This window comes from Nelumbo lutea, chromosome 1 (genome assembly GCF_056320005.1).
Source record: "Nelumbo lutea isolate HS-2025 chromosome 1, American lotus-T2T, whole genome shotgun sequence".
NCBI classification, from domain to species: Eukaryota; Viridiplantae; Streptophyta; class Magnoliopsida; order Proteales; family Nelumbonaceae; genus Nelumbo; species Nelumbo lutea.
Window position 1 is genome coordinate 132,459,668 of NC_142684.1, and position 144,179 is coordinate 132,603,846.

At 39.6% G+C, this 144,179-nt stretch overlaps 2 protein-coding genes, 1 long non-coding RNA gene, 1 other non-coding gene and 2 pseudogenes across 7 annotated transcripts; 3 read left to right on the forward strand and 3 right to left on the reverse strand.

Annotated features, from left to right (window-relative positions):
* The first annotated feature begins 12,539 nt into the window (after positions 1-12,539).
* LOC148877646 (glutaredoxin-C9 pseudogene) lies at positions 12,540-12,968 on the forward strand (annotated as a pseudogene).
* Positions 12,969-16,254: 3,286 nt separating this feature from the next.
* Positions 16,255-68,493, reverse strand: LOC148877647 (uncharacterized). 2 transcript variants are annotated; one of them, XM_088942265.1, is made up of 2 exons: positions 39,918-68,493; positions 16,255-17,513 (listed from the first exon to the last, which is right to left on the reverse strand). In XM_088942265.1, exon 1 carries the CDS (start codon positions 67,005-67,007, stop codon positions 65,901-65,903), a length of 1,107 nt encoding a protein of 368 aa, XP_088798391.1. In that variant the 5' UTR covers positions 67,008-68,493; the 3' UTR covers positions 16,255-17,513; positions 39,918-65,900. The 2 variants fall into 2 exon arrangements, with proteins under 2 accessions (XP_088798391.1, XP_088798390.1); XM_088942264.1 differs by having other exon boundaries at positions 16,255-18,000.
* LOC148877648 (33 kDa ribonucleoprotein, chloroplastic-like) lies at positions 27,001-39,922 on the reverse strand. 3 transcript variants are annotated; one of them, XM_088942268.1, is made up of 5 exons: positions 37,511-39,922; positions 30,133-30,235; positions 29,535-29,680; positions 27,834-28,015; positions 27,001-27,755 (listed from the first exon to the last, which is right to left on the reverse strand). In XM_088942268.1, the coding sequence occupies exons 1-4, from the start codon at positions 37,550-37,552 to the stop codon at positions 27,950-27,952; spliced, it is 357 nt and encodes a 118-aa protein (XP_088798394.1). In that variant the 5' UTR covers positions 37,553-39,922; the 3' UTR covers positions 27,001-27,755; positions 27,834-27,949. The 3 variants fall into 3 exon arrangements, with proteins under 3 accessions (XP_088798394.1, XP_088798392.1, XP_088798393.1); XM_088942266.1 differs by adding an exon at positions 28,648-28,920 and having other exon boundaries at positions 27,001-28,015; XM_088942267.1 differs by adding an exon at positions 28,648-28,920 and having other exon boundaries at positions 27,001-28,015; positions 31,794-39,922.
* On the forward strand, positions 32,687-32,793 carry LOC148877649 (small nucleolar RNA R71). The gene has a single exon (XR_016106254.1). It is a non-coding gene; the product is annotated as a small nucleolar RNA R71 (small nucleolar RNA).
* Positions 68,494-75,450: 6,957 nt separating the features above from the next.
* Positions 75,451-77,907, reverse strand: LOC148877650 (uncharacterized). Its single transcript, XR_016098341.1, has 3 exons — positions 77,327-77,907; positions 77,060-77,195; positions 75,451-76,966 (listed from the first exon to the last, which is right to left on the reverse strand). It is a non-coding gene; the product is annotated as an uncharacterized LOC148877650 (long non-coding RNA).
* Positions 77,908-127,714: 49,807 nt separating this feature from the next.
* Positions 127,715-143,305, forward strand: LOC148877651 (uncharacterized; annotated as a pseudogene).
* Positions 143,306-144,179: the final 874 nt, after the last annotated feature.

Genomic DNA, 144,179 nt, shown 5'->3' on the forward strand with positions numbered 1-144,179 from the left:
AATGTATCGTGATAATCCAATCCTTCAACTTGAGTGTGACCTTTGCTACAAGGCGCACTTTGTAGCAATCTATGGAACCATCTAGCTTTAACTTCAATTTATAAACCCATTTACAGCCTATGGCTTGTTTTCTAGAAGGGAGATCCGTTAGGGTCCAGGTGTTGTTATGATCCAATGCTACAAGCTTGTCAACCATGGCTTCCTGCCAATGAGGGCATTTGGCAACTTGAGAATATGTTGTAGCTTCGAAGGGATGATGAGATGTAGAGGTGAGTAAGGCATGGTGAGCTATGAGGGACGTAGGAAGGTCAGACACAATGTCCTGTAAGTGTGATGGGAGATGGCGTGTGCGGGTGGGGCGAGAATTAATAGGTCCCATTAGTATTTGTGTCATGACTCATAATGGGATTGTTGTTGTTTGTAACAAGTTCAACAATGCTCTCATGCACATGATGTCCATCACTATGTGAAGAAAAATAACATCCATCATCAGGTTGAGGCATAGGAATTACAACAGTCTCAATCGAATCAATAGCTGGATCAGTTGCAAATGGAAAATCAGATTCATAGAAAACTATGTCCCATGACGTAAATATCTGTTTAGTGTCGAGGTTGAACACCCTGTATCCTTTTTTACCATGTGGATAGCCAACGAACACACATCAGGGAACAAACAACAAGTTTGTCATGAGGAACCAACCTTATTTGGGCATAACATAAGCAACCAAACACCATGAGGTGGCTATGGTTAGGAGGTCAAAGATGAAGATTCTCGTATGGAGACTTTCCTCCCAACAAGGGTGTCGATGTGATGTTAATGAGATAGGTTGCTATAAGGAGGCACTCGCCCCAAAAGGAAACCGGCAGGCATGCCTGAAAGCGAAGAGCACGGGCAACTTCTAATAAGGTTTGATGTTTGCATTCGGCAACACCATTTTGTTGTGGCATGTCAATGTAAGACTACTGTTGGATAATGCCTTTATACTGAAAAAATCTTGCAAGGGGCTGAACATGAATTCTAGGCCATTGTCAGATCGAACCTACTGAATTGAGTATTTAAATTGTATTTCCACCATTGCACAAAAAAAGGTGAGGTAATGGAAAACTTCAAATTCATGCCTCATGAGAAATGTCCAAGTACATCTAGTGTAATCATCTACTACAGTGAGAAAAAAATGGGCATTAGTGTGAGATAGGGTTTTATAACCGCCCCATATATCACAATGTATCAAGTGAAATGGACAAGTAGTGTAGATATGACTGATTGGAAATAGACTTCTTGTCTGCTTGGCGTAGTGGCAAGCATTGCAACATGCATCAAAAGGTGAAAGAGGAAGTTCAAGCAACAAAGATAGATGACACTTGGAAGCGTGACCAAGGCGACTATGCCACAATTCATAGGATGATCCTGAGTTGGTAAGATGAACTAAAGTGGGAGGAGAAAAACAAATGTAGTAAAGACCGTTTCGGAGTTCACCCATTCCAATCGTGATCTTTGTGACTGGGTCCTATCTGGTGCAATGAGTAGAGAAGAAGGAAACAATATAGCATGACTATTAAGTCAATTTATTGATTGAAATTAAATTGCAAGTAAAAGTTGAAACGTGCAATACATCACATAGAGAAAGACTAGAAGTGAAGGAAATTGTGCCGTGGTGTGTAATGGAGGTAGTAGCACTAGTGGGTAAATGTACAAATTTTAGAGTAGGCAAAAGAAAATAATACGAGAATAGAGACAAGTCAGAGACAATGTAGTCGGATGCACCACTATCAAGTATCCATTATACAAAGGAGATAGGGATGGTTTGACCAAAAAGATTGGCTGAGATATCGATTGAATCTTTATTGAGGAGAGAAATCAACTGGTTGTACTGTTGTAGAGATAATCCAATAATAGGGGATTCTTGACAAGAAGTTGAAGGAACAGTGGTCACTGTGTATGAAGTCACCTTATCTAATTTGACACGATTTGGTGGAGGATGAGCATTCTTGTTAGTTCTGGTAAATCGACAGTTCCAACTAGGAGGATATCCATTAAGCTTGTAGCATTTATCCCTTGTGTGACCATGATGTTTACAGTGGTCACAGTAAGGTCTATTTCACCTAGGAGTATGAGTTAGCGGTTTGGAAGCAACATGGAAAGCTACAACATCAAGAATTGATGATCTTCTTAAAGAAATAGTTAGTTGGTGCCGCTCCTCCTAGATAACTAAGTCATAGATTCAATTGAGAGGTGATATGGGATTGGATCCAAGAATCTATGAATGAAGCATGTTGAAGGAATCTCTTAGTCCCATGAGGAATTGGTGGATCTTCCTCCTTTCCCGGCCAAGTAGGAAGAATTTTACAGCACCACAGTTAAGACTACAGAAACATTCAAGTAAGTCGGTGAGTGTTGCTAACTCGTCCTAGAGAAATTTCAGCCGTGTAAAGCATGCGGCTACAGAGGGATCTCCTTCCTAGAGTAAGGCAAGATCTCGTTCAAGTTAATAGATGTGTGGAACATCACTCTGACCAAATTTTTCCTCCAACTCAAGCTAGATTTCTACTGTAGATTCAATGAAAGCTATGTCAAGGTGGATTTCCTTTGCCACTGAATTTAGGCTCCAAGAAATGACCATTGAGTTGCATTTGTCCCAAATCTCCTCTTCCGGTAAAGATGGCAATGGTCGTGGCAATGAACCATCGATGAACTTGTATTTGTTCTTAGCTTGAAGTCCAGTCTTCATTGCTCGTTGCCAGGTGTGAATTATCACCGGTGAGTAGATTAGAGACAAGGACTAATCCTAGATTATCAGATGGATGGAGATAGAATGGCAAGCTTGTTGGATCCGTTCTAGCTTCGGTGGACAGATTTTGACAAAAGACGCTTGATTCTTGCTCCGACGCCATTGATGAATTCTAATACAGAGAAAAAAATAATAGTAGAGGGGACAAAAGGGAGACGAAAGTGTAGATCATAGTAGATATGGCTCTAATACCATGTAAACTGGTATCTTGAATGAACAATCACGTGCCAAAAATATTTTATTTTTGGATATATATAGATACAAAGTCTAACTGAATTGGACAAGTGGGAGGCCACATGGCCTATTTAAAGAGTTGTTGTAACCGCCTATGTTTCTTTCTTGGCTAATAGAGACATTAGGAAAAGTCCCTTCATCCATTCAAATCCATGTGAAAGAGAGAATAGGAGATTGATGAGATGCAAAAACTACAAAGACAAAGAGCTCAAAATGGACGAAAAATAATTTTGTGCTTTCGTATTAAGCTACGATGATGCATAATGGATGAATAAGGAGAGAGGGAGAGAGCAAAGGTAGATCTGGACTAAGGGGAAGTAGCAGAGACACAGATCTAAGTGGGTCTAGCCGAGTAGAAGTAGTTGACGTAGATATAGACGGAGGGGAAGTTGCAGTTTTGGTTTTGAAGAAATGTAGGATTGGACGGAGGTCCAAGGTACACTAGAGGTAGAGCGAATGAAGGGGAAGAAGAAGGGGGAGAGAGAGAGGGGCTGGAGGTAGAGGGGAGTCATAGTGAAGGGGAAGGAGAGAGAGAGAGAGAGAGAGAGAGAGAGAGAAGAAGGGCAATCTGAGGGGATATCTTCACAAACTTCTGGCCCTCAAATTCTTGTTGGAAATATAGGCTTGTAGAAGTTGAAATATGGGGCTTACAAAACAATAATCTAGGTTGTTGTTCCTCTTTATCTTCAATCTAAAGAGTAGTGGCAACGATTTCTCTCTCTCTCTCTCTCTCTCCCCCCTCCGGCTTCCTTCCTCTTCTGCGAAATTCTCATCACCTCGCACCCCATTCTCTCCCTTCTCCCTTTTTTGTCCTTCAAAATTGTGGTTCGACTTCCAACTTCCAATCAAAATCGCTGCTACTACTTTCACAGGTTGCAGACTTGTAGAAATGGACTTAGAAGTCAGAATTGCTGGGCAAGTAGGGTAAGCCAGAAAGGGTATTTTAGATATAATTTAAAATTAAATCAAACACGTGAAGTCACGTGCAAACGGTTTGTGATGAAAACTTACGGGAATAGAACCTTAGCAGTAGGGATATAGTTAGTAAGGGTACTTTAAGACAATATTGAAGTAGTAGGGATATAGTTAGTCAATTTCCTAAACCTTAGCAGTAGTTTAAGAATTTGCCCATATTTTTATTTAGAGATTTTTATAGGGGGTCAGTTTTAAAGGTAACTAATGTTTAAAAATCTAGATTTCTGGAAAAGCCTTAAAAAGTCATTTCCATTATACCCACTTGAGATGAGACCTTTGTTTGTTTATTTTCTTATATTTAAAAAAAATTAACCTGATCATCTATCAAGAACTGTTGGATTTTCAAGCTCTTTATGTGGTTATATTGTTTAATGTTTTCTTTTATTTGATGAAGAATGTCTTCTATTAAGAAGGATGAGGATACAACCAAAAGATAAAAGGGATGAATCGGATTTAGTAGGCACAACATAGAAAGCACACTTAGTGAGCACTTGATAAATATTCTGCAACTGCCAAAAATTGTATTTAATCTTTTTCAAGGGTAGGATGGGGGTATTTTAAAGGACAGGTGTCAAAAAATTTTTGAAGTGCTCATTGAACGTGCTCACAATGCTATGCCTACATGATCCAGACTGAACAAAAAGGTTCTATCAAATTATAGCATCAATAACAAGGTCCAAATGATCGATACACACAAACATGCATGTTGGGTGTTTTAATACCACAAAGCATTATTTTTTTTTTACTTTTAGATTTTCATAGGAAGTTGGTTTTAAAGGTAGTTAAAGTTTCGAAACCCAAGTTTCTGGAAAGGGAAAATCTATGATATAGAAAATATATGATATGGAAAGAGTTTTGACCAATCAAAACCCACCCATGAATTTTGATAAATAACACCCGATTCATTACCAAGTCTATGATTCCAGTTGATTGGTAAGATGTTTTTCAGATATCATATCTTTTCCATATCATAGTCGAACCCGGATGGAAAAGAGTTTTAATAAAGGAGTTTTGATCAGCCCATGATAAGATGCGATATGATACACAGTGTAAGGTGTACTATATAAAAAATTTGAATCTTGATCAATGTGTAAACCCTAGGTATATTAACTTCCTTAGGGTTGTCAACGGTTGACTTGAAAATAGTGGAATTCAGCAAGATCCTTTGTAGACATAGACTTGATACAGTGAGCCACATAAATTTGTGTGTATTTTCTTTCTCACATTTGATTTCTTTTTTATTTTCTTTTATCCTTTGTTTACTTTACAAGTTACAACACAATGAACAGTTGTGAGAATCAACACAGTTGTATCTTTTCAAGTGGAATATGAAAAAGAGTATAATTAACACTTTCACCCTTCCTAATTTTGATTTGTTGTACATTTTCCTTCTTAAACATTTTATTTGTGAATAGCCAAGGTCTTATTTGATATATAAAAGGTTCTATAGAGCAAGTGTTGGGCATTCAAGAAACATTATGTTAAAAAAAAAATTAATATGACATGAATGCAAATTCTAAAGATGGATGAGTGGAAAAACTAAAAAGGATAGGAGTAGGAATGGAATTATCCATAGTAACTTAATTAGGAGTGGAGATGTCAACAGGTTGGGTTTGGTATAAACTTGTCTATTGAACCTGATCCAAAGTAATACTAACCCAAACCCGACTAAATGAAAAGGGGCTACTGAATCTGCCCCGCTGATCCAACCCATTGACATCCCTATCTAGGAGTAGCTCCAAATAGGTGATAAAATGAGAAACAAATAGTAGAGTAAAATGGTTTGGGCACATGCATAGAATACCGCCAACTATGTTGGTTTAGAAGAAGTGATTTGTTACACATTGAAGGGGATAGAAGAGCTCAGGGTAAACCGAAAAGGGTATGGGTAAAAGTAGTAAAAAATGATATAAAGACTAACAATTTAACAATGGATATGACTTTAAATACACAATTGGAAAAACAAGATGATGAAACCTCATATAATTGGGATAATGCATGGATAATGATGATGATGAAGATTTTCATTGTGGATGTTAGATGCTTCAAGCCAATTCAATTTCATTTCACAGCTAGTTTCACTCAATGTTCTACAAAACTGGATTAACCAATGAACCAAAACTATGAATGGTTTGGTTCAGTCCAGTTGGGCCACAATCTTTTTTTTTTTTAATGAAGGTTCGGCGACAATCTGTACCTACAGAAAGCTGGTTTCTATGGTTTATTAATGTGGTTTCTTATCAAACCAGTTTCCTAGCTAGCTTGGTTCATCAATAAACACGTTTCTTGATCAGTCGATCTAAAGAAGAATTGGGGTTTGGTTGATCAAACGAGGGGATACTGAAAATTACAAGGTGGATCAATGGGTGCTAGATTTCCTCATTTGATTCAAGTTGATGTCCTTGTCCTTGAATATGTCATCAATGATGTCAGGATCTGTTTAAGAACAAGGAATAAAAGACCAGCAATACGACCCCCAAGTATACCAGCTTTGAAAGCACATTAGAAAATAGTTATCAAATGTGGAGGTGATGATACTGGGTATTGATTTTCAAGCCAAAACCCAGTTGACTGCTGGAACCCTCTTTCTAGTAGGATGATACACATCTAAGATGAAAGTCTCTCTGCACTATCAATTAGATATGGCTTCAGGATGAGTTTGCGGCTTTGATCTCGGCTAAGGGGTTTCAACGTGATAAGGACCAACCAAAGCTGTCTGCTTCAATGGACTCTTCAAATGAAATACAACAGTTTTGAACAAAAAAAATTGAGAAGAAGATAAGGGTATGGTGCTCTGGATGGTCCACTTTCTGCTATTGCATTCGGGTTCTTTCTAAAGCTATTTAAATGGAAACAAGGAAATGACAAATAAAGGAAGATATGGCGTGGCTATTTGGCTCTGTTTGTAAAAAGAAATGAAAGGAAGAGAGAGAGAGAGAGAGAGGAAAGAAAAGAAAGGAGAAACTCTCACTCTTTGTAGCATCTTGGTCAGAAAGATAATTAGGTAGAAGCTACCCATATATGTTTATTTCAATTTGGGGTGGACCATTGTCCTCTAAATGGTATTAATTAAGTATTGGGCACCCTTGTCTCTGATAAGTCAGTGGTCTTTTCATGACTCAGCATTCACACCCATTACTAATTACTATTTTCTGGCAACTGTTTTTTATTCATTAAGTTGGTGAGTGATGGGTCCATCTAGTTTTGAAATTTTGAATCACTACCAAATTGTGGGGCAATAGATAGCTAACACACGACCCTACACAACTTGCATTTTGCCGCAATAATTGTTAGACAGTTTTGTATGCCCTTAGCTTCAATCTGATTTGATGTACTTTTGTTATTTAGTGGAAATAAATAAAGTGTATGTTTGATTCATATTGTTTGGTTTAATTCTGTGTAAAACCCTAAAACTGGACATTTATAGAGACTCATGTTAGTTTTAAATGTTCACAGCCGTTGGATAAGTCTGGGGAGATTTATCCTGCCAAGGCTGATACTGGTGTGCCACCAAGTGTTGGGATGACCTGTCTCAGCCATCAGGGTAAGACCCGAGGCACATGCAGTATGGGATTACTTGAATTCTTGAACCGGACCAGATTTCCAGTATTGCCCTAGACCTTGGAGATAGATGGGCAAAACTGGAAAGTTACACCTGACCCCTAGACTCGATTATGACATTTCACTAGGTGTTGGATCAGGCTGCCTTTGATATGCCAATCAGTGAGATCCTTAGCGGGGATCAAAACCTGGGTATGTTGGGGCAGTTTGAGAATTCATCTGAGTGGGTGATCATAGTGACAGAATCAGCCACTTTGTCGGACAAAGGGTAATGATCGGGAATGCACTCTCTCTGATGGAAACCAAACTGCCGGTAGTTGATTTCAATCGTTGGAATTTTGTTTTGCAAAATTAATATATTTATATATATATATATATGTACGGTTTCGAAATGTTTGCAAATGGTTTTAATTCCCGGGATCCATGTGAGAGGAGAGTGCGGCACTGTTCCTTGCAGCCGAGGGAGAGGTCCTCTCTTGTCGAGCAGTGCTTGATCATTAAGGGCTAAGAGGTTAAGTGTAAGACCATTGAGGATAATACCTGATGGGCTAATCTTGCACCTGCCCACAGTCCCTGGGTTTTTATAAGATGGCTTGGCCCAGGGACCACTTAATGTAAGTGTTGGGCCCATAGGGTCCATATGATGGACTCAAGGGGTTCATTGAGTTTTTCAGTGAATTCGGCTAGGCCTTGTTTTAGAGGCTGGGCCGAACCCATGTGGCTGGTGTGTAGATCAATGCTTGGGTCCCATGCCATACAAAGAAGCCCAACTGGGCAGCAGATTGGAAAGTAATTAGACACTGAACACTTAATGGGCCAAAAGCCCATTTCGAGGTGGGCTGATATGATCACCCATCCTTGGGGCGAATTTGAGATTAAAGTTAGTAAAAGGATTGGGCCTTTAGCCTTATCCACTCTTAGAGACCAAATTCAAATTAGATTTGAATCTGGTAACCTCCTGATAAGATCAGGAGTAAGCTAATTCTATCTGCAGAAAGGATTATGATTATCCCCTATCCAAATACTGATTTGGATTGGGATAACTCCTAAAAAGGAGGTTTCTTAATCAAGAAGAAAGGAGGAGATTTCGAACAACCTTGAAGAGGTATAGGATATCTCCTGCGAATTCAGATCAGATCTCATTCATACTCTCCAGAAAAACAGAAAAAGCAGTTCAGCCTTTTTCGTTTTGGAGATCTCCTCCTGCCGCCGCCATCTGCCATTGCAAGATTAGATCTTTGCAGAAAAGAAAGTCAAGAAATCTGTTCTTGACATCAATCTTGCAAGAAAGACTGAAAAAGATTCAGTGTTTAGTACTTCCAGAGGATTCTTGTGAAGGATCCAGTGTGTAGGACGCACCCTGCTGGTTCTGTTCCATTCACAGCTGTGTCATCTTCAGCAGGAACGGATCTTGGAGCATTCTTTGGGCATGAACACCAACTTTAGTAGATACTGCTTCTCCGGATCAGGTATATTCCTCCCATTTATCTTTTGGTACAGATCTGGTTTGATTATGGTTCAAGTAGGATCCTTGAATATTGTATTCTAAATTTAGAGAATATGATTCCCAATTGGGAGAAGGTAGGAAGTTTTTGAAATTCGCCCACCCATTCCGCAACCTTTATGGCGTCCATTAGATGGATCCTACCATTCTTTCAATAATAAGCAATACAAAATTGTGGAAACCCAAAGCAAGAAAGTATTTGTATGTGTGAGTTATTTTGCTCGTAAAATATCAAAAGAGGATGGTAGGTGGTGTGGAGGAGAAGAACGTCATGCTTGAAACATTATTCAAATCTGATTAGACCATTCATTAATTCCATTCTGTGAGCTATATCTTCAATGGTTCATTATTGTCTAAACCTGCTTAAATTCTTTGATTTTTAATAATTTTTTATACAAGTTATACTTTTTTTTTGGTAAATCACCCTCAAGTGATCACATTATATGCATCTTATTCAGATGAATATATGGCTGCGTTACAATGCAAACGAAGATGTGTACATTGCATATTTATCCTCTTTTTAGTTCATGAATATAAATATGGTTTAGATTTTAAATTGTTTTTGCATTCATCTTGTTTATTTGAAATCAGTGCTAAGTGTGGGCCCCATCATTAAATCAATGCCTTAACTTTGATTGAAAAATTGATTATAAAAAAGAATACAAAATTGTATCCAAAAAATAGATATAGTAATACTCTTTTTTCAGAGTACAAAAAATAAAAAAAATACATTTTTTATCTAATAATCATTACTTTTTTATATGTCAAACAAATGCTTGCAAGAACCGCAGTATATAAATACCTAATTCGGCGTTTGTATTGCAAACAAGCGGAGCCTACGGGAATAGACATAGGGATTTGGAATAAGGCCCAAAATATAGCAAAGATTCAACCTATTAGTATTTATCATATGATACATACAAGTTTTTAAACCCATCGAAATATTGTTAATATTATGTTCAAACATAAAACCCCTCTTAACAAGTGTTTGGAAGGGTATAGCTCATTAGGCTCAGCTTGGAAAGAATATAAATACAAATATGTATAGTATAAAATCTTGTATTTTGTGTATGTATTTATATTGTGCATTAGACCTGTTGATGGGCCGGTTCGGGCCAAGTTTGGGTTTTGTATATGTATCAATAGAATACACTCAGGCGCGAGCCTGAGCCCGGCCCAACCATCGGGCCTAAGTCTTGAGCTTGAGCCCGACCCTCATTAAAAGCCCAAAGTTCGGGCCCAAGCCCGAGCCCGGCCAGAAATTTGAAAATAGATTTTTTCTTCTTTTTTATTCAATAAAAAGTGTTTTATTTATATTAAAAACCTTCAAATCTCAAAAATAATAAACATCTCACTATTACTTGGAAAAAAGAGAAGAACAAAGAAAAAATATTGATATATATATTTTTTATTAGCGGGCCTAAAATTATGACCAAGCCTGACTTAATAATGGGCCAGGCTAGGCCAACCCGTCGGGCTACCTAACCCATGAATAGGTCTACTGTGCATATTTGTATTTATACACCTTCCAAACCGAGCCTAAGAAACATGTGAAATGCAATTTTTGCATTTTGTACAAATTGATATTTTGAACCATGGTTTGGAAGGGCAAGCCAGGTCTATATTGGCTTAGCTTTATCAATTTAATAGGAGACTTGAGGAGCTTAGGAGGCAGAAGCTGTGAATCTACCTGGCTTTGGCTTTGTCTTTAGCTTTAGAAAACCATGGTGTTATTATCACCTAGGACTTCATCAAATCTGCAGCCTATACCTATGGTTCTCTTCTATACCTAGCATTGCCAATTGGTTGGGTTAGACAAGAACACTATCCATACCAACCCATAATACACTTAGGCCTCGTTCATTTATTGGTAAATAGGGGGAGAGGTGGTGTGTGGGGGGGGGGGGGGGGAATTGGTCAATGGGTATCTTTTTTCCACTGACCAATTTAACCAGGTGCTTTTTACATAATGAACGGGCCCTACAATAAAACCAGTTTTATTTACACAGGTGAAACTTATCAATCTCCTAAGTAGATAAATAACTTTCCCACTTGGGGAAAATTTTATAAAATATGATAGGACAACTTCATTTATAGGTAAAAATGTAATTTTATTACTTATCTTAAAAATCTGAGAATTAAAAGAACATGGATAAATAAATTTACCCAATTAAATATCACCCAAAAAAATTTATATGGATAAATGCACTTAACCGAATAAATAAACAAATAAATTGTATATTATAATCATATCCTCGTAAATAAGTAAAATATAAAATATAAATAAGGAGATATTCCTAATATAATGCTAAAATGTAATGTATAGATCGCATTCTTGGGTAATAGATATATGCATGTCTAGCCCCAAGTGGCCAATAAGTAGATGTGTTTCCCATTTATGAATCAGACCTTGTATACGGTTCCAAAACTGACCCAACTATTATTAGAAGCTATCAGGTCTATTCTAATAACATCCAACCATAATTTACAGCCCTGCGTTTTGGGCTGTAATTTGATAATAAAGCTATTTAATAAGTATATCATGAGAAATAGGCTTGGGCCCTAAACGGATGTAAATGATCACACCAATTCTGCCCAATTATAACGGTGACAAGTTATGCAGACTCCAGACCTGACCCTGTATATTTGGATCGGGTCAGTTCAGTTTTGTCAGGTCTGCCTGACTCTATCGATAGCCCTACCCCTACTACATATACATTGGCTTGAAACCACTTTTGATAGTGTTGGATTAAAACCGTGAAATCACGGCCTTTGAAGTATTGATGTGACCCCACTTGTAGTAGATGAAGTACGTCAAGGTGGGGCCATAACAATACATTGAAGGCTGGGATTCACGGTTTAACCCAAGGCTAAGACCACGTCACCAGACTTTCACATGGTGTTGTCATAATACCATACACCATGATGTCATTTTGTCATGAAACCAGTGGCTTTGTTTGTTGAATTTAATTAATCCACTATCACAAGGTCTGAAGTCTAAACCTACGTCTAATTAATAATTGTTTTTTAATTACTAGATTATGTTAATTTTTTAAATCCAAATAATTCGAAAGAAAAATAAGGAAGTCCACGTCAGTGGACGTACATACTGGATAGGCCATCCATGCGAGTTCAAACCGTCTACGGTTCTAATGGCAACACAAGGGCCTATTGCGATGGACCACGTCATCTCCGTACACGTGGGCCCCACGCGCCATGGTGACATGGCGGATCTTGATTGAGAAAGAGATGACGTGAGTACACGTCATCCACAGCAATGACGCGTTGTGGTGCGTAACTGGCGTTGACGCAGGACTCCTCCGTTCCTCCCTCCCCGTATTTAACCACTCTTCCGTGCCCCAACCCTAAGGGCAGGGGACAACCCAGCCCATTCTCTCTCTCTCTCTCTGAATTCTTCTTCAGTTGTTCTTCTCTCAAAATTCTCATATCCATATCTACCCCATCAACTTTGAGTCATGCAACAGGCAATCCCATACAGGAATTGGCTGCGGGTGACGGCGGCGGCCGATGGTCCAATCGGACGGACGCCTCCGGCGGTTCATGCCGAAACTTCCTCGGTGTCAGGGAAGAGTGTCAAGGGAATGGTGTCGGAAAACGCTGTGATAGTGTTTGGGAAAAGAGGGTGTTGTATGAGCCATGTGATGAAGAGATTGTTGTTGGGTTTGGGAGTGAACCCAGTTGTGTGTGAGGTTGATGAAGCAGATGAGGTGCGTGTGATTGATGAATTGTCCACAGTTGGTGGTGGGAAAGACCACGGCAGACCCCAGTTCCCGGCGGTGTTCATTGGAGGGAAGTTGTTTGGAGGGTTGGATCGGCTCATGGGTGCTCATATTTCTGGTGATTTGATACCTGTGTTGAAGCAAGCTGGGGCCTTGTGGCTTTGATTAACTCATTCTTTTCTCCTCTTCAAGCAATTTTATTGTGGGAGAGGATTGCAGACAGCAGACTCCTTTTCTTTTTCTTTTCCTTGATAGAATCGGGTCTTTTGTTCTTGCTGCTTTCTGCTTTCTTTTAGAGTAAGAAATGGGATGCTACATACTGAAACAGAAACACACAAATAACTTGAGGGCTTTTAGATTTGTAAGCTTTTCTTGTGTAGCTTAATGGGCTTGATTTGTTTGGATTTGAAGAAATGGAGAACTATGAATGTTACCTCTCCATCTTTCTCACTTGCAAAAAAAATAAAAAAAGGAAAAATAGAAGCTTCCTTCCGCTGTGCTTTTCGTTGCTTATTCTTTTCTCAAATTTTAAATAAAGGTTTTGTTTCTCACCATCTTTCTCTTTCATGTTTGCTCCTCACATTTAGGTATATGTTCAACTCCATGCTGAATTTGAAATATAGAATTCAATGCATGGCCAGTCATTAATTTATTATTATTTTCATTTTTTTTGTTTTATATTACATATTAAATAAAAAACTAAACTCTCAAAAGTAAATATTCAAAAAAGAAAGGGAGGAAGGAGAGGGCAATGGATTTATTTAAGTGGACAGTATTCTATTGAATCGCAGTCCAGAGTCTAGACTAATAAATTGAGGGTACCCATTTGGTAGCTCCTGAAGTCTGAACCAGAGAACCCACCATGCTTTAGGATGCCAGCTTTTAAAACATTGACATTGTTACTGATCTGAGGTGTTCAGTTTTGTAACCTGTTCAGCTTTAGCAGTATATGGCTACAGGAATGAAGTAATGGAAAAAAGAACAATTCCTACCCTGACAATGATGAAAATTAATTGAATTGAAAGAGCCCCATAAAAGATTTCTAATTTTAAAAGGAATTAAAAGTTGTTCTTCACCTTATTAGATGAATAGATCCCCTCTGATACAACTAAGATTTCTATTTTAAGGGGTTTGATTCAAAGAGGGCTCCTCACAAGTGGTTGTCACAATAATCAAATATTCAGAAGCGTCACCTGAATCAGGTGTCCCCTCATGAACGCCTGAATCAGGTGTCCCCTCAGGTGTCCCCTCATGAACAGCTAGAACGCGCCAGTGGGGTTTATACATTATACTTTTCACCCCAATTAACAATTAAAAATTTGAAACTTCAAAACAGCTCTAGAAAAAAAAAAAAAAGCAAAGGTAAAATTCAGTGGAAAATGACCTATTAAGGCTATAACCAGTTATCAACGATAAGGTGAGTATCAATGATCAGAACCGTCCAACTAAGCCATTTGATCAGTGGTCTCACTGTTTGAACAGTCAAGATGGTCTAACTAATAAGACATGATATATAATTTCTCATCAGAGGAAACCATCCATGGTCAATCATGTTAAATTTGAGATTTTGATAATGCAACTTGCTGAGTTCGATCCCTCTGGGTTTTGGACCGGACCATCCTTAATTTCCTCCTAACTTGTGTAATCTATGTGCACACCCAATTAAATTTTTATTTGAGCCAATGAGCGTTGTTTGATTACTGATAAAATTAGGTGTCCGAGGTCGACCACAACTGTCATTACATGTAAGGGATGACAGAAGAATAGGAGAGAAAAACCAAAAAGAAATCCCCTCACCTGTGTCAACTACCCAAGATTTCTCCAAACCCTATCATAAGAATCCTCTCTCTGATTTCAGATTAAAAAAAGATAAAGAAAGTGCCATCCGTAACACAAAAATCTTCAACTGCTGTTGAATATTCGCACCTTGATTAAAAGGATGCCAACTGGACCAATTGATATACAATTTTGTTTCAAGCTTGATACTTGGAAAAGAAGGAGAGCAGAATTCTATAACCCGGTCAGGGATGCATGGAGTCGATCTGCAGTTGTGCATCTGATTCTGGTGGCGGGACTCAGCGGTTACTTGTGTTAGAACTCGGAGCAAATCGTCATACAACACACAAACAGAGGTGTGGAGGAGAGATGAGACTGAGAAACTGTGATAAACTAATCGTAGACTTGTATAAACTCATCTAAATTAATGGGCATGTGCTATGTGCAATTTTATATTATTGGATGGTCCTGAGTACTCCAGAGTCTGGATAACTTGTGTAGCCAAGTTTTCTATAGGACCTGGAAAATATCGTTCTTTTTCCCTCAATAAAAATGTGGATTATTGCCAAACAATGAGATGAGCAGCCAAATCTACAAGACAAAGTCCCTGTGTATTGTCCTTTTCACTATGAGATCTAAATAAGCTGCCTTGGGCCTTGGCATCCTCCAACTGGGTCGGTCACTCCTTACGTAGCATAGGAGGGAAGGTAAGAGAAAGCTCTGTTTGTGTCGGTCACTCCTTCGATAGTTGAGCTGACCCACATTAGATTAGAATACATGGTTCTGATAAGGGTCATGTCATGACTCATGAGGATTCTGGGTTCAATTTGTTTCCAAGGAAAGAAATCTGGGTAATGATGCAACTGCAGCCTGCAAGGTCAAGGCAAGGCACACCCTGCTGCGGCCCCAATGTAGTCATAACTTACAACCCTGAAACGGCACTGAGAAGCCAACCCCCTCGGGACTCAAATTCATTGCTTATGTTGGTATTTGGTGAAAACTGAAAACTAAAAACCTTCTTGTCAATGGTCATCCGCCACATCATCACCACTCAAGACTCAACATTACATCCTCTAACCAGTAACTGTATCTAGCTATAGATATTCTCCTACAGAGAGGAGCGGGATTATTGCCACATTTCATGTCATCATATATATAATATTCAACTATTGCCTGAAGCATCATGCTTTGATTGGTTGGGCAGGAATGATTGAAGGGTCAACCGAGGTTATTAATTCTGACATCCGATCGAGTCCTTTATCGACTATGATATGAAAAAGAAATGATATTCGAAAAACAACTGACCAATAAATGGGAATCATAAATGTGGTAGGTAATAAGGTGTTATTTATCAAAATTCATGGGTGGGCTTTGATTAGGTCAAAACTCCTTCCATACCATATCTTTTTCGCATCATAGGTTTTCCCAAAAAATAAAAAATAAAAGCATGTTATTGAGTTGTATTTTGTTTTAAGAAGCAAAAATAATTTGGCATGGTTTTTGAAACCATCGAAATGTTGATTTTCAAAACAAAAAGAAAACAAATGTTAGAATACAGTTAACGTATGATTTATTAAAGATGATAAGATATATTATATGATTTAAAACAAAAACATGTTCTCCAAACCAGGAATTCAAGAACACAGTTTTTGTTTCAGTTGAAACAAAAAACACATTTACAACCAAGAACATGTCTTCCATGTTTTTGTTTTAAGAAATAAATTGTTTTCAAACAATTGTTTTAACTTGTTTTTGGAGTTCTCAACAAGAAAAAACAATTCACATTGATGAACACTCCCTAATAAACCAGAGGTGATACTTGAAAAGGGGGGGAAGAAATATTACAAAGAACCTTTTTAGTGAACATCTCGTCCCAACTTATACCAGTATCATCCCAGAGTGAAACTCAATAATCACCAATTCCTGCTCTCTTCCGTGCATAGTGGAAAAGGATGTATGCGACTCGATCGGGAGATTTTCTACCCAGGATCTTAAAGCATTCTCTAGGTTGAAGATGCACAAACTGAAACATTGAGGGTGAGGGTGGGAGGAAACTTGACTATAGATTAACCATAATAAGGAGAATCCAAAAAAGGAGGTGCAGGATCAAACCCTGGAACTGCAGGCTCTCTGTGGTATGGTCGGTGGGCCTGGGCCTCACATGCACTCTGCTCTGTTCCTATACCTGAGTCCCCACTAATATGTTGTATGTAAGACCAAAAAAACAAAAGAAAAAATAATTGTAATAAGGTCAATCAAGTTCAGAAAATTCAAGTTGTATCCAGGCATCCAGCCATGAATCAAAACTGTCCAGTAGAGTAGTATTGGGAGAAGAAGCTAAGGATGAAGAGCAAATGCAAGATCTGTGGAGCTGCCTTTTCCAGTTGATGCTGTATAGCATTGTTTTGGTTCTTTAGGTTGGATTCTATAACGAGTAGGTGGTCATCAATTGCATCATCAAGGTTGAAGGCATAAGATACATTTTCAAGCATCTGGGTTTTGTTATTGGACAACTGGGAAACTGTTGGTGCCAATCTTAGTCAAGCCAGATGAAGAACTTTGTTTCACCAAATGAGTCAAGAAGCATATTAAGCTCCGATTTGGCCACTGCAGCCTCAAAGAGTGATTGCTTATTTTCCTTTCAAGTCTACAAATAACTTTTGTTATATTTGTCCTGTGGACCCCATAAACACACTTGGATTACTGTCCACTGGCACTGGATTTACTAGCATGGTCCCCTTGTGGAACAATGCTGGAACTGAATTATCACTGTCAACTGTTGCAGATGGTGTAGTATTAGTCCTCCTGACATCCAAAGTATTTCCTCTATTTGCATGTCTATCGAATTCCATTTTGTTTCATTTTCAGGTGTTGTTTCATCTTTCAACTAGATCAAATTCCTGGCTCTTGCTTTGTCTTAAATCCTTTACAATGCTGCAAATCCAAACATAGTATTAGCACTATCTAGTGAAATTTATTATATTTACATAGTTTGTTTTGTATCAAGGAATCCCCACCCAATATAGACAACCACAGAGGGTGGCCATGGAAGTTGGTCTTTGCAATGCCCTACCACCATCAGGCTATAAATGATAACTAGAACAGCTGAAGGCACACCAAGAACCCCCAAGGAAAATACCATCTAGCGCTTGCAAAAGGCAGAATGCAAGAGATTCCATCAATTATGATACCTGGGTACCCTCACATGCTCACTGTACTAGTGTCAGACATGATATGTATTCAATATTAGAACAGATATAGCACCAACACTTCAACATTATATGGTGGTATATAGTGTCAGACATGATATGTATTCAATATTAGAACAGATATAGCACCAACACTTCAACATTATATGGTGGTATATTTTAACAACGAGCTCTGATAGCTTCACCACCACCATAAATTGGGAATTTACTGCCTATAAATAACATGAAACGTAGGAAGGGTGAGATGGTTAATCACAGAAACAAATTAAAATAATAAAGAAAACAGAATACATGAATAAATAAGAAAAACTATGGGAAAACCTCTTCTGTGGCTCTATCCTACAATCCCAAACCGTTTCTTGTTCTCTTTTTCCCCCTTCCTAGAGTTAATCTTCCTTCTCTTTCTATCTTGAACTTTTTCTTCTGAAAATAGAAACCGGGGGCAACTAGGGAAAAAATTCTCTTTTGATAATTCCCCTTCTCTTCCTCTTCATCTACCCTAATTTACAAATCAACAATCAAACCCTAACTTTGATCCATCACTCATAGCAATAGAACCCACAGACATTTTGTTCACAAGAAGTGCAGAACCTTCAACCTACCACCCCATTCTCATCCTTAACTAACTTTGAAGCAAATCTTCTAGAATCTGACAATATTGTGGTGAATGCAGGTCCCCCATTCCCATTTCATGATGCCACTAATGGAGACAAATCATTGGGTATGGCCTACATAAATCTTACACTTGAATAAAAGAAGCAGAAAAATATGTGTTTTTTTATGTAATTTAGAAAGAAGAAGAAAACAAGTCAACCTAGGTGTGAAGAGAAAAAGAAGAGAGAAGAGAAGAAAGAAGAGTAAAAGGTGCAGTTAGATTATTCTGGACGCCCCACTAAATCTTATACATGTTCATTACTTCATAATAAGTAGAGTTACTCTAATACCCGTACTTAAAAACAAAAGAAAAATAAACATGGCCCAACCGACCCAATTATCAAAACTATAACATAAAGAAATAAACAATAAAATAAAGTGTGGGGCTGGAACCACACACACACACACTAATAGTCTATTAGCTATCTCTACACTCCCCCTTAAGTTGGGAGTAGATATTTGTCATTCCCAACTTGCATAAATCTGTTTTCAACTTGATTTTTGTGACTGCTTTAGTAAAGAAATCAACAAGCTGCATATCTGAGGCAATATAGGGAAGATACACTTCTTGAGATGCAACTCGCTCTCGGATAAAACGTCTGTACACCTTGATATATTTAGTTCTGTCATGTTGTATTGGGGGTTATGGGCAACACGGTTTTCAAAATCGGACCGGAAATACCAGGAACCGGTCAGGTGATCGGTTCCATTTTTCCCCAAAACCAGATTTTTGCAAAAAAAAAATGTTGATTTGGTAAGCAAACCGCTGACCTGGGCGGTGGAACCATTCGAACCATTCAACGGTTTTGACTTTTTTTTTATTTTTTTGTCAGAACAATTCGAACAATTGGACTGTTCAACCCGGGAACCAGACCCCTGACCAATTTGTTGTCTAGGTCGGTTTTAAAAACCTTGGTGGGTAATATTAATTGCAACTTGATTATCGCAATATAGCATCATAGGTTTCTCATAATCAATTTCCAGCTCATTAAGCAAAGATTTCAACCATAACACTTCTACAATACCATTGGCCATGGACATGTATTCAACTTCAACACCGGAGCGAGCAACAACATTTTGTTTCTTGCTTCTCCGGGAAACAAGGTTTCCCCCCACAAATGCACAATATCCAGAGGTAGATCTTCTGTCATTAATACATCTAGTCCAATCAACATCCGTATATACTTCTATCTTCATGTGACCACTATTCCTGAAAAGTATGCCTCTCCCTAAGCATTTCTTCAAGTAAGCAAGTATCATTTCCACTGCAAGAAGGTGAGTGGTCCTAGGAGAATGTATGTACTGACTCACAATATTGACAGCATATGAAATATCTAGTCGTGTTAGGCAAAGATAAAGAAGTTTCCCAACCAACCTTTGATACATAGCCATGTCCTCAAGAAGTTCTCCACTTTTTGCACTTATTTTATGGTTTAACTCAATGGGTGTGTCAGTAGGATTTACTCCTAACTTTTCAATTTCTTCCAATAAGTCAAGAACATACTTTCTTGAAAGATAAAAATTTCATGCTTAGATTGAGCTACCTCAATTCCTAGGAAATAACGCAATTCCCCCAAGTCCATTTCAAATTCCTTGTGAAGATGCTGCTTAAAAGATTCAATCTCACTAATATGACTTTCTGTCACCACAATGTCGTCCACATAGATAGCAGGTAAGGTCAAGGAGGACAAACTATTAAAGAAGGTGTTTGGATAGGCTTGGACTACTGAGGATGGGAATCAACCTACCTCCACCATTGTCTGTGATACACTCTCAATTCCCTCTACTTCTGACAACCCTCTTCACTACACTCCCCCTCAGTAACTGGGATTAGTTAATAGAACTTTTGGGGCTAAAATCCCTTCGTCACTACTCTCCCCCTAAGGAGAAGTCCTATGATTGTAGGGCATATCCTCAAAAAAAGTGACATTCATGGACACAAAACACCTCCCTAAAATAGGCTCATAACAGCAATATCCATTTTGATTTTGTGCATACCCAAGGAAAATACATTTAACAACTTTGGAATCAAATTTGGAACGATAAGGTCCAAAGATTTAAACAAAACAAGTACACCCAAAAGTTTTAAGGGGAATAGTGAATGGGTCATTGTCTAGATACAGAATATTGAATAATGTTTTCATGTCTAGAACCCGTGAAGGAATTCTATAATAAGGTAAATAGCTATATGGATTGCATCCCCCAGAAGCATATGGGAACATTAGAGTTGAGCATGATGATTTTGGCTACCTTCAAGATGTCTATTTTTTCTCTCAGCAACCCCATTCTGCTGAGGTGTATGGGGACAAGTGCTCTAAAGAATGACCCCATGATCTAGGAGATATGATGCCAAGGGTTTTGCAAAGTACTCATTGACATTATCAGATCTGAGAGTTGTGATCCTAACTTCAAATTGGGTTAGTACCATCTGATAGAAAGCTTGGGTCAAAGAGGGGACCTCATCTCGAGAGTGCATAAGGTAAACTCACGAGAAACGAGTACAATCATCAACAAATAACAAGAAGTATCTGTACCCCCCTCATAGTAGGAATATGATATGACCCCTAAACAATTGTATGCACAATTTCAAAAGGAAGATTGCTTCTTTTATTGTTCAAAGAATAAGTTGATCTACAATGTTTTGCAAGTTCACAGCTTTCACACCTCAAAGTAGACACTTGGACTGACTCAAACAAATTTGGAAACAAACTCTTCAAAGACCCAAAAGACAAATGACCTAATCGGTTATGCCAAAACATACTCTGACTCCAAAATTGAGAAACAAACAATTTCCCAACTTCATTTTGCTTCCCCTGTAAATTCTCAACCAGGTAGACTCCATTCATCTCACAACCAATTCCAATCACCTTCCTTGTTTCCAAATCTAGAAAAATACAAAGACAAGAAAAAAGGTTACTAAACAGTTTTGACTCTTAGTAATACTACTAACTAAAAGCAAGTTAGCACTAAGCTTAGGGACATGCAAAAGTGAGGACAGGGAAATGACATCCGACAATTTGATATCTCCCTTGCTATAAACAGGCACGAGGAACCATCAGCAATAGATACTTTGTCTCTACCAGAGGATAAACAATAGGAGGTAAACAAGGTGGATAAACAGGTCATATGGTTAGAAGCACCTGAATCTATTACCTAGAAGGGTCTAGTGTTACTTGGAGCTGAAGTATGATATGTCGTAGCTCTTGTACCTGTGTGAGCAAAGGCTGAAGTAGGATTAGTAGATGTAGAAACTAAATGCTGAGATGATGATCCAAAAATACCAGCTTCATTCTCTAATTGTGTCAAGGTAGCCCGGACAACAATTAAGGCATCTAAGGATATGGTCCTTATGCTGGAAGTGGATGCACTATCTGTAATAACTGCCACATTAGCACTTTCCTTCTTGTTTCCGAGTCTCACTGGCATTAGGTGGAGATGCAACTTCCAACAAGTGTCCCTAGTATGTTTTGGCTTCTTACAATGATCACAAAAAATCTCTTTTATCTTCCTTCTTCATTTCCCCTTCTTTCTCCATTCCAACGTTAGATTTTGTTGCTTCTAAGGCTGATTCTTTAGGCTGAGATGATAACATAACCTTCCTCCTACTCTCTTCCCTATGAACCAATGAGTAGGCTTGAGATAATGTCACACTCTCCCTAGCAAGAAATTGTTGTCTTGCAATGTCAAAATCTAAGTTCAGACTAGCTAAGAACTCAAACACTCTATCTGTTTCAATTAGCTTTCTATATGTTGTTGCATCTCTCTAACTTTTCCGCTCAATAGTTTCCAAGTAACCAATTTCATGCCATAGGGATTTCAGAGTAGCAAAGTACACTAAGGCTTCTCCCTTGCTTGTGATTATTCACTTCACACTTCAACTCATAAGCTCTAGCAACATTAAGAGGTTTGGAGTATGTCTTCTTCATGCTATCCCAAATCTCCTTGGTTGTTTTTGCCCAAAGGTAGTTTCGGCTGATTTGAGGTTGCATAGCCAAGTCATCACCAAATAGTTCTCTTGAACCCATTTGGGATGTGATATGTTTTCCCTGGTTGGCTTATTCGTGTCTCCGGTCACATAACCTTATTTACCTTTACCTCCAACGGCCATCATTGTTGATTAAGCCCGTTCAAAGTAATTGGTTCCATCAAACCTAACAGTGATAATTTGAAAAGAATTTTCAGTCATACTACCCGTCCCTAAAAATCATTCCCCTTAAATTTTTAACTCAGTCCCAGCCTTCTCCATTCTATGTAGAGCACTAACAGGTCAAAAGCTTCAAGAAAATAACCAAAAAGGAATTTCTTTTATGCTAAAAAATGAAAGCATCCATAGTCAAAAGTCAACTCCCCAATTCATCATTAGTCAAAAATCAGTATTTGAATCCTCAAAAAACTGATCATAGGGTTTTAAACAAGGGAGAAAACAACCGGGAATACTCAGATTTATTAGTTGTTGCTTATAGAGAGGCTTAAACTACTTCTAACCAAGATCGGCCTTACTAAAGATTGTACCTTTCTTAGAAGAACACTGATCGCCACCTCATATTGAAACCCTAATCTTGGTCGCACTTGATTTCTTTCATTCTTCCTGGTCACTGGGCAATCTCCAAGAATCTTTCAATTCCTTGGGTAGTCTCCAATACTCTAGCAACCTCCAAGAACCAAGCACTACTGTAAAAAATCCAATTCTAAAGAGTTCTCATGTAGCCGACAAGATCAAGATCACATAAGAACCCTAATCTTTCCTCGCCTTGCTTTGATACCAACTTGAATAAAAGAATAAAAAAAATATGTGTTTTTTGATGTAATTTAGAAAGAAGAAGAAAAGAAGTCAACCTAGGTTCAAAGAAAAGAAGAAGAAGAGAGAAGAGAAAAGAGAAAAGGGTGCGGTTAGATTATTTTGGCCGCCCCACTAAATCTTAAATATATTCATGACTTTACAATAAGTAGAGTTACTCTAATACCCCTACTTAAAAACAAAAGAAAAATAAACATGGCCCAACCGGCCCAACTACCAAAACTGTAACATAAAGAAATAAACAGTAAAATAAAGTGTGGGGCTGGAACCACACACACACTAATAATCTATTAGCTATCTCTACACTTACCAACAAGAAAAATAAACATGGCCCAACCGGCCCAACTACCAAAACTGTAACATAAAGAAATCTGCAGTGACTGAATCTAAAGATAACATGATTAAAGTTTCTAGTGGAGACATAAGTTAGAAGGTTGAATTATGTCTTAGACATGAAAAGGCTCTAGAACAGAGAATCACATTAATGGGGCCTTTGGGCTTAAAGATGAAAAAAGAAAGCATGAATGGCAAACGCCCCTTTATCTGCTTTTAAGCTCAAAGGTAAACAAGTAAATAAATACAAAAGAAAAAAAAAGAAATATACACTACTAGAAAGATTGCTTTTAAGGGCTAGAGGGCAGAGGCATTTGATAAAAAATGCCTCTATAAGAAGTCAATTATGATAGATTAACGGAACTTATGTAGAGGCACTTTATAGATGCCTCTGTATTATACTTCATGCCACTAAGGGTAGTCTTCGTATTCACCACAATTTATGACATTTTTTTTTTCTTTCATTCTTATGTGATTATGCCCAAAATGCAAGTGATGGTGAGACGATACTCACAATTATGCCCAAAATCAGTTTGGCTTCTCTTTCTCCTCCATTCAGTATCGAAGCAGTGAGTTTGACTTCTCCTCCTTTTCCTCCTCCATTCAGTATCGAAGAGTGAGACAATCATTGATTTGGCTAGTTCTTTTGAGATTTGAGCGGATAAGAAGAATGAATCACCTCAAAAACAACTATAGCAAACAGGTTAGGGCTTGGAAATTTTATTTCTTTTTTCTTTCTGATTTAGTTTGTTAATTTGAGGTCTGTTTTTGAAAGTTGATTGATTCTAATATCTTTCTCCTCCTCCAAATAACCATTTTCACCTCCTCTCACTCTATTCCAAAGGATTTAGCGGATAGGAAGCGGTAATGCAGAATGAGGCCAAAGCAATATCTGTAGCAGTTTTGAAGGACACTAGATTAAAAGAATGGATGATGGTGCTAGTTTAGGATTCCAAATCTCGGATCCACAGACTTAACATCTATTTCTACGCACAACTCTGAGAAGCTTTGAGAAGCTCCGTTAGCTCTTTCAATTCTCCTTCACATCTCTGCACTATTTGCTTGCTATTTCTGATAATATCATATATGAATTTCTATTTTTCAAATTCTTATTCCAGATTTCATATTTTGGAATATTGATGTTATTGATTTAAATACTTTTTATGGAACATGATTTACTGCTTTTGTACCAAAATCTAATTCATGAATATTGATGTTATTTGTATCATAGATGAATGATTCACTAGAGTTGGTTTTAAGCTGACAATAATCAAGAAAATCTAATACTAACAAAACTCTGTACCAAAATCCAAAATGCAACATGATTTAAACTTTTGTAATTCTTGATCAAGAACTTTCATAAGCATATAATATGCTACCTTTACAATTTCATACTTCACCCATTAGAATAAAATATACATATCATGTAAATTTTAACAATGCATCTCTTTCTGCTTTTTTTCTTCCTTCTACCATGTCATCCCAAAAGTTTCAAAAAAATCAATACATGCTGTTGTGCATACCCCTTTGCAATTAAGTGTGCCTTGTGCCTTTGAAGACTTCCATCTAAATTAAATTTGGGCTTGAATATCCATTTCAATCCAATGGCTTCTTTACCATGAGGTAGATCAACCAATGTCCATGTGTTTTTTTCACAATAGCATACATCTCTTCTTGCATTGCATTGCACCATTCTTCTTTTGTCATTGTATCTTCAAAACAATTAGGTTTCATAGCACATAAAGCAAATTCACAAGAAGCATATATCTCATCAAGTCTTTTCATCTTCCTTGAAGGGATTGAAGGAGGAGAATCAGATAGTGTTATATCATGCATAGGCTCAATAAAGGTTTCATTTGGTTCAATACATAAAGGCGCATTTTGATTAGTTTCCCAATTCCAAGCTTTATTTTCATAAAAAATCACATCACGACTTATGATTAATCTTTTAGAGGTATGATTATAGAGTCGATAGCCTCTTGTCTCCTCACTATACCCAATGAAAGTGCATTTTGTACTTTTAGCATCTAATTTTTTCCTTTATTCTGAATGTACAAATGCATAGGCTATAGAACCAAAAAATTTTTAGATGACTTACATTGGGTTTTCTTCCTATCCAAGCTTCATATGGAGTTCCACCTTTGATTGCTGTTGTGAGAAATCAATTTATCAAGTAAACTGTGGTTGCTACTACTTCAGCCCAATATTCATTTGGTAGCCCTTTATATTGTAGCATGCTTCTTGCTGCTTCAATAGTGGTCCTATTTTTGCGCTCAACCACACAATTTTGCTGTGGTGTGTAGCTAGCAGTTAGCTGCCTTTGGATCCCTATGCACTACAAAACTCCTTGAATTCTTTGGAAGTAAATTCACCACCATGATCAATACGTAAAGTAACAATAGAACATCCACACTATTTCTCAACAAGTTCTTTAAGTTGTTTGAAAATGGAGAAGGCATCAGATTTTTCTTGCATGAAATATATACCCAATTCATTCTTGTGTATTCATCAACAAATAAAATGAAATACTTATTCCCACTAAAGGAAGCAGTTTGCATAGGACCACATATGTCAGCATGCACAACAATGGTTTATTTGCTCTTCATGATTTTCCTAATAGAAACTTCTCACAATGTTATTTTCCATACACACAAGCTTCACACACTTTTCCATCATTTTTAACAAGTAGAAGACCAACAACCATATTCAGTTTATGCATCACATGCAACCCACAAAAATGCAAATGCCCATATCGTCTATGCCACACCATAGAATCTTCACTAAATGCAGTAAACGCATTGATTGCAAGCTTTGAAAACATAACTGGATACATTTTATTTTCTGTCATGCTAATGGAAAACATCAACTTATCGTTCTTATTATGTACCATGCAACTACCATTGTCAAAAACAACATAGTAACCTTTCTTCATCAATTGTCCCAAACTTAACGCTTCTAACCAAGCAAAAGAGAACCAAAAACTTCTAATGCCAATGGTAGTCCTCCAGTGTGTAATGCAATTTCCTTAATAAAACACATAAAAGTTTCCGGAGGCTTCTCCCTCCCGAAGGCATGGTAACTGAAGAGTTTGAGTGACTCACTCTCATTCAATTCTTTAACAGCATAGGTTATATTTACAATGCCCTTTAATATCTGTCCATGTCTTACCACTTGAAAAATGACTTTTAGCTACAGTCAGCAATCTGCTGCTAAAAGAACTGTCACTAGACGTTCTAGCAACAATTTTCTCGGCTGCCAGTATAAATATATTATAGATGCTAAAAATACTTTTGGTGGTAGTTGCGACTGCCGCTAATACTGAATCGATAGCCACTAAAAGTACTTTTAGCGGTAGTCGTGACCGCCGCTAATACTGAATCGACTGCCGCTAAAACTACTTTTAGCAGCAGCCATGACTGCCACTGAATTAATTTGAATTACAAATTAATATATATCTTAGTTTCAAATTGATACATTAATCTCTAATACAAATTTCATCATCCATTCTCAAAACTCAAAACACTTGTGGTTGGTTTCCTCCTCTCAAAGTTATCTAAGTGGTTGCCTAGCTTTATGTTCCTTGATTGAATCCTCTCTCAAATGGATGCAAAGATGAACCAGGTGTAAAGAACTAAGTTTGAGTAAGTTGAGATCTTAACTGTAACTTTGACCTAGCAATCTCTCGCAGCTTTGCTATAGCAAGAGGATCATTAAAATGAATTTCCCCACCTTTTCTCCAGGTATCTCCAGGATTAGGCAGCGCAACAGCCTCTGCTCTTTCAGGAGGCATAGCTTGAGTAGGAAATGCCATCTCGTGTAATTGGAGAGCATAATCCAGAGCAAGCATTTCAAATGTTGCACCTTTAACTCTACTTGGAGTCCCTTTGAAACACGTCTGGATAACCTCAAGATGAAAGGCCCAAGGCTTCAAACACTTCTCAGCCATTCCCCATACAGCCTTGCTAGGGAATACTGCTGCTTCAGAGTTGCATCATCTACAACGATATGTTTTTCAAAATCTACTAAAAGCATCATTCCAGGGTTTAGCCTTCCCTTCTTGCAGACATCTTCAAGGGGGATGTCTACAACACCAACTTCACTTGCCATGATAACTCTCCCACTGTGTGTAATATAATAGCAACCAGTACGCAGTCCATTGCAACCCAATGTGGCTCCCAGTAACTACAAATTTTCAACATAGGTTATAGCACAAGTTGAGAAGGAAATTTATGTAGTACCAAATCTCATAACATCTCCTACTTGAAATATGGGCGCAGGTCCATCCCATGGCTCCATAAGAGCTGAGAAGTATTCATACAAGGCAGTTCTATCTGGATCCATATTCTGGTCGTTTTCCCATGCTTCAGGTATCATCATCATGATAGCTTCAGGGAGACTTCTCCCAGCACGAACAAGAAGCTCAAGGTCACCATCAAAAGCTCCTGCAAGAACCACAGAAAAAATTAAGCTTACCTATGTACAAGAACTTCCCTTCTTCCTCCATATATTCTTGGGAAATACACACATGTAGCATATGAGCATGCATTAGTAACCTGCCTGTCAGTTAGTAATTTGGCCTCACCTTTACAACATTCCTTTTGTGTATTAGATGCAAACAAAGGGAATAAAATTGAAATTTTCAAATCATTAAAGGATTCAGGCCCAAAAAACTCACAAGTAAAAGAAAGAAACTAATATATTTTTATTCGTCTAGGAAGCTTAGTGATTTTTATCAGCAAATCTATGATTTGGCTATGTAAAACCACTTTGATCATTACTGAAAATTACTAATAAATTTTCTACAAGGAAAGCTTCTAACTTATACAAGCTGCAAGGTAATTGTGGAAATGCATTATGGAAAGCAAGAAATGAAAAGTGATTGATCATTTCCAAATCTATAGCATGCTTTTCCATTCAAGATAGCTTGCCCTGTGCTAGGCTAATACGCATTGCTTGCCCTTCCAGCTCCCACAAGCCCATGATAAAAGTAAATTCTACAAAGAAATAATAGGAGAACCAAAGCAAAGATTCTGTCCGGATGTGTGTTTGTGTTTTAGAGAGAGAGAGAGAGTACCACTCCATTAAGATATTCAAGCGCAGCTTCCATCCCTGGCTTTGATTAGTAGTATACAAAGCCATAACCACAAGATCTACCTGTCTCTCCATCAAACGGGAACCCTTGCTCCAACCACATTTCCATATTCTTGGAACACTTCGTCAAACTTTCCGATGTGACTGACCATGATAAGTTCCCAACAAAAAGCTTGTATTCACCTTCAGGATACAAAGGTTCTCTAGGCCTTGGTTTGTCCGAGAAGTTCACCCTCAGTGTCTGCCCACAGTATTCCTAAAATCAAATATTTTATTCTAGTTGCATTTTCAGTCTAGGAACTTAGAATTTGGAAAGAAAGAAACACTAAACAAATAAACATCATAGAAATGCATTGAGTGCAAGGTTAGAGATAACTTGCACAATTCAGTTGGTGATTAATTCAGATTTGAATTGATGCCTTAGAAGTGTTTGAAGAAATGCATGCATGAGAATTAGATTCTTGCTAGAGATAGAAGAACTGTCACTCATGCATAGGATGAACATGCGCCTGAGAGAGGCTGTTCATGACCTTGGGGTTTCACCAAACCAAGGCTCAATCATGATTTGTTCGAATGATCCAAATTGATAGATTGCTAAATTCTGAAATTGTCATTTACTGTTTACTCTTCTAACCTGATTTGAAAGCAATTGGGCCAATAATTTAGATAGATTTTAGTTTAGAATTTTTAGCTTTCATTAAAGTTCTGATTTATTTGTTAATCAGATAAGAAGTACCAAATTTAGTATTGGTAATTGTTTCCTAAACCCTCATGGGAACGATACTTCACTCGCTACTTTATTACTTGAACGGCACGGTTAGTGCACTTGCTAGTGTTACAATGAGCCACACATCAAGTTTTTTAGCTCACCTTGTCCAACTGGGAGAGATGGTCAGCAGCCAAGTTTGCAGCACCCTTCATGTCTCTAATCTCAAACTCTTGCAACAAAAGGATCCACCTGATCAGTCTTGGTTTTGAGTTTTTCTTGGTAAACAAGTGCCTTAATGCCGAGTGATCTGTGTAGACAACAACCTTAGACAATATCAGATATGAGCGAAACTTGTCAAGTGCAAATATTACTGCTAACAGCTCTTTTTCGGTAGTGGTATAATTGATTTGGGGTCCATTCAAGGTTCTGCTAGCATAGTAAATTAGCTGAAAATGTTTGTTCATTCTTTGTCCTAAAACAACTCCTATAGCAGAATCACTCACATCACACATTAATTCAAATGGGAGGGTCCAATTGGGTGCTACCACGATAGGTGCATGGATCAATTTGTCTTTCAAGATGTTAAAAGCATGAAGGCATTCAATTGAAAATTCAAAAGTCACTTCTTTCTTAAGCAAGGTAGATAATAGCTTGGCAATTTTTATCCTACATGTCTTAAGAAACTTCTCAAAGAACGAACAGATGTTGGGGGTGGCAATTTTTCAATTGCCTCCACCTTGGCCTTGTCGACTTCTATACCTCTTTGAGAGATCTTGTGGCCAAGCACTACGCCTTCTTGCACCATAAAATGACATTTCTCCCAATTCAACACAAGATGTGTTTCTTCGCATCTAGTAAGCACCTGTTCCAGATTAGTTAAACATGCATCAAACGAAGAACCAAAAACTGAAAAATCATCCATAAAGATCTCAATAAAATTTTCAACCATATCAGAAAATATAGACATCGTACATCGCTGAAAGGTTGTTGGGGCATTGCATAACCCAAAGGGCATCCTTCGGTATGCAAATGTACCATATGGGCAAGTAAAAGTGGTATTTTCTTGGTCTTCTGGTGCAATTGGTATATGGTTGTACCCTGAATATCCATCCAATAAACAATAATACTCATGCCCAGCTAGCCTCTCTAACATTTGGTCCATAAATGGGAGAAAGAAATGGTCCTTCCAAGTGGCTTCATTTAATTTTCTATAGTCAATACACACGCCATCCCGTGACGGTTCTAGTAGGGATGAGTTCATTTTTCTCATTTGGAACAATAGTCATACCCCCTTTTTTGGGCACAACTTGCACAAGGCTTACCCAAGAACTATCAAAAATAGGATAAATGATCTCGGCATCTAGCAACTTAATTATTTCAGCTTTTACCACTTTTTTCATGTTGGGGTTCAGGCGCTTTTGGGGCTGAACGGAAGGTTCACTGTCCTCTTCCATCAAAATTCTGAGAGTACAGATTGATGGATTAATGCCTTTGATATCCTCTATCTTCCAAGATATAGCATTTTTGTGTTCTCGCAACACTCTTGATAGCTTTTCTTTTTATAAGGGATTTAGTGCTACGAAAATTATTATGGGGAGATCTGATGGTGCCTCAAGGAAAGCATACTCTAAATGGGAAGGTAATTGCTCCAATTCAAGGGTGGGGGGTTCTTGGGATGAAGGCTTACCTGATGGTCTAGGCAATTTGCCTAGGTTCTCAAACTTGAAAAACCCCTTTCCCTTGAATTGAGGCTTATCATTTAGGTATGCTATCATGAGGTTTAATTCTTCATTTTCTCCTTTTTCCATGTCTCCCTGCTGGAGGCAGAGTTCAAGAGGATCAACTAATCTACTTACCTGGAAGTATTCATCAATTGTCAATTCAATGGCATCAATCATAAAACAAGAATCATCAGTAGAGGTGCATGTTTCATAGCATCAAACATTTTAAAAATAACCTCCCCATCTTGTATCCTAAGGCTTAGTTGTCCTTGTTGGACATCAATCATTTGTCAACTTTAACTAAAACATCTTCTATGATCCCCCTAGGATGTCTAATGGATCTATCAGCCAATTGTAATGCCACTCTAGTGGGTTGGGGTTCATTCAATCCCAATTTCTTAAAGATAGAATATGGCATTAAATTGATGCTAGCTCCTAGGTCACATAAAGCTTTTTCAATTTTGAGACTGCTTGTAGTACAAGGAATAGTAAAACTCCCTGGATCCTTAAGTTTCTGAGGCAGCTTGTTCAGAAAGGTAGCAGAACATTCCTCATTTAAAGCAACTGTATCCACATCTCCCAATTTCCTTTTGTTTGCCAATAATTCTTTCAAAAACCTTGCATAGTGTGGCATCTGGACTAAAGCATCAGCAAAAGGGATATTAATGTGTAAACTTTTAAAAATTTTAAGAAACTTACCAAATTCCTTCTCCAATTTCTGTTGCTTCAGCTTGTTAGGGAATGGAACTTGTGGCTGCTGGTGCATCCCTTGTTGTGCTTCTGGTTGTTCCTTCTTTTGTTGTCAAGTCCCAAGATTTATTTTTGCCTTGGGTTCAGCCCAATTCTTCTTTTCTACCTCGGGCAACTCTTTTCCACTTCTTAAGGTAATAGCTTGCACCTGTTCTCGCGGATTCACTTCAGTGTTGCTTGGAAGAGTTCCCGACATTCTGGAAGAGATCAATTGTGCCAATTGCCCCACTTGGTTTTCCAGGTTTTTGATTGAGGCTTCCAGGTTCTAGAACATGGTTTCCACACTTGTTATAAATTTTGTCATCAGTTCCTCCAAATTGGACTTTGGTTTAGGCTGATGATAAGTCTGGTGGAAAGGCTTTGAAGTATGCTGACTTGGCCAGGGCTGATTTGAATGTTCCCTCCATCCTGGGAGAAAGGTATGGTGACTTTGGTAACCTTGCTGTCTTGACGAATTACTGACAAAGTCGACTTGTTCAATAGATGGCCTGAACTGATTGCCAACTTGGCAGTCAGTGTTGATGTGGCCTCCCCCACACAATTCACAAGTAAGAGGTTGCACATGCATGTCAGCTATCTGCATTTCATCAATTTTCTTATTGAGTGCTCCTATTTGTGTAGATAGTGCTCTATAAGTATCAACATTATGCAGGCCTTGCTGCTTCTTAGTTTGAGTCCTTTCAGAATGTCATTGGTAGTTGTTGACTGCCATTTCCTCAATAAGTGCATGGGCTACCTTAGGAGTTTTATTATTTATGGACCCTCCGGCTGCATCATCTAATATGGTCTTATTTGAGTCGGTAAGACCATTATAGAAAGTCTGCACTTGTAGCCATATTGGAAGGCCATAATGAGGAACTCTTCTCAACAACTCCTTGTATCGTTCCCATGACTCATATAAAGATTCCCCTTCTCGCTGGAAAAAAGTAGTGATGTCATTAATCATTTTAGCAATTTTAGAAGGGGGAAAATATTTAGAGAGAAAACGACCGGCCATTTCATCCCACGTAGCTATTGATCCTGCCGGCAATGAATTCAGCCATGCTTTGGCTTTATCCTTCAAAGAAAATGGGAATAACCTCAGCCTAATGGCATCATCACTTACCCCATTGTGTTTGAAGGTGTCACATATTTCTAAAAAATAAATGTGTGCATTGGGATCTTCGTGGGCCAAACCACAGAATTGCACCATGTTTTGAATCATTTGTATGACGGCCAGTTTGATTTCAAAGTTGTTAGCAGCAATATTGGGCCTGATAATGCTAGAGGCAGCTCCAGTGAGTGTGGGTTTGGCATAATCCATCATAGGCCTCTGCTCAGCCATTTCTTGAGCTTCTTGCTGGATTTGTCTGGCTGCTCTTAGACGGACACGGAGGGTTCTTTCAATCTCCGGGTCGTAGAGGATTTCCTCCAGCTCGACTCTGCTTGTCAGAAACTGTGAAAGTCAATACAGTAAACAAGATAACACAGAAGAATATAAATAACCTTATCAAAACTGAAAATGTAAAGTGAATTATTGGAATACAAAAGCCTACATCCTAAAATAAATAAATGCAGCAAACTAAAAACATATCTGAACCAACATCTTACAGAATTCAGTAGCAATTTACGAACAGGTCTGAATTCGGTAATCTCTGAGTAGAACAACAGTTTACAAATTCCTTTTCTTTATATTGCTGAAATCAGGACGAGATTTAATTACACAGATCTGAACTGCTGAGAGCTGAAATCTCAGTAGCTACTAAGAACAGTAATATACAGTTCTGAAATCAGATCTGAAATGTAAGCAGCTACTAAGGACAGCCAAATGCGGATCAGCAGTGATTGTGTTCAGGTCTGAGCTTCATCTTAAAAGGCTATTCTGTGCTACTGAAGGTCAATACACAACTGAAATCAGTATACAAAGGATTGTGAGATAGCAATTTAGACATCAGTTCTACACAAAATTGAGATCAACTCTGAAATCTCAGAAGCCACTGAGAACAGCAATAAATATAACAGCAGCTACTGATAACAGTACAGTTGTGCTTAGGTCTGATTTCCATATTGGAAGGCTACTAAATATCAGATCTGAACCCACTGTTTTGATGAGCTATGCATCACCAAACACCAGCTAGAGTAGCCATACTAAAACTGAGCAATTCAGCAGGATAACCCACTGATATCAGCAATGAAACATGTTGTATACAAATCTGCACAAAACCAAAATCAATTAGTAAAAAGATCTGAAATCAGACCTGTATTCACCATGGTGTGGCTGCTGGGATCTGATTTTTTTTTCTTTCTTTTGAGATGAAATAGAACACAAAGCAGTAATGCAACTATAATACTGAACAAAATCTCTCTTTTTTTTTCGGTGTGCTCAGATTTGATTTTTTTTTTATTCCAGTACTTTAATCTACTGTGTACATATCTGAACTCCCCTGTTTTTTTATGAGCTATATAGACCCAAAAACCAACTAAACTAGCAGCACTAAAACAGTAATCAAAACCAAACAAATCAACAAAAAAAAAATAGAGTAGTAATATCAGTAATGAAGAATACTATATGCAGGTTTGTACAGAACTGAAATCAGCTAACAGTTAAAGAAATCAACAATGAATTTTTTTTTTATAAACAAAACCATCAATCAACTAAACTACCTAAACTAAAACAGGAACCAAAGATGAAGCAATTCAGCATTAGGAAAAAAGACCAGCTTCATCAGTAATGAAAGCTACTGCATTCAAATCTGAATTCTAAGATGCAGAATTAAAAATCAGTTCTTTGCTATCCAAATCAACTGCATTTTATATTTGAATTTCTCTCATTCTTTGCTATCCATTCACCCTGGAGGCAGGGTGGATTGGGGTAGTGATGGCACCCAATTCACCTCAAACTTGAATCGGTTCAAGTCTGAGTTCAGAGGAATTCAAATCTGAACTGAGCAGATCTGTAACAGTAGAATTCAGATCTGAACTCAAATCTGAGTTTGGATCTGAATTTTCAATTGCCTTACCTTCAGTCATTGCTACCAAATTTCCTTTGAAGAGTAGCAGAAGTGTCCTAGGGTGGATTTGGGTAGTTATGACACCCAATTCACCTCAAATCTGCATCAGTTCAGATCTGTGTTAAGAGGAACTCATATCTGAACTGTTGCAGGTCTGCTGTAGCAGAATTCAGATCTGAATTCATATCTGAAACTCTGAATTGAAAGCACTAAGTTAGAAAAAAAATGATTCATTAAGTGTTCAGATCTGATCGCAAAAGTGATAAGCTCTGTGATCAGATCTGAACAACAAAATATGCAAGCAATTATAGCAATAAGTTCAGGTCTGAATTTTATAAATCACAGTTAATGCAATCAATACTGTACTAGCCGCCTATGCATCATTCAACCATACGTTCAAAAAAAAAATCTTTTGAGATGAAATAAAACTAGAACACAGAGAATTAATGCAACTATACTACTGAACTATGAGTTCAAATCTGATTGTTGAATTCAAAATTGACATGTATAAGTAATCAGATCTGCACTCTTTTGATGTTTATACACTTTTTTTTTTCTTTTGAGATAATAGAACCAGAAATTTACTACATTAACTAAACTAAAACTGATATAGAAATTCAGCAATGGGTGCAAGTGTATTAAGATCTGAAATCAGTGGATCAGATCTAAAATCATGCATAACATGAGATCAGATCAGTGTATCAGGTCTAAATCCATGCATATCCACTGATTCCAAATCATGTCTATTCTAGCTTGCTTCCCATATACTGCAACCAGATCTGAATTAAGGCTGGAATCAAGAGCTTTAAGCTTCTTATTATTTGTATAACTTGTATAAATCAAATAGTTGCAGAGACTTGAAATCAGGTCTGCAACCTGTGCTACTGATAGCAGCCGAAATCAAATCCGAGTTAGATGAGTTCAGGTCTAAGTTTGGATGAACTCTGATCTGAATTCATTTAACTCAGATGATTTCAGATCAACAATCTGAGTTCACACCACCATCCTAATAGAGTACAGATGTTGTACATTATTTCTACACCTTGGGATCTAAAGTTTATGAGGGTATATGCAAGAATCCTTTACACCTTCAGATCTGTAATTTTGCAATTCAGCAGCTACTGATGCTAAGTTCAGTAGCTAGAACCACAGTTATCAGGGCTAATATGAGAATTCAGCAGGGTGCATTGGTGTATACAAATCTGAGATCAGTATATCAGGTCTGAAATCAAGTAATACCACTGATCTTAGGTCTGTACAATAGTTGTTCTAGCTTGCTTCTCATCAGTCCTGATGTATCTTCGAATGGGGGTGAGTTACAGATATGAAATCAGACCTGTACACACCATTTCAGATCTGATCTCAGATTTGAAGCTTAGATTTGAAAGTGGGCATACCATTTTTTTTCTTTTTTTTTCTTTTAAAATGGAAGAAAACTAAAAGAAAAGAAAGTAAACTAACCAAAATCTTTTTATGTGAGTGCAGATCTAATTGTTGAATTCAAGAAACAACAAGTAATGCAATCAGATATGTACTCTTTTGAGATAATGAAGCTAAAAAAAAGAGTGATCAGATCTACATAAACTCAACTAAAACTGAAATTAAAGATGGAGCAATCAAGTATTAAGAGAGGAAACCGGCTCCATCAACGAAGCCATTGCATTCAAGACTGAAATTTAAGATGTAGAATTGAAAACCAACAATGAATGCAAAGCTACAAATCAGATTAAGAATGACCAATGGTTCCTAATATTGCTTCCCTAAATCCCAGCAGCCACACCACAAAACTTGACTCATTGTGACACTAGCAAGTGCACTAGCCGTTCAAGTAATAAAGTAGTGAGTGAAGTATCGTTCCCACGAGGGTTTAAGAAACAATTACCAATACTAAATTTGGTATTTCTTATCTGATTAACAAATAAATCAAAACTTTAATGAAAGCTAAAAATCCTAAACTAAAATCTATTTAAATCATTGACCCAATTGCCTTCAAATCAGGTTAGAAGATAAACAGTAAATGACAATCTCAGAATTCAGCAATCTATCAATTTGGATCATTCGAATAAATCATGATTGAGCATTGGTTTGGTGAAACCCCAAGTTCATGAACAGCCTCTCTCAAACGCATATTCATCCTATGCATGAGTGACGATTCTTCTATCTCTAGCAAGAATCTAATCCCCATGCATGCATTTCTTCAAACACTTCTAAGGCATCAATTCAAATCTAAATTGATCACCAACTGAATTGTGCAAATTATCTCTAACCTTGCACTCAATTCAGTTATTGAATAGTAGATCTGAATTCCTAGAGTCTCTCTCAAGCACTCTAGGAATTCCAAACTTTAAATCCATTCGGCCAATCTGAAATTTGCAGATCTGAATTCTCTTTCAAGCAATTCAGATCTGAGTTTTGAAGGTTAATTGGCCGAATTAATCTACAATTTAACCCTTATTCAAGAAACTTCAAGTACAATTCATAACCATTCGAATGAATCAAAAATGATTTAATTGCTGAACTAAAATTTTACAAGCTGAAATATATCAAGAAAGAATGGAAGGAGAAAGAGGAAAGAAAATATAACAAAGAAACTGAATTCAAATTAAAGGAGAATGAAACTACAATTGAGTTATTACAAAAGATCTCCAAATCACAAACCTCCAATTTCGAACTCACCTTCTTCTTCTTGCTTGCTTGACTTGAACTTCCTTCAGCCATTCTTCTTCTTCTTCTTCTTCTTCTTCTTCCTTGCGCCTAGCCTTCTTCTCTTCTCTTCTCTTCTCTCAAGGTGACCGAACCTCAAAGAATGGGAGAGCCTTCATCTCAAGCAATTAAACACCTCTCCCCCCTCCTAGAGGCCTCTTTATATAGTTTTTCAAGGGGGCTCTTGTCCCTTCTTGAACCCTCTAGAATGGGGTGTATTACACCCCTTTTTTGAATTTTCTAAAGCTCTCTTAAAAGCCTCCTAAAGACTACTATTTGGATTGCACTTAGGCTCTCTCTTAGCACATGATAGCTATACTTTGAGCTGCTCTTTTGGGTTGAGAATGGGCCTTCTTTGCTAGGCTGAATTCTACTCTTAGCTAGGCTTTCTTTTCTTGGGTTTTCTCAAGGAATCCACTTACTCTTCTTGGGCCGAAGTGCTCTCTCTTGCTTCCACAACCGGGCTGGGCTGAAATTGGTCTTTTTGAACATTCTTTTCTTGCCTTTTTCCTTCCTTTTCTTGGATTAATTATCCCTGAAACTTGTCCTTAGCATTAAGCTAAATTAAGGCAAAATTTAATAAAACCGACATAAAAATCTATGCTAAAGTCCTCAAAAATTATAGATAAATTGTAGGTTCATCAAATACCCCCACACTTAAGCTTTTGCTTGTCCTCAAGCAAAGACATCAGTCATAAACTGAACATTCCCCCTCTTCTGTTCTCACCATTTACCTGGTGAACTTTTTAAGATAAAAATGCATTAACTAGTCGGGGAACTTTTGTAAATGCTCAGCTCTTATTCTTGTAAATTACCATTTAACATATGTATAAGATCCAAGGAAAAGAGAATATGAATTTCATCATCGTCTAGCCTTCACTCCTAATTCATATATAAATCAGCTCCTTAATTGTCAAGGTTAATAATCAAATTTCACTAAGTTTCACATCTGTAACTAAATCTTAATGAGAGTTCAACTTTAGAGTGCCCCTTTGAACCTTAGTTGTCACCACAATTACTTATTTCTAAGGGTGAGTGCATCTTATGCTCCATCTCACCCTTTTCTTATTTTTTCCGGTGTGAGTGCATTTTATGCTCCATCTCACACAATTTTCTCTCTTTTTCTTTTTTTCTTTTTTTCTTTTTTTTTTTTTTTGTGTGAGTGCATCTTATGCTCCATCTCACACTAGCCACTTGCTTGAAGTAGGTAAATAGGACTCATGTTCTAAGCTGCTAGTTTACTATTCAGCTCAAAATAGCGGAGTCAATTTGGGCTGTTGTCCTTCTTTGCAATTATTGAACCTCAAAAATCAACATTTCAGATGTACAATAGCTCTCTTGACCATTAACCATGAAATCAAGGGCTTCCATACACATGAATATAGTTAGGGCTAGTCATGCTGAAAAACATATTTAGCTCCCCTTTTTTCATGCATATATCAAATTGGGACATTCACAAGAATAAAAACTTAACAAGTACATCAGTCTCCCTCAACTCATTGAATTCCTTAAAAATCATCAAATAAATAGTAATGAACTTGAGGGGTTCCAATCTTTTTTTGGTTATGTCATTGCTTGCATATGTGTGTTGGGGTGAATGAAGTGCATGGTTTCAGCCCCCATACCTTATCCTCGGGCTCACTCCCCCACACTTAAGATGAACATTGTCCTCAATGTTCCTAGTGTTAGGGGATCCTAATAAAACCAACAAGAGAAATACCAAGTAAAGAGAAGGGTAAAGAGGACTTCCTGAAGATTAATTTTCAGATATGCAAGAGTTCTTTTGTTAGGAACCTCTTCTGCTAAAATTTACTTGCAACAGAAATCATAAGCTTTGTTCTAACTAAAAATAATTTAAACCAAATAATAAAAATACTATTCACAATTCAAAAGAATGTAAGTAATCCTAATCTAACAGCTATACAAGAAAAAATTACAAAGCCAAGTAATTAATAAGACAAACCAAAGTCGTTTGCTTCTCTCTTTTTCTCTCTCTCTTTTTTTTTATAAACAAGAAAAACAGAACTCCATTATTGAAAACCAACATTCAAGTGTGAAGTAGATCATTATTACACACTATTCTAGACTAAATAGAAATAAGCATATCTAACATCTATTGTAATCAGATCTAAAATCAATTGCTGAATTTAGTATCTTTAGGCTGCTCTTCAGGCTCTTAATAGAATCAGACCTGAAGTCTTAGCTTTTGAGAACAGTCTTACAAAAAAAACCTAACAACAATAAGTCTGAATTATGATGCAATTAGGTCTGAAATAAGTCTGAACTCAAGAGTTTAAGACTTCTTATTTCGAGTCCCAACTTATATGCCTTGTATGCCTCAATAAATTGCAGAGACTTGAAATCAGATCTGCAAACTTACCTACTGAGAACAGTCACCTTTTGATCTTAGTTCAGATCTGAAATTACAGTAGTCATTTATACTGAAATCAGTGGTTCTTTCAATCTTCGGGTCGTAGAGGATTTCCTCCAGCTCAACTCTGCTTGTCAAAAACTGTGAAAGTCAAGGCAGTAAACAAGATAACACAGAAGAATATAAATAACTAACCTTATCAAAACTGAAAAATGTAAAGTGAATTATTGGAATACAAAAGCCTACATCCTAAAATAAATAAATGCAACAAACTAAAAGCAGATATGAACCAACATCTTATTCAATATACAGAATTCAGTAGCAATTTACAAACAGGTCTGAATTCAGTAATCTCTGAGTAGAACAACAGTTTACAAATTCCTTTTCTTTATATTGCTGAAACCAGGGACGAGATTTAATTACACAGATCTGAACTGCTGAGAGCTGAAATCTCAATAGCTACTGAAGGTCAATACACAGAACTGAAATCAATGTACAAAGGATTGTGAGATAGCAATTCAGACATCAAATATACACAAAATTGAGATCAGCTCTGAAATCTAAGAAGCTACTGAAAGCAGCAATATATAACAGCAGCTACTGATACTTAGAACAGCTGTGCCTGCTACTGAGATCAGATATGAATTCGGTAGCCACTGAGAATAGTACGGTTGTGTTCAGATCTGATTGCAAAAGTGATAGGTAAGGTAATCAGATCTGATGTCTCATTATTTTCATAAGAAAAAGCAGACAAACAAGAGCAGAAGCTATAGCAACTATAATGAGTTCAGATCTGCAATCTGAGTTCACACCACTAACCTTATTGAGTACAGATGCTATGCATGGTTTTTACACATTCAGATCTGAAATTTATGAGGGTACAAGCGTAAATCATTTACACATTCAGATCTGCAATCTTATATTTCAACAGCATGAATGGCTGCCATCTACTGTGATTAGGGCTAATATGAGAATTCAGCAAGGAGAATTGGTGTATACAGATCTGAAATCAGAGGTTATGAATGGTAGCACAGTTTCAGGTCTATTCTAACTTGCTTCCCATAAGACCTGCTAAATCTTCGAATTGATGTGGGTTTCTGATCTGGAATCAATAAACGTGTTTACCTGAAAGCTTCAAATAAAAGTTGATATGGAAATTTATCTGAAAACATTTGTTTAGTTTTTAACAAATGATATAGCCTTAATGAATGGAGGATGAGAATTATCATAGAGAGAGAGAGAGAGTTTTTACACTTCCATCGATATTTTCAACGACTCTATTAGCATCTTCAATGTTGCTCATTGTGATAAATCCAAATCCTCTACTTTTTTCCAGTATCCCTGTTGTAAAGTTTCAAGTTTCAAGTTGCATCAAACTCAAATTATAATTTCTGTTAATATTTGTAAAATCTCAAATTAATTCATGTTACAATCCAACAGCTTTCATTATGTCTATCATTGTACCTATATGATTTACCCGTCTTCATTGATAGGATTGTTTACAGATGTATCCACATAGTTTTCTGAGATGCTATTGAAAACATCACTTTGACTGAAACTAGATGATACTGACACAAGCCCGGGAGATTATGACAGATTTTCATTCAATTTTGCAGCCAATTCACTATTGATCTGCTCAAATGGTGGGGAATCCCATTGGGGGGGAGTACTATTTCCTGGATTGTGTTTAGAGAGAGTTGTTGTAGCATTGGTGAATCTTGAGAGACTGTGTCACCTCATTAGTAAATTGAGCATAGGAAACATATTCTACTATTGACCTTCAAGCAGCAGTACAAAGACCCGATACAACTTGAGGGTTAAAGAAGTAGGAGAGGCATTGTATCACCTCACGAGTAATTTGAGCATAAGATGCATATTCTACCATCAACCTACAAACAGTAGTAAAAGGACCCCATGTAACTAGAGACTCTAAAGGAGAGGTTGGAGGAGACTAAAACACTTGTGGGTTGATGTACTGAGGAAACATCTGAGGACCCATAGGTTAACCGGGACAAGAACTTGATGGAATGGAATGGCAAAACAGGATTAATTGCTCCTAACCTCAAGTAGTTGAGAAATGGTTTATAAAGTTCAATTACATACTTCTATATAGATGCACAATCCTGTTTTCTCATGTCTGCATGAAAACCAATTCCAAAGAGTTTGAGGATCTAAGGAAAGACTACACACAAAAGTATTGGTATAAATTCAAAGAAGTATTTGTTCTCAATCTGTCATATCTCCAGGGCTTCATTAAATTCTTCTCTCCTTCCCTCTCTCTCTCTCTCTCTCTCTCTCTCTGGTTGTGTGAAGTGATAAACCCAGTAAAGTTTGTCTGTTATCTGGTTAAAAAAGACATTCACAGGAAAACAAACAAGGACCCCCAAGGCCAAAATTTATTATCAATTCATTGATGCTGAACCCAATCCCTAATTGAAAGTTTAGCTTGAGCTGGCGTGAATGGGGTTGGCCTAGGCAGGGATCCCTTTGTAATCTATCTTATGTATATATTTGTGTGTGTTCAGATTTGTGTTATCTTTGTACTTCCCCTCCTGTCCATTCCGGACAGACTCGGGTTCTTATATCTTATTATATAATTGATGTTAATCATCAAAAATAATTGCCTGAGAATATAGTTAACTAGTCTAAAGAATAAAAATAGATAAAAGTTCATTATTGAATTTTTAGTTCACAGAAACATTCATGTTGTAATCACTTTTCTTGCAGCCAAACTTGTTGGTTTGCCTTGGAGACATTGGATTATCCTAACTTCTAGTTCACTTTCTTTCTAATATCATTTAAATCTTCTCTATCTTAAATCAATAGCACTTTCTCTGCATTGCAAGTTCTGTCATTGCTGTCTCAGCATGGAAACCACAGCCCTTAGATATATTAATAGCACTTTCTCTGCTCATGTCCATGCTAGAAAAGAAACATGCAATGTCAATGAACATCCGTTTATTCTCTTCGTCAAATGCATCATAACTGATCTTTAACAAATTATGGAGGTCATCTGGAAGAATCTTTCTCAACTTCTGTAATGTATCCTCCCGTGTGTAATGCAATTTCCTTAGTAAAACACATGAAAGTTTCCGAAGGCTTCTCCCTCCCAAAGGCATGGTATCAGAAGAGTTTGAGTGACTCACTCTCATTCAATTCTTTAACATCATAGGTTATATTTACAATGTCCTTTAATAATTGTCTGTCTTGTGGTTATAATAATCCTACTTCCATCACAAAACCACTCTCTCCCACCAGCTAAAGCCTCAAGTTCTCTCACATCATCAACATTGTCCAGAACAACAAGAACAGGCCTTTCATGAATTTTTTGTTTGATAACATTGATACCTTTACTGACATCATCCACAAGTAATGCATTAATAGGGAAAAGATTATGAATGACCCTCCAATGGGTGAGAACCTAAACCCGATAGCCACCTCCGACCACATCTCCCTAGTACCCAATAATTAAACATCTTTTACTTCAATTTATGTTTCAAGAGGGAGAATGGTTAGATGTTAAATCAGCACACACAATCAATATAATAGTAGAATATCAATAGGGATTTGTAACTAGCGAAACAAAGCATATTAAATAATGCAAATCTTGGCAAAAATAACTAAGAGAAAAAACGGTATGTCAAGAGAAGTTTCTTAGCTTCCTTGTTCAAATCGACTTCAAATATGGGGAAACCACATAGTGCGAATGAGGTAGTAGCATCATCAGTAATACAAGAAAGGAAAAAAAAAAGAAATAATCAGTTATTTCCAAAAATTTATGAACCAATACAATATTTCATGATGAATTCCAACAACAATACAATAAATCAAAACAGGGAAAAAACGATGGGACGGTGGATTGGCGTCAACCGCTCATAAATTAGATTTTTCGATGCCTCACCTCCGATTCCGGCAACCAATTGTTACTGATTGTCCGATGGCAAAATGGTGCAGAAAACAAAGAAAAGAAAACTAACAAATGAAGATTTAGGAATAAGAGAACCTACCTGACTGCATTTTGGCCTGAGATGAACGTTGCAACATGGACCGAAATCGTGTAGCTCCTAAACTCCAACGAAGAGTTTGGCGAAAAAATAGTTTACGGGTGAATATTTTAGTTACAAGTTAAGACTCAAAGACTTCACTAACTTAGCAAAGATGTACTGGTTGGTTGAATGTTTTAGCTACAAGTTAAAATGGGGCAACTTTTATATTGTCAGGTATCAAAGAAAATTTGGAATTCGGAATTCATAAAGGAGTGAAACTCAATTGCACCCTTTCCTTGAAGTTTCTCTGATGTTAAAAATGAAGTTGTGATGCTTAAATTGAGAGACCATTTTATTAAAAAAGGCCTTGGCAAGAGTTGTCTTACCAATCCTACCCATTCCAACAAGTCCCACAACTCGGACATCATTGGATTTAACATCTAACACTTTCATCAGTTCTTCTACACAAGAATTGAGACCAACTGAACTCCCTGGGAATCAAGACTAGGTTTACATTCATCACGTTCAAGATGTCTCTTGCCTCTATTAAATAATGATCCAGCTGCCAAGGCTCATTGCCTTCTGAATTGCAAATCAATTACGGAAACTCCTTTATGAATTCCGAATTCCAAACTTTCTTTGATACCCAACAATATAAAAGAAACTGCCCCATTTTAACTTGTAGCTAAAACATTCAACCAGTACATCTTTGCTAAGTTAGTGAAGTCTCTAAGTCTTAACTTGTAGCTAAAACATTCACCCGTAAGCTATTTTTTCGCCAAACTCTTCATCAGAGTTTAGGAGCTACACGATCTCGGTCCATGCTGCAGCGTTCATCTCAGGCCAAAATGTAGTCAGGTAGGTCCTCTTACTCCTAAATTTTCATTTGTTAGTTTTCTTTTTTTTCTTTGTTTTCTGCACCTTTTTGCCATCGGATAATCAGTAACAACTAGTTGCCAGAATCGGAGGTGAGGCATCGAAAAATCTAATTTCTAAGAGGTCGACGCTAATCCGCAGTCCCATCGCTTTTTCCCTGTTTTGATTTATTTTATTGTTGTTGAAATTCATCATGAAATATTGTATTGGTTCATAAATTTTTTGAAATAATTGATTATTTCTTTTTTTTTCTTACTTGCGTTACTGATGATGCTATTGCCTCTTTTGCACTATGTGGTTTCCCCATATTTGAAGTCGATTTGAACGATGAAGCTAAGAAGCTTCTCCTGACATACCGTTTTTTCTCTTAATTATTTTGCTATTTTTGCCAAGATTTGCATTATTTAATATGCTTTGTTTCGCTAGTTACGAATCCCTATTGATATTCTACTATTATATTGATTAGGGATGTTCATAAGAAGGCCCAACCCGACCAAACCGACCAACACGGACCGACCCAACCCGAGTCGGTCGGGTTTTCATCAGCACCGGTTTGTTTCGGGTTGGGCAAATTCATAAACCAATATATCGAGTCGAGTTCGGTTTTCTTGTGTGAAAACCGAAACCGACCCGAACCGGACAAGACCAATTAGACTTCTAGTTCGGTAGTTCCTACTTAACTAGTCTTCTAGTTCCTACTTAACTAAATTGTATCTATCCTAGTTTCTATAGTCTTTTACACCAAATAGGCAACCCATTAGGCAATTACAATTAGAATTAGGTGTCCTTTTTTGTATAGATTAGAATTTAGAAAGTTTCTTGAAATAAAAATATTTTAGCCTTCTTTCTATAAAACAGTTTGACTTTCTATTTTATTGATAACTTTTATTGATAACTTTTGCCTTCTATTAGAATTAGGTGTCCTTTTTTACCTAAATTGTATCTATCCTAGTTTCTATAGTCTTTTACACCAAATAAGCAACCTATTAGGCAATTACAATTAGAATTAGGTGTCCTTTTTACCTATATTAGAATTTAGAAAGTTTCTTGAAATATATATATTTCAGCCTTCCTTCTATAAAACAGTTTGACTTTCTATTTTATTGATAACTTTTGTCTTCTCTTCTATTCTCTAACTTGGTCCGCCCCCCTCAAGTCCTCAACTCAAGACATCATTTGATTTTTGAACTTGGCTCTCCCAACTCTCCCATCTTCTCAAATAAATTTCCTTCTAGTTCTAGGCTTCTCTGTCCTTTTTGTATAGGAGCAAAACCGAAACCGACCCAACCCGACTCAAACCGACCAGGTCGGTTTTGCCTATCAGTGGGCCGATTTCGGTTTCCACCTCAAGTAACCTGACCAGGTCGGGTCGGTTGGGAAAACCCCAGTAAACCAACCCAACCCGACCCGTGAACAACCCTAATATTGATTGTGTGTGCTGATTTAACATCTAACCATTCTCCCTCTTGAAACTAAAATTGAAATAAAAGATGTTGAATTCATTGAGTTATTGGATACTAGGGAGATGTGGTCGGAGGTGCCTATCGGGTTCAAGTTCTCACTCATCGGAGGGTCATTCATCTCAAATGAAATATTTGTAAATAAAATTAATTCGATGAATAAGGGGGAAGGTGAGAGCAAAGCCTACAACAGGGAACAAATGACAAGGTATGAAAAAAAGGAAAAAAATTAAAAATTGAAAATATTAAATAAATTATATCAAAGTTGAAAGGTGAGGCTAGTATAGAATTAGATATGTTTAGGTGGTAGGAGGGGATAAGTCCCCAAAAGGGGAAGGATAAAAAAAATGAAGAAAAAAATTATATAAAAAAAGGAATAAAAAATAAAGTAAAATATATATACGAGTAAAAAAGATAATAAAATAAATATATAAAAAATCGATAAAAAATTAAAAGATTCAATACATATAGAAAATAGAAAATAAAAAATAAAAAATAAATAAAAATAGGTTTCCACAAGAAAACAACATAAGCAAATGATTTGGCCCCCCAGTCACATCGTTACACATGGCATCTTAGAACAGATGGATGACACAAGGACACCACCTAAGCGATGATTTGGAGTCCTAGATCGTGGTAGGAGGGGATAAGTCCCCAAAAGGGGAAGGATAAAAAAATGATATAAAAAATGAATAAAAATAAAGTAAAATATATATACAAGTAAAAAAAGATAATAAAATAAATATATAAAAAAAATTAAAAGATTCAATACATATAGAAAATAGAAAATAAAAAATGAATAAAAATAAAAATAGGTTTCCATAAGAAAACAACATAAGCAAATCTGCAAATTAGATCAACCTTCTCCTAATCTCATTGGGAGGTTTCCAGTGTGGACTCTCTGAGTGGATAGGGTTAAGACCCTATCCTATCCGCTAATCCATTCCCAGAATTCGCCCCTTATTTAACTACTTAAATTAGCCCAGTTTGAAATGAGATTTAGGCCCTTTAAAGTTATGTGTTCACTTAACCTTCCTAACTGCTGCCCAGTTGGGCTTCCTTGTATGGCGTGGGACCCAAACATTGATCTACACATCAGCCACATGGGTTCGGCCCAGCCTTTGTTACAAAGCCTGGCCAAATACACTGTTATGGACAGTGCACCCCCTGAAACCCATCACATGGGCTCTATGAGCCCAACATTTGCCCTAAGTGGTCTCTGGGCCAAGCCGCCTTGTAACACCTAGGAATTGTGGGTAGATGCAAGATTAGCCCATCAGGTATTACCCTCAATGGTCTTACACTTAACCTCTCAGCCCATAATGATCACACACTGCCCGACAAGAGAGGACATCTCCCTCGGCTGCAAGGAACAGTGTTGCATTCTCTACTTATATGGATCCCGGGAATTAAAACATTTTTGCAAACATTTTAGAAACCATAATATATATACTTTTATATCTCGTATAAAATATATTTTGCAAAACAAATCTCAACGATTGAAATCGGCTGCCGGCAATCTTAGTTTCCATCAGAGAGAATGCATCTCGATCATTACCTTTGTCCGACAAAGGGGCTGATCCTGTCACTATGATCACCCACTAGATGAATTCTCAGACTGTCCCAACATACCCAGGTTTTGACCCCCGCTAAGGATCTCACTAATTGGTACATCAAAGACGATCCAATCCGACACCTAGTGCAGTATCATAATTGAGTCTAGGGGTCGGGTGTAACTTTTCAATTTTGCCAATTAATCTCCAAAATCTAGGGCAATACTGAAAATCTAGTTCAGTTCAAAGATTCAATTAATCCTACACTATATGTGCCTTGGGTCTCACCTTGGCGGCTGAGACAGGCCACCCCAACCGACTTGGTGGCACATCAGTGTTAGCCTTATCAGGATAGGTCTCCCCAGACCGACCCACTGGCTGTGAACATTCTAAACTAACACAAGTCTCATTAAGTGTCCAGTTTAAGGGTATTACACAGAAATGCACCATAGAAACATGAATCAAATATGTACTTTATGCATTTACAATAAACTCATAATGTATACCATTTTGATTGAAACTAAGGGCATACAAAAACTGCCTAACAATCAAACACCATGAAGTAATCAGAGCAACAGGGTGTTGCCAAAAAACCCTTCATCAAGGTTTCCATAAGAAAACAACATAAGGAAATGAAAAATTTTCAATAAAAAAGAAAAAAGAAATTAAATAAAGACATTTAAGTAGGGGATTTTATTCTTGTGATAGTTTGTTCATGAGTTTATTTAGCTTCATTGACTATTAATTGTTCTTGGTTCATCAACTGTTTGTTTGCTTTAGTTTGTGTTTATTGCGAAATCCCATGTGAGCCCCACCAATTGGACCCAGGAGAGGGGTGCCTAATCCCTTTCCTCCCCATCTGAATCTTAACCAGACTGGTTTAGCCAGTGCCTCAGGCTATTAGAGTCACTATTAAAACGAAACGCTTTTGAAAATCATTCTTAGAGGTCCATCACCTCCATTTCCATATATAATGGACAGTGACTATTTCCAGCTTAGGTGAGTCGTTTTCCCAATGCTCACAGGTGTCTACACGAAAAATGATGGCTAGAACGGCTCCAGTTTTGGGTCATTTTTTAAAACATTGGTTTGATATGCATCTCAGTCGGTCTCGATTAATAAAATAGACAAATTGGTAGCATCGATTCGGTTGGCAAAACTAAATAAAACAGACCAAACCGACCCGTATTCAGACAGAAGCCAACTACTTATAAAATGATTCTCTCCATTACGTCTACCCTATCTTCTTTCGTTTGATTAAGCTCTTCTTTCACTTACATTTTTTTCTTTCGTTTGATTAAGCCTTTCTTTCTTTTACGTTTTTTTTCATGGCAACTAGAGTAGGAAAGGGAGCGACTGGAGCAACAAAGGGAGATAATATATTCTATCTTCTTTCGTTTGACTTAAGTTTTCTTTCTCTTACTTTATCGTTTATCTTTCTTGGCAACTAGAGCAACATATGGAAATAAGATCTCGAGAAAAATCGACGAAAAATGAAAAAAAGTCAAAAAATCAATTGAAGAAACTGAGAAGAAACAATATGCTGCGTGAAAAACATCTATGAAAGAAATGGACTACATCGAAAACAAAATAAAGGATGGAAATGCAAATTTGCTGAGAGAAATAAGGAAAGTGAAGAGAGATAGGAGAAAGGAAGAGAGAAATGAAGGATTTGACGAGAGAAATGCTTAAAGAGATGAGATGAGAAAGACGGTGGTGAAAACGACGGTCACCACATTTGTTTCATATATTACAGTGGTTGTAGTTGAAGTTGCAATTTTATACCAGAAAAAGTTTTTGTGAGATCCTGATGTAGAGAACTTTACTTCACTCAATAATTTTCTACCTGGTATGATGCACCCATTTATTGAACTTTTGTTGTATATCTCTTGCTTCCTTTTGTTAGAGATAGAGAAAAAATATGACTTGAGATGGAGAACAATGTCACATTTTTAATATAACATTAATTTAATTAACTTTTGTTCATTACTGTTGGTGTTTTTTCCAGTTAAATATATTGAGTGAGAAGGGGAAAGAAAGATTGTTTCCTAAGTCTCAAAATTCTATTAAAATGAATTGTGACTTAGACCCTTAAGAGAAACCAGATTTCAGTGTTTAAACATTTCGAAATGTTAAGAATTCAGTGACAAACAGGATAAGTGTACTTTACTCGATTGACTCCCCAATTGGAAGATTTTAAGCACAGTTTTCAAAACCAGATTGAACCAGATTGTCAGACCGGAAAAATCGGGGTGACCGGTTCGATTTTCCCTAAAACCATATTTCCCCCCAAAATCGTTGATTTTGGTTAGCGAACCGCTAAATCAGGCGATTAATCGTTCGAATGGGCCACGTATTCGGTTCAAACAGTCATACCGTTCAACTCAGTAACTGGACCACTGACCAGTTCGATCACCGGTTTGGTTTTAAAAACCATGATTTTAAGTATTCAGTGACAAGCATTTCGGAACATTAAAATCTTCCAATTGGGGAGTTAATCGAGCAAAATACACTTATCCTGTCTATCACTGAATTTTTAACATTCCGAAATGTTTTAACACTGAAATCTGGTTTCTCTTAAGAGTCCAAGTAACCACTCATTTTAATAGAATTTTGGGACTTACAAAGAAACTGTATTTCTTTTCCCTTGTTCTCTCCCAATCTATTTAACTGAAAAAAAATATCAACAGTAATGAACAGAAGTTAATCAAATTAATGTTATATTAAAAATGTGGCATTGTTCCCCATCTCAAGTCATACTTTTCTCTATCTCTAACAAGAGATAGCAAGAGATACAACAAAAGTTCGATAAATGAAAACATCATACCAGGTAGAAAATTATTGAGTGAAGTAAAGTTCTTCACATCAGGATGTCGCTAAAACTTTTTCTTATATAAAACTGCAACTCCAACTACAACCACTGCAGTATATGAAACAAATGTGGTGACCGTCGTTTTCACTATCGTCTTCCTCATCTCTTTCATCTCTTCAATCATTTCTCTTGCAAAATCTTTCAATTCTCTATTCATTTCCCCTATTTCTTTCTTCACTTCCCTTGTTTCTCTTAACAAATCCACGTTTAGATCCTTTATTTTGTTTTCAATGTGGTCCATTTCTTTTATAGACGTTTTTCACGCAACATATTGTTTTTTCTCAGTTTCTTCAACTGATTCTTTGACTTTCTCTCTTTTTTTTGTCGATTTTCCTCAAAATCTAATTTCCATATACTACTCCAGTCGCCATGAAAGATAAAAAATAAAGCAAGAAAAAGAAAAACCTAAGTCAAATGAAAGAAGATAGAATATATTACCTCCCTCTGTTACTTCAGTCTTTCCCTCTCCTACTCCAGTCGCCAAGAAAAAAAAAACGTAAGAGAAAGAAAAGCTTAATCAAATGAAAGAAAAAAAACGTAAGAAAAAGAAGAGCTTAATCAAACGAAAGAAGATATGGTAGATATAATAGAGGGACTCATTTTATAAGTAGTTGCGGGCTCCTGTCTGAAGACGGGTCGGTTCAGTCCATTTTATTTAGTTTTGTCGACCGAACTGATACTACCAATTTGTCTATTTTATTAACCGAAACCGACTGAGATGCATATCAAACCAATATTTTAAAAAATAACCCAGAAATGGAACAGTTATGACCACCGTTTTTTAGATCGACGACTGTGAGCATCGAAAAAATGGTTTGCCTAGGTTGGAAAGAGTCACCACCCATCAAATATGGAAATGGAGGTGATTGGCCTTTGAAAATGATTTTCAAAAGTGTTTCGTTTTAATAGTGACTCCAATAGCCTGAGGCACCGGCTAAACCAATCCGGGTAAGACACGAATGGGAGAGGAAATGGGTTACGCACCCCTCTCCTAGGTCCCAATAGGTGAGGCCCACATGGAATCTCACAATAAGCACAAATTAGAGCAAACAAACCATTGACGAACCAAGAGATATTAATAGTTAATGGAGCTAAATAAACTCATGAACAGACTATCACAAACACAAAAACCGAGTAGATATAGAGGTGGACGGTAGATATCTTGGCGCACCAAACTTGCATACAAGGAGAAAAGGAGCAACTGCACAATATAGGATCCGAGACACCAATATCTCAAAAAGATGCAAGAGAGATCTGTCAAATCTAGATGGGGCCGAAATTTGGAGGTTGCTTGACCTTCCAAGTTATCTTGATTTTGCACACTTTGCTATCTTTGAGATAGCCATATATACAAGTCTTTCCCTAGCGTTCACTTCCTTGTTTTGAGGAGGGAACTCAACCAACTTGAACGTTTGGGGGAAGACCAAGTTAAGGCCTCTCCATATTGAGACAAATGTCCCATACTGACCAAGGATCTAACCACTTGATCATCTAGTCTAGCCTATGTCAAATAGATATCCATTGACCCAATAAGAATTGGAACTTGGATCCAGAATAATCCAACAATATTGGTATCTCCATGCATAAAAACATTTTCAAATAAACAATCAAATAAATTAATTTTTTATAGAAAATAAACAAATAAGTAATAATTTAAAATGAATGATTGTGTGTGAGAGTGTTACATAGGGATAACCATAAAATAATCATCTTCCATCAACATGTGGTTTGTCACATGGCCATTGGATATTCCAACATGCTGAAGATCAAACGAGGGCCTATGGCCACTCTACCATCATCTCCCACTTGGCCAGTTAGGCCCGAGATGAATAAGTGCCAACCAACCCCATTGCTTTGACGTGCCTCACATAATCTGTAATTGCAAAGGGTTTAGTCAAAGGGTCGGCAATCATATCTTTTATAGGCACATATTCTACCAGGATCTCATTCCATTGGTAGACATCATATAAATATCGGTATTGGGGATCTCTGTGTTTCCCTTTAGGGCCGATCTCACCATTTTTAATTGTTTTGATAGCAGCTTGGTTATCATTGAAGATCTTCACAACTCCTATTGGCACATCAGGAATTCAGAGTTCTTCCAAGAATCTCCTAATCCAAACTACTTCAGATGCTGCGGAGCTACAAGCAATAAACTCAGCTTCCATGGTGAATTTAGCTACACAACTTTGTTTCTTGCTTGTCCATGAGATAGCACCTCCTCCTAAGAGGAATAAGTACTCGGTTGTGGATTTTCTATCATCCGAATCACCTATAAAATCAACTTTGTCTCCCTTTAGGGCCGATCTCACCATTTTTAATTGTTTTGATAGCAACTTGGTTATCATTGAAGATCTTCACAGCTCCTATTAGCACATTAGGAATTCAGTGTTCTTCCAAGAATCTCCTAATCCAAACTGCTTCAGATGCTATAGAGCTACAAGAAATAAACTCAGCTTCCATGGTGAATTTAGCTACACAGCTTTGTTTCTTGCTTGTCCATGAGAAAGCACCTCCTCCTAAGAGGAATAAGTACTCGGTTGTGGATTTTCTATCATCCGGGTCACCTGTAAAATCAGCATCACGAAAACCCAATAACTCTAAATCATTTGCATGATAGGTTAATTTGAAGTGTTTTATCAGCTACAAATATCTAAATATTCTTTTACCAGTCTTCCAATGTGTTTTACCTGGGTTACTTTGGTATCTATTAACAAGACCTACAGCATATGAAATAACTGGTCTTGTGCAAAGCATGGCATACATCAAGCTACCAATAACTTGAGCATAGGGTCTATACTTCATTTTCTCTATTTCTTCATCATTAGTAGTAGCCATATCCCTACTTAATTTAGTTCCTTTACAAATTGGAGTTTCAACTCCATTACCGTCTTTCATATTAAATTTCCTTAGGATCTTCTACAGTAATGCTCTTGTGAAAGAGTTCTTCCAACATCTGATTCTCCTCCATCTTCCTTGAGTTGGGACTTTGGGTTTCGTAGAGGTTTGAGGGACCATAAACTCTCTTATGTTTCAGACCTGTTGTCACTGCTTGAAAGTGTTTTTCTGGACCTTTCTAGTTCTAATGTGAGACTTTGGTCCCTTCACATGTGCTTCCCTTTTTAAGTCCCTTTTCTCTCTCTCTGGATAAGTGGACTTCCCAACTAAGTTGATTTGGTCTAAACCTGTACTTCCTAAAATTATTATGTTCTACTGAGAGGTTTTCTATAGGAAAATCAACACTTCAGACTTATTGCAGAAGAGAAGACCTTCTATGTGTTTGTCTCCTATTTGGTGTGTACTTAGAAAGGCTAATGGTGAGGATTGCTCTCACTTACTTTTAACATGTCCTTTTTCTGTTGCTATTTGGGGTTGGATGATTGCTTTGTTTGGTTGCAAATGGAATTTGGCCACAGCCATAAATCAGATCTTTGATCCTTCCTTCTTTGTGTGGCCCACAAAATCTGGTAAAACAATGTGGAGGAGCATTAGAGCTGTCGCTCTGTGGACAATTTTGGAAGAAAGAAATGTGAGGATATTCCAAGATAAGGAGAGAAATGTTCAGAATGTAAAGGATTGTATTTTGACCAGGGCAATCCACTGGCTGAGATCATTAGATTCCTTCAAATTATATTCCTTTGATGACGCGGAGGAACTGGAGGGTTGTGGCTAGTAGCAATAACAGAAAGAACAAGGTACCAGATGTGTGTGTACCCCCTTTAGAAGACTGGACAAAGCTGAATTTTGATGGTAGCGGCCAAGAATATCCAGGGTCACCAAAGATTGGTGGGATGTTGAGAGATAAAGATAGTAACAATTTAGCTTTATTCTCAGGCTCTGTGGGTATAGGAGACTATTAAGCTGGGCTTCTTGCGACAGTACAAGGCATTCAGGTTGCGGATCAGTTAGGAGTTCAAATTTTGATTATTGAAGGAGACTCCAAAGTTGTTGTGAATTGGCTAAAAAATCCAGATTCAGTGATCTGGTGCTACAAGCGAATTATGAGGAAAGCTAAATGGTTCTCAAGGAACATGAATGTATGATACCACAACCTAGAGGATGGTTCTAAATCATACAATGATTTCTTTAAATTATACACTTTATTTTCTTGCCCCTCTATTACATGGCCTTTGGGTTGAGTCATGTATATTTCTTCATTCAATTTTCCATTGAGGAAAGTAGTTTTAACATCTAATTGGCATAACTCTAAGACCAAAAAGGCAACTAAGGACATTAGGATTCTAATAGAGGTAAACTTGGAAACTGGAGAACAAGTCTCCTCATAGTCAATCCCTTCTACTTGGGTGTACCCTTTCGCTACTAATCTTGCCTTATATTTTTCTATAGACCCATAAGCATTGAGTTTTCTTTTCAATATCCATTTACACCCTATAAGTTTCCTATTCTTGGGTAAATCAACTAATTCCCAAACTTGATTTTTATTTATTGAGTCTAACTCTTCTTATATGGCTTCACACCACTTTTCCTTATCGAGTGCATCCATAGCATCTTCAAAATCAATTGGATCATCAAGAGATTCTTCATTCAAGTAGGTATAAATAATCTTTTAGTCTTGAAGAAGGGAATCTTTCTCTCTAAATTCTTCCTAGGGTGTCATTAGAAGAAACTTATCTTTCAGGTGCTATCTCATTTTTTATAATTTCTTTGTTTATTTCAAATAGGGTAGGTAATTGTTTATTATCCTCAATTAGATCTTCTAGAAAAACAACATCTCTGCTTTCTATTAATTCAACTGTTCCATCGGATTTGTGATTAACAAATCTATACCCTTTGCTATTTTTACTGTACCCTATAAAGGTACACCTTAGACTCTTATTACCTAACTTGCTTCTTTGCTTACTTAGTACTCTTACATAGGCACTAGCCCCCCAATTTTATTTTTTTTGATAATTGAAATAATTTTGATAATCAACAATAGACAATAGTACAAAGTTCCCAAGGAAAGGCACGAGTTGCAACCTCTTCCCTAGAAACCCCCTGTTTGGCTAAACCATCAACCAAAGAATTAGCAGACCTACTAACCCATTTTACCTCAACTCTCATATTGATGGTTAATCACTTTACTTTTTTTATGAGATCTTTGTAGCCCCAAATGGTAGTATCCAAGTTTAGGAGCCACCTTGTTACCACCTGAGAATCCCCTTCAACTAGGAGATGCTCCACCCCAAGCTGGTTGGCGATCTGAATTCCTTGTACTGCAGCGAAATCTTGAGTTCGGAGAGAAGTGTGGCCCAAACTGCCATGGGGCAGGCTAGTTCGGGTTGTTGCCCTTTGTGTTCATAAGGCTCGGGGCCTAAGGGAGAGCTCGGGCTCCGTACTGGGAGTTCGAGCTCCTTGCGGAGAGTTCGGACTGCTGGTTCCTCCCTTCGGAGCTCGCGCCTCGGCGAGCTGTTATGCTGAGCTGGGAGTTCGTACTGTGTTCATAAGGCTCGGGGCCTAAGGGAGAGCTCGGGCTCCGTACTGAGAGTTTGGGCTCCTTGCGGAGAGTTCGGACCGCTACTTCCTCCCTTCGGAGCTCGCGCCTTGGCGAGCTGTTATGCCAAGCTGTTGCTTTTGCCACATGATGAGTGATTACGAGGTCGGGCCAAATCTTCCTTCATCAATTGCCCCCCTTCGCGAGGTGGCGGGTGGATTTGTCTCGTACTTCGAATTGATTGAGTGATAGCGCGAGGTGCGTTGCCAGGATTCTTTTGGGTTTCTCGAGCGCCCAAAAGATGGGAGACGTGCCGATCTTCCTACAAATGATGACTGACGTGACAGCGCGTGCCTTATTTCAAAATTCAAAAAGCGCACCGCTGAGAGACGTGACAGTGCGCGCCTTATTTCAAAATTCAAAAAGCGCGCCGCTAGGAGATGTGACAACGGGTGTCTTTTCAAATTTGAAAACGTGACGTTGCCACCTTTAATGTGAGGAGACGTGCGGTCGGTTCCGAGAGACGTGTGGCCAGTCACGTCTTGGTCTCAAGAGACGTGCAGTTAGTGCGGCTGCGGGCCGTCAGATTGGCTTTGATCTGAGTCGTTGATTCTTGGTTACTACGGGTATAAATAGTGGAGGACCCCAGTTGCTTGTCACTTCTGCGTTTTGCTTCTTAAGCTCGCGTCCAAGCTTTTAGTTCGCATCCAAGGTTTTTTGCTCGTGTTCCAGTTCCTGTATTCTGTTCAAGCCTTTTTCCGGGTGAGTACTTTCCTGGAATCCATCTTTTCTCCTCGGTGTCTAGCTCGAATAGCTCAAACGGTTCTTCAAGTGGGTTAGATGCAGGTTCTACGAACCGAGTTGCATCCCTTGGTGGTCCTAGCGAACCGGAGGTAGAGCTCGAGGAAGAGTTCGAACCCGTAGGCTGAGTCACCTTGGGTAGTTTGGCGTCCACCTCTTGTCGAGGTCAGACGTTAGAAAAGTTTGGTCCCTCGACCATGATGCCTGAGGGGCTCCAATTCCTTATTACCTATTACAACTTGCCTGGGGAGTACGCCTACTTCATACCTTCGGGTAGCTTTCCTTGGGAACACGGTCCTGAAGAGATCGTGATATCACTTGTTCTTTCCTTTTGGTAGATGAATTCTTCTATCCATGCCTTGCGGCCCAGGTGGAGAGGAGATCGAGGCAGGCGCGAGCTACCGAAGAGGCTTTCCGTGCTGCCGAAGCGACTTCCCGAGCTGCTGAGGCGGCTGCTCGCGCTGCACTGACTAGGCAGGCGAGGTCTCAGAGAGATGTTGAGGCCATGGGAGTTGTTGTAAAGCATATGGCGGACCTGAGACCAGATTTGCAGCATCAGGTTGAATACCTTCAAGAGGATATTAGGGAGAGGACACAGATCTTTTCCCAAGGCATTGAGGACGCTAAGAAAAAGGTCGTCGATGAATACGTCGCCTCGCCGCGCTTCGATGACTTGATGGTGGATTCGTACAGAAGGGGGTTTAAACTAAGTCGGTGGATGATCCGAAATACATACCCCGAGCTTGATATTAGTGTGATATCCACTTCGCGCATCACTCAAGAGATGGCTAACGCTACTGATGGTGAGCCGGACTCCGAGGGCTAGGCAGGACCTTCGGGTGTTGTTGAAGTGTCTTCTGATGAAGAATAAGTACCTCCAGACCTATGAACTCGATATTATTATTACTATTTTTTTTTTGAAATGTACACTTATTTTGAAATGGAATGATATTCTTTTGATTAAGTGTTGGTTGTTCTTTCTCCCGAACTGACCGTATTTGCCGAATTGATCATATGCTCGATCTGTTTCTTGCCCGGCTTACTCGCACGGCCTGTTTTGATGTTTAATACTTAGTCTCTGAGACGTCGATGTCCCTATTAGTTCGTTGTCTCCGCTTCGCCTGAGCCTTTGGCCGACACTTTTCTTTGCTTGCCTATGTCGAGGTTCCTTCGTTAGTTCGGTATCCTAGCCCTTAGGCTCTGGTAGCGATTTTGTCCACTTCGCTTGGTGGTCTATTGGTAGTATCGCCTTAAGTTGACGATGTTCCACGCTCAGGGTACTTGTTTGCCCTCTAAGGTTTCGAGCTCATATGCCCCCCCGAGCGCTCTCTTTACTCTGTAGGGCCCTTCCCAATTTGGTCCAAATTTGCCCACGCTGGGTTCGAGCACCATGATCTTACGGAGAACCAGGTCGCTGACACGGAAGCTCTGCTTCTTTACTCTGGCATTGTAGTACCGAGCTACTTTTTTATGGTAGGCCGCTGTCCGGATGTGCGTGAAGTCTCTTAACTCGTTTCCGTTTGTCTGATTGTCATATGCTTCTAGTCGCAATGTAGGTATTATGATTTTTGCCGAGATTACCACTTCAGTGCCGTAGGTGAGGTTAAAGGGGGTCTCTCCCGTGGCGGTTTTTTCCGTAGTTCGGTGAGCCCATAGAACACTTGGTAGCTCATCCGCCGACAACCCTTTAGCTCGGTCTAGTCGTGCTTTTAGTCCGCGGAGGATGGCTCTGTTCATTACTTATGTCTGACTGTTTGCTTGCGGGTGTGCGACTGATGTGAAGTTCTGACGAATTCCCATATCTTGGCACCATTCTTGGAACTTGATATCCTCGAACTGCTTGCCGTTATTGGAAATCAATACCCGAACTAGCCCGAAGCGACATACTATGTTCTTCCAAAAGAAGTTCTGTATGTTTCGGGCTGTAACTATTGCTAGAGGTTCAGCTTCTATCCATTTTGTGATGTAATCTACTACCACCACTAGGAACTTTCTCCCACCTGTTGCTGGCAGGAATGGCCCCAGGAAGTCGATGCCCCATTGCGCAAAGGGCCATGGACTAGTGAGGTACTTGAGGTCGGAAGCAGGCTGATGGTGGATATTGGCATGCTTCTGACACTTGTCGCATTTTCTGACGAGCTCGACGGGTCGGTGTAGTCGACGCACATGCGCCACTTGTCGTTTGCCTTTTTCACCAGCACTGGGTTGGCTACCCAGCTCGGGTAATGAACTTCCTTTATGTAGTCTGCTGCGATGAGCTTTTCGACCTCCTCGTCGACCACCCTCCAGCGTTCTGGGGCTAAGTTGCGTTTCTTCTGTCTAATGGGTCTGACCACAGGGTCAGTATTAAGTTTGTGAGTTAAAAGACTGGGGCCAATATCGGGCATACCGGCCGCAGACTAAGCAAAAATATCTAAATTTTGAAGGAAAAAGCTCACCAGTTCGGTTCGTAGAGGTTCCTTGAAGTAAGCACCGATCTGTAGTGTGTGAGCTGGGTCTGTGGCCGAGGTCGAGATCGCGACCGTTTCCTCTGTGGGCGAAGCTCGTTCCTCGCCTTGCTCCGTAAGCCACTCCAGTTCAAGGTAGACCGCCTTGGTTTTTCCCTTCAGGGCGGCAACATAACACTTGCGGGACTCAAGTTGGTCGCCCCGCGCTACCCCCACACCGAAGTTTGTAGGGAATTTCATTGCCAAATAGTAGGTGGAGACCACTACCCGCAGGATATGCGTAATTGGCCTCCCTATTATGGCATTGTATGGGGAGGGGGTCGCGACCACCAAGAAATCGTGGTTGAGTCTGACCGCACAAGGCCATGTGCCGACTTCCACGGGTACTGTTATTTTCCCGAGGGGCCTAATTTTCTCTCCGCTGAAGCCCACCAGGAGTGTTCGCGGCTTCAGCTCGCTTCTTTGCAACTGTAGCTGGTCAAATGCTGACTTGAAGAGGATGTCTGCCGAGCTGCCCAAATCCACGAGTACGCGCCTGACCTCAAAGTCGCTGATCCTTAGTTTTATGACAAGTGTGTCATCGTGGGGGTAGTGGACCCCTCGCGCATCGTCTTCTGTGAAGATCAGTTCTTTAGTCTTCGGCCTCTTTGGAGGGTTCTGTTCTTCTTGGGCTGCTTCGCGAACTGACGTCCGGGCCGCTGCCGAAGTACACCCTACTACCACCGAACCTCCCACTATCACGTGGATGGTTCCCCGAACTGGCCTCTCTTCCAGAGGCTGTCGTTGCAACGCTTCGGCTGGTCTGCTACTGGATTCGGAGGCATCCTTTCCACGCTCCCCTTGCTGACCTGCCTTATTGTTATTATTATTATTATGCTGTACAAAATTTCTCAAGTATTCGCGATGGATGAGTCCCTCTATCTCGTCCCAGAGATTATTACACAGTTCGGTACTATGACCGTGATCTCTATGAAAACTACAGTACAGATTTTTATTTCTCTCGTTTGGATTCCCCTTTATGCGAGGTGGCCACTTTACGTATGGGGCTCTTTGATCGTCATCAAGATCTCGGTCCGCCTCGTGTTTAACGGTGTGTAATCCGTCCGAATTGCTAAGAGAGCTCGGCACGGCTAGCTTGGCTTCGCCTCCCAGGCCGGGTTTCTTCTGTCACCTGGGTTGGAGGGCTCGCCTTCTCTTTTCCTTTTCTCGACCCCGCCTTCGGTCCTTTGGTTGATCTCTTCCTCTATTCTCATGAACTTGTCCGCGAGCTTGAGGAATTCAGCCACGGTCGCCTGGCTAGCTGGCTACCATGTGCCATTTGAACTCCTTGTGCGTTACTCCTCTCTTGGCCGCCGCGAGCTGTACCGCGGGGCCTAATCGCGGTATCTGCAAGCACACTTCATTGAACCACTTGATGTAGCTCATGATGGATTCTCCTTCTCTCTGGACTACTCCGAAGATTCTTTCCTCGGTTCTAGGGCACCGCTTGCTAGTGACAAAGTGTGCGATGAAGACCTGCACGAACTAGGCCCAACATTTTATCGACCCGGGGGCCAGGTTCCTGTACCAAGTGCGGGCTACCCCCCTGAAGGTGGTGGTGAAGGCCACGCACGTGCATGATTCATTGGCCCTAGCGAGGTGCATTTGGGACTGGAAAGCAACGACGTGATCGTTGGGGTCAAAGGACCCGTCATACTTTTCCAAAGGTGGGAGCTTGAAGTCTCTGGGCATGGGGACTGCCAGGAGTTCTGATGCGAGAGGGGAAGGAACTGAAAGAATTGGGGCAGCTTTTACCTCGTCCGAGCTCGTCTCTTCCTTACCTCTGAGCTCGTGCAGGACACGAATGGCAGTTCGACGACTTCGTCGGCGCCTTCGTTGTTGAGTGGGCCTGGTACTGGCGCTGCTAGCCTTTGTGTTGCCGAGCTCGATGGGCTCGGAATGTTGGTAGTCTGCCGCTAGGGCGCTGAATCGGTTCTCTGTGAGCAGGAACTCAGGCTTGGAGCGCCGAGGTGCCGAATTTGCGGGCGAGGTTCCCGACCCGCCTGCGAGTTGGGAGGTGGGGGTGATTCTTCTTTCCCTTCGACCTGGGGACGTGGCCTGGCTGTTAGGGGGGTTCTGGAGTTGGGAGGCTTCTCCTTGGTCAGGGCGTCCACCCTGAGGGGAAGCCTTAGCCGGCTTCGGAGCAGGGTGCCGAGGTGGAAGTAGTGACTGGTTCAGGGGCAGTTGGGGAAACTGCTGCTGATAGTGATGTTGAGAGAGGTGGTGAAGTACTTGGTGCTGCTGGAGTTGATGCTGCTAGAATTGTAGCATTTGGGCTTGCGTTGCCCGCATGAATTGCATCAGGTCATCAAACTAGTTCTGGCGGGTCGCCAGGGGGATAGCAGTTGGTTCAGCAAAAGTTGTTTCGACAAGGAGTGGAAGGGAGATGCTCATGGTAGGAAGGTTTACGGGTGCCACTGTTTGTGACGCATTCAAGCTGGGGATCCCATCCACCGGAAGGGGGATGGTGAACTGTCCGATGCACACCACTGGGACTTGGAGCTGTTCCTCGGTGGTGTTCATCTCTGAGCCACGTCCGGCATTGCTGGAAGAAGCCATGAGTGTTGGGGTTTTTGGAAAAAGAAGAGGTTATGAGAGTTTTGGAGGGAGGCTTTTAGAAGCGTTTCCCACAGACGGCACTAATTGATGGTGCGCAATCCGGTCGATCCTAACTGTCAACGACCTTGCCTCTTAACGGAGCTACAGGGAACCTGAAACGGAGAGGATGAGGAAACTCCGGGGGAACCCGGTGAGATTGCTCCAAGCTCAGGTTAGTATTCTCTCAAAGGCAAGATAAAACCTAATGGCGCAAAGTTCACATACCTTGTTCTTGGGGGGGGGGGGGGGGGGTAGAGAGCCTTTTATAACCACTTCGTTCACTCACTCCGAGGCTTCTGTCAGGTCAGGTATGATTACTTCTGTGCTTCTGCTAGTTCGGGTGTCATCCCCTCTGCTGGGACAGAACCGCCACTGCTCCTTGTCGGAGCCGTCTCTGTAACTGGAGATGGTGGGGTCATGTGGCGATGGAAGGTGGCCGTTGGAATGTGGTTGTCAAGCGTCAAATCCCAAGTCAGTCAGGTGCGCCACCCCTGGATACGGACTCCTTCGGTGTCAGGTACGGTTTGTTCAGTTTGGTGTCCTGGGCGAAGTGCTGGAGTGGTGTGCGAGGCGAAGTCTTGAGTTCGGAGAGAGGTGTGGCCCAAACTGCCATGGGGCAGGCCAGTTCGGGTTGTTGCCCTTTGTGTTCATAAGGCTCAGGACCTAAGGGAGAGCTCGGGCTCCGTACTGGGAGTTCGAGCTCCTTGCGGAGAGTTCGGACCGCTGGTTCCTCCCTTCGGAGCCCACGCCTTGCCGAGCTGTTGATTTTGCCACGTGTTGAGTGATTACGAGGTCGGGCCAAATCTTCCTTCATCAAGTACCATTTGGAATAGGAGTCCAAACCCTTTGATCAGAAGAAGTGGGGTCCAAGAAAACGGATTCTAGTCTCAACTCACCATCCCTTAACCCTCTACGAAACCCAAAGTCCCAGTTTAAAGATAAGGGGTTTAATGGGCTCGGGAGAAAAGTTGCAATTGGCTCATGTTTGTGAAGGGAAATGGAATAGAGCAAGGGGAAACAATCTTTTAGGGGTTGAATACCCACCCAAATATCCACCAAGAACAGAATAGCATTACCAGAACAAGCATCATACCTGATGAATCTGAGGAAGTGAGGGAGAATACCATGTATAGCCTTCCAAGGTGTAGTAAGGGTAACTCGGCGAGATATCCTGGAATCCCAACCATTTCCTGCACAACCATGAATGCTTGCCACCACCTCATGCCATAATCTCTCTCTCTCTCTCTCTCGGGGCCATCTCCATAGCCACTTCCTTAGAAGGGCTACATTCTTCAGCACTATATTCCTTATCCCTAAACCCCCTTCTTCCTTTGGTTTGTTAACTATCTCCCATCTGATCAAGTGATCCTTTTTCACCTCTCCTGGTTCCCATAAAAAGTCCCTCATTCTCTTCTCTAGTTTCTTAGCCTCCATTGGAGGAATCCTGAACACTGAAAGGAAGTAGATTGGAAGGTTGGCAAGTGTAGCCTTAATTAAAGTCAGCCTACCCCCTATTGAAATGTAATTCTTTTTCCAAGCCACCAAGCACTTATCAAATTTCTCCACAATAGGGGCCCAGAAACTACTTTCTTTAGGGTTGGCTCCTAAAGGTAGCCCTAAGTATGTCAAAGGCCAAGAAGAAATATTGCAACCTAAGCATTATGCAATGGATTCAATCTCCCCATTCTCCAAGTTTACTCCAACCACACAACTTTTATCAAAATTTACCTTCAAGTTGGAGACCCTCTCAAAAGTACTTATTAAAATCTTAAAGTTCTCCACTTTGCTCAACTCATTCCCTTCACAAAAAAATAACAATATCATCAGCAAACTGAAGGTGAGTTACTGGAATGCCTCTGCTCCCTATTCTCCATCCCTTTATTTGGCCCTCCTCATATGCTTTGGAGATCATCCTACTAAAGACATCAGCAACAAGTGTAAAGAGGAAATGGGAGAGTGGATCCCCTTGTCTTAAGCCTCTATTGGCTGAAAAAAGTCCTTAACCACCCCATTCACCAACACTGAATAACGACAAGAGTTTAAGCATCCTCTTATCCAATTACACCATTTATCCCCAAATCCACGTCTTCTCGACATCTCCAGCAGGAAATTCCAATCCACCAAGTCATAGGCTTTCTCCAAGTCCAGTTTGCAAACAAATCCTTTCCTGCCCGATCTCCTTATCTCTTTCACACTCTCGTTTGCAATAAGGATCTGATCTGTAATTTGTCTATCCTGTATAAAGGCTCATTGTGTTTGGCTAACAAGAGAGGGGAGAACTACTTTGATCCTCCTAGAGAGCACTTTTGCCAGAATCTTATAGATGCTTGTCACCAGGCTAATTGGTCGAAAATCTTTGGGGTGTCTGGCATCATTGTTTTGGGGAATTAAGGCTATAAAAGTAGCATTGATTCCAGGACTCACAAAATGTTTATCCTCAAATTCTCTAAATACTCCAATTAAGTCTTCTTTGACTATGTCCCAATAGTCTTGATAAAATGCCATTGTAAATTCTTCAAGACCCGATGCCTTAGCCCTATCCATAGAAAAAACAGCTTGTTTAATTTCCTCTTCCTCAATCATTCTTTCCAGTCATCCCTTATCTGTTTGGTTCAAAGTTGGCCAATTCTCCTCCCCTACTATTAATCAATTCTCTAAGGGTCTTTGAAATATGGATTTGAAGTGATCCACAATCCTACTAGTAATCTCCTCTTGAGAGGTTATATCCACACCATCAACCTCAAGCTTTAATATCAAATTTTTCCTCCCCCCATTAGCCAAATCATGAAAGAATTTGGTATTCCTATCCCCTTCCTTGATCCACTTATGTCTGGATTTTTGTCTCCAAGAGATCTCCTCCCTCAACAAAGTCTCCTCTAACTCCTTTTTCAGCTTCCTCCTCATTTCTCTGTCTTGCTCATCCATCATCCCTTGGGATTCTTTTGCATCTAACTCCTCAATTTGAACCAATAATCTAGCTTTTACCTCCTCCACTCTTCCAAATTGAACCTTATTCCATTCTTTTATTTTGCCTCTCAATCTTTTTAATTTTTTGTGGAATCTAACCCCATCCCATTTCACTTCTGTCATCTCTTCACTCCACCGTTCCTTAACCTTAGGCAAGAAGTCTGGGTGTATCAGCCACATATTTTCAAACCTAAATGGTCTAGGTCCATTACCAAGAGGTTCTTGTCCTACTTCTATAGGGTAGTGATCAGAGGTTATCCTAGGTAGGGCCTTAGCCACCAAATCTCTCCAGTGGCTCTCCTAACCCTCATTAAATAGGAATCCGTCAAGCTTTGAGCAGATTGGGTTTTCTTGGAAGTTGGACCAAGTGTAGGTAGCCTTTAATAAAGGAAGCACCCGTAACTCACAGGAATTTATGAAGTCATTGAACTTCCTCATACTAGTTGTAATGGCCTGACTAGAATTATTTGACTCATTTGTGAATCTTATTGCATTAAAATCACCCCCCAAACACCAAGGACCTTCCCACAAACCTTGAATTACATGAAGCTCCTCCCATAACTCATTCATCTCTCTGTGATTATTTGGACCATAAACATTTGTTAGCATCCAAGTAAATCCATCTTCCACCATTCTGAATTATAGGGATACAATGAAGTTTCCTATTAGCTCCTCTACTGGTTCTCCGAAGTCCTCCCTCCACAAAGTTACTATTCCCCCCGAGGCTCCCCACGACAGAGCTGAGCACCATCTTACCCCTCTTATTTTCCAGATCTCCCTGACCCACCTTCTATCCAATTCAGCTATTTTTGTCTCCTGCAACATCACAACATCAAGTCTTTCTCTCCTAAGTAGCTCCTTAATCGTTCTCCTTTTTCTGGCACTACCCAAACCCCTTACATTCCAGCTTATTATTTTCATTACCTCTCAAGAATTTAGCCCTCCAAAATAGTGTTCCTTCATTTAGAACCCTTCTTTCTTTCCCCTCTGCCACTGAACTCGATATCCCCTTCAATGTCCATTATTAGTCTCTCTACTTCAGGCATTTTCTTCTTTTTCCTACCCTTATTTCCCACGGACTTCCTATTCTGCCCTTTATTTCCTAATTCTTGCCCCAATCTATTGGTTCTTGCCTCTGATTCAGGGTTTTTTGGAGCCACCTCTATCATTTCCTCCTTCTGTTTATATTCCTCCAACAGGGCACAAATATGCTCCCAAATCCATTCTAACTCCTCTTGTTTCCTTTCTAACAACCCAACTCCCTTCTCTGATCGGACTCCATCATTATCAATCACCACTTCCCTGCTACCAGTTGGTTGGTCTGGTCGGAATTCTAGGACATCTGTTACAGGCAGAGAACCCAAGTTAGTATCTAAAACAAAATGGACAGGCTTACCTAGAATTAGCATAGATGGTTGCATGTGGACCGGCTGCTCGGTATCAACTCTTGGAGTCATGACTAGGCCTTTCCCCTTTTCCGGACTCAGTAGTGGAAGCGGACTAGGTACAGCCAATACTTCCTCACCCTCTACAATCATAGAAACTTCACTTCTCTTTCTCTCTGCGTGAATCCTTAGGTAAGGCTCCAAGTTTGAATCCTGTCTCTTTGGCCTGATGTCCTGACTAGGCTGCACATGTGGGATGGACTCGTTTATTAGCCGGGATGCACTCTGCCTTACCTCTTTCAATGTTCCCAACTCCACCTGTCTTCTGTATAGCATACCCAGTTTGGGAAAGATCTGTTCTCCGCTGCTAAGGCTCACCCTTCTTTGCATTTTGATATTACCAGAATCTTGTGAATCCATCTCCTCCTCTAGGAATAACAGTTCAATGTTTAGGCTACCCTCTTCCAATATATCTCTTGGCTTTTGGAGGTCGATACTTCCCAAGCTAATGATTTCTTCCAAATCTGAACCGGAACCAGAAAGTTCTTCATCGCCTGTCAATCTTTCCGAAATAGAGTCGAAAACCTCATTGCTCTTCACACTCCTGGTGTTACGGTGATCCTGTTCCTTATGCGGCATCATCTTCGAGGGTCTCCACTGTAACGAGCTGGAGACCTTCATTGAACTGTTCGAACGAGAGAAAGAGCTTTAGGAAGACGATGGTAGATGGATTTTACTATTATCACATGCTCCTTTAAGTTGTCACGCACCCCCCTCACTCTTGGGTCTTTTAAGCATAGCCCACTTAACTTTTCGGGCCTACTGGGCCCAAAATTACAATTTAGAGATGGGTCTGCTGGTTGGACTCCCGTGCATATTCCTAAGGCTACCAATACCTCTGCCCTTCCTTCATTTGAATCATTCAAAATATTTTGTTTGGCGCCACAAGCAGCTACCTGAGCAAAGGTTCTATTGGTTGTCAAACCTTTACCTTGTGTCACACGTCTCCTAATAGTCTCCTACCCAAATCTTTTGGACTGCCTAAAGGTAGAGTTTCCATTTCAGTGAAACATCCTTGCCTCTTTTTTCCAACCAACTTCAAGCTACCACGTAACTCCATTTCCTCCACCTTTTCGTCTTCCTCCTGCCTTGCCTCCCTCCAAAGGTTAGCTTCAATAGAGGACACTAACCAAACTGGTAAGAACAGTTCATCAACAACTATAGTCACCTTCCTCGGTATATCTTCTAGTTTTACTCCACCCAGTACAATGGCTGCCCTTCGCAGATTTCCCCAAAAGACACCATCAAGGCGAGCTCCACACAGCAAAGCAATTGAGTTTGCAGTTTCTTGATTCCAGAGATGGAATGGCAGCCCAACCACTCGGACAGTAACATTATCTTCCACTCAGAACACTTTCGAGTTTGAAGAAAAAGACCATTTATAGACTGAAAAGGTCCCCAGAACATCATGGATACAACACGCTCTAACATTTACCTGGTTTTCGAGAGGGTTCAATATTGCCTTAGCAGAATCAAACGGAGTTGAGATGAAGGTGCTCCTTAGCTCTAGTTTGAGCTTCAGTAGTTTTGCAACTTTCCACCAATCTGTCACCAATCCTCCAGCTTCAACCACTAGTGTTCTTTCCCATTTTCCTACTGCTCCATCTGCTATCCGGGAGGGATCCCTCCTATTGTTTGCCATGGTTAAAAATTTCTTTTCTGGTACCTCTTCCTTATACATGATCTGTCTTCTAGTTTCTGGTCTTAGTTCCCTTTCATTAAATAGTTCTTTTTTTCCAATTCCCTTCTATTTAGGAATTTTGTTAGTATCCCAGCTATCTTTATCCATCCTTTGCCATTCTTCCCTTGAGGGAAGCAAACCATCTGCTTCCTTCCTTTAGAAAAATATTCAATGAGAGATATGAATGCACCCTTTGCATTCCCTTGTTCTCCATCACATACCTCCTACCTGATTCTGAGGAGTTGTCTTTCCATTTTGTCTGTTTCCCTTTAGTTGCTGCATCAAAGACATATTCCTTTACCCAAACAATCATGTCTAAACCTTCCACAAGAACCGTAGCCCTCTTTTGTTCCCCTATTTTCAATACCATTTGATGGAGCGCAATCCGGTCGGTCCTAGCTGTCAACGATCTTGCCTCTAACTGGAGCAAAAGGTGCCTGAAACGGGGAAAAAAGCGAGTAGTCTCCGGGGAGGAACTCGGTGAGAGTGCTCCGAAGCTCAAGTTAGTATTTTCTCAAAGGCAAGATAAAAAGCCAGATGGCGCAAAGTTATCACGTACCTCCATTCTTGGGGGGAAGAGGGCCTTTTATAACCACTTCACGCACTCACTCCCAAGCTCCTGTCAGGTCGATTATCATTACCTCTGCACTTCTGCCAGTTCGGGTGTCGTCACCTCTGCCGGGGCAGACAACCGCCACTACTCTCTTTGTCGGAGCCATCTCTGTAACTGGAGGTGGCGGTGGCAAGTGGCCATTGAAGTGCAACTGTCAAGCGTCAGATCCTAAGTCAGTCAAGCGCACCGCCTCAGGATACGAACTCCTTTGGTATCAGGTACGGTTGTTCAATTCGGCGGCTTGGAGACGAAGTGTCGGAGTGGTGTGCGAGGTGAAGTCTTGAGTTCGGATGGAAGTGTGGCCCGAACTGCCCTGGGGTGGGCCAGTTCGGGTTGTTGCCGTTTGCGTTCCTCGTAAAGCTCGGGGTCAAAGGGAGAGTTCAAGCTCTTTTTGGGGAGCTCAGACTGCGGGTTCCTCTTCTCGAAGCTCATGCCTTGAGCACACTGCCATGCCGAGCTATCGCTCCTGCCAAGTCACCCTCGGTTGCTTCCACGTGTTGGGTGGCCAAGAGGTCGGGCCAAATCTCCCTCCATCAATTGCCCCCCACTCCTCGCGCTAAGGGTCTTGCCCTAGCGCGGGGAGTTCGCGAGGTGACGGGTGGATTTGACCCGTACTTCAAACCGATTGACTAATGACGTGAAGTGTGCGTACGTCAGGAGATTTCCGGATTCCTCGAGTGCCAAAAAGTCAGAAAACGTGCCAATCCATCTTTAAATGCTGGGAGACGTGACGGCGGGCGTTATTTCAAATTCAAAAAACATGCCACTACTGCCTTCAATGCTGGGAGGCATGCACCGGTGCCACTTCATTTTCCAAAGATGTGCGGCCAGTCACGTCCCGGTCTTAGGAGGCGTACGATCAGCTTGATCGTGAGTCATTGGATTTGCCTCGATCAGAGCTGTCGGTTTTCAGTCACTGTGGGTATAAATAGTGGGGGACCCCAGTCGCTTTCCATCGCCATTCTCCTGTGTTCGCTTCTTGAGCTCGCGTCAACCTTCCTTAGTCTGTTAGCTTTTTCCGGGAGTGTCAATACTTTCTTCCTAGTTTTCCTTTCCTCCCGATGTCTAGCTTGGACAGCTTAGACAGCTTGAGGGGGTCAGATGCAGGTTCCACGAACCGAGCTGCGGCCTTCGATAGCTTTAGTGGGCCTGAGGCGGAGCCTGAGGTAGAGCTCAAGGGAGAGCTTGAGGAAGAGTTCGAACCTGTAGGCCAAGTCGCCTCGGGTAGTTTGGCGTCCTCCTCCCGTCGAGGTCGGACGTTAGACAAGTTCGGGTCCTCAACCATGACGCCTGAGGGGCTTTACTCCCTTATCACCTAATTCAACCTGCCCGGGGAGTATACTTACTTTATACCCTCGGGCGACTTCCCTTGAGAACACGGTCCGGACGAGATCGTGATATTCACGGAGCAGCTCGTCGTCGGGCTGCGCCTACCTTTCCACCCTCTTATCGTCGAGGTTATGAACCACTTCGGCGTCACCGTCGATCAACTCCACCCGAACTCTATCCGCAATTTGATTGGGACTATCTCCCTCTTTTGCGAACACATTCTGCCTTTAGACCTAGAGATCTTCTCTTCTATTCTCATGCTTAAGAAGCAAGCAGATCCCCTTCCTGGGTGTAGGCGGGTCCCCAACAAGGTCCCGGCGTGGAAACGGGACTACTTCGAGGTACGAAGTGCAATGGAGTGGCCGTTCCAAACCAGGTGGGGGTTGGCTGCCCCTGGCCCCGGTTTACGCTAGATAGGGAGACGGCGAAGGGCCTCCAGGACTGGGCCCGGCTCGGGCTAAAATGCCACCATTATCTGACGAAGGCCAAGCTCATCCAGGCCGGCCTGAGTTCAGGTAGGTTCCTTTGCTCAGAGGCTTGCCTTTGTTTTGCTTTCCATTCTTTCGTTTTCCTTATGTCGAGCTCTTTTTGCAGGTGCGATGGACGCAGAAAAGACTCGCGATGGGAACCTGTTTCATGTCATGAAGAGGAGGAAGCAAATAGCTAAACGGGCTCGTGCCGAACCGCCCCGAGATGCGGAGCCCGAGGTACCGAGCTCTCCGCCAATAGAGCTGCCCAGGGAGCCCAAGATGGCCCCTCCAGTACAAGAAGTGGCAGGGGCCCCTTATGCCGAGGCTGAAAGTGCGGCTGGAAGCCTCTTCGGCAGCGCGTCGATGATTATACCCACCGGCTCGGTTTAAAACCCCTCTTGTACGATCCCACCATCAGTTCGTCAAAACGCATCGAGGCGATATAATCATCGACGGCCTGCTTCTTGGCATCCTCGATGCCCTGAGAGAAGATCTCAGTCTTCTCCCTAATATCCTCCTAAAGGTATTCGACCTGATGCTGCAAGTCCAGCTTCAGGTCCGCCATGTGCTTCACCACCACTCCCAGGGTCTCGGTGTCTCTCTGAGACCTCGTCAGCTTGGCCTGTGCAGTGCGAGAAGCCTCTTTGGCAGCGCAGGAAGCCTCTTCGGCAGCTCGAACTCTTTTCCGCTTGGATCGTTAAAGCATGGATGGAGGAGTTCACCTGCCAAAAAGAAAATAACGACAATATTGAAAAAGAGTAATAACAAGAAGGGTAATGACAAGGAGCCTGACAAGAAGTCGTTGACTTACCACCATGGCATAAGAAGCAACACGCCCAGCTGTGGTTCAAGGGAAGCTCGGCCCACGCCGCAACCTCCACAAGGTAAACAGCCTCCTTACATTTTTGAAGAGTGTGGTTCGGCGACAGCACACTCCTGAACCCGCCTTAGCCTCCCGAGCCTGAAGGCCCAGCCCGGGTATAAGCAGCCTCAGCGTAAGGAGCCCCCGCATAAGCTGCCTCAGCGTAAGGGGCCCCTGCTACTTCTTGTACTGGAGGAGCCACCTTGGATTCCCTGGTGGGCTCCGTTGGCGGAGAGCTCGATACCTTGGGCTCTGCATCTCGAGGCGGTTCGGCACGAGCCCGTTTAGCTATTCGCTTCCTCCTCTAAATAACATGAAACAGGTTCCCACCACGAGTCTTTTCTGCGTCCATCACACCTGTAAAAAGAGCTCGGCATCAGGAAAACGAAAGAATGAAAAGCAAAACAAAGGCAAACCTCTGAGCAAAGGAACCTACTCGAACTCAAGCCGGCCTGGATGAGCTTGGCCTCTGTCAGATAATGGTGGCATTTTAGCCCAAGTCGGGCCCAGTCCCGGAGGCCCTTCGCCGTCTCCCTATCTAGCGTAACACCGGGGTCAGGGGCAGCCAACCCCCACCCGGTTTGGAACGGCCACCCCGTTGCACTTCGTACCAGGAAGTAGTCCCGTTTCCACGCCGGGACCTTGTTGGGAAGATCGTGTAAAAGCTTAAACCCCGGGCGAGGAGACAGGTAGTACGCCCGCCTACACCCGGGAAGAGGACCCGCTTGCTTCTTAAGCATGAGAATAGAAGAGAAGATCTCTAGGTCTAAAGGCAGAACGTGTTCGCAAAAGAGGGAGATAGTCCCAACCAAATTACAGATAGAGTTCGGGTGGAGCTGACCGACGGTGACGCCGAAGTGGTTCATAACCTCGACGATAAGAGGGTGGAAAGGTAGGTTGAACTGGGTGATAAGGGAGTAAAGCCCCTCAGGCGTCAGGGTTGAGGACCCGAACTTGTCTAACGTCCAACCTCAACGAGAGGACGCCAAACTACCCGAGGCGACTCGGCCTACGGGTTTGAACTCTTCCTCAAGCTCTCCCTTGAGCTCTACCTCAGGCTCACTAAGGCTATCGGAGGCCACAGCTCGGTTTGTGGAACCTGCATCTGACCCCCTCAAGTTGTCTAAGCTATCCGAGCTAGACATCGGGAGGAAAGGAAAACCAGGAAGAAAGTGTTGACTCACCCGGAAAAAGCTAACGGACTACAGAAGGTTAACGCGAGCTAAAACTTGGACGCGAGCTCAAGAAGCAAACGCAGGAAAATGGCGATGGAAAGCGACTGGGGGTCCCCCACTATTTATACCCACAATGACTGAAAACCGGCGCACGCCTCCCAGCATTGAAGGCAGTAGTGGCATGTTTTTTGAATTTGAAATAACGCCTGTCGTCACGTCTCCCAGCATTTAAAGATGGATTGGCGCGTTTTCTAACTTTTTGGCGCTCGAGGAATCCGAAAATCTCCTGACAAACGCATACTTCACGCCATCAGTCAACCGGTTTGAAGTATGGGTCAAATCCACCATCACCTCGCGAACTCCCCGCGCTAGGGCAAGACCCTTAGCGCGAGGAGTAGGGAGCAATTGATGGAGGGAGATTTGGCCCAACCTCTTGGCCACCCAACAAGTGGAAGCAACCGAGGGTGACCTGGCAGGAGCGACAACTCGACACGGCAGTGCGCTCAAGGCACGAGCTCCGAGAAGAGGAACCCGCGGTCCGAGCTCCCCAAAAAGAGCTCGAACTCTCCCTTTAGCCCCGAGCCTTACGAGGAATGCAAACAGCAACAACCCGAACTGGCCCACCCTAGGGCAGTTCGGGCCACACTTCTATTCGAACTCAAGACTTCACCTCGCACACCACTCCGGCACTTCGTCTCCAAGCAGCCGAATTGAACAACCGTACCTGACACAAAAGGAGTCCATATCCTGAGGCGGCGTGCCTGACTGACTTAGGATCTGATGCTTGACAGCCACACTTCAACGGCCACCTGCCACCGCCACCTCCAGTTACAGAGACGGCTCCGACAAAGAGAGCAGTGGCGGTTGTCTGCCCCAGTAGAGGTGACGACACCCGAACTGGCAGAAGTGCAGAGGTAATGATAACCGACCTGACAGGAGCTTGGGAGTGAGTGCGCGAAGTGGTTATAAAAGGCCCTCTTCCCCCCAAGAATGGACGTACGTGATAACTTTGCGCCATCTGGTTTTTTATCTTGCCTTTGAGAAAATACTATCTTGAGCTTCGGAGCACTCTCACAGGGTTCCTCCCCGGAGACTACTCGCTTTCTTCCCCATTTCAGACACCTTTTGCTCCAGTTAGAGGCAAAATCGTTGACTAGGACCGACCGGATTGCGCTCCATCACCATTCTTCCTTTGATCCGTATTCTTCAAAGAGAAAATCTTTGGCCTCTACGCTCAAAGTTGACCTCCATTTTGCTTTCTCCACAAAGCCTCCTTCCACTAAGCCTCTATCCATTGCTCTGTAAGGGATACAAAGCCTCCTTTTTGGAACTAATTTTAACATTGACAACTTATTTTCACAAATGCAAACTTTTCAATCTAGTGTGGTGGTCTAGCCATGGCATCTACTGCTGGCCGACTTTTTGTTGACTAGCCCCCCAAATTTTCATATCAGCTAGGTTCGTTTTTCTACCAGTGTTAAGTTATTAACTTTAGTTGGAATCTTATTTTGAATATATACAACAGTACCTAAGGATTCTCCCCAAAAGTGTGTTCCTAGACTTGAGTGAGATAACATTGATCTCACTAGGGCTGTTCACGAGTCGGGTTGGGTCGATTTAATGGGGTTTTCCCAACCGACCCGACCTAGTCGGGTTACCTGAGGTGGAAACCGAAACCGACCCACTGATAGGCAAAACCAACCTGGTCGGTTTGAGTCGGTTGGGTCGGTTTCGGTCGGTTTCGGTTTTGCTCCTGTATAAAAAGGACAAAGAAGCCTAGAACTAGAAGGAAATTTATTTGGCCATCATTTCAGCCATCTGAATTCAATTCAGAGTCCAAGATAAATCTTCATGTAAATCTGAATTAGTTGTTGTTCAAGAGTCCAAGATAAATCTGAATTCAATTCACGTAAAGAATAAAATCAATAAATTCTTCATGTAAAAACGATGTCAAGTAAGACAAAAGTTATCAATAAAATAGAAAGTCAAACTATTTTATAGAAAGAAGGTTGAAATATTTATAGTTCAAGAAACTTTCTAAATTCTAATCTAAGTAAAAAATGACACCTAAGTCTAATTGTAATTGCCTAATTAGTTGCCTATTTGGTGTAAAAGACTGTAGAAACTAGGATAGATACAATTTAGTTAAGTAGGAATTAGAACTCTAGAAGACTAGTTAAGTAGGAACTAGCTAGAAGACTAATTGGTTCAGTTCGGTTCAGGTTGGTTTCGGTAGTGAAAACCGAAACCAACCCGATATATCGGTTTATGAATTTGCCCAACCCGAAACCGACCGGTGCTGATGAAAACCCGGCCGACTCGGGTTGGGACGGTCCGGGTTGGTCAGTTTGGTCGGGTTGGGCCTTCTTATGAACAGCCCTAGATCTCACCATATCCAACAAAGTCCTATTTCTCCATTCTGCCACTCCATTTTGTTGTGGCGTGAAGGACATGATTAATTGGTGTATAATTCCATTTTGTGTACAAAAGTCACTAAATAGGTTAGAGATATATTCTCCACCTTTATCACTCCTAAGAGTTTTTATTTTTCTACCTAATTGGTTTTCTACAAGTGTTTTATATTCTTTAAATTTCTCTAACACTTCTAATTTTCACTAAATCAGATAAACAAAACCAAATCTTGAAAAATCATCCATAAAAGTTACGAAGTATTCCATACCCCTATGTGTTTTTACATTCAAAGGGCCACAAACATCAGAGTGTATTATTGCTAATAATTCCTCTGATTTCTTTCCTTTCTTAAAAGGGAGTCTAGTCATTTTTCCACTGAGACACGGTTCACAATAATCGAAATTTAATTCTATTTTGGGAAGTAATTCATTGGAGCTCATTCTCATAATTTTGTCTTTGTTTATGCGACAATGTCTCATATGCCAAATATATGCATTCTCATCCACATGATAAACACAATCATAACTACAAAGAGCATCAACTTTATTAAGAGCCAAATGATACAATCCATCAGACTTATTCCCGAACATTAAAACTCTACCATGCTTCCCTATGGTCACTTTTCCTCCCCTAAAACGTACATCAAAACCCTTCTCATCTAACAGAGGTACAAACAATAAATTTCTCCTAAAATTAAGTGCATACAATACATCATTAAGAATTAAATTTGTGTTCTCATTTATGGGGATCTTCACTTTTTCAGTTCCAAGTACATCAGTGTAGGTGTTGTTTCCCATAAAAGTTGTGTTCTCCTATCTTCATTTCCTTCAGTTCCAGGAACATCTCTTTAGTTTTGCAAATATGCTTAGAGGAACCAGAATCTATGCACCAATCAGAAAAATCGGAATCAGTAAAATAGGATTCAAAGACTACACAGACTATGGATTTCTTTTCAGTTTTTCCCTTTTCATTATTTGATTTATTCTTCTTGCATTAAGGGCAATTAAATTTTGTATAGCCTTGTTTTCCACAGTTAAAGCAATGTTTGCCCTTAGTCTTCTTGAATCATTTTGAGAATTTAAACTTTTTATTGAATTTCTTCCCATTATTATTTTTGAAAATTTTGCCCTTAGGCTTTTCAGCCATTTGGGAAGTTTCAACATGTTTGAGAGTAACCATTAAGGATGAAGGTTGGGATTTCTTCCTCTTCCTTTCAGCCTATAAGCCTAGCAAAGTAAGCAAGTTTTTTATGCTAATTTCTCCTTCAGATAGGTTTAAAGTTGTTACTATAGAATTCCAGGAAGATGGGAGGCTATTAAGAATGGGGGAGACCTGAATTTTCTCAGGAATGGGGTTTCCAATGGCTGACAACTCTTTGGCAATCACATTCATTTTATTAACATGGTTCACTACAGAGTCTTCCTCTCTTATTTCACAGTCATAATATTTCTCAATTAACAATTGAACATAGGTTTCAGTTATTTTTCGATATGTTTCTTTAATGGCTTCAAACATATCTTTAGCATTATTATATTCTTCAAACACAACCTCTATGTCAGCCTCCATAAAAGTTAACAAACAATTCCTTGCCTCCCTATTATCCTTTTTCCCATTTTTTATACTTACGAATTACAATCAAGGAATCATCACAGTAGGTTTAGCAAGGACAGTTTTATCTAATACATAATCAACATTTTCTTCATCAAGTGTCCTTCTAATCCTAAGTTTCCCTATAGTTCTTGGGATAAGGCAGTAGCAAACATTGTTCAAAATAACTACAGTATTCCAAAAATAAATAAAGTGCAACATCAGTTGGCAGTAATTTACGAGACTGTCATTCAAGTTCGGAGGCAAGCAAAAAATTAAGTAAATGAAGAGAGAGCACTTAGCTGTATACGCAGAAAAAAATAAAAAAATGCTACTCCGCAGCTCAAGTTATTTGGCTGAAGTACTGTGATCAGCAATCAGATTTAATCTGTCCAGCTCCCACTGCGCCTATGATGCTTCTAAGTGGCTTCGAGCCTCGGAAAAAAATATCCTCAAAAATGACAGTAAATAGTAAGAATCAACGAATGCAAAAACGAAAAAAAATGAAAGAAGAAAAATAAATAAATAAATAAAACTCTAATACCCAATTTGAAATGCTTGGGTTCGGCTCCGTGGTCGAATCCGCCTTATCTAACCAAATTTGTTTTGTAGTGAACGAATACAGTAAAAAGCCATAAATTTATTTAGGGTTTCTTGCTTCAAACTTCAAATCTGAGCAGCTGTGGAGATGACTGAAGTTTCTGAGATGACCGTGGAGATTTTGTAGGATGGTTTCTTATTGAAGAAAAAAGAAGAAACGAAAGAGGATGAAGCTTCTGCAGTTCCTCGAGCAGCAGATTGGTTTATGTACCTGAAAAAATTCGAATAAGGGTCTGCCGTCAAAGAAGTCGCCGGAGCCTGTGTTCGTTCGGAGATGGGAAAAAATAGATTCGAATAGGTGCTTCGGAGGTTGCAGCAATGTTGGAACTGAGGCTGGTGTCGATTTCGAACAGCCTTTTGAAGGAATCGCCAGGCTCAAGTTGAGTTTTATAACTCCTCGGTGAAGAAAAGAACAGTTGGGAGAGGCCGACGAACAGGGCTTCTGTGGAGATCAGAGGAAACCCTCGTACTAGTTCTCCTTCTCGCAGCGGAAGCTGCGCAGATGGGAGAAACGAGAAGAGAGGCAGAGATGCAGAGATGAGAGGAAACCCTCGAAGTGGCTTAATTTTCTCTGTCTTCTCACTCCGGTGCTTAAAAGGCGAGGCACTATTCAGTGTGGCGTGACTACAGTCAAAATAACGAGTAGATACAGAGGTGGACGGCTGATATCTTAGTGCACCAAACTTGCATAAAGACACCAATTTCACAAACAAATGCAAGATAAAACCGTCAAATCTGCATGTAACGAAATTTGGAGGTTGCTTGACCTTCCAAACTATATTGATTTTGCACACTTTGCTATCTTTGTGATAGCCATATATACATGTCTTTGTCCAACCTTCTTTTCCATGTTTTGAGGAGAGAATTTAACCAAATTGAACGTCTACCGGAAAGGTCCTTCTAGGTTGAGACAAATGTCTCCTAACCAAGGATATAACCACTTGGTCATGCTGGCTCAAATGGATATCCATTGACTTAATAAGTATTGAAACTTGGATTTAGAATAATCCAACAATATTAGTATTTTCATGCATAAAAATATTTTTAAATAAATAATCAAACAAATTTATTTTTTATAGAAAATAAATAAATAGATAATAATTTAAAATGAATGATTGTGTGAGAAAGTATTACATAGAGATAACCATAAAATAATCATCTTTCATCAACATGTGGTTTGTCACATGGCCATTAGATATTCCAACATGTTGAGGATCAAACGAGGGCCTATGGGCAGTGTATTATCAGAAAGAATAAGAAGATAGAGAGAGGGAGAAAAGAAGAGAGAGGAAAGAGAGGCCAAAAGAGGATTGAAACGTCGCCACCATTGGTTCGGCATCTAGAGGTAGAAGAAGGTGAACAGTGCCTCTCTTTGAATTGGAAAAAAATTGAAGTGGAATGAGAAATGGAAGAAGTGAGAGAGAGAGAGAGAAAAAAAAATATCGATGGTCGGTGATATTGCAGCCGTCGCTCGGGTTCTGTTCGAACAAGAGAGATGATGAACAGTGTATCCCTCAATTCGGGCGACTGTTGGACTTTTAGAGGGGGTGATGGCATGTTCGTATTTTTTGGGGAATCTAGGGGTAGTTTTTGATAATTTTGCGATCTTGGATTCTCCGGTAAAAGTTGATCCATGGGGTCCAAACCAGGATTCTAGTCCAATAATGAGGGGTTTGGATTAAAAGTTAAAATGTGGAGGTTCGAGGTGTGTCTGATAGCATTGAGGGTTTTGTGTGTACGAACTAGTGTGATTGGCTGAAACAGAATAATTTTTTATTAATTGGTAAATTGAGGTATTTTCGACTAAAAATTGGAAGGATGAGGTTTTTGGACATTTTGAGTTGATTGAAAATATCGGTTTGGGCTAATTGGGACCCAGATTTGGCAAATTTGGAAGAGTAGTGGTTCAATCAATATGGATCCTTAAAATGGAGTCTAGGTGTGATGAAGGGGCAAACAAAGGTATTTTGGGCTGAAAATTTACAAGTGAATATTTCAGAGTATCTAGGATTTGGTGGTAATGTCTGATCGATTTAGGGGTGTCGAGACTATAGGAATTCAAGTCATTGATAAGTTCCAAAACAGAATCTTGGTTTGATGAAAGAGTAAACGGGGGAGCTTTAGTTAAAGCTTTGTGGACAAGTGTTTTGGTGTATCTAGATTTTAATGGTGTGGTCTAATCGATTTGTATGTGTTAAGATCAAGAGAATCTGGGTTATGAGGGTTTAGGCTAATAAGAAGGCCCGTAATGGAATCTTTGCTTAATGAAAAGGTAAATGAAGGAATCTTGAACTGAAATTTGTGGGTAGGTACTTTAGGTTGTTTGGGATCTAATGGTGGCGTATGATTTGAGAATTGAGGTGCAAATGGGTGTTGAATGGGGTCATCGGATTGGTATCAGATAGATTTGATGGTGGATCTAAGGGTTTTTAGCTGAAATTCGAGTTCTTTGGGATTAATGGTGTTTTAAAATGATCGGAAGGGTCTGATTGAGTGCTCGGGGTGAATCAGAGGGTTTAGGGGGTTGATCAAGCAAAAAATCGTGTGCTAATAACGGTGGTTCAAAAACCTTGTATAAAACTGTTAAACTAATTTTAAATGCATTTTAGTTAATTTAATCGTTTAATCGAACTAAAACCAGTCTTTCTTGAAGAAGTCCTTCATGTCTCCTATGTGCTCGCCAATATTGAAGGGATAGGAAATCCATCAAATGGACGCCCAAGATTGCGGAATAAAGGGGGGCGAATTTCAAAAATTTTTCTTTCCCTTCAACTAGGAATCGAATTCTCTATTTAGAAAATCATATTTTCAAGGATTATTCTTGAACCATAAACTGAACCAGATCTGAACCAAAAGAATGAGAGATAGATAATACCTGATACAGAGAAATAATATCTCTCAATGGAGGTGTTCACGCCCAAGGTAGAAACCAAAAACCGCTCCCACTGAAGATGGCGCAATGCAGGGTGGAGCAGAATCAGCAGTGTCCTTCCTAGGAACTTGATTCTTCCCAATAATCACTTGGGCGGCTAGTGAATACAACTCCTGCTAATCTTTTATCCAAAAGATTGGAATCAAGATCCAATATTGATTTCTCCCAAACAATGGAGATCGAACTGCTATTGGTGGCTGTAGGAAGGAGGCGGCTAGAGAGAATTTGCAGGGTGCAAAATTCTCTCCTCTGTGATCTCAACTCTAAAGAAAAGACTTGAGTCTGTTGGTTGTTGTGTGTCTAAAGGCTGCCGCCCCCTCTTCCTTTTATAGACTTAAAGGGATCAGCTCCTAATCCCATTAGGAGTTGCTAACCCAAATCATATCTGGATTAAAGTCCCTTTAAGATAAGGGATAATCCTTATCTTGTCTGCAGATTAGATCAGCCAGTTCCTAATCTAATTAGAAAGTTTCCAAATCTAAATCTCATTTAGATCTTGGACTCTCTGAGTGAATAGGGTGTGGGCCCAATCCTATCAGCTGATCTTATCTCAGAATTCGCCCCTTAAAGACTAATCAAATTAGCCCAGTTCGAAATGGGCTTAAGGCCCATTTAGGGTTATGTATTCATTAAGCCTTCCAAACTGCTGCCCAGTTGGGCTTCCTTGTATGGCGTGGGACCCAAACATTGATCTACACATCAGCCACATGGGTTTAGCCCAGTCTTTGTTACAAGGCCTGGCCGAATACACTGTAATGGACAGTGCACCCCCTGAAACCCATCAGATGGGCTCTATGGGCCCAACACTTACCCTAAGTGGTCCCTGGGCCAAGCCACCTTGTAACACCCAGGGACTGTGGGCAGATGCAAGATTAGCCCATCAGGTATTATCCTCAATGGCCTTACATTTAACCTCTCAGCCCATGATGATCATACACTGCCCAATAAGAGAGGACCTCTCCCTCGACTGCAAGGAACAGTGTTGCACTCTCTCAAGTATGGATCTCGGGAATTAAAACCTTTTGCAAACATTTCGAAAGCATAATATATATACACTTATATTTCATATAAAATATATTTTGCAAAAACAAATCTCAACGATTGAAATCGGTTGCTGGCAGTCTTGGTTTCCATCAGTGAGAGTGCATCCCCGATCATTACCTTTGTCCGACAAAGGGGCTGATCCTGTCACTATGATCACCTACTCAGATGAATTCTCAGACTGTCCCAACATACCCAGGTTTTGAGCCCCGCTAAGGATCTTACTAATTGGTACATCAAAGACAGCCCAATCCGACACCTAGTGTAGTATCATAATCGGGTCTAGGGGTCGGGTGTAACTTTCCAGTTTTGCCCATCAATCTCCAAGGTCCAGTATTGATGGGCAAAACTGGAAATCTGGTCCAGTTTAAAGATTCAATTAATCCCACATTGTATGTGCCTAGGGTCTCACCCTAGTAGCTGAGACAAGCCACCTCAACCGACTTGGTGGCACCACAGTGTTAGCCTTGCCAGGATAGGTCTCCCCAGACCGACCCACTGGCTGTGAACATTATAAACTAACACGAGTCTCGTTAAGTGTCCAGTTTAAGGGTATTACATAGAAACATACCAAGGGAACATAAATCAAATATGCACTTTTATTCATTTACAATAAACTCATAAAGTACATCAATTTGATTGAAGCTAAGGGCATACAAAATTGTCTAACAAATATTCCACCATGGCCTACTGTATTCTTTAGATCAGTGAAGCAGAAGGGGAAAAAAGTAAAGGAAGAAGAGAAATGGAGCGGATTATGGAAATTAGAACTATTCATGGGGTCGGGTCGGACCAGGTTCGAGTCGGGCTTTGCCTTTATATTTGAAGAATATACTCAGGCCCAAGCCCAAGCCTAGCTCAACCATCGGGCCTAGGTCTTGAGCCCGAGCCTGGCACTTATATAAAGCCCGAAGCCCGAGCCAGGCCAAAAAATTAGAAATTTTTGTTTAATTTACTTTTTTTTTATTTTTTTAATAATATTTAAACCATGACTTAGTTATTAAAGTTTTTTGTTTAAGAAATTTTTTAAATTTATTACATAACTTTGTTATTTTAGACATTGAAGATTTAGTTATGTAAAACATTTTGTTATTTAAAATTTAAATAATATTTTATTGAAATTTGTAAAATAATATTTAGTTATGAAATTGAATAATCTATAAATTATAATTTATATTGTAATTTCATAATTTTGTTATGAATTTCATAAAATATATAAAATTATTAATAATCTGAACATTATTAAATATATTTAATTATTTTTGTGTTTTTAATAAATATTTTAAAGTTATTACATAATTTCATTATAGTATTTAAGTATTTATTAAAATTTATAATTCAAACTTTCTTTAGATAGATACTAGCGGGGACTAGTGCGATGCATAGACTTTGTTAAGTGAAAACTAAATAATAGAAATACGTAAGAGTAGATAATTGTTTTATATATTAAAATTTTAAATAATTAATAATTATTTATACTTTATATGTTATTTTTCATATTTTTTTTGTAATAAAAAAATAAAAATAATTAATCTAAACTAAGGTCACTCATCAAATCAATGAAATTGACCAACTCGAAAAATGATAGGTAAGCTAAGCCAAACCAACTCTATGAATTAAATGAACCCCATGCCTTTGTTTGTGTGCAAGCCCATTTTAACCTCAACTTGTGCCATATTTTTTTGCATGTATTACATTTTATTTTATTTAAAAATTTAAATAATTAAATTTTTATTATTGATGTCATAGGCTAAGCTCATTACTCATTAGGCCTAGAAAAACCATAAGCCTAGCCTAGGCATGTGTAGGGCTAAGATTAGGCTTGCAATCTTGGCCCGGGGTGTGGGTTGGGTTGGGCCTGGGCTTAGGTTAATGCACTTATCATTAGTACTAAAATCAGCCCAGCCTAGCCCGACTCATGATCACCCCTAATGACATAGAATGGTCTGAACCATTTGACCTGAACGGTTGAACCGATGACATGCAAACCAGTGGCAAAAGTGGGATAGCCTCTGAATCAGTTTTTAAAACATTGATTGATACAACTCAAGTTGTCCAGTTTCACTAGTGGTTAGTTAGTTTCAAGTGACCAACTCCCCAACTGGACCAAGTTAGTTTGGTTGGCCAAATAATCTCTAATCGAATCGAACTAACGAGTGAACTCTTTTAATTTCAAATAAATTAGTAGTATAATCAATAATTATTGAAAATTTATAGCTAAAAGACACAATTAGTAAAACACAATAAATCCAATAAGTACAATAAATTAAAGTTAAAAATTAAATAACAATAGTTTAGTACCCAATAATTATTGAGAACTTTCAACTAAATAAGAAAGCAAAAATAGATTTATACATAATTATTGAAAATACAATAAATACTAATTTTAGTACATATAAGTGTATAATAAATATTGCTAAAGATTTTACAATTATTATTCATAAAAGTTATTTTATAGAATTATTAATTGATATAAGTGAAATAACATTACTATTATTAGTGCATTATTAACTGTAATTATTATTCTACTTTTTAATATCTTTTTTTTGAAATTTATTACATAAATTTGTTATTTGGAAGATTCAATACCTCTAAGTTATTCAATCTATTTTTCATTATTTCAATAATATTTAAAATATTAATTTACTTATATTTTATATTCTTATTGTTGAATATTATTAAATCTATTATAATTAATGTTGTGTTTTTGATAATTTTTTAAAGTTATTACCTAATTTCGTTATTTAATCTTTTTTTTTTTTGTTTTTTAAACAAATTCAAATTATGGTTTAGTTATAAATTTTTTTTATATTTAAAATACTTAAAAATTTGTTATTTACAACATTAATTAATTATTTAAAATTTAAATTATTAATTATTGATTAAATTTAATAATCCATAAAATCATAAATTATACCATTATTACATAATTTCATTATTAAATTGTAAATTTATTATTAATTATAATATTATGAAATCTATTATAATTGTTTTTCAACTTTTAAGAAATTTTATAAATTTATTACATAGTTTCTTTATTTTAACTATTTCAAATTTAGTTACTTTAAATATTTAGTTACTTAATTATTTGAATACTATGTAAAATATTTAATATAATTTGTTATTTACCTTTTATTTATTTTAAATTTATTACATAATATTAAGTATTTTGTTATATAATTATTTAGCTATTTTAATACCTTGTTATTTAATTATGGAAATATTTAAATAAAATTTTTTCAAAAGTTAAAATTTTTATTATTTGAATAACATTAAAATAATTTATTTATTTATTTTTTCAAATATTATTTATTTGTTAAATTGAATAATCCTTAAAATTATAATCTATATTGTTATTACATAATTTCATTATGAATTTCATAAAAATATATAATAGTTAATAATCTGAATATTATTAAATCTATTAATATTTTTTTTTTATTTTTTAATAAATATTTTAAAATTTCTTCATAATTTCATTATAATATTTAAATAATTGTTACATTTTTTTAGTCAAACTTTCATAATTTCATTATAATATTTGGTTAAATTCATTATAATTTCATTATAATATTTAAATATTTAAATAGATAGATATAGATGAAAAGTGGGGGAAAGGATAAATGTGGGGGAAAGGATAAATAGGAATTAGAGATAATTTAGTAGAGAAACTCTCTCATAAATTAGAGAACTTATGAGATAAATAGGAATTAGAGATAATTAGAGATAATTTAGGGGAAAGTGAGAGATAGTGGTGTGACGTGGAAAATAGAGGATAGGAACAAATTGGAGTAAGGATTGGCTTTACAAAGGACTTTTATATCCTTCCTAAAAAGTAGGTGCTCACTATATGAGTTTTGAGTTTTATTAGTTTCTTAATAACAATAAGAGAAAAAAGTGAGGTAAGGCATGCTGAGGTCACAACTCTACATACTTGAAAAGGACAAGCTATCTTACATAACCTACCTTATTTTAATGTGTTTGTGTGTATACTCGTAAACGTTTATGTGCATTTGCACGTGGCAGTATCTCTAAGACAAAACTATTTATAATTTATGACCACTTTTTATAATTCATTTATCCAAAAATTATTAAGGTATTAAGTGGGTAGTTTTTAAACAGTTATAATTCATGGTTCAAACACCTTGACAGTTTTTGAACAGTTATAAGTGGGTAATTTCTGAAGTGAGAGTAAATGACATATATGCCCTCTTTATACCCATTGTGTGCTTAGCCAAAAGGATAAACTAGGATAAGAGATAATTTAAGAGAAAATAGGGATAGTGGTGTTGCGTGGTTAGAGATAAAAAAAACAAATATCCCTTTCTTTATCTATTAGTTGTTTGTGAAAATTACATAGATAAAAAAAATAAAAATTTTAAAAAATGAGAAAAAAAATAGACTTCCTTGTTTTAGTATGTGTGTGTATAATGATATGATAAGCGGTGATGGAGAATTTTCATACAATGAGATGATAATTTTTATATTAGGTCCATCCAAGCAGGGATGGGGAATTTTCATGATGTTTTTATGAGGTATTACATGTCCTACACCATTCGATCTGAATAGGGCATACAATAGTTACACTAGTGGCAACAAAAACGGAGAAATATATAAAGTTCTAACTTTCTTCTCAAGGAGTTTGGAACTAAAAAGTATAAAATCCCACAATTCTTATCTTATTGCCAATGGAGTTAGCCAAAATGTGAAGAGCATTAGTGCCTAGTGGACTATTTTGTTGATAAATTTAGCTACTTTACCACTACATTAGTCGTGGGCTAAAACTTTGAATCACAACCCTCAATGTTTTAATTTTTATCACCTTGCTTTTTTGAGATATCTTATTTTAATTTTTAAAGTTTAACTTATACAATGTACTCAGAAGGTTGAGAGAGAGAGAGAGAGAGAGAGAGAGAGAGAGAGAGAGAGTCCATTGAGGATGTGAGATAGTATTTAAGAGATGCTTTAGGAAATTTATTGGTCGAAGCATGTCCAATACAATGTCTTTCAGGTATCATAACTTTTGTATAAATAGATATATAGAAAAATTTATTTTTGTGTGGTACCTTGATGATTATGTATTTTTGGGGATGGGAAGAAAGATCTATATTGAGAATGGCACACTTATTTTTAAAAATCCATACACCAACTTTTGCTTATCTCTTTCTCTCTTCAGTGATTGAATGCCTATATGACTCTCGACTTTTTGCTTCTTATTTCCTATCAAACCAAATATATCTTAAAGTGCATCAAGAAGATTAATTGCTTCATATTCATGACATGAATAATGAATTATCTAAATTTAGCAGTACATATTTACGAACAAAAAAGTTTAGATGTAGAGTTGCAAACTACATATTAGTTTGGAATAATAACAAGAGCACATTAAAATATTCATTATAAAATTTGCAATTCATACATATAAATGAGTCATAAAAAGGAAGAATAGTAACAATAGAACAATAAAATGTAGTTGGAAAAGAAAAATGGGATGGGTCCAAAGTCTTTGGCCTTACCTACAATGAATGAACATGAGAGAAGAGAGTTGAATCATGGTGAGAAATTTCAATGGTTCCCTACCTTTGGTGTTAAGGCTTGATGCATGCCTCAATTGAGACTTAGGAGAGAAAGAGGAAGATCCAAAAAGTGAGGTTTGTCTATTTACTTCATATATAATATTTATTGACTGCTTATAATGGATAGGTGCTAAGAAAATGGAACTAAATAACAAACTGAATACACTTGAAATGAGACTCAAAATTTTGGTCCTTAATGGTCGGTATTTTTGAACGGGTTAGAAGTAATGGAAGGGGAATAGGTTCAATATCTTATTACCAATAAATTTGATAATTTTGTAAACTTATTATTTTATCAATTGTGGTAATTTTAGAGAAAATTAATATAATACAATTTTGTTAACTTACAAAATTAATATTGGTGAATTTGGACAAATTAGTATTGATAATTTTGGTAAGTAATTGTGGTAAACTATTTTTGTTCAATTTTGTAATTAACTTAGATATATTATTTTTGGTAAATTTGGTAACTAATGTTTGTGGATTAGTTTTGGTAATTTTGTAAAATTCATTTACCAAAAAATTAATTAATAAAAATTTTGTAATTTACCAAAAATATTACTTTCAGTAAATTAACATTGGTTAACTATGGAGAATTAATAATTTATCAAAAGTTATTAATTTTTGAAAATAAAATATAATTAGTTTGTGGAGAAATTTATTGATTAATTTATATTGAAAAATAAAATATCAATAATTGAATTGACAAAAAATATTTAAAATTATTACATTTTCAGAAAATTGTTGAAAAAAGATAAATTATTTAATTTTCAGAAAATTCTTGATAAAGTATTACATTTTTAGGAAATCATTGATTAATTTATATTAGAAATATTAAAAGATAAAGAATTTTGATCAATTTTTATTGAAAATAAAGGATAAATTATTAAAATTTCATAAAACTAATGAAAACAAAAAAAATAATTTGTTTTATTGCTAAAAAATTATTAATAAATTATTACATGTTCAGAAAAGTTATTAATTAATTTATATTAGAAAATAAAAAATAAATAAATGTAATTTAAAAAATAATTATAGAGTGATCGCAAATCTTATTGGCCATGACTAAATAGGGGTTGGTAATATAGTATAGACTTAGAGTACTTGACAAGGTTGTCCACGTCTTCCATGAGAGTGATTAGGGACGGCAATTTTTCCCTACTACACCCTCAATGTGACAGTTTTCCCCTATTTTAACGGGGACAGGGTGGGAACGAAAAAAACATATTTGCCTCAAATAAGGGATGGGGTAGGAATGAGAAACATAATTCTATAAAACAGATTTTTGTTGGACTAGACCCGGACCTTAATTTTTATTGGACTAGATCCAGAGCTTAGACACCAAACCCGTCATAGATGGACCAGGTGATAAGAAACATAATTCTATAAAACAGATTTGCATATAAAAATTCTATTTTTATAAAAAACATAATTTTATTGATTTATATATTATCATAATTAAGAAGATATGAATAGGAATAGTTTTTGAAGACCACATATGGTTTTAAGATGTGATAGGGATAGTTTTTGAAGACCACATACAATTTTAAGGTCCAAAGCCAAGCCTATAGCCATGATTGGTTCCTGTGTCAAACGGTTCAATCATCTAGTTTGAAGCCAACAAATGGTTTTAAGGTCCAAAACCAAACCCAGAGTCATGATCGATTCCTGGGTGAAACGATCTGACCATCCAATCCAAAGCCGACATATGGTTTTAAGGTCCAAAACCAAACCCAGAGCCATGATCATTCCTGGGTCAAATGGTCTGACCGTCTGATTTGAAACCCACATACAATTTTAAGATTCAAAACCAAACCCAACCATAACAAATTCCGAGATCAAATGGACCAACCATCCAATCTAAAGCCAATATACAGTTTTATATATATATTTTGATAAATATAGTGTTTTATTTCTAACTTTTGCACATTCCCGATTTGTTCAAATACCCCAATCCAACAACGTCTTCTTTAGGGTTTTAATGTCTGTACTGTCACTCTACCAGCCCATGTCATTGTCACATGCCCTTGCCTTTATTTCTCTTTTACACCTGCAGCCTCCAGAGATGAATGTATGAAATAGTAGCCAAGCCAAAAAGAAAAGGATTTTTCTGTGGACCGATATCCTGGCATGCACTTCCGGTTACAACATTTCACGCCACAACTCACACGAACTGGCCGTGGCGTGCACTAGAGCCTTTGACCGCCCAGTTTCAGACTTGAGAGACAAGATAAGAGGAAACGAAAGTGGGAAGATAGCATTAATGAAATAGTGCGGACAAAAAAAGGAGGTGAAAGACATTTCACATTTGGAAGAAATCATCTTTTAATCTTCTTCTTCTTTTGGTGGGACCTATAACTGATGAATACTGTGATTGGTCGGGGAGGGGACGGGGAAGCAAGACAAGCAGTAAAACGCCAAAAGCCCAAGTGCAAGTAACGTATGAGTGAAAGTAACGAAATTGGGGGACAATGCCACTACGAATCTGCCATATCAGTGTTACTTGCAACATCAACATGTTATTTGCAGACTATCGAGCTTCAATAATAAATTTAATAATTAATCTTATATTTTAGTTAATTAATTTTCTACAAATGTAATCATGTTCATTTTTTTTTGAAAGTTTAATAATTTATCTTTTATTTATCAATAAAAATTAATCAACAAATTAATTATCTTTTATTTTCCAAATTAAATAATTCAATAATGTTCTGAATATGTAATAATTAGTTTTTTGAAAGCATAATAACTTTCAATAATTTAATGAAAATTTAATAAATTACTTTTATTTCCTTAAAAATGAATCATAAATTAATAAAAATTAATCATCTTCTTTCTTAAAATATAAATTATTTTTTAAAATACAATAACTTATCTTCCATTTTCCAATATAAATTCATTAATATTTTTTTCTGAAGATGTATTAATTTATCAATATTTTTCTGCCAATGAAATAATTTATCTTTTGTTTTCAATAGTTATTGCAATAACGTTTTTGAAAAATGTATTAATTTTAAATAATTTTCTTAAAATTTAATAATTTATATTTTAATCTTCATTAAAAATTAATCACAATTCATTTTCTTTTATTTTCAAATATAAATTAATCAACAATTTTCTAAAAATGTAATAATTTTCATTAATTTTTTGACAATTGAATTATTGATATTTTATTTTTCAATATAGATTAATAAATAAATTAGTCAAAAAACAATTTATCTTTTAATTTTTGATAAATTATTAATTTTTCATAATTAATCAATATTAACTTACAGAAATTATTTTTTATTAAATTGATAAAATTAATATTTTTCAATAAATTGTCATAATTAACCAATATTAATTTACCAAAATTAATCTTTTGATAAATTACAATTTTTTATTAATTAATTTTTTGTTAAGTTAATTTTACAGAATTACCAAAACTAATCCACAAACTTTAGTTACCAAATTTACCCAAAATAATATTTCTAAATTAATTACGAAATTGAAAAAAAATAGCTTACCACAATTAATTACATATCTATCAAAATTAATTTGTCCAAATTCACCAATATTAATTTTGTAAATAAAAAAAAATTGTATTATATTAGTTTTCTATAAGATTACCAAAATTAATAAAACAATGATTTTACAAAACTATCAAATTAATTGATAATAAGATCTTGAATGCCTTCCCCTTCCATTACTTCTAACATGTTCAAAGAACACTGATCATTAAAGACCAAAGTTTTGAACCTTTCAATTCAGGTGTGTTCGGTTTGTTATTTAGTTCCGTTTTCTTAGCATCTATCCGTTGCAAATAATCAACAAATTCTCTCTCTCTCTCTCTCTCTCTCTCTCTCTCTCTCTCTCCTCAATTGAGGCATCAAGCCTTAACACCTTAAGGTAGGAACCCCTGAAATTTCTCACCACGATTCCACTCCCTTCTTTCATGTCCATTCATCGTAGGTAAGGCCAAAAGCTCTAGGTCTGTCCTATCTTTCATGCTGAATTTGATAGGTGAAAGTATGTCTAAACTAGCAGTTTCATCCCTCAACCATTTAATTATCACTTAGGAGTCTTCTTCAACCTCCAATCTCTCATTGTCTCTAGATAGTGCCAACCTCTACGCCTGGAGTACAAAAAGCATCTCTGTTGAAATTGAGTTTCAATTGTCAATATGGTTAGTCCATTGTTCTTTTGAGATATCATTGTCAAGTTTTCCGTTGAGATATCATTCAACAGAAAGCATCTCTGTTGAAAAGTTTATTGATGTTTCTTTTGGTGAATAAGTTTTAAGAGTTTATGGGGTTTGTCCATTGTTCTATGGGGTAGAAGCACTTCCATAGAATCTTAAAGAATTATTAGGATGTTTATTGGAAAGAAATGAATTCTGAGGAGCCAAGGAACTTCTTTAGGTTGTGTCCATGTTACCTGTGCATGGAAAGTGAGATTCGTTTGGGTTTGTTGTTATTGCCTAAGCGGACATCTAATCGCCTAGATGGGTAACTTCCTGATACATAATACTTGCTTCTTGAGGAACGGAATCACATAATTGCAGAAGGTATTGTACTAATTCCTTCAAGTGATATATGGATTTAGAGATATGCTTTTTTTTTTTTTGAGCAGAAGGTATTGTACAAATTCCTTCAAGTGATATATGGATTTAGAGATATAAGAATGTACAGTGAGCCACACTATACATAAGTGAAAACATTTTGCATCTTGCCGGCTAACTATTACAAAAACAAAATAGCTGGGTCTTCCACAGAACAGAATTTAGCCTCAATATTCTCTGATTTCTCTCTTTCCATATGCACCATGTGTTGGGCCCAGCTCATTATGGGATATTGACCCATATTATAGCCCACTCTCCTTCAGCCAATTGTTTTTTTTTCAAAAAAAAAAAAAAAGAAAAGAAAAACACAAACTAGGGTTAGATTTTCTTTTGCGCGCGCGGCGTGTTGAAGAGAGAGAGGAAAAGAGGGAAATCGAAATACTGTACAGATTTCTCAGTGTGCAGAGTTCATCAAACGGCCGGAACTTTCTGATCCACCGTCCGATCGAGCAGAAATTTGGACAGTAAGTGGATAACTCTTTTTTCTTCATTCTGAACGGTCGGATATTTGATCGGAGCTCTGAGCTCTGAATCGCCGGTTACTTGAGGTCGAATAGAAGCAACTCGTAATTGTTCGGGAAAAGAAAACATTTCGCGGCAATGTTCATCAATTATTCTGATCAAGGGTCATTTGTGGTTCGATTTGGCTGAAATTTGGTGGGATTGTTCGGAACTCACAGACCTACGATCGGAACGGTGGAGATCTGATTTGGAATAGTGAAGTTCTCCATGTTGTGGCCTGAACAGTAGCCGCGTTTGTGAGTTTTTCTGACAGTTATTTTCACCGCTTTTGGTATTCTTGTTTGTATGTTTGAGAATCTGTATTTGCTCTAAGTTTGTGAGCATATTGTGGTGTTTGAGTTGTTGTAATTGTTACCTCAAGTTATTAGTGGAGATTTTTGGTTGGGCATCCTTGGCCCCGTGGTTTTTACCCTTCACATTGGAGGGGTTTTCTACGTTAAATATCGTGTGTGTCTCTCTTTGCTTGGCTTATGATTGTTTTTGTTGATATCTTGTTTAGAATTGTAATAGCTGAATATCTACAAGCTTTTATTTTTGGGAGAGAAATAGTTTGTGGATAAACTTAGTTTCTTCCCAACACCATGTTACTGGAACAGGTATGATGCATCATAGGCCTCCCTTTTCTACTCATTCCTGTTACCTTCCAAGATCTCAAATGGTCTCTGTTACCCTTTTTGGAATACACCCATCCAGGTTGGTCAAACTGCATAAGTGAGAGTAGACACCCCTCACCATTGGGCATTGTAGGAATAGATGGTTGGATGTTTATCTGTCAGAGTTGCACATGATACAGGATTCAGATTATAGGTTGATGTCCCTTCTGTTTTGGTGGAGGTGCATGCTGATTGGGCATTTAAAGTTTTTTGGCTTTATTTTTAAAATATTCTCATAATAACAAGGATACGAGACCTCGGAAAATCTGTCAGCTTTTTCAAATTTCAATGTGTATAAATAGTTGTTGATACGGAAGTGTATGAAATGCATCCAAGCCAAACAGAACAATAGTTGTATCCTGTTTACTCTTTGTTTGGCTATGGTATCCTAAATTAAAACAAGTTGATTTACCATGTTAAGTTTATTGGTAAATAATTGGTTGGCCAACAGGTTTCTGGTGATAGATTACTTAAGTTAGGGTGTCTTATGGTTCCACACATAGAATAAGAATTAGACAATGCTAAAATATGAATTTCAATTATCATCCACTGTTACAAGAGATCTGTTGGGAGTGGAAAAGGAAGGAGAAGCCTCTATAGCTCTTGACAATCATGTAGTGCATATATAAAAGCTGTGAGGGTGGAACTCCATGATCAAGAAGTCTTTTTGCTGTTACAGCAGAGAAGGTGTTATATACAAACATACATTCTGCTCGATGATTTAGTCAATGCATCAAAAAGAGAAAAATAACTGACTGAGACATAGCAACACATATTCAGGCATGCAGTGTAAGATGAGAATTACAATTTTCATTATGTTTCTTCTATTCACTATCTTCATCACTCTCTTCCTCCACCAGTCCCTGGACACACATCAATAAAGTGGGGGAAACAAGTTTACCTCGATTATGCCCCTCCTTGGAGTCTGGACCAGTTGGAAGAACGCCATAGGGAAACAAGTAGCGATTAAGTCCAACTGCTTCAAAAATATCTCTGAGTACTGAAATCACTTGAAGAGCAAGCACATCTTGTTGACAGTCATCCCCAACCTAGAAAATAAAATAAAATATAGTTTATTCCACAATCTGCATATGTCAATGCTAAGGATGTACTTGCACAGGTTAATCATCAAATCTAGAAATATACGATTCTATTTGTTAAAAAATGAAAAAGAAAATGTCACAAAGAAATTAACCCCTTGTTCTAATGGATTCAGACATCTAATTAGGTTAAAGCCTGTTTTACCAAGCAAGAATTGGAAATTTTCTTCTTAAAACAAACAACCTAAGATCTGCCTAAGACCTCTATTTATAGGCTTAACTGTTTATCCTACTTATGTAACAACTGTAATAAGATATAGCAATAATCCTAACCGAAGATATACTTGCATCACAAGTTAACTTCACCTTAGACTCCTACTTCAAGCACAATTTAGGAACCTACACCCAAATAAATTAGGACTCTATATTAAAATAAAAATAATCCGGACTCAGACAACACTATATAAGACTTCAACTAATGCTAGAATAGTTGTGGTAAGACTTATTTAACCACCTAAAACTCTACTATTATACGGTGGCTGGTAAACTCCAAATTGACTATTACCTCTATCTCTTTTTGAGAGAAGATAACAAGATGTTATATATTGCAATAAACGAGAGGGATATATATAAAAAAAAAGGAGTGCCCAATACAAAAAATCAAGGCACTCCAGTGCTGCTATGAAGATCTGTTCTATTCACACCAATTTTTTGCCAATAAATCAGCAAGACCATTGAGCTCCCTAGGAATCCATTTAAAGGAGGCTTGCAGAGTGGAGGAGAGGTCTCTAGACTCTATGAGGTAATGGTCCAACCTCCAAGACCCACCATGATATTACTTCAACCAGCAGTAATTGCGGAGTCCCCTTGAACTAGTAAGTTAGTAACAAAGTGAAGCCGAGTTGATTTGCCCATCATAACCCAGTTAGAGTGGCAAGCACTTCAGCTTTAGTAGAGTTTGTTTCCCCTATAGGGCCACTGGACACCTATAGAATTTTGCCTCTGTTAGACTTGAAAACACCATAATGCCTGCAGGGCCAGGGTTGACAATTGCACTTGTGACCTTGTGGGCTAGTATGTATCTTCTTGGCATCCAGTCATTCAAATCAATACAATTTCTGTTAGCAATCAGAAGAGTGTTAAAATGTTGATGGGAAGTTCTCACAAGAAAAAACAACTTTTAGAGTGAAGTCATGGGACTGCAAGTTGGGCAGACTTGGAGTGAACATCTCTTAAAATTTGAATGGGCTTGGACCAAGGGCTTGGGACCAATGCTGTGTAAATTCTTCAGGTTGGATACCTGACTTGCATTCATAAAGTCATATTAATAGTTAAGAGACAGACTTCAGAAATCTGGTTCCTGGGTCTGACAATAGTAAGCAAGATCTTTTCCCATCGATTGCAAAAGGCTTTTCAGCTAGATCCTAGTTAGTATAGCATTGTTCTTAGCCATTTACAGTAGGAAGCTACGAAAAAAAAGTCATATACAGAAAATTTGAGTACTTTCACTACTTAGTAATCCAAATGCATTGCATAACTAGATGCTGCAATGGTAAGTGAATAATATCATAATTAGAATTTGGTGCTTAACCATCAGAATCAATGAGTCCCACTTCAGTTTTTGTTCCACCATTCCAGGTCCTACTCAATGAACAATTTAGTGCCCATGAGGAGGCCACAGCCTTGTATTTGAAAGGATTAGGTAGAGAAGGTCAATAAAGGGCAACCCAGTGCACGGGGCTCCCACCAATGCAGGGTCTGGGGAGGGACAGATATACACAGACTTACCCCTACATACAGAGAGGCTGTTTCCAAGATTTGAACCCTGGTCACCCAGGTCGTAATGGAGTAACCCAACCATCACAATGGAAGATCATACTCTGATGGATGACAGACTCATGGTGTGCCACAGGGCAATGTCAGAATCTGTTAGAGGTTTGTGCTTCAGCTTTCAGCATCCAGGATGAACATCTCATTCCACTGGATGCCAAGGTCAATGAATAATTTTGCCAAAAGAGATAGGATAAGTGTTTGGTGCAATGGTAGAACCTCAGATTGACAAGCTAGAGAACAAATATTCAAGTTTGAGAGAAGACACTTTGGCCCTGTTCACTTTTCGGTAAGTTACTTACCGGGTAAATGTAATTACCCGGGTAAGTTTTTCCTGGGAAACACTTACCTCAGTAAGTGCATTTACCCATGTTCTTTTATTTCCTAGGTAAATAAGGTAATGGCCATTTTAGCCATAAAATTCCATTATTAAAAGGGGCATTTTTGTCCCATTCAAGTGTTAGCAACTTTTCCCCCTAGGTGGGAAAGTTATTTACCCACCTAGGAGATGGGCATGTGATACGCAGGAAAATAAACTTTCCAAGGTCCCCACATAAATCTGAAAAATGAACATAGGATTCTTGGTCAATGGGAACCAAAATCCCATTGACCAACTTTCCCCCCTCTCAAAATCCAAAAAAAGAACGCCCCCTTCAGGCAAAAGTTATGGAGATTAGGTCAACATCAAATCCATCCCCCAAGGCTCCTTTTTTTTGCATGTATAGAAGACAAGTAATTAATTAACTTGGAAAAACTCCTATATCTAATGCATTAAAAATAAAGACAGAAAAGGCAAATGATATCCTGAACTAAACATTCTCATCAACACTCCTTACTCTTGTCAGCCAATTTGTACTTTCATGAAGCTTTGTACTCCTCCCCCTAATCCTAGTATCATTAAGCCAATGATACTTGGCAAGGCTTATATAATAGATACCTCATTTTCTGACCCTACTTTGTGTTAGACAGTCTTGTATGCCCTTAGCTTCAATCGGATTTGATGTACTTTTGTTATTTAGTGGATATAAATTAAAGTGCATGTTTGATTCATGTTGTTTGGTATAATTCTGTGTAAGACCCTAAAACTGGACACTTATAGAAACTTGTGTTAGTTTTAAATGTTCACAACCATTGGATAAGTCTGGGCAGATTTATCTTGCCAAGGCTGATACTGATGTGCCACCAAGTGTTGGGATGGCTTGTTTTGGCCATCAGGGTAAGACCCAAGGCACATGTAGTATGGGATTGCTTGAACCCTTGAACCGGACCAGATTTCCAGTATTGCCCTAGACCTTGGAGACAGATGGGCAAAACTGGAAAGTTGCACCTGACCCCTAGACTCGATTATGCCACATCACTAGGTGTCGGATCGGGCTGTCTTTGATGTGTCAATCAGTGAGATCCTTAGTGGGGGTCAAAACATGGACATGTTGGGGCAGTCTGAGAATTCATCTGAGTGAGTGGTCATAGTGACAGGATCAGCCCCTTTGTCGGACAATGGTAATGATCGGGAATGCACTCTCTCTGATGGAAACCAAACTGCCGACAGTTGATTTCAATCGTTGGAATTTTGTTTTGCAAAATTAATATATATATGTATATGTACGTTTCAAAAGATTTGCAAAAGGTTTTAATTCCTGGGATCCAAGTGAGTGGAGAGTGCGGCACTGTTCCTTGCACCCGAGAGAGGGGTCTTCTCTTGTCGGGCAGTGCTTGATCATTAAGGGCTGAGAGGTTAAGTGTAAGACCATTTAGGATAATACCTGATGGGCTAATCTTGCACCTGCCCACAGTCCCTGGGTTTTTATAAGATGGCTTGGCCCGGGGACCACTTAATGTAAGTGTTGGGCCCATAGGGTCCATGTGATGGGCTAAAGGGGGTCACTGAGTCTTTCAGTGAATTCGGCTTGGCCTTGTAATAAAGGTTGGGCCGAACCCATGTGGCTGGTGTGTAGATCAATGCTTGGGTCCCACGCCATACAAAGCCCAATTGGGCAGTAGATTGGAAACTGGTTAAACACTGAACACTTAATGGGCCAAAAGCCCATTTCGAACTGGGCTGATATGATCACCTGTTCATGGGGCGAATATGAGATTAATGTCAGTAAAAGGATTGGGTCTTTAACCTTATCCACTCTAAGAGACCAAATTCAAATTAGATTTGAATCTGGTAACCTCCTAATAAGATCAGGAGTTAACTAACTTAATCTGCAGATAGGATTAAGATTAACCCCTATCCAAATACTGATTTGGATTGGGATAACTCCCAAAATATTGGGAGGTTTCTTAATCAAGAAGAAAGAGGAGAAAACCCTAACAGAAATATCAGATTTCGAACTAGGGGTTTGAGTAAGTAAGAAACACATCCTGTGATTTGAGATCAGATCTCTCACAAACTCCAGAGAGAAGAGATAGTTCTGCCCTCTTCGTCCCTGGACTTCTCCTCCTTCAGCCGCCGTCACTACCTGTTGGAAGATTGGATCTTTGCAGCAACAGGAAGTCAAGAAATTAGTTCTTCACAACAGTCTTGCAAGAAAGACAAAGGGATTCGTTGTTCAAGATTTCCAGAGGGTTCTTGTGAAGAATCCAGTGTGTAGGACGCACCCTGCTGGTTCCGTTTCATCTACAGTTGTGTCATCTTCAGCAAGAGCGGATCTTGGTTACTTCTTTGGGCGTGAACACCAACTTTGGGAGATATTGTTTCTCCGGATCAGGTATAATCCTTCCTGTTTCCTTTTGGTTCAGATCTGGTTTAATTTTGGTTCAAGAAGAATCCTTGAATAATGTAATCTAAATTTAGGGAATATGATTCCCAGATTGGATGAATGTAGGAAATTTTTTTTGAAATTCACCCCCCATTCCGCACCTTTCTTGGCGTCCATTAGATGGATCCTACCATTCTTTCACTTTGTGGACCAACTTGCTTACATTTCCAATGCCGAATGTTGTGAAAGTCTTGTTACTGTCATTCACCATTAGTCACCAACTTGCTGAGATGGATTCTGGAGCACTGAATATTACAGGTAGCTTGCTCAGATCCCAGAACTCCATGCTTGGGGACATGATGGCCACAGCCAAAGCAACTCCCCCAACCACCACCATACTCTTCAAGCAGCCATGGCCATGTGATATTCTTCCCAAGATTGACTTACAGTGCTTGTCAGCATCCTTGATGGAAGCTTGCTCACGAGTATCACCTCCACTAGCCAAAACTTTCACATTCTAAAAAAATCAAAATTAGACAAATTAACCTTATAATATATTATATCCATAACTACTTAATGAAAATATGTACAATGACACGAATTGTGAAAAAATAGTTCAAACACAACAATGAAATGATGAGGAAAAATTATGTAGGTAGTACCAGACCAAATTCTTAGAATCAAATGTGGCTCCTTATTTTAACATAAATATAACTTAAAGCAAAACAATTATAGCCTCATTTACCTTTAGTCTGAAACTCTTGAGATACTCCTTCAATGGATCAAGAGAAGAATGTTTAATAGAATGCTCCTTCCATTCATCAGACAACTTTTGCAGCATGACAACACTCGCCTCTATGTTATCTAGGTAAATCTTGTCCTGTTTCTGCCATGTTACCGAGAAAAAAACCAAAGATCATTATACAGAATCTATGAGCCATCCCCTAAATGTGAAGTGCAATACTAATGATCCAAGTTGCTTATCCAGATTTTGTAGCAATCAGGGTCTTGAGTCAAACACTCAGATACAGCAGCTGCTTCTTTGGATAGTTCAGAAGTGCCTGCAAAAGGGAGTTTTCTGTGTCAAGCTCTGAGGTATTATCTGACCTCATAAGAAAAAGGCAATAAAGGGTGTCCATGAATAATGAAACATACTTTCCCCTGATGCATGAACTGCAATACTGAGTATTTGCTGAGAAACTTGCTTCATTGCTGTTAAGATGTGCCGAATAGGGGTGGTTTAGTCTTCTTCTGTTTATTAAGTAACTTGCTTATGTGTCAGTGTTATTAGAGTTACTCTGCCCCACACTTAAGTAAGGGCATTTCTGTCTTTGTAAACATTATTAGAATCTAATATAGATTAAGGGGGTCGATTGAATGGGTTAAACATCAGATTGTCGACAGACCCTTCTTCTTCTCTTCTTCTTCTTCTTCTTCTTCTTCTTCTTCTCCTCTTCCTGTTCGGACTACTGTAGCAGCAGTCGGCAACCGATTTCAACCGTTGAGATTTGTTTTGTAAAGTATATTTTATATGAGATATAAAGTATATATATTATGGTTTCCAAAATGTTTGCAAAAAGGTTTTAATTCCTGGGATCCATATAAGTGGAGAGTGCAACACTGTTCCTTGCAGCCAAGGGAGAGGTCCTCTCTTGTCGGGCAGTGTATGATCATTAAGGGCTGGGAGGTTAAGTGTAAGACCATTGAGGATAATACCTGATGGGCTAATCTTGCATCTGCCCACAGTCCCTAGGTGTTACAAAGTGGCTTGGCCCAGGGACCACTTAGGGTAAGTGTTGGGCCCATAGAGCCCATTCGATGGGTTTCAGGGGGTGCGCTGTCTTTAACAGTGTATTCGACCAGGCCTTGTAACAAAGGCTGGGCCGAACCCATGTGGCTGATGTGTAGATCAATGCTTGGGTCCCACGCCATACAAGGAAGCCCAACTGGGCAACAGTTAGGAAGGTTAAGTGAGCACATAAGCTTAATGGGCCTAAAGCCCATTTCGAACTGGGCTATTTATTTAGTTAATTAAAGGGGCGAATTCTGAGATGGATTAGCAGATAGGATAGGGTCTTAATCCAACTACTCAGAGAGTCCAGATCTGAATGTGATTCAGATATAGAAACCTTCTAATGGGATTAGGAGAAAGCTAATCTAATCTGCAGATAAGATAAGGGTTTATCCTTATCACTAGAAGAGAAGGCTGATCCAAATATGATTTGGTTAAGCAGCTCCTAATGGGATTAGGAGCTGATCTTTTAAGTTAACAAAAGAAGGAGGGGGCGGCAGCCTTTGGAAGAGATACATCAGATCCTCTTTAGTGCTGAAATCAAGAAGAGAGAATTCTGCACCCTGCGAATACTCTCTTGCCGCCTCCCTGTTCTTGTCGCCCTGTTTTCTAGTTCGATCTCCAGTTGTGGGAGAAGTCAAGATTGGATCTTGACATCAGTTCTTTGAGAAAGGATTGAGAAGGAAGCTGTGCTCACGTACCATTCTACTGATTCTTGCGAAGGACAGAGTTCTTGGGGAAGAACACTGCTGATTCTGCTCCATCCTGCACTGCGCCATCTTCAGTGGGAGCAGTCTTTGGATCATTCCTTGGGCGTGAACACCTTCGTTGGGAGATATTACTTCTCCGTATCAGGTATAATTCTCTCCTATTCCTTTTGGTTCAGATCTGGTTCAGTTTAAGGTTCAAGAATGATCATTGAAAATATGATTTTCTAAATAGGGAATGTGATTCCTAGTTGAAGGGAGAGAATTTTTTTTTTGAAATTCACCCCTTATTCTGCAATATTTGAGCATCCATGGGATTGATCTATCATCCCTTCAGTGGTACCAGAACCATTGTTCAAATCTTGAACCATTCTGTTTCAGATTTGAACCTACGCAATTAGGGAGAAGGCGTTCTATCCAATTTTCGCAGATATGGTTTTTTGGGAAATTTGTTCCCAAAACAGATGGGCAAATAATCTGAAATTAATTTTAAATAAATCTGATTATTATTTAGAAATGTTCTTTATAATTTTCTTTATTTATGGGTTGTTCGTACAAGAGGAGATCGAATTCTTGGTTTGCGCTGGGAACCTGCGATTTTGTAGTTCTTGATTTTTTTTTGGGTTTGTAAATATATATTTTTTATTTTCTAGACTCAATGTATAGGTATTCAATCTGATGTAATTATTAATTGAAATAGGATTTCTATTTAATTTTATTTTGGATTGGAGATGGCGGCGCAGAAAAGGAGATTTCGCAGAGAAAGAGATTTCGCAGATAAGAGAAATGCTATCTGCGATTTGCAGTTTGTGAAACTGCATTCTGTGATCTAACCTCTGTTTTGCAAGAAGGATTGTGTGAATGGCCCTGATTGACTAATTCTTGTTTTTCCTTTTATCAGTATTTAATTTCAGATTATTTTCTTGAATTAAAGATTTAATTAAAAATCAAACCCTAGACCCATTCGAACCGAGATTGGTTCAAAACTGTTTGGACCAATTCTAGGGTTTAATCAAGGCTGAAAGTCAGCCCTAATTTCCCACTAATGGGCCTAAGGATTGATATTTAATTGAATGGTTAATTCGGCCCAGCCTGTAAAGGCCCAGTTTTAAATAGTTAAAACTACAAAAGCCCATTTTAAAGGATAAATCAATATGGGCCGAACTGGGTAACCGTAATTCAGCCCATATACCTAGACAATATTAATGGTTAATATTATGGAATTTTAATGGACTTCCAACGGGCCTTACAAATAATTAATTGATTGGATCAATTTATCCCTGCATGTGATGTATGGATGTGTGATGTGCTGCATACATGGGCCATAAGTACTTGGCCCATGCTCATTCGATTGTGGCTCTTGCGCACACCATGGCTGAATGCACATTATTGCCATGGTGTCCCTTTTGGTCATTGGATGACTTCCCTTAGTGGTGGGCCCCACACCTCATCAAGAGGTTGCGTGCGGAACCGTAGTCGATTCAAGGCCCATCGAAATCTGGCTTTATGAAAGTCAGTGGGAGCCACTTTGGTTTGACCTAAATCAAACTAGGGCATAATTTTGTTCCCTCCAGCTAATATGAGTGCATGTGATAGGGAGATTCATATGATGAACTCTCTAAAGGCCTTCCATCATTAGCATGAGGATGGGTCCTTCAGTAATGAGGAAACGCACCAGAAAATGGGCTATCCATTTGCTGTTGGGCTTGTCTGAGTGTTTCATAAGATGATAGGGGTGTCATAGACCGATGTGGGAGGAGCTTCACCAGAAAATGGGAACTCTCTCACGGTACCTTGGCGTTCACGAATATGATGGGTAAGCACTCACTGGACAGAAAGGTTTACCTGAAAACGCTTTGAACCTTGTCTGACCGAGGCCAAAGGGAAAACTCATATGATAAGTGGATATAATCCTTTACAGAAAGGTGGTGGGGTTATGCAGCTGAAACAGTTGGCTCCATGCACCCTATGTGATTTCCCACATTTCCAGAGACAACCCGTAGTCTCCGTCACTGAGAAAGGGGGGAAATCTCAGAGACGAATAAATGGAAATGGATCGTAGATTAAAATCCATATCTATGAAATGAACGTGAATCAAATTAGGTTGTGGACTGATGTTTGCTCTTTTATCAGAAAATGGCAAACGGATCATTTGCAAAACTGCTTGATGACAACAAGTTGAAGGGCCCAAACTATGCTGACTGGTACAGGAACCTTATGCTGGTCCTAGCTTCTGAAAAGATGGACAAAGTGGCAAAGAATCTTGCCCCAGAGTGTCCGGGTGATAGGGCTTCTGAGGCCCGAAGGAGAGACTATCAAGAATGGGAGGAGAAAAACTCCCTTGCCCGGTGTTACATCATTGCCTCCTTAGACAACCCGATACAGAGGCAGTTTGATCAGATCGAATTTGCCAAAGACATATTGGACAGTCTCAGGACAATGTATGAAGAGCAGAATCGTTCTACTCGACAAAAGGTCTTGAAACAGTTCATGACCGCACAAATGTCCAAGGGTCAACAAATTCACGACCATTGTCTTCGGATGATGGGATACATCAACGAACTGGAAGCTCTTGGATCCGGGCTGGACCTTGCAACCCAGATAGATGCTATCCTTAACTCTTTGCCTCCTTCCTTTAATCCGTTCATTATGAACTATAACATGAACAAGCTGAATGTCAGCTTACAAGAGCTCAGCAATATGTTGCAAAGAGCTGAAGAACTGATTAGAAAGGATGAGCCTGTAGCCATGCTTGTTGAAGCTGGCAAGACAGGCAAGAGAAAGAGGAAGGCAAAGAAGCCTCAGAAGAAAGCCACTAAAAGCAAGGAGCAGAAGAAAGACAAAGCATCGGATGCCTGTCACTTCTGCAAGAAGATCGGCCACTGGAAAATGAACTGTCCTGCCTACCTGGAATCCAAGAAAGGTAATTTCGAAACTTGTGTTATAGAAACCAATTTGTTGGTAGCTTCTGCGTCTTGGTGTATTGACTCCGGGGCTTCAACTCATGCGTGTAACTCACTGCAGGGGTTCAAGGTAAGCAGAAGGCTGAGTGAAGGAAAAGTCACACTCTACTTGGGGACTACTGCAACTGTTGCAGCTGCGGCCATAGGAATCGTGGAGTTAATTTTTAGAGAAGGAACAATTGTACTGAAAGACTGTCTTTATGTGCAAAATTTAAGGAGAAATTTGATTTCTGTCTCAAAACTGTGTACAGATGGTTATTCTGTCTTCTTTAGTAATACAATTACTATTAAAAGAAACAACAGATTCATCGCATACGGGGAACTAGAGAACGATCTGTATGTTCTATATCTTTCTCTAGAAATTAACATAACCGAAACTACGTCGGCTGAAATCCTTAAGAAGAGAGCTCGTGATACAGTTAATCCCACGTGTCTGTGGCATTATCGACTTGGCCACATCGGTGTTGACCGAATCACAAGTTTGGTAAAGGATGGTCGTTTGGATTTTCTAACTGTAGAAGATCTTCCCACTTGTGAGCCTTGCCTACAAGGCAAGATGACGAAACGGCCATTTAACGGTAAGCCTGAAAGATGTACAGGCAAACTTGACCCAATACATACTGAGGTATGTGGTCCCCTGAGTGTTAGGACACGAAATCAACACGTGTATTTCATCACCATCACAGATGATTTTTCACGATACGGTTACGTGTACCTAATGAGACACAAGCCTGAATCCTTTGAAAAGTTCAAAGAGTTTAGACAAGAGGTCGAGAAACAGTTAGGGAGAGAAATTAAGACCCTTCGATCAGATCGAGGTGGCGAGTATCTCTCTAACGAATTCAGGGACTACTTAAAGGACAATGGGATAGTATCACAATTAGCTCCTCCTGCTACACCACAACTTAACGGTGTTTCGGAGAGGAGGAATAGGACCTTATTGGATATGGTCCGGTCGCTTCTCATACACTCAGAGTTACCCACATCCTTTTGGGGTTACACATTAGAGACTGTGATTTATTTGATGAATCGGGTTTCAACCAAATCGGTTCCGAATACTCCATATGAACTTTGGACCGGAAAGAAACCAAGTGTCAGACACTTGAAGATTTGGGGTTGTCCAGCACACGTTAAAAGAACGAGTGCAGACAAGTTGGAATCCAAGACCAGCCGTTGCCTATTTGTAGGCTACCCAAAAGGCTCTGTAGGTTACCTATTCTATGACCCAAGTGAGCAGAAAGTGTTCTACAGTCGTAATGCGCAATTCTTGGAAACCGACTATATCCTGGACACCCATCGTCAGGAAGTTGTTCTTGATGAGGAGAGCTCAGGAGCAGTGGGAGATGTCCCACAAGTTCCAGGTTGTGACCAGCCTAGAAGATCCACTCGGGTATCCAGCAGTGGGAGCTGTTAGACAGTTTTGTATGCCCTTAGCTTCAATCAAAATTGATGTATTTTATGAGTTTATTGTAAATGAATAAAAGTGCATATTTGATTCATGTTCCATTGGTATGTTTCTGTGTAATACCCTTAAACTGGACACTTATTGAGACTCGTGTTAGTTTAGAATGTTCACAGCTAGTGGGTCGGTTTGGGGAGACCTATCCTGACACGGCTGACACTGTGGTGCCACCAAGTCGGTTGGGGTGGCTTGTCTCAGCTACCGGGGTGAGACCCTAGGCACATACAGTGTGGGATTAATTAAATTTTTGAACTGGATCAGATTTCCAGTATTGCCCTTGACCTTGGAGATTGATGGGCAAAACTGGAAAGTTACACCCGACCCCAAGACTCGATTATGATACTGCACTATGTGTCTGATCGGACTGTCTTTGATGTACCAATCAGTGAGATCCTTAGCGGGGGTCAAAACCTGGGTATGTTGGGACAATCCGAGAATTCATCTGAGTGGGTGATAATAATGACATGATCAGCCCCTTTGTCGGACAAAGGTAATGATCGCGGATGCACTCTCACTGTTGAAAACCAAGACTGTCGGCAGCCAATTTCAACCATTGAGATTTGTTTTGCAAAGTAAATTTTATATGAGATATAAAAGTATATATGTTATGGTTTCCAAAATGTTTGCAAAAAGGTTTTAATTCCCGGGATCCATATAAGTGGAGAGTGCAACACTGTTCCTTGCAGCCGAGGGAGAGGTCCTCTCTTGTCGTTAATATAACCCATCATCCGAAGACAATGGTCATGAACTTTCTGCCCTTTGGTCATCTGCGCGGTCATGAACAATTTCAGGACCTTCTGTCGAGTAGAACGGTTCTGCTCTTCATACATTGTTCTTAGACTGTCCAATATGTCCTTGGCTAGTTCGATCTGATCGAACTGCCTCTGTATTGAGTTGTCTAATGAGGCAACGACAAAGCATCGGGCTAGGGAGTTCTTATCCTCCTACTCTTGGTAGTCCCTCCTACGGGCCTCAGAAGCCTTATCACCCGGACGTTCCGTTGCAGGATTTTTCACCACCTTGTCTAACTTTTCGGAAGTTAGGACCAGCATAAGATTTCTGTACCAGTCGGCATAGTTTGGGCCCTTAAGCTTGTTATCGTCTAGAAGCTTTGCAAATTGACCGTTTTCCATTTTCTGATAAAATAGCAAAATCATTAGTCCACAACCTTAGTTTGATTCATGTTACCTACATAGATATGGCTTTTAATCTATGTTCCATTCCCATTTGTTCATCTCTGAGATTTCCCTCCTTTCTCAGTGACGGAGACGACGAAATGTCTCTGGAAATGTGGGAAATCACATGGGGTGCGTGAAGCCAGCTGTTTCAGCTGCATAACCTCACCACCTTTCTGTGACGGATCATATCCACTCATCAAATGAGTTTCCCTTTGGCCTCTGTCAGGCAAGGTACAGAGCCGTTTTCAGGTAAACCTTTCTGTCCAGTGAGTGCTTACCCATCATATTCAGGTTACGCCAAGGTACCGTGAGAGAGTTCCCATTTTCTGGTGAAGCCCCTCCCACATCGGTCTATGACGCCCCTATCATCTTATGAAACACTCTAATAGATCCAACAGCAAATGGATAGCCCAATTTTAAGGTGCGTTTCCTCATTACTGAAGGACCCATCATTGTGCTAATGACGGAAGGCCTTTAGAGAGTCCATCACATGGGTCTCCCTATCACAAGCATTCATATTTGCTGGAGGGAACAAAAACGCCCTAGTTTTAATTTAGGTCAAACCAGAGTGGCTCCCACTGACTTTCATAAAGTCAGATTTCTGGTGGGCCTTAATCGGCTAGGGGTTCCGTACGCATCCCTTTTCAGGGTTGTGGGGCCCACCAAGCAAAGAGGGGTCATCCAATGACCTTGAAGGACACTATGGCAATGATGTGCATTCAGCCATGGTGTGCGCAAGAGCCACTAACGAGTCTTCATGGGCCAAGTACTTATGGCCCACTAGGTGTATGGGCTGAATCGCAGATAGCTGTTCGGCCCATACAGCTTATCTCACAGTAATGGGCCTTTTGCAGTTTTAACCCTTTAAAACTGGGTTTTACAGGTGGGCCGAATTAATCCTTGTAATTGAACATCAGATCTGGAACAGCAAGTGTGAGAAAAACAGAGTGAAAAACAGTCCCTATCGAACCCCAGATTCGGTCCAAACAGTTTTGGTCCAATCTAGTCCGAGTGGATCCAAAACTGATTTTCAATTCAAGAATTAATTCATGAAAGATCTGAAATTAATAATTTTGATTTCAAACAATCACAAATCAAACTATGGACTGTTCGCACCACCTGCAAAACAGAGGTTAATCACAAGGGTTGCAGTTTCACAAACTGCAAATCGCAGAAAGCGATTTCTCCAACTGCAAATCTCCAGCGCCGCCTTCTTCTTCCTTCTTATTTAATCAAGAAAAATAACAGAAATCCTATTTCTATTAATTACATTCTTGATCAAATCCTATACATTCAGTCTAAAATAAAAAAAAATTATTTACAAACCGAATATAAATAAATAGAAAGAAAAAGGGTGCGCAGACTATCTGCGCCAAATCTGCACTGTGATCTCCAGGTTCGAACAGTCCATTAAAACAAAATAAATTAAGAACAATTCTAAATAAATTTTGGATTTAATAAAATTAATTTCAGATCAATCGCCCTTAACAAGAAACAGTTTCTTGAAAAAAAAAACAATCTGCGCAAATCCTGAAAGAACACCTTCTATCCATCTGCGCAGGGTCAGATCTGATTTTCTTTTGGTGAAGATTCGAACCTGTGGCTCTGATACCACTGAAAGAAGGGTAGGATCCATCTAATGGACGCCATAAAGGTTGCGGAATGGGTGGGCGAATTTCAAAATTTTCCTACTTCTCTCAAATGGGAATCACATTCCCTAAATTTAGAATACAATATTCAAGGATCCTATTTGAATCATAATCAAACCAGATCTGTACCAAAAGATAAATGGGAGGAATATACCTGATCCGGAGAAGCAATATCTCCCAAAGTTGGTGTTCACGCCCAAAGAATGCTCCAAGATCTGTTCCTGCTGAAGATGACACAGCTGTGAATGGAACAGAACCAACAGGGTGCGTCCTACACACTGGATCCTTCACAAGAATCCTCTGGAAGTTCTAAACACTGAATCCTTCTCAGTCTTTCTTGCAAGACTGATGTCAAGAACAGATTTCTTGACTTTCTTTTCTGCAAAGATCTAATCTTGCAATGGCAGATTGTGGCGGCAGGAGGAGATCTCCAAAAAACGAAAAAGGTTGAACTGCTTTTCTCTTTTTCTGGAGAGTATGAATCAGATCAGATCTAAATTCGCAGAAGGTATCCTATACCTCTTCAAGGTGGTTCGAAATCTCCTCATTTCTTCTTGATTAAGAAACCTCCTTTTTAGGAGTTATCCCAATGCAAATCAGTATTTGGATAGGGGATAATCTTAATCCTTTCTGCAGATAGAGTTAGCTTATTCCTGATCTTATCAGGAGGTTACCAGATTCAAATCTAATTTGAATTTGGTCTCTTAGAGTGGATAAGGATAAAATGCCCAATCCTTTTACTAACTTTAATCTCAAATTCGCTCCATGGATGGGTGATCATATCATCCCACCTCGAAATGGGCTTTTGGCCCATTAAGTGTTCAATGTCTAATTACTTTCCAATCTGCTGCCTAGTTGGGCTTCTTTGTATGGCGTGAGACCCAAGCATTGATCTACACACCAGCCACATGGGTTCGGCCCAGCCTTTAATACAAGGCCTAGCCAAATTCACTGAAAAACTCAATGAACCCCTTGAGTCCATCATATGGACCCTATGGGCCCAACACTTACATTAAGTGGTCCCTGGGCCAAGCCATCTTATAAAAACCCTGGGACTGTGGGCAGGTGCAAGATTAGCCCATCAGGTATTATCCTCAATGGTCTTACACTTAACCTCTCAGTCCTTAATGATCAAGCACTGCCCGACAAGAGAGGACCTCTCCCTCGGCTGCAAGGTACAGTGCCGCACTCTCCTCTCACATGGATCCCGGGATTTAAAACCATTTGCAAACAATTCGAAACCGTATATATATATATATATATAAATATATTCATTTTGCAAAACAAAATTCCAACGATTGAAATCAACTGCCGGCAGTTTGGTTTCCATTAGAGAGAGTGCATTCCCGATCATTACCCTTTGTCCGACAAAGTGGCTGATTCTGTCACTATGATCACCCACTCAGATGAATTCTCAATTTGCCCCAACATACCCAGGTTTTGATCCCCGCTAAGGATCTCACTGATTGGCATATGAAAGGTAGCCTGATCCAACACCTAGTGAAATGTCATAATCGAGTCTAGGGGTCAGGTGTAACTTTCCAGTTTTGCCCATCTATCTCCAAGGTCCAGGGCAATACTGGAAATCTGGTCCGGTTCAAGGATTCAAGTAATCCCATACTGCATGTGCCTCGGGTCTTACCCTGATGGCTGAGACAGGCCATCCCAACACTTGGTGGCACACCAGTATCAGCCTTGGCAGGATAAATCTCCCCAGACTTATCCAACGGCTGTGAACATTTAAAACTAACACGAGTCTCTATAAATGTCCAGTTTTAGGGTTTTACACAGAATTAAACCAAACAACATGAATCAAACATGCACTTTATTTATTTCCACTAAATAACAAAAGTACATCAAATCAGATTGAAGCTAAGGGCAAACAAAACTGTCTATCAGCTCCCACTTGCACTTAGGTCCAATCTGGTACAAGTCGGAGTCCCATACTTTCCACGTGTTTCTCAAACACCTTCAGTGTCAGTGGCTTAGTCAATGGGTCTACCACATTCTCCGCTGATACTACCTCTTGCTATCATCCTCCCGTAGGTCCAGTGTTGTCATACAACAATGGAATGGGTGATGTGCTGAATTCCAAATTCATGAATGAACACCTTCATTCATAAGGCAGCATCACTTACGGCAATGCGCTCGGCTTGGGTTGTGGACTATTAATTTGCAACTTAGGACCCCTGTTTGCTGACACTCAGGAAACAACACACGATCCTATCGTGAAAATATACCCAGATGTAGACTTTCTAACATCTGGATCCGATTGGAAATCGGCATCGGTATACCCTAGAACTTGCAGTGAACTACCTTCGAATACCAGACAAAACTCTTTTGTCCTTCTTAGTTATTTGAGTATGTTCTTCACAGCAGTCCAATGCTCCTGCCCTGGATTGCTGTGAAAAAGATACTTAAGTACCTTCGAAGGACAAAAGAGTTTTGTCTAGTATTTGACGGTAGTTCACTACAGATCCAAGGGTATACAGATGCCAATTTCCAGTCGGATCCGGATGATAGAAAGTCTACATCTGGATATATTTTCATGATAGGATCGTGTGCTGTTTGCTGGAAAAATAGCAAGCAGGGGTCCACTGCAGACCCCTTGACCGAGGCCGAGTACATTGCCGCAAGTGAGGCTGCCAAAGAAGCTGTGTGGGTGAAGAAGTTCGTTCACGAGTTGGGAGTAGTTCCATCCATCACATCACCCATCCCATTGTTGTGTGACAACAATGGAGCCATTGCTCAGGCTAAGGAGCCACGAGCCCATTCGAAGTCGAAGCACATCGAGAGGAAGTACCACGTACTGCGGGAGATTGTTGGTAGAGGGGACGTCCTGACTCAGAAGGTAGCGTTAGCAAAAAATGTAGCAGACCCATTGACGAAGCCACTATCACAGAAAGTGTTTGAGAAACACATGGAAAGCATGGGACTCCAGCTTGTACCTGATTGGACCTAAGTGCAAGTGAGATCTGTTAGATAGTTTTGTATGCTCTTAGTTTCAACCAGAATGATGTACTTTATGAGTTTATTGTAAATGAATAAAAGTGCATATTTAATTAATTTATATGTAATACACTTAAACTGGACACTTAAGGAGACTCGTGTTAGTTTAGAATGTTCACAGCCAATGGGTTGGTCTGGGGAGACCTATCCTGATAAGGCTGACACTGTGGTGCCACCAAGTCGGTTGGGGTGGCCTGTCTCAGCTGCCAGGGTGAGACCCTAGGCACATACAATGTGGGATTAATTGAATCAATGAACTGGATCAGATTTCCAGTATTGCCCTAGACCTTGGAAATTGATGGGCAAAACTGGAAAGTTACATCCGACCCCAAGACTCGATTATTATAGTTCTTTAGGTTTCAGATTGGGCTGTCTTTGATATACCATTCAGTGAGATCCTTAGCTGGGGACAAAACCTGGGTATGTTGGGACAGTTTGAGAATTAGTCTGAGAGGGTGATCATAGTGACAGGATCAGCCCCTTTGTCGGACAAAGGTAATGACTGGGGATGCACTCTCACTAATGGAAACCAAGATTGACGGCAGCCGATTTCAATCGTTGAGATTTTTTTTGCAAAATATATTTTATATGAGATATAAATATAAATATATATATATATATATATATATATATTATGATTTCTAAAATGTTTTCAAAAATGTTTTTATTCCCGGGATCCATATAAGTAGAGAGTGCAACACTGTTCCTTGCAGCTGAGGGCGAGGTCCTCTCCTGTCGAGCAGTGTATGATCATTATGGGATGAGAGGTTAAGTGTAAGACCATTGAGGGTAATACCTGATGGGCTAATCTTGCATCTGCCCAGAGTCCCTGGGTGTTACAAGTTGGTTTGGCACAATGACCAGTTAGGGTAAGTATTGGGCCCATAGAGCCCATTTGATGGGTTTTAGGGGGTGCACTGTCCATAACAGTGTATTCGGCTAAGCCTTGTAACAAAGGCTGGGCCAAACCCATGTGGCTGATGTGTAGATCAATGCTTGGGTCCCATGCCATACAAGGAAGCCCAACTGGGCAGCAGTTAGAAAGCTTAACTGAGCATATAAGCTTAATGGGCCTAAAGCCCATTTCAAACTGGGCCATTTAATATTGACCCTATCCTACTCAAAGAGTCCTGATCTGAATGTGATTTATATCTAGAAACCTCTTAATGAGATTAGGAGAAATCTAATCTAATCTGCAGATAAGATAAGGGTTTATCCTTATCACCTAAAGAGACGGTTGATCCAAATATGATTTGGATAAGCAACTGCTAATTGGATTAGGAGCTGATCTTTTAGGTTAACAAAAGAAAGAGGGGGCAGAAGCCTTTAGAAGAGAGAGATATTCAGATCCTCTTTAGTGTTGAAAAACACAGAAGAAAGAATTAAGCAACCCTACAAAATTCTTTCTTGCCGCTTCCCTGTTGTCGCCGCCCTGTTTGATAGTTCGATCTCCAGTTGTAGGAGAAGTCAAGATTCGATCTTGACATTAGTTCTTTGAGGAAGAATTGATAGGAAGCTGTGCTCACGTGCCATCCTGCTGTTTCTTGTGAAGGACAGAGTTCTTGGAGAAGAACACTGCTGATTCTGCTCCATCCTGCACTGCGCCATTTTCTGTGGGAGCAGTCTTTGGATCCTTCCTTGGGCGTCTACACTTTCGTTGGGGGATACTATTTCTCCGTATCAGTTATAATCCTCTTCTACTCCTTTTGGTTCAGATCTGGTTCAATTTTTGGTTCAAGAATGATCATTGAAACTTTGATTTTCTAAATAGGGAATGCGATTCCCAGTTGATGGGAGAGAAAATTTTTTGAAATTTGCCCCCTTATTCCACAATCTTTGGGCATCCATACGATGGATCTCTCATCCCTTTAGTGGTATCAGAGCCATGGTTCAAATCTTGAACCAATTTGTTTCAGATCTGAACCTGCGCAAATGGGCAGAAGTCGTTCTACCCGATTTGCGCAGATATTGGTTTTGGGAAATTTGTTCCCAAAATTAATGGGCGAATAATTTGAAATTAATTTTATATAAATCTGATTATTATTTAGAACTGTTCTTTATGATTTTCTTGATTTATGGGCTGTTCGTACAAGAGGAGATCGAAATTTTGATTTGCGCAGGGAACCTACAATTTTGCAGTTTTTGGATTACTTTATTGCATTTGGTCTGTAAAATAATTTTTTTTTTAATTTTTTGGACTGTATGTATAGGTATTGGATTTGATGTAATTATTAATAGAATTAGGATTTCTATTTATTTTATTTTTGGATCGAAGATGGCGGCGCAGAAAAGGAGATTTCGAAGAGAAGGAGATTTCGCAGATGGGAGAATTGCAATTTGCGATTTGCAGTTTATGAAACTGCAAACTATGATCTAACCTCTGTTTTGCAGGATCGATTGTGCGAACAACCCTGTTTGACTGATTCTATATTTTCTTTTATAAGTATTTAATGTCTGATTATTTTTTTGATTTAAAGATTTAATTAAAGATCAAACCCTAGACCCATTCGAACCACGATTGGTTCAAACATTTTGAACCGAATTTAGGGTTTAATCAAGGCTGAAAGTCAGCCCTAATTTTCCTACTAATGGGCCTAAGGATTTATATTTAATTAAATGGTTAATTCGGCCCAACCTGTAAAGGCTCAATTTTAAATAGTTAAAACTGCTAAAAGCCCACTTAACACCTAAAGCTATATGGGCTGAACCATTCGGCCCATATACCTAGATAATATTAATGGTTAATATTATGCATTTAAATTGGCTTCAAATGGGGCTTACAGATGATTAATTGATTGGATCAATTTATCCCTGCATGAGATGTATGGATGTGTGATGTGCTACGTACATCGGCCATAAGTGCTTGGCCCATGCTCAATCACAGTGGCTCTTGTGCACACCATGGATGAATGCACATCATTGCCATGGTGTCCCTTTTGGTCATTGGATGACCTCCCTCAGTGATGGGGCCCATACCTCATCAAGAGGTCACGTGCGGAACCCTAGCCGATTTAGGCCGACCGAAATCTAACTTTATGAAAGTCAGTGGGAGCCACTTTGGTTTGACCTAGATCAAAATAGGGCGTAATTAACTGTTCCCTCCAGCTAATATGAGTGCATATGATAGGGAGATTCATATGATGAACTCTCTAAAGGCCTTCCATCATTAGCATGAGAATGGGTTTTCAGTAATGAGGAAACACACCAAAAAATGGGCTATCCATTTATTGTTAGGCTTGTCTGAGTGTTTCATAAGATGATAGGGGCGTCATAGACCGATGTGGGAGGGGCTTCACTAGAAAATGAGAACTCTCTCATAGTATCTTGGTGTTCACGAATATGATGGGTAAGCTCTCACTGGATAGAAAGGTTTACCTAAAAATAGCTCTGAACCTTGTCTGACAGAGAGCAAAGGGAAAACTCATATGATGAGTGGATATGATCCTTCACAGAAAGGTGGTGGGGTTATGCAGCTGAAACAGTTGGCTCTATGCACCCTATGTGATTTCCCACATTTCCAGAGACAACCCGTAGTCTTCGTCACTGAGAAAGGAGGGAAATCTCAAAGATGAATAAATGAAAATGGAACGTAGATTAAAATCCATATCTATGAAATAAACATGAATCAAATATGGTTGTGGACTGATGTTTGCTCTTTTATCAGAAAATGGCAAACAGATCATTTGCAAAATTGCTAGATGACAACAAGTTGAAGGGCCCAAACTATGCCGACTGGTAAAGGAATATTATGCTGGTCCTAGTTTCTAAAAAGTTAGACAAAGTGGCAAAGAATCCTACCCCGGAGCGTTTGGGTGATAGGGCTTCTGAGGCCCGAAGGAGAGACTATCAGGAATAGGAGGAGAAAAATTCCCTTGCCCGGTGTTACATCATTGCCTCTTTGGACAACCCAATACAGAGGCAGTTCGATCAGACCGAATTTGCCAAGGACATATTGGACAGTCTCAGGACGATGTATGAAGAGCAGAATCGTTCTACTCGACAAAAGGTATTGAAACAGTTCATGACCTCACAAGTGACAAAGGGCCAACAAGTTCACGACCATTGTCTTCGGATGATGGGATCCATCAATGAACTGGAGGCTCTTGGATCCGGGCTGGACCTTGCGACACAGATAGATGCTATCCTTAATTCTTTGCCTCTTCCTTTAATCCATTCATCATGAGCTATAAGTTGTCATTCTCATAAGTTGAAGTCTTACCAATTTTATTTAATATTCTCTCTCGAGATATACAAAACCTACACCCATCAAGTATCCCTTCGATCTCTCGAGTAGAACTCTCAAGATGTGAGTGCATTAAGTCCAAGAAGACAATGAAATTCAAATGAATCATGTATATATATCTCTATATACCATTCAATTCACACTAAGAATTATTCAGTTGATAATGTGAATTGTTCTCTCGATTCATTCACATAACTCTAATCAATTAAGAGGTGGCTAAGCTCTTAATTGCATTAAGCACAATAATTCATAGACTATATTAAAATCATAATCTTTTATAAATCATAAAGATAAAAATATATTCATTAACATAATTAGGCTTTCCTCAGCCTTAGCAAGAAACAAATTAGTTAATGATAGAAGAATTAAAGCAAACAAAGGGAAAGAAAGAACTCTTAGAATCGCCCATGATGCTGAGATCTCCTCTTTTTGCCACCACCTTCTTCTTGAACTCTTGCTCCTTTCTTGACTGATTGCTCCTTGCTTCTTGATTTAGTCCCCAAGATTGAGTGATTGTGTGATGCCTAAAGCTGATCCGCCCCCTCCTTTATATAGCTTAAAGGGGAGGGGGGTGGTCTCCTACTTCATCTTGAAGTAGATCTTTACAAGAATAGAAAGTCTTATCCTAATTCTAATCTTATAATTTTATCTAATGAACTCAATCCTCTTATTTCTCTAAGATTACATCAAAAATTTAGATTCGTATTAGACCTCCTCTACAAATTGGGGGTGGACTCTTCTCAGTTTCTTGTTTTTTGATTCGTATTAGACCTCCTTTGCAAATTGGGTTTCAGCCAGGCTTTTCTACAAGTTGGGCTTTAGCTGCGGGTTGGGCCTTCCTGTGAATTTGCCATGACTTTGGGCCCGGATTTGAGTTCGATGCAGGCCAAATCTGTGAAAGCCCGAAACATGAAAGTTATGGATTTTTCTCTTATATTTTCAATGGATCTTGAATCAACCATTTGGAGTTCGGATACGTGAGTTAGACCCAGATTACTAAATGATGTTGAAATTGTGAAAAATCATCTGATTTGTCTTTCTTTGCTCCCGATGCCTCTTTCATGCCCTAAACAGAAATATGAGTCCAATTAGATACTAATTTGGTATAAAAGAAATAATAATTGGGGATAAAAATATGATAAATTCTACTCTCATCAATCCTCCTCACTAGTCAAGGCTTCCACCAATTAATTATCCTAGTCATAACCATAACGGACTGGTGGCCTGGATACTTGGGTATATCTTCTAGGTTGGTCACTACCTGGAACATGTGGGACATCTCCCACTACTCCTAAGCTCTCCTCATCAAGAACAATTTCCTGATGATGATTGTTTAGGATGTAATCATCCTCCAAGAAACGGGCATTTCAACTATAGAACACCTTCTGTTATCTCGGGTCTTAGAATAGATAGCCCATAGAGCTTTTGGGGTAGCCTACAAATAGGCAACGGTTGGTTTAGGATTCTTATTTGTTTGGTCTCATTCTTTTAACGTGTGCCGGATGACCCAAAATCTTCAAGTGTCTGACATTTTGTATGTTTTTGCTCCAAAGTTCATATTGGAGTGCTCGAAACCGATTTGGTTGGAACCCTATTCAACACGTAAATCATAGTCTCTAATGCATATCCCCAAAAGGATGTGGGTAACTCCGAGTGTGCGAGAAGTGATTAGACCATATCAAAGAAGGTCCTATTCCTCCTCTCTGAGACACCGTTAAGTTGTGGTATAGCAGGAGGAGCTAACTGTGATACTATCCCGTTGACCTTTAGGTAGTCCCTGAATTCGCCAGAGAGATACTCGCCACCTCGATCGGACCGAAGGGTCTTAATTTCTCTCGTCAACTGTTTTTCAACTCTTTAGGCTTGCCGCCGAATAACCGTTTTGTCATCTTACCACGAAGGCAAGGCTCACATGTGGGAAGATCTCATACAGTTAGAAAATCCAAAGGACCATCCTTTACCAACCTTGTGATTCGGTCAATACCGATATGGCCAAGATGGTAATGCCACAGGCACGTGGGACTAATGGTATCACGAGTTCTCTTGGGAACGTTAACTGACGTAGTTTCGACTATGTTGGTTTCTAGAGAAAGATGTAGAACATAGAGACCGTTCTCCAGTTTACCGTATGCGATGAATTTGTTGTTTCTTTTAATAGTAATTGTATTACTAAAGAAAACATAATACTCATCAGTACGCAGTTTTGAGACAGAAATCAATTTTTTTTTTCTTAAATAAAAACAACCTTTAAGTACAAGTGATCCTTATCTAAAAAACAATTCTACAGTTCCAATGGCCGCAGCTGCAATGCTTGCAGAAGTTCCCAAAAAGAGCGTCACCTCTCCCTCACTTAGTCTTCTGTTTATTTTGAAACCCTGCAATGTATTACATGCTTGAGTCGAAGTCTCGGAGTCAATACACCAGGAAGCAGAAGTAACCAACAAATTGGTTTCTATGACACAGGATTCGGGATTACCTTTCTTGGATTCTAGGTAGGCAGGACAGTTCCTTCTCCAGTGGCCGGTCTGGTGAAAATGGTGACAGGCATCAGATGCCCAGTCCTTCTCCTGTTTCTTGGATTTATTGCCCTTTTTCTGGGACTTCTTCTTCGACCTCATCTTCTTGCCACGCTTGCTAGCTTCCATAAGCATGGCCACAGGTTCATCCTTACGAATCAGTTCATCAGCTCGTTGCAACATATTGCTGAGCTCTTGTAAGCTAATGTTCAACTTATACATGTTATAATTCATGATAAATTGATTTTAGGATGGAGGTAAAGCATTCAGAATGTTTTCTACCTTGGTGACGTGGTTCAGCCCGGACCCTAGGGCTTCTAGCTCGTTTATGTATCCCATCATCCGAAGGCAATGGTTATGCACTTGCTGACCCTTGGTCATTTGAGCGGTCATGAACTGTTTCAAGACCTTCTGCCGAATAGAACGATTCTTCTCTTCGTACATAGTTTTCAGACTGTCCAATATGTCCTTGGCTTGTTCGATCTGATTGAATTGCCTTTGTATTGGGTTGTCCAGAGAAGCTATGATATAGTAGTGGGCCAGGGAGTTCTTTTCCTCCCACTCAAGGTAGTCCCTTCTGCGGGCCTTAGAAGCCTGATCACCCGGACGCTCCGGGGTAGGGTTTTTGGCAACTTTATCCAATTTTTCAAAAGTCAGTACTAGCATGAGGTTACAGTACCATTCAGCGTAATTAAGGCCTTTAAGTTTGTTGTCATCAAGAAGGTTGGCGAATTGTTCGTTAGGCATTTTCTTGTAAAATAGCAAGATGTCAGTCCACAACCTAATTTAATTCATGTCATCTACACAGATATGACTTTTAATCTATGTCACATTTTCATTTGTTCATCACCGGGATTTCCCTTCTATCTCAGTGACGGAGACAATGACAATTATGTCTCTTGGAAATGTGGGAAATCACATAAGGTGCATGGAGCCAATTGTTTCAGCTGCATAACCCCACCACCTTTCTGTGAAGGATCATATCCACTCATCACATGAGCTTTCCCTTTGTCCTCTGTCAGACAAGGTTCATAACCATTTATGGGTAAACCTTTTTGTCCAGTGTGTGCTCACCCATCATATTCGACCACACAAAAGTACCGTAAGAGAGTTCCCATTTTCTGGTGAAGCCCCTCTCATCATATGAAACAATCCAACAGATCCAACAGCAAATCAATTGGCCCATTTTCTGGTGCTTCCCCTCATCGCTTGAAGGACCCATCTTCATGCTAATGACGGAAGGCCTTTAGAGAGTCCATCATATGGATCTCCTTATCACATGCACTCATATTTCAGGAGGGGACAAGTTATGCTCTAGTTTTAGGTCAAACCTGAGTGGCCCCCATTGGCTTTTGTAAAGCTAGATTTCTGGTGGCCCAATTCAGCTAGGGTTTCCGCATGTGTCCTTTTCAGGGGTGTGGGGTCCACCACAAAGGGAAGGTCATCCAATGACCATAAGGGACACCATGGCAATGATGTGCATTCAGCCATGGTGTGCGCAAGAGCCACTATCGTATCTGCATGGGCCAAGTTCTTATGGTCCATGAACGTAGCACATCACACACCCATACATCGCATGTAGGAAGAATTGATCCAATCAATAAAATATCTATAAGGCCCATTTTAAAGCCTATTTAAATGTCCATAATATTAACATTTAATATCATCTAGGTATATGGGCTGAATAGCAGTTAGCAGTTTAACCCATATAGATTTCATGCGAATGGTGGGCTTTTGCAGTTTTAACAATTTAAAATTGGCCTTACAGGTTGGGCTGAATTAATACTTGCAATTAAGCATCAATCCCTGACCCAAAAGTGGAAGAAATCAGGACTGAAATCAGTCCCATCGAACCCTAGATTCGGTCCAACTGATTTGGTCCAAATCTAGAACGAATTGGTCTGGGTTTGATTTTTAATTCAAGAATTAACTCAAGATTAATGATCTGAAATTAAATACTCATAAAGAAAAACACAAATAAGTCAAGTAGGTCTGTTCACACACTCCATCCTGCAAAACAGAGGTTAGTTCATAGTTTGCAGTTTCACAAACTGCAAATCGTAGATAACAATTTTCATATATGCGAATTCTCCTTCCAGTGTCGCCAACTTCGATCCAAAAATAATACAGAAATAGAAAAACCTAATTTTCTATTAATTATTACATCATATCAAATCCTATACATCTAGTCGAAAAAATAAAAAAGAATATTTACAGACCAAAAGTAATGAATAAACAAGAATCTGCAAATCGTAGATATCCACATGCCAAGAACAAAAGATTTCGAACTCCATTGTAAGAACAACCCATAAAATCAAGAAAAAAAATTAAAAAGAACCATTCCATATAAAATTCAGATTTATATAAAATTTAATTCTAGATCATTCGCCCATATTTATGGGAACAAATTCCTCAAAACAAAATCTGCGCAAATAGGGTAGAACGCCTTCTGCCCATTTGCGCAGGTTCAGATCTAAACAATTTTGATTCAAGATTTGAACCTGGCTCTGATATCACTAAAGGAATGGAAAGATCCATTGTATGGATGCCCAGATAATGCGGAATAGAATGGGCGAATTTCAAAAATTTCTTTCATTCCTACAATTGGGAATCACATTCCCTATTTTAGAAAACTAATTTTCAAGGATCAATCTTGAATCAAGAACTGAACCAGATTTGAACAAAACTATAGGAGAGGAAAATACCTGATACGGAGAATTAGTATCCCCCAATGAAGGTGTTAACGCCCACAAAAATCACCAAAGACTGCTCCCACTAAAGATGGCGCAGTGTAAGACGGAGCATAATCAACAACGTTCTTCACAAGAACTGAATCCTTCGCAAGAACCCACTAGACGACAGGTGAGCACAACTTCTTTTCAGTTCTTTCACAAAGAACTGAAATCAAGAACGCTTCTTGATGACTCCCATGTGATTGGAGATGAACTGCTAATGGCGGCGACAGCAGGAAGGAAGCAGTAGAGGGAAATTGGCACAGTCTCACTGTATGCTGATTTCTCTCTCTTTGTTGTATCTGTATCTCAAATGAGTGTGTTTTGAGGCTGCTGCCTCCTCCTCCTTTTATAATCCTAAAGGGATAAGCTCCTAATCCTATTAGGAGATGTTGATCCCTTTAAGTGATAAGGTAGAGTCCTTATCTAATCTGCAGATCATGATCAACCCTCCCAATTTGATTAGGAGTTTCCAGTTTTGAATCATATTCAAATCTGGACTCTTACTGAGTGGATATGGACTTTCCCTTATCCTTTAGGGCTGATCCACATCTTAGATTCACCCCATTCAAGTTAATCTAATTAGCCCAGCTCGTATTGGGCTTTTGGCCCATTAAGTGTATGTGCTCACTTAAGCCTTCCAAATTGCTGCCTAGTTTGGTTTTCTCTATATGGCGTGGGACCCAAACATTGATCTACACATCAACTATAAGGGTTGGGTCCAGCCTCTGTCACAAGGCTTAGCCGAATTCACTAGAAATCCCAGTGAACCCCTTGAGCCCATCATATGGACTCTATGGGCCCAACACTTATACTAAGTGGTCTTTGGGCCAAGCCACCTTGTAACACCCAAGGACTGTGGGCAGATGCCAGATTAGCCTATAAGGTTTTAACTCTCAATGGCCTTACATTTAACCTCTTAGCCCATAATGATCAAACACTACCCGACAAGGGAGGACCTCTCCCCCAACTGCAAGGTACAGTGCTGCACTCTCCGTTTACATGGATTCTAGGGATTAAAACCTTTTGCAAACAATTTTGGAAACCTATAGTATATATATTATATAAATATATTTTGCAAAACAAAATTTCAACGATTGAAATCAACTGCCGACAGTTTTGGTTTCCATCAAAGAGAGTGCATTTCCCCGATCATTACCTTTGTCCGACAAAGGGGTTGATCCTGTCACTATGATCATCCACTTAGATGGGTTCATGAATCATTTCAACATACCCAGGTTTTGACCCCCTCTAAGGGTCTCACAGATTGGCATATCAAAGATGACCCAATCCACCACCTAGTGCAGTGCCATAATCGAGTCTAGGGGTCAGGTGTAACATTCCAGTTTTGCCCATTAATCGCCAAGGTCCTGGGCAATACTGGAATTCTGGTCCGGTTCAAGGTTTAAAGTTGATCCCACACTGCATGTACCTCAGGTCTCACCCTGGTGGCAGAGATAGGCCACCCCAACCGACTTTTCGGCACATCAGTGTTAGCCTTATTAGGATAGGTCTCCCCAGACTGACCCATTGGGTGTGAACGTTTTGAACCAACACAAGTCTCATGGGTGTCCGATTTTAAGGGTGTTACACAGAAACACACCACATGACATGAATCAAATATGCACTTCATTCATTTACAATAAATGCCATAAGTACATCAAACTAATTGGAGCTAAGGACATACAAAACTGTCTAACAGTACCAACCATCGTTTAGGGGTGCTGGTGCAAGACCTGGTCCACGAGGACCTCCTGGTGAGTTTGGTGACAAGGGGGGAAGTCTACGCCTACGCCTCATCATGGGCCAGAAGAGGAACGACGTCTTCAGCTGGGGGAGCCTTGATGGGAGCGTCGAGGATCACTTGCAGTCCCTCGATATCCAAATCCGGCAGCACTGGTAGGAGTGCCTTAGTATCTTCTATGCCATCAAGGTAAGATGATGAAGCATACTCCACCAACGAATCCAGGTAGTCGAAAGACTTCTTGTACTTCTCCACTGCCTATACCACTGCCTTCTTTGACTTCTCTACCGAAGCTAGGGCTTTGGCAGCTTTTGCCTCCGCATCGGCAACTCTCTTTAGGGCTTTGGCCTCAGCAGCTCATCTCTCTGCTTCCGTGATGATACTCTCCAGCCGCATTCGCTCCACTTACTCTTTGGAGAGCCTTTGTCATGCCTCCTGCAGTTGAACTTTGAGGTGGTTCTGAAGCAATTGCTCATCTAGAAGCGCCTTGCGGAACTTCTAGTGCTTCTCCTCTGCGACGGTAGTTACCTTATAGAGCTCCTCCTCTGCAGCCTTCCTCTCCTTCTTGGCCTTGTCGACGCGACCCATGGCCAGCCTTGTTTGGTCCCCCAAGCCGACGAAGTGTAGACAGGCCTGCCACAAAATCAATCAGCGAAAACCAAAAAATAATAAATATATAAACATATACACGATGAAATATTGAAGAACGTCTTACCTCGGCCAAGTGGTCAAGGCCCTCGTCGTAAATAGACTTGGGGTCTCTTTGCAGAAGGCGGTAGCGGTCCCTCGGCAGAATGGATCTGCTGACCTGCTCCTTGCTAACCCCCTCATCGCGGATGGAGTCCTCCTCTCGGAGCTGCAATTGGTGTCGGAAAGTTTTACCAGCCCCTTCGGTCCTCTCGGAGGTGCCTTGTACTGAGGGAGGGGTTGATGAAGGGCCGAATTGGTGCTCCCCATGCGTAGACCTAAGCACCACCTCCTTGGTTTGCCTATTTGTATTGGCAAGCTTCCGTGGGGGCTCCTCCCTCAACGTGTCAGTGGCGGGCCTCTTCTTTCCCGCCTTGGCCCCCTCCGTGGGCCTCTTCGGTGCCTCTTCCCGGGTGGTGGGCTTCTTCGTCACTTCTCCTCTAGTGGTGGGCTTCCTCGGCACCTCCACCATTCTCTTCGATGCTACCACTATCTGTTTCCCCTTGGAAGGTACTTGAGAACCCCCCCTTTCCCAATGCAGGGGCAGCTTCGTCACTAGGTCTCTTCGGTGTTTGTTCACCGGCCTTATTCCTGGCCTGCTTTGCCTGGGCCTTTGCCAACAAGCATCCCTTGGTGTCCATTGGCACTTTTGCGAAACAACAAAAGAAAGCAGTTAGGATATCAAAAAGAAAGAGAAAAGAATGTGGAAGACGCGCTAACTGCAGAACCTCTCCTACCGAGGGAGGCTGGGCTAATTCCAGTGAAGACTAGGGGGACCTCCTCCTCTACCAATGGCTTCGCTTGGAATGTCCCCATTACTAGTAGATGAGCCACTGTTGTAGCCTCTTCATTTCGGACCGGTGGGGGACATCTCTCGATGATGATGTGGGCCTCCCCCTAGTCAGACCTGAAGCGCCAACCCTCGGGGCAGGAGACGTAGAAGAACTTGTCCTTCCACCCGTGAAAAGAAGAGGGGTTGTGTACTGGTTTCCCTCTCCGTGGGTGGAAGTAGTACATGTCGGCCTCAGAAGCATGCTTCCTTGGCACGAACATGGCGCAGATTAGTCTCAACGTCAACTCCATGCCCCTGAGCCGAGCCCACTGATGAGAATAAAATTTTTCATATTTTTATCCCCTAATGTTCTGTCTTCTACACTGAATTAGTACTTAATTAGGCTCATATTTCTTGTAATTCAGTGCAGGGCAAGGAAAGAAGTCGCAAAAAGAGAAACAGGGCTAATCGGATGGGTTTTCACAGTTTTGGTAGCGATCAGTAATCTGGGCCTAACTTTCATATCTGAGCTCCGATTGGATGATTAAAGATCCAATTGAAAGATAAGAGAGAAAGCTAAAACTTTAATGTTTTTGGATTTCACAGATTCGGCCTAAATTAAAGTCAAATCTGGGCCCGAAGACAGAGCAATTTCATAGTGAGACATAGTTCCCAGCTGAAGCCCATTTCGCAGAAAAACCTTGAAGCGGCCCAAGTTATTAAAGCAGCCCATTCGAATTCAAGAATTTTGAGAGTCCTCTTAGATTTAAATTGTAAATGTAATTCCAGAAAGATTAGGAAAGATTTAGATCATGAGATAGGAGATAAGATAGGATAGGATAGGAGAAGTTTGGATCAAGGCTGATTTATCCATTCTTGGGATTACTCCAAGTAATTGTAAGCTATATCAGAGCTGGGCATACCAACCCTAGGGGGTATCAATCACGAATTGCATTGAGCTATCTATCAAGAAAGGAGAAAACAAATCAAGAAACTTGAGGAAGGTGATCAAGAATTTAAGAAACCTCAAGAAGAAGGTGGCGACAAGAAGAGGAGATCTAAGCACCATGGGCGAATTCATGAGTTCTTTCTTTCCCTTTGTTTGCTTTAATTCTTCAATCATGAACTGGTTTGTTTTAGCTAGGGTTGTGGAAAGCCTAACCCTGTTAATGAATATATTTTTATCTTTATGATTTATCCAAGATTGTGATTTCCATATAGTCTATGAATTATCTTGCTTAATGCGATTAAGAGTTTGGCCACCTCTTAATTGATTTGGTTTATGTGAATGAATCGAGATAGGAATTCACATAATTGACCGAATAGTTCATAATGTGAATTGAATGGTATATAGAGATATATATACATGATTCATCTGAATATAATGGTTTTCCTCGAACTTAATGCACTTCCATCTTGAGAGCTCTACTCGAGAGATCGAAGGGTTACCTGATGGGTGTAGTTTTAGTATATCTCGAGAGAGAATATTAAATAAAATTGGAAAGACCTCAGCTTATGGGAATGACAAATTATCTTGGATAATCTCCTCCATTAATATTTATTGGAATGGTTAGGTGGATCGAAAGCCCTAGCGAATTCAACCAATCGTTACATACTTCAACATTGTTACTTCTTCTCTTGTTTTCCTGTTTCTGAATTTTCATTAGTTCTTATTCTCAAATATGAAATTCGATTGTCCAAATAATTAGGGAAGGTTGTATTTCTAGTACTTATTTTGTTAAATCCTCGTGGGAACGATATTTTTATACTACTTGATAATTAGTGCACTTGTTAGGGTTATATTTATAGCTATCACCCACACCATCATCGCCATGATGAATGGTCCTGAGGGCGTTAGGTACAAGCTAGCTGATAGTGATGCCGTACCACTCCAGTAGCTCAGATATCAAGGTTGGGAGGGGAAACCTAAGGCCAAACTCTAAAAAATGCTGGTAGATGCAGATTTCTCCCTCCTCAGGGGTCCATGGCCTATCGCCCATGTCGGGGACCCTCGGGCTGTAGGACTGAGGTATGTGGAACCTCTTTGCCAGGGATTTGACCTGGTACACGTCCAAGGAGCTGTCAAACTCCAAATGTGGGACACTAGCATCTACCACCCTTCGGGCAGCACTCCCCCTACTGGTCTGGCGACGATTTTCGCGGCATCACTCTCAGAGAGAGGAGATCCCTCAGGCTCCCTTGGTGACGCCGAGGCGGTGCTTTCATTGGGAGAGTCATTTCCCTAGTTAACCTCTCCCTTAAAATGGCCACCTCCCATCGATGGGGATTACAACTAAAGAACCTAGAGAAGATAAGGGAGAGGGGGTTGCAGGAAAGCTCCCTCTTGAGATGTTTAGGAGTTCATGACACTCGGGACCAGAGACTGAAAACGACATTTTGAGATTACCTAAAAAGGATGGAATGTCCCGAAGAAAGAAAGAATCAAAAGAGTTATGAAGACTTGGGAGTTAGGGAGCTGTGTTCACTCGAGAGTAAGGGCGTCTAAGTCCAAATGGAGAAGAAAAGCACCGCTAGGGCCCCTATTTAAAGGAAAATGAGCGGCCCGGATTTATCCAAATCTGATGGCTGAAATCAATATGCTCCCACCATCCAACTGCAATGCAATACTCGGAAGACGAAACGATGCCCAAAGCAATGATCCGGATCAGCATAGATCCAACGAACGTGGGAGCCCCCTAGCGTAGGCCCTCGAAAGACAAAATGATGCCCAAAGCAATGGTTTAGATCGATGCAGATCCAACGGATGTGGGAGCCCCCCACTCCTATGAACCAGTCTCACCGCACCTCCTAGTGCATGCCCTCGAAAGGTGAAACGACGTCGGGTGAACCACAAAGACCGTCCGTGGCATTCCACCGAGCGAACCGAAAGCCTCGCTCGTCATGGACCACTAGACGAACCGTTCAACCTGGCAAATGCAGGACTCCTGGGGTGGTCATCCCCTGCATGGTAGCCCCATTAACGTGACCTGCCCGTGCGAGATATGGGACACCCCGCCAGACCAAGGCATCCACATCGTTCGTGCTTCCGAATCGAAGAGTGATGGCGTGAACAACAAAGACGATGCCATTGCAAGGCATGCTTCGGCTGATGATTCCGAAGGCATAACGACCACTACTCCCAATGACCAAAGCTGAAACCTCACTTTGATTACCACCCTCATTACGGGCAAAAGCCGAGGCCTCACCTCGGTCTCAGGAGTCGGGGGCAAGTGATGTGGGCTAGCTTGGCCCAGCCCATATAGGGCTAGAAGGCCCAACCCACTGACGCTTGCTAACGTCAGCCATGGTAGACGAAAGCCCTGCTGCCTTCGTATGAAGCCAATCACATAACTATCTAGCATACTGCCAGGGCCTACAGTCCGACCTCGTACGACTCTCATCCAAGGCGTTCATCTTCACCTACCACCAGCATGCTCAAGTATAAATAAGAGGTAACTGCCCCTTGAAAAGGGGCTGGAACAGAGTAATTCTAACATTTACTCACTCATTTACTTCTTGCACCTACATTGTCTAGCTAACAATAATTCTAGGAGATCTGGTGCATCCAAGGACTCTCTCCAGGAGCACTCTCACACTCTCCCCAGCTTCACACCTCGTACTAACTTGAGTGTAGGAGCCTCCGCCTCGGGTATCCACCCCAAAGCCTCTGACACTCCCTGTCTTGTAGTATCTCAGGCCACCAAGGACCTCGCCTCAACTAGCAATCCTCGACTACCATAATCCTCGGAAGGAGTACTTCGCCTCGATTTGTTGTCCTTGGTTTCGGTCAACCTCTTCTGAAGCCTTTGGGTCCTCGGATAACGCTCGAAACTTGAAGGGTGAATTTTTTACCTTGTTGCCCTCGACCAAACCGTGTGACAAAAGTTCTCATCATTGGTTAGTATTTCTTTATCCCTGATTTTCTTTTATTTGTCTTTGTGCCATAGTATTCTTCTTTGGCTATGCCTAATCACTATAACTTTTTTTTTTTTCATTTTGTGGCCATTTTTAGTCATTGTATATTGGGAGAATGACCAATCCGCCCAGATCAGAATTTTATAGCCCCCAAAGTACAGGGGGAATGCATCCTGACCGTGAATTGATGCCAAATTCACGGGCAGGATGTGGTTTATAGGGGGAAGAGGGCTAGTAGTAGGGGGGCTGGAATTCAGAATTCTGCATCGGGTGTATCCGTACTTCTCCGTTGTATATTTGGTATTTGCTATTGTGCCTAAGCAGAGTAAACATGGAGGCAGTTTTACCTTGGGAAATGGTATATTCAGGCATCTAGTGATTAGTGATTACATGTGTTTGGCACATCAACCTTTAAAAACCATGGCATAGGAATATATTAAATTACAATAAAACTGTGAATATATATAGTAAAAAATGAAAGGATGAAGAGGAACTTGGAAATTCGAACTATTGGCACCTTAGTGAGTTGCTTAGTTTCTCATTACATCTTGTGTTGGACTTAAAAGTGCCAATCTTTTCAACTCCAGAATCCAACATAATAGCTTTTTACAAGAACTTCCATGTCAATTATTGACATGAAGTCCAAGTGTTGGAGAACTAGACCCATTTTTTATTGAGGCTCCAGGTAACACTATGGAGGGCTAAGCTGATATGGCTCAGATGTAGAAAAGGCACACAGATGTAAGTTGTTCAGGACAGGGAAGTCAGAAAATTAGACTAATGGAACCCCTGGTTGATGGGAGCACAGGGTGGATTGGATAATGCATCCGGACCAGTTAAAGTACCTTGTTTTTTAATGATCTTGCTGATCTGGATGGGTAAGTTTGAACCAGGTGGGTTCACTACAAATAACTATAGAAAAGTAGGTTCAAGTTGGTGGTTGCCAATACACTATCCATTTTCAGTATAGATCTAGAAGAAGTGGGGCCTCTTTAATAGACATACTTGCTACTGTCATGTTTCTTTAGGTTGTTTCATGCTATCTTTGGGGAAGGTTGGAGATGATAATATTCATTCCAATAAAAACAGATCTGGATTCCTTCTTGCTTGTTTGATTTGTGAAAAATGTATGGGAAACCATGATGAAGTAAAAAGAGAAAACACATGCAGAGAAGGATTTACTTGTTCAGCAGATGGCCTACATCTGTGCGGTGAGATGAGCAATTTTCAGTACCAAGAGACAAGGGTTGCAAAGTTTCTCCTGTCCCTCTCCCCCCTTCCCTGCCCCTTTCCTTTTATCTTCTCCCTCCCTCGCATCCTCTCAGCACAATTTGACTTGTTTTCCTGTATGTCTGTAAGCTCTAAACTAACTAGTTGAAAATATAAATATATTTAGGCGCAAATTCCAATTAGGTAAAGTACATTGTAGTCCTCTGAGTGATCAGTTTTGAAACAAAATGCAAGACACCCATCATAAAAAAAAAAAGAAAAAAAAATGTAGAGTTTCTAAGTGGATGTTTTTGGGTATTTGATTGCATCTACTTTGTTGGAAATAATGTAATGTGCATGTGTACTTTAGGAGATTGACGTATGACATCATATCAGGCTTCCTAGTGATTTGCGTGTTTTTTGAGGCATTTTTAAAATTAATAGGAGTTTACAGGAGTTTGAGGCATCTAATTTATTGATACATATTACATACCCATTTGCAGGACTTTTATGCATTTCATGTTTCATTATTGTGCAAGATCCTTTGGAAAAAAAAAATTGTGGAAACTGAAGCCCAGGAAGCAGGATGTTAGGGTTATCTGTTTTAGGAGGGGAAGAATTTGTACAAAGGGGAGACGTGGTTGGTGAAAATTGTTAGGATCATGATTGGTCTGCGGATATTGGGGGGATGGCTGGGCTTTGTGGTGTCTTGGGTTGTAGGAGTGCATTCTGTTATTTGTTTGTAAGGACTGGGGAAGAATTGTATGCATTAAAAGGGGTTGGAGGGTTTTGGCGGTGTGAGTCTTTTGTATGGGTGATATCTTACACCTTGGTGTGTATCTTTTCTTCTTCTTCTTCTTTAATAAATTTTTTCTTTTTTATTAATTACCAAAAAAAGATATTTTGCAATCCTTTTTGTACAAAGATATATGTGCCTCCATTGTACCTGGAAGGTTGTTCTTTTGTGTGTGTGTGTGTATATTTGTGATGCTAATGCAATAAAGAAACTTATTTTAAGTTAGAGTTCTTCTGGTCAAGTTTTCACAAAATGGTTAGACCTCATGTTATCTCATTTTATTAAGCAAGCATGAGTTAAATATTCTCTAATGTTATCATTGCAGCCCTTGGGGAACATGTTCTTGTTCCAGTTTCTTGTTAATGTTCTTGAAGGGGATTTCTTACCTCGTAATACAATATATAATGGTAAGCCAATTTCCCAACTATGATTTGATGCTTACGGTATTTTAACATCTGTTGCTAGAGTGTGGTAGACTGGTAGTTGTCCATGCTAAAGTGGTTTACATTGTTTCAATGCAGAAACCAAGAACTGGGTCTTTCTCAGAGAATCCTTGCTCAACATGCTTCTGGTATCCTCTTCACTGGTTCACCTTGAGAATTATATATATTTAGTTACAATTTAGTGGCTATTATATGTTAAGTCTTCTATTAGTTTCTTTTCCTTGGAACTTTAGTTTTTCTTGGTCCCATTTCTCAAATTACTGGAGAAATGACAAAGTGTTTTGAAGATTCGTTACATTCTGCAGGGTTCAAGAAGACTAAGCTACGAAAGCCTAATCAAGGACTGCCCGTCAATTATATCTGAAAGATGCCAAAAAGATTTGGAAAATTCATCAGTAAAAACAGTAGACAATAGTGATGCTGCTGCTTTGGGAATTTCCTTGGCTGAACCAGAAAAAAGGAACTTGTATTGCTGTGTAGAAACTCTTGGTGCTGGCAAGTTTCATTTCTAGTCCTTGGTTGAGTGATCTCCATGATAAGTTCCACTAATAAATTCCTCCGTTGATCATTGCTTCATTTTTTATCTTTCTAGATTATGAAGCTTGATATGTCAAATAAACAAGCAGATATGCAATATTCTACTTCCAGATCTGATGGTTCAAGGTACTCAATGCTTTCTTCTTGACATGCTTGTTTCTCATATGGATTGTTTGACTACTGATGTATCAATTCCTGGTGCTTGGCAGAATCCCTCCCATGGAGGTAATTCTGGATGAACTTATGACGAAGATCTTCTTAGCTCATTTCTCCAAGTAATTGTTGCAGTTGTTTATTTCTTTTGGTTTGTTATTCCTTTTCCCCCCTTTGTAAGTTGGATCTGGAAAAGGTGTATGACTTAGTGGATTTGTCATTTTTGCTTCAGGTAATGCTAAACTATGGATTCGGAGAGAGGTGGTGTAACTGGGTTTTGGGGTGTCTTAGGACTTCCCGGAAGAGGAATTGTCTATCCTTGGGAGGGAGAGATACTCTAATTAAAGCTACCCTTGCCAACCATCCTATTTATTTCTTGTCAGTTTTTAAAATGCTTGGGAGGATTTCTAGAAGGTTGAAGAAATTAATGAGGAGAAGAATGATCATAGGGTTAGGTGGGATATGGTGAGAAGAAGCAAAGAATGTGGAGGTCTAGGGTTAGGAAATATTCAAAAGAGGAACGTGGCCTTGTTGGGTAAATGGCTATGGTGGCTTCCCCTAGAGAAAGAGAGGTTGTGGGTGAAGATAGTTGAAAGTATTCATGAGCTCACAAGCAATGGATGGGATGCTGGAATCTCGGCCAGGTCTACAAGAGCTTCTCCTTGGAGAGCCATTCAAGATGCTTTACCACTCTTCATTCCATGGATAAGGTACAAGTTGCACTTCGGTAACCTCATAAAATTCTGAAAAGATGTTTGGATTGAGGATTATCCTTTGAAGGATCAGTTCCCTTCTCTGTTTGTCCTGTCTAATCTGAAAAATATGCCTATTTCCAATTTCTTGGTGCCCTCACAAGCTTCCTAAGGTTTCGGGTGGAACTTGGGTCTTAGAAGAGCAGTTAGGGAGTCAAAACTGAATATTACCTTGTTTCTTCTCAATATTTTAGAAGGTGCCTTCCTAGATCCCTCAAATTCAAATAGAACAGTCTGGTCTTTAATAGACTTTGGAACCTTCTCTTGTGCATCTTTTTGAAGGGATAGGAAATCCATCACATGGATGCCCAAGATTGCGGAATAAAGGGGGCAAATTTCAAAAATTTTTCTTTTCCCTTCAACTGGGAATCGAATTCCCTATTTAGAAAATCATATTTTCAAGGATCATTCTTGAATCATAAACTGAACCAGATCTGAACCAAAAGGAGGAGAGAGAGAGATAATACCTGATACAGAGAAATAATATCTCTCAATGGAGGTGTTCACGCCCAAGGTAGAAACCAAAATCTGCTCCCACTGAAGATGGCGCAGTGTAAGGTGGAGCAGAATCAACAGTGTCCTTCCTAAGAACTTGATTCTTCCCAAGAATCACCTGGACGGCTTGTGAATACAACTCCTACCAATCTTTTCTCCAAAAGATTGGATCTTGATTTTTCCCAAGCAATGGAGATCAAACTGCTATAGGCAGTGGCTGCAGGAAGGAGGCGGCTAGAGAGAATTTGCAGGGTGCAGAATTCTCTACTCTGTGATCTCAGCTCTGAAGACAACACTTGAGTCTGTTGGGTGTTGTGTCTAAAGGCTACCGCCCCCTCTTCCTTTTATAAACTTAAAGGGATCAGCTTCTAATCCCATTAGGAGTTGCTAACCCAAATCATATCTGGGTTACCTTTGTCCGGCAGTCTTGGTTTCCATCAGTGAGAGTGTAGCCCCAATCATTACCTTTGTCCGACAAAGGGGCTGATCCTGTCACTATGATCACCCACTCAGATGAATTCTCAAACTGTCCCAACATACCCAGGTTTTGACCCCCGCTAAGGATCTCACTGATTGGTACATCAAAGACACCCCAATCCGACACCTAGTGCAGTATCATAATCGAGTCTAGGGGTCGGGTGTAACTTTCTAGTTTTGCCCATCAATATCTAAGGTCCAGTGCAATACTGGAAATCTGGTCCAGTTCAAAGATTCAATTAATCCCACACTGTATGTGCCTAGGGTCTCACCCTGGTAGTTGAGACAAGCCACCCCAACCGACTTGGTGGCACCACAGTGTCAGCCTTGTCAAGATAAGTCTCCCCAGACTGACCCACTGGCTGTGAACATTCTAAACTAAAACGAGTCTCATTAAGTGTTCAGTTTAAGGGTATTACACAGAAACATACCAAGGGAACATGAATCAAATATGCACTTTTATTCATTTACAATAAACTCATAAAGTACATCATTTTGATTGAACCTAAGGGCGTACAAAACTGTCTAACACTTTTTTTAAAGTCTTGGTTCACCCAATGGGTCCATTAGGGCAGCCTTTTCCGGTTAAGGAAGTCTGGTGTAAACCGATTCCTCCAAAGGTAGAGAGCTTTTGTTGGGAAGCAATCCTAGATAGAGTTAACACTTGTGATCTCCTTCAGAGAAAGAGGCCTTCAAGTTGTTTATCTCTCCACTGGTGTGTTCTATGCAAGGCTGAAGGTGAGACTTGTTGCCATTTACTGTTATCCTGCTCTGTTACAAATAACATTTGGGAAAGGTGTTCATCTCTGTTTGGTCGCAGTTGGTCTCCTCCACCAGATGTTCAAAGTCTCTTTGCTCCTTGTTTAGTTGGTCGAATAAAAGAGGAAAAGTTTATGTGGAATTGTCTCAGCGCTGCTGCTTGCTGGACCATATGGGAAGAAAGAAACGGGAGAATTTTCTAAGATAGGGAAAGAAGTTTGTCAGAAATTCTGGAAATTTAGATTAGAGTGATTCATTGGCTGAAATCTCTGGGTATTTTTAAAGATTTTTCAGTGGATGATCTGCTTAGAAATTGGAAGGAAATTGCAATCCAGATCTTGTCAAAGACACTTCCTCCCCAGCTTGGACTCCTCCCCCTAGAGGGTTTGTTAAACTTAATTTTGATGGAAGCAGCATGGGTAATCCGGGTCCTTCAGGTATTGGGGGTGTCTTAGGGAATGAGGTGGGAGTGATAATTGCTATGTATTCGGGACCAATCAGTTTGGGTGACTCTTCGAAAGCTGAGATCTTATCCATTATTGAAGGAACTAAAAGGGCAATCGATTTGAATATCACTCATTTAGTTATAGAGGGTGACTCTAAATTGGTAGTGGATTGGCTGAGAAATGGGCTTGCTAACTTTTGGAACCACAACAATGAGAAGAGGAAATTCAAATGGTTAACACAAAACATTGAGGTGAAGGTAAATTGGGTTAAGAGAAGTGCTAACTCCTTTGCTGACGAGTTAGCTAAACAAGGGGATTTATAGGGACTCTTTGTTTTGGCTATTTTGTAATTGGCTTGTTGTTTTATTTCTGTTTGGTGAGATAAGAGTGTTTATCTCTGTTCCATTGTACCTGTGTTGTTTATCTACTTCAATAAATTCCGTGTGTTATTGATAAAAAAAAAAAGAAATGCAACAAGAAATTGTAAACCAGCACTGAAATAGAAGAATAAGGAAAAAAAAAATCTTACAGAAGCCAGTAGAAGAAGATTGAGAGCAGAATAATCAGTCCTCAATAGCAATCCACTAGATAAAACAGTAGTAGTTCTTGAGGGATGAGATTGGGAATATCCACAAACCATAGAAATATAGTTGCCAAAGGGGATCCAGTAGTGATTATGATGAAGAATGCCTTACTGGGGGTTCTAGGGGTGGAGCCACCAGCTCAGATGTTATGTGAAATTTATCCGTACAATGTCCTTACAGATATCTATACAGGGGTATTTTTGTTAATTGCATATGGATTAGGGTACCAAAATAATAAACCTTAGTTGAACAATATAAAATACTAGCTTTCTGTTAGAGCTGTATTGTCTAATGAGTGATTGAAAATAGTGGAATTTCAAAGGGATTCTCCATGGATGTAGTCTCAATATGCCAAACCATGTAAATCTGTGTTCTTCTCTTCACCTTGATTTCTTTGCTATTCTTTATTCTCTTCGCAATAGATCAGCTGACTTACAAACAATAGTTTGGGGAGCATGCCAAACAGAAATAATTCTACTGGGGAAATTGGGGAGTTGTCAAACTAAGAGTCAGGTGGCAATACTGGCCTAAACACTTCTTCTGTATACTTATATCCATTCGATATAATGCTATTTGCTATATATCATATGCTAACAATATGATATATAGAAGGCTGAATGTCAACTCAAGGACTATTAATTGTCACCCTAAAACCCTATAAAACTATAACGATAACTCCCTAAATTACCCATGATCAATTGGCGGTAATATTAAATAATATCAAAATCTACCAAAGTTATTCTCTACAAAACATTTAAGCTTAAATAAAAAACTAAAATGACAACTTTTTTTTCATAATATAAAGTTAAATCTAACTCACCGACTACTAAACTAAAATTAGTGAATACCAACCCAAGGTGTAGCGTAAAAAAGGGATAGCCTTGCCTGGGCCGGATTTATGGACCACCTGACACAATTAGATAGCCTTGCCAATTGGATGAAGCTGCACACTAGGATCTGCAACCAAAAGGGAAAGTTAGAGGCCCAAGGAGTTATTCCTCGAGTCAGTATTCCGACGCTCAAGTCTGTTGAATGGAGAGGTAAGTGGTCGGTCCGAACAAGTAAGAATAATGCTGGTCCGAGCAGAAGAGATGGTGCAAAGGTGTTCCAAGTCCAAAAGTCCTTTACCTTGAGCGGAGATTACCTCTTTATAGTTGGGCGTCCATGCTCTAAATGGACGAGGCTTCCAGGGTTGTCAGTATGAGGTTGACCGCCGAGGTCTTCAGGATGTCTCATCTTCCCCAATAGACTTAACTTCCTCATCCGTGTAGGACACTCCTTCTTGGTCGTGATTATCTATCATGCATGGTGCCAACATGGGTAGAGGGAGAAGATGGGCATGAAGGCTACTACGTGGCATCTGTAGTTAGCTCAACCATAATCAAAGCCCCACTCCCCCAATTCCAAAGTTGAGGACTGTAGTGCTCGGCCGCGGTTAGGCATTGAAGAGCTCTGTGGTCCTCAACTAAGGAACTTTAACTTGTTAATTAATTTTTCTTTTCAGAGTTGAGTGGTCCAGGGTGGAGCTGGTTAATTAGGTGAACTGGCCTGTTCGAGGCTCATGCCGTTTCCGAGATGGGTTGGCAAATGCGTTGTTTCGTCTTCCCGAGGTTACGCGCATGCGGAGTGCGGCATTGAGTTGACACCATTGATCTGACTTGATCTGGACCATTGGCTAGCCTTATAATTGCTTTGTGTCTACCCCTTGTAGACTGACTCTGGGGGACTTGGCCCGAATCAGGGTCCTGTACTGTATTCCCATGGAGTACGAGCTGAGGTGCCCAAGTACTAGTGAGTGGCCTACCCTGGCTCGGCCTGGTGAGCTCTCCGTCTATTAGCACAACCTGATAGTCGGGCTAAGGTTTCCTTTGAGCGAGGGTATTGCTGCGGTGCTTAGGTGGTACCTCGTCTAGTCGATCCAACTAATGCCCAACTCCTTTAGGTATCTAGTTGGCCTTCTTTGCTACTGTTTGGTCCACGATATAGACATTACCCTGTTGATGTTTACCTACTTCCTACACCTAAAAAAGCACTAGTATGGTTTCTATTATTTCTCGGCTTGGCAGCATAACAAGGTGCTCGTCAGGGCTCCCTCCTCGGTGAAGCACTAGGAGAGATTCTTCTTTGTGCACTGCCCGGGGGGCTGGCCATTCCCCGCTGAGTAGACCTGTTCATGGGCCGGGCCGGGCGTTTACTCTTCATTAACATGATTTTGTTAGGGCCGAGCCCGAGCCCGGCCCGGCCCAACCAACGGGCCTACAACATGGGCCCAAGCCTAGCCCTAATAAAAAGCCCAAAGAATGGGCCCGAACCCGAAGCCTGAACTAATAGAAGAAAGAACTCACCGCCGAAGACTGTGTTCACCAGTGCTAAGTTCACGTCTGTGAGAGAGAGAGAGAGAGAGAGAGAGAGAGAGAGGATTCACTGCCATCGTCATCGATGCCTGTGTTCACTGCCTCGTCGGTGCCTGAGTTCACGTCTAAGATTCTGAGAGAGAAGAAGTGAGAAGCGGAATGGGAGAGAGAGAGAGAGGACTCACCGCCACCTGGCCGGTGCCTGAGTTCACGTCTGAGATTCTGATTTTCTAGAAGAAGTGAGAAGAGGAACAAGAGAGAGAGAGGACTCACTGCTGGTCCATCGGAGTTTGCTAGTTGCATTGGTGACTGTTCACCGGTTCTATCTGCTTGAGAGTGAGGTTGCGCTGGTAAGTGTTCCACTACCAAGATGAGAGATTCAGCTAGAAAGAGATGAATGAGAAGAGAGGGGTTAGGAACTTAGAATATTTAGGGTTTTTTATTTAACCTAAAATACATAGCTGGCCGAGCTAAGGCACGACATTGAAGAGCGAAACGACACAATCCACAAGATGAAGGACCATGTCCACGATCTAAAGGAGGTGTAGGACATGCTAAGGAGCTTGGGGATGCTGAGGCGAAGATTGCTCGAGAAAAGGAAGAGGGCATCTCTAAGTATAAGGGTTCGGAGGCCCACCAAAATGAGTTGGACGACTACGCCACCGACTCTTGGCAGGAGGGCTTCGCTCTTTTCCAGTGAAGGATCGTGTGTCACTTCCCGAAGGTAGTCGAGGTTGTTCAAGGGCTCAGTCCATTCGATGCCGCCACGCCTGAAGGGGATGATACCATTGTCGATCTCCAAGAGTGAACCGAGGATCCCCTAGTGGAAGATTGATGTGCACTTCTTTTTTCTCTCTTTTTGATGTATTCAGCTCGGTATGTCGAGCTTTTGACAATGTAATGATTTTTCATTAAAATTAAACTTTTTGCCGAGCACTTCTTTCTATGTCTTTCCTTCTCTCATTTTTTTTCAAGGTTTTACGCCTTGGAATTAAGTTGGTCAACGGGATCCGTGGGCCTTAGTCTTATGTTGGCTGAGGTCTTTGGTTTAGTGGCCTCGATCTTATGCTGACCGGGGTCTTTGGTCTTCGCTGGCCGAGGTGCTTTGGTCTTTTGGTCGAGGTCTCTGGCTTTGTGGTCTTGATCTTATGTTGACTGAGGTCTTTGGTCTTTGCTAGCTGAAGTCTCTGCCTTTATGGCCTCAATCTTATGTTGACCGAGGTCTTTGGTCTTCGTTGATCGAGGTCTCTAGTTTGGCCTCGATCTTCGCTGGTCGAGGTGCTTACAAGCTATCAACGTTGTCTCGAAGCTCGGTCACACTTGATCTTTGAAAGCTACGAGTCGGGTGGGTGTGTGGAGTTCGATGGCCATCCTCTTGCCATTATGTAGTGGGGACATCGTTTCCATGGTACCCGTTAGGGGCTTTTTCTGGCCTCGGCCGTCTGTGGTCGGTCGGGTCTTTCGTGGGGTTGTCACCATGATGTGGTCGTTGGTCAACATGGAGTTTGGTCGGGCTGTGCATTTGATAATTTGCGAATGAAGAGTATTCTTTATTTATTAAATTTTTACAATCCAGTTGTCAATAGTTTTCGGTACCGATGGTCATCGATACATCATAGTTTTGCCACTATAGCTCCTCAGGTAAGTCTTCAGTGCTTAGTTTCTCCTTTTAAGCGTTATCCCGCTCGAAATGGTGGCAATGGCCCCGAATGGGGGAGCTCGGGATAGGGGCTCATCGGCACAACACGGTTCTTCCCTAGGCTTGTGCTCTTTAATGCCAATGAATCCGCAAAGGTATCTACATTAGACAAGGTCTTCTAGGTGGTGGTGGCGGAGGTCATGGCAGCTTTTGGTGTCATGGCCATGGTCGCGGTGGAAGTCGTAAAACTTGTCTTGGTTTCTCTTGTTGCTCTGGTTTTTTATCTTCTCGGGCCACTTGATGAAGTTGCGATCGTGGATTTGCATTAGTATGTGAGCCCGTGGAGCGTTGATTTGAGTAAAGCTATGAAACGTCAACGGCAAGGTCCTCGGTTTGCAGTCAGGTTGGCGATCTAGCCTCCTAGTTTCTCATTTCGGTCTTCATCTGCCATGGTCCTTATGCTTCCGGTCGTATTGGTCTTCATCATCCTTGCGCAGTGCCTGGGCTTCTTCGGCATTAATGTACTTCTGTGCGTGTTTCATGAACGCGACCAGGTTGAGGAGAGGGTTCTTCTGTAGCGTGAAGCTGAACATAGAGGGGCGCAAGACATTCTTGATAAGGCATCAAGACAAAGGGTAAATTCTGAAGGGCACTTTGGACCTTCAAATTTAAAAATTTTAAGATGCCCTTTTGGTTTAATTATTTAAAATTTTATGTTGGGAATCAATAGAACAATCTGAGCGAAGATAAAGGTGTTGTGAACACAACATTGAGGAGGCTAAAGCAAGAGTAGAGGGTCTTGTGAACACAACATTGAGGAGGCTAAGGCAAGAGTAGAGTCTAGTGATACATACATAGAGGGATAGAAGTATAGGATTAAGGATTTTGGTTCTACCTTCAGAGATGACTAGGTAGAGTTTTATGGTGTGAGAGGATAACTGTTAACTATAGAGCTTCCTCTGTTTTGCTGCTAATCATATAGAGAAGTATAAGGATGTGTGCATGTTCAAACTTTAGAGTTTCTATATCCATACATCCTCCTAGCCAATTACATTAGAGTTGAAGATAGTCAACATAAAACTGCTTCGACTTTTGACTTTTTGATTTCCAAGAACCTTGTTTTATGGTGTTCATGTATCTCAATGTGCAAGAACATGAATGTCATTTGTAAGTTTAAAAAAGTTGCACATCAAAACAAGTAGGCACAGTTCATGAAGAAGATACTGCCATCCTCTTAATCCCTATAAACCATTTGTTCCTTTTTTTATGCAATAAATTTCATAATGAATAATCAAATAGGAATTAATCCAAAGAAAATACAAGACAAGGAAATTCATGGTTGGTTCAGTTCTCTTCCAAAGCATATATCTAAGAAGGACAAAATATTACTTTCTTTCTAAATTTCAAGAAGTTAGAAGCTTTTTCATAGAACTCAATCAAGTCCAATCCAAGTAATCTCATGTGTTCAAGATATTCTAAACTCCATGCCAAACACACACTACAAAACAGAGCACTCTTCAACACAGTTCAACCTCTTAGAATCTAGAATTTGCAATTCATCTGTATATAGATGGTTCATGCAACTGTGATACAGGCAATGCAAGGACTGTTTGTCATCAAGAAACTAAGAAACAACCTCATCATCTCATCTGGAGGTGTAGCATGCAAAGCATATGGGAGCCATGATTTGTAAATCAGAGCTCTAATCAGAGACCGAAGCAGCAAAAGATCATACATAAACTCAGAAATAAGTTAGGTCAGTTCATCTCCATTGGGTAGACTTAACCCATTGACAGCTAGCCTTGATCAAAGAGAATTCAGGTTCTGTTCTCCATTAGTTACTTCTTACTTTTGTGAAATAACTCTAAACTCTCCATTAACTACTTCTTTGAGTTGTTCTAAATGTTGTCTAGTCAACTTGTAATTCACTGCTTCCCATACCTTGAATATTGGTGTAAAGACTCCAATCATGGCTAGCAGGTTCAAGGTTTTCTACGTTCCAACAACTAATTACATATATTTTGCAATTTGCCTGGCTATTTTAATTTGCTCTCTATGTTGTGACTTTGTTTTTATTATAACCAAATTTATTAATCTAAGAAATTGTTAAAGGAGTCAACATTTTGTTAAGTACTTGGGGAGGAAGCTAACTGTGAATTTAATTTGCTAAGCCCATAAGTGGAAATTAAGATCTGTACCTAACATGTATGAAGTACATCACAGATCTGCTTCCACCTTCCAAGAATCACTAAAAAATTATGTTGAGTCAGGGTATATTCCACAACAGCTTTGAATCCAATCATACCTATTATAGTTTTTTTTTTTCTTTCTATAAAATTAACTTGGAAACTATTTAAGGACATGATTAAGCATCCTCCAGAACCTTGGAAGCTCTAACTACAAAATTGATTTTTTTTTCATGTTTACAACAAGTTATGATATATGTTTTCTTTGGAAGTATTCCTTTATTAATTGATAACTTTATGGTGAATCATCTCATTATAAAAAATGTTTTAATTGTAATTCTCATTTTCTAAAAGGGTTATATGTTGATGGGAATCCTATGTTTGGACAATTGAGTTTTCATTATTTATTTTTAGCATTTGTATTGGTTTGCTCCAAGAAGCATAATACCTTATAGTGCTGTCCAACTTATTATATATGAAATTTATAAGGTAGTCTTTTGAATCCTTTCCAAAAGCTTTATATGTTATGTAATGGCTTGGGAATAGTTCTTCTCATGGCATGTGATCAACTTTCTATATTTGGTGTTCTAGAAAATTTTCAAAGAGAACCAAGAGCTCTCTGTTGTAGCAAGACTTGCAGCAAGGGCTTATGCGGCCCAGTGATTTAAAAGGAGTGCCTCAAGTGCGCCTAGGCACACAGGCGAGTCACATTTTAGGGTAGGCGCCTCGCCCAGGTCCTAGGCGCAGCCCATTCAAAAGGCGCACCAGCGCCTGGTGCGCCTTAGCCCAGACTTGCACCTTTTGAAAATTTGCCACTTTTTCCTTTGTTTTGAGTCTGGCAATTAGGCCGGGGGCTCCGCCCCCCGACCCCCGTGCCACACCCCTCGAGGCCAACCCAAACAAGCCCATGTTAGGGTTTTAAATTCTAGTTCACTTGCTCACTGAAGCTTCAAGAACCCCTTATTTAGTAATGTTGTCCATTCATTCATCCTAATAAAATATCTTCTTAAAAGCAATTAAAACTATAAATTTATTATTTTTTGTGTGAAAACCTAGAATTTAAGACCCTAACATGGACTTGCTTGGGCTAGCCTCGAGGGGTGTGGCACAAAGGTGGCTTGTAGAATTAGGAATGTAATATGTCACATTAGCTACTTGATGCAATTGAGAAAAAAAAAGACGTTATGGGTTTTATATGCTTAAAAATGTTTTATATGTTTGATATCATTTTCAAAATCTCATTTGAATATGCTTTACATTTATGTTTATGTATTTTAATTTTAGATAATAGGTTTTTTAAAACATTTATTTTAAAACTTAACTTTATATTTTTATTAATATTTGTGTTTTAAAACTTTTTTTATTTTTTTGATTTTTTTTCATTTTTATATTTTTTTTAATTGTACTTCTACTCGTTAAGTACATAGAACTAGCTTTACTAAATTGTAATTGATTCTCTTATTTTACATCGGTCTTCTTGAATTTTTGTATGTTTAGAGTCATGATTTTACTGATTAAACCTGGGATAATCTGTAGTGGAACCAGTTAACTTGTATGATTTTTATGGAGAAAATCCAACAGTGTTGGGTAATCTTTCTAATCTAGTCTACATGAATATGAGTGGCAATAATCTTCATGGCATAATTCTTGCCACATTACAAGGTTGCTAGTCTCAAAATGGTAGACTTGACTTACATTAATATCACTGGAAGCATTCCTAGTGAACTGGGTCAACTAATGAACTTGACATACACGGTGCTCTCTGTCAACAACCTCACTGGTAACATACCAGAATCTCTATCAAGCTTAACATAATTGATAGACTTAGAATTGGCTGCTAACTACTTTAGTGGAAAGACCCTACCAACACATAGAATACCTGACTCCAGAACCTAAAAAGCTGTATTTTCTGGAGAGCCAGCTTTCAGAACAGATCCTAGTAAGCTTTTCTAATCTTTCTAAGCTGACATTGCTTGACCTTAACCTAAACAAGCTAGAGGGGGAGGTTCCTCTAGAGATGGGGAAATTAGGAAAGCTTCAAATCCTTTACCTCCATAGCAATGACCTTGTTAGTGGCTTTGATAATTATTACCTTCGGTTTATTACAGTTCATACCAATTGCTCACACCTTCAGAAACTTCACTTAGGTTCCTACTTGTTCATAGGGAACCTGCCAGACTCTGTTGGTGCTCTTTCCAAAGATCTATATTACTTCAACCTCCTCAATAACAAAATAACTAGAGAAATACCAACCAGAATTGGAAATCTAAGTGGCCTTGTGCACCTAACCCTATGGTATAATTACTTGAATGGAAGAATTCCTACAACAATAGGGAGGCATGGATAGTTACAGAGATTGTGTATAGGGTGGAACAAGTTACAAGGACAAATCCTAGATAGTATGGGGCAGATGACTAACCTTAGCAATAATTCAATTACAGGGCCAATGCCATCTTCACTTAGTAACCTCTCTTAGTTGAAGTATCTTTACATGTCTCATAACAACCTATCAGGAAACATTCCTGTGGAACTTACACATTGTAGTTTTCTAATGCTGCTTGATTTTCTTTTAACAAACTACAAGGGTCCCTTCCTATAGAAATAAGTCACTCACCCAACTTGGCCCTTATGCTTAATCTTTCAAATAATCATCTTGAAGGAGAAATACCTGCAAGCATTGGACATCTGGAAACTGTCCAAGCAATTGACATGTCAGAAAATCAATTTTCTAGTCCAATACCTAGTTCAATTGGGAGTTGCATTTCTTTGGAGTATCTAAATCTCTCTAACAACATGCTTGTAGGTTCAATACCAGAGTCCTTAGAACAATTTAGAAATTTAGAAATTATGGACCTATCTTTTAATAGGTTATCTGGTAAAGTTCCAACCTGGATTGGCAATAACCAGACCAGATGCTCAAGAATCTTAATTTATCATAAATCAGATTAACAGGAGAAGTTTCAAACAATGGGAGTTTCAAAAATATGGAAAGAAGTTCATTCATGGGGAATTCTAGTCTGGACCTGGGGCAGGAACTGCAAACAAGATCCCAACACTGGCAAAGTTTCTATCTAAATCAAGTGATCAAGTAAAATATTAACTGACAGAGTACATTCTTTGGTATGAATTATTAAATAATAGACCATGTTCTCAAGCAACTATGAAAAAAAAGCTAGGACATGTATTTTATGTTTCTTATCTCTTAATACATTTAACTAGAAAACCTTCACGTTATTACTTTTGTAATTAAGAATCTCTTGCATAGGGAGGATTGGATTTTCAATAGTTATAACGCCCATTTTGGTTAAATAAAATTACACAAGTGCATAATTTGCAATACTTTTCATCATCCAACTAGTATAGAAGATATCTTGGATTCATTGGTTGGACAGTTGGTCAAAATGACATAAAATCAACAAGTTGTACAAAGCTACATTTTGGGAACACCATTCATTTAGTGCATATTAGAAAAAAGTCGTTGGGAACTAAACCACCATAATGGAATTGAATATAAAGAAGATACTTCATCTAGATGTACAGAATGGATCTTATGGTTATTTTAAAGTTTTTCTCATACTTGGTGACAATTTAAACTTGAGCTATTATGGTTGTGCTTATCCAAATTAAAGCCATTGATGGGGTCTGAATGAACAACTTGCACCTGCACTATGGGAAATGCTTACCATTAGCATATATTTCCAAGAAAACCAAACTTAGAGGACAAATTGTGATAGCTGTGTTTCGCATAACATTTAGTTTTACCAGTGTCTAGTAAATTTTGATATCAGAAGTCCAATGTCAATATTGGATAATTGAGCACAAACAAGAATAAAACTGACTTTGTTGGACCTAATGGATTTGGATGTAAGGAATTAAATTTGTGAAGATAATAACCATATTCATTTCAATGAAAATTGGAAGGAAAATAATTAGATAAAAATGGAGAATAAGAAATTAAATGAGATG

Bases quoted from the DNA above. Each gene is read 5' to 3' on its own strand.
- LOC148877648 (XM_088942266.1), bottom strand. From the start codon at position 37,552: ATGGCTGAAGGAAGTTCAAGTCAAGCAAGCAAGAAGAAGAAG. The intron at 30,236-37,510 runs GTGAGTTCGAAA...AATCTGGAACAG, and splicing joins AAGCAAGCAAGAAGAAGAAG to GTGCTTACTAGATGCGAAGA. The intron at 29,681-30,132 runs GTATAGAAGTCG...TTGTCTACACAG, and splicing joins CCACAAGATCTCTCAAAGAG to ATCACTCGGCATTAAGGCAC.
- LOC148877647 (XM_088942265.1), bottom strand. From the start codon at position 67,007: ATGAAGGTCTCCAGCTCGTTACAGTGGAGACCCTCGAAGATGATGCCG.